We start from the raw sequence: 121,896 nt of genomic DNA, 5'->3' as shown, positions 1-121,896 counted from the left end.
GTTCCACAAACATTTGACTGAAAAATGTCACCATTTCAGTTAATGCATCTTCACACCCCTGACATTTAGATGTATTCACTATTTTGATGTCAAGAAGTTGAATGTTTTTAATGCAAAAGTCATTTCCCCATAAAAATAGGCCCATTTTCTCAATCCCTGATTTTTCTCAGAAGATTCACTTAGCTAAATGATATCTTCTGCAAAATGGGCCCGTTTTTCAATTTGCAGCTATGTGCAAAAAGCTTTCATCCCCAAGTAGTTTTGCAATTTGCTATAAAGATTTTGCATGCTCTTGCAGCAAATGGAGTTCCAGCGGCAGCAAACCAGAGAAGCATTGAGAAAAAGAATATCTGAAAGTTAGAAGCCTGAGCATAAGTTATTTGACCCAAGAACAGAGATGATTGCTGGACTCGGATGCTTGGCCATCTGTTTGCCTAAACTCATCATGGTTTCCATCTTCTCACACTCATGGCTGTTTACATTGATTTCTAGCACTCACTTGGGAACGTCATGTTTTTTGTTTTGTTCCCAGTGGTGGGAGAAAGTATCGTCATATGGCAGTATGTAGACTCTGTAAATATATTCTAACTTGAAACTAAACTCTTTGATTTAAATGAAACTGCAACTATGATTTCACAAGCAAGGGCTGCCAGGCCGGCCTTTACACTAATCATGAATGGCTTTACTGATTCTAAGTGTTTCATCTACCTCAAATATATTGTAATGAGAATATTTTGATTCCTAAATATTATTGGCCAAAGTTGGTTCTCATTTACATGGGTGCAACTATCTTTTACCTGAATTCATATACATTGATGGTAGAATTGAGTTGCCTGAATGTGGGCACATTATAAATTGAAAAGACTTATGGTTTGACTGTAGGATGACCAGACAGCAAATGTGATAAATAGGGACGGGGTGGGAGGTAATAGGAGCCTATATAAGAAAAAGACCCAAAAATCGGGACTGTCCCTATAAAATCAGGACATTTGGTCACCCTAATTGACTGAGATAACGTTTTTGGTTTTAAAAGTGTTAACTTTAGTATTGCCAGCACAAATTGTGAGTGGTAAAGAAATCACATTGAAGGGAATAGCTGTGAAACATTCACAATTTTTGGTGAGATGAATCCTGAGATGCATAATAATAATACATTGAGGTTCTTTTATTTGCTTTTTGGTGTTTGAACCTTCAGAGTGCATGTTTTCAAGCTTTTCTCTGCAAGCACAAGGACTAGAAACTTACTTTTTTAAAAAAAGGAAAGCTGAAATTCTCACATAATGACATGACTCCAGGAGCTGGGTCTTAAAAAAACCACCAGCACTTATGCTTCAGCTAGTCTGCTACTGCCTATAGTTTCATTAATTAGTGAGAAGTTAGGAAACAGCAAGCCAAATTCTGCTCTTAGTCATAGCAGAGTGATTGAGGTTTGATCTTGCAAGGTATTGCACATCCTCAGTGCTCATTGATATCAAGGGGGACTGTGAGTGCTTACCACCTTGCACCATTGGACCTGAGAGATTTACCAGGGCATCATGAAGATAAAACAGTTCAGTGAATTGCAGAACAGACCAAACATTCCCTCACCAGGTTTCAAAACACAACTAGGTTTGCCAACCCTCCAGGATTGTTCTAGAATCTCCAGGAATTGAAGATTAATCTTTAATTAAAGATAATGTCATGTGATGAAACCTCCAGGAATTCATCCAGCCAAAGTTGGCAACCCTAAACATGATCTAATTATTTAAAGTGGACTTTGCAGATAGCTTTGTATTATACGGCGACATAACACTGATATTATTTCAAGAGATAAATACTAATGGGAGAATAAAAAGCAAGAGAGCAACACTGACGTATTATATTACATTTTTTTCAAGTGGCAAGTTCAACAGCAGCAATGAAAACAATTACAAAATTCTTTTGTCATGCTTATTCTGTCATGTACTCTATAATCCTATAACATGGCTCAGTATATGTACAACAAGCAGTTTCTCTGCCACACTCTGTCCCCTGCCCCCAAATCACACACAAACTACTATCAAAGGTAGGGTTACCATATCTCATAAATAAAAAAAGAGGACCCTCCACGGGCCCTGGCCCCGCCCATTTCCCCAACCCCGCCCCTTCCCAACCCTAACTCCGCCCCCTCCTCCCTCCCACTCCCAGCCAGGGGGAAAGGGCTGCCCCAGTGCTACCAGCTTCACGGTTTCCCGGGCAGCCCCCAGACCCTGCGCCCCCAGCCGGCGCTTCCCCAGCGCAGCTGGAGCCCGGGAGGGGAAGCGCCCAGCCGGGGGCGCAGGGTCTGGGGGCTGCCCAGCAAACCGTGAAGCCGGTAGCGCTCGGGCTTTGGGCAGCCCCTATGCCTCCGGACCCTGCGCCCCCAGCCGGGCACTTCCCCTCCGGGGCTCTGGCGGCTCTGCGTAACTTACACTGTATACGTTACACAGAGCCGAAGAGGCTCTGCTCCTCTTAGGCTCTGTTTAAGAGCCGGGCTGCCCCAGTGCTACTGGCTTCGGGCAGCCCCCGTGCCTCCGGACCCTGCGCCGCCGGAGCCCGTGGGGGAAGTGCCCGGCTGGGGGCGCAGGGTCCGGAGGTATGGGGGCTGCCCGAAGCCGGTAGCTCTCGGGCAGCCCGGCTCTTAAACAGAGCCGAAGAGGAGCAAAGCTGGATGCTTTGCTCCTCTTTGGCTCTGTGTAACTGACACTGTGTCAGTTACACAGAGCCCCGGCGGCTGGAGGCTCCAGCTGCCACGGCTCTGCTCCTCCCCGACTCTTCGGCTCTGTTTAAGAGCCGGGCTGCCCGAGCGCTACCGGATTCGGGCAGCCCCGTGCCTCCAGACCCTGCGCCTCCAGCCGGGCACTTCCCCTCCCGGGCTCCAGCGGCACAGGGGGTTTGACTGCCGAAAAGCCGGACATGTCCGGGAAAAAGAGGACGTATGGTAACCTAAAAAGGGTCATTGGCAGGTTGATTTAAATCTAAAATGTAGTTTTTGTAAAAAGCAAGGGGGTTTACAAAATGTAAAGGCAATAGAAACATTGCCATGACATTTTATGTTTAAATTCCATGGAAGCAGTTTTCTATTTGGATTGACACATTCCAGTACAGTGCTGGAAAACCAGATAGCATGGCACTGTTGTGGTAGTATTTGAGCAGAAAGTGAAACTGAGTTGAAACAAAAGTGAAACTTGTTATCCTGTGTCTCTTTGTCTGTCTGTCTGTGCTACTTGAAATACACTCATTACCTTGGAGTCTAAAGGTATGGCTACACTGCAGCTGGAGGAGTGACTGCAGATTGTGTAGACCTACTCACGTTAACTTTTATCTAGGCTGAGAATAACAGTGAAGACCTGGCAGCAGGGGCTTCAGTGTGGACTAGCAATACAAGTATTTACCCAGGGTCCCCGACATGACGCTTGTGCCACCGTAGCTTCGCAGCTATTTTAAAGCTAATGTGTGTATTCCTATAGGAGTTGCAATCACATCTCTGATTGCAGTGTAGACAGACCCCTAATGCCTCATTGTCCAAGCTGCAAGAAAGAAACAAAATCAATAAATCACCATTAAAGATGAAAAGTAAATTAGAGGTTATAAATGCATTGGTTAGGTTTTATCAATAACATAAGTGAGGGCATTTTAAATATATGCTTTTTAATCTGACCCGTATTCTTTTAAATTGGACAACCTGGAGGAGAGGGAACTACCTATTACTTTCATACTAGTATATTTAAGGGCCACTCCAGGATTCTGGGAAAGGCGAATGAACACATGGACTTGCATCTTCAGTTAAACTTTCATTCCCGGCTGCTTGGAATCACTCACATCATTTTAGGATACACAGCTGGATAACAATTGGCACAATGGCATATTAATGCGGGGGTCCATGGGGCCTGCATAAGTGCTGGAACGAGGGGTGCTGCCGCACCCCCTGCCTTCAAGTGGTTTCCATCATATACAGGGTTTACAGTTTGGTTCAGTGGCTCTCAGCACCCCCACTATACTACTCTGGGGGCCTGTGCCCAGGGACCCCAGCCAATTTGGGGGCCCCCAGGAGTGTTGGCCCCACCCCTCCTCCTCTTTTCCCTGGGCCCTGGCCAGACCGGAAGCCAGAGCTGCCGAGGGAGCTCAGGTCGCTGTCGGGAGCCCCGAACCCTCCACCTTCCCTAGGCAGGGAGCCAGGGGGCCTGAAAGTAGCCTCCGGTCTGTGTCCCAGCCCCCCGGGACGTGCTGCCCAGGGCAGTTGGAGGGTCCAGGGGTGCCCACAGTGCCTCGGGCTCCCTGGACAGGTGCCGCAGCTCTTACCACAGTCCTGCTTTGGCTTATTAATTTTGCAATAGCATATAGCACTGGGAATTCCCAACTCCAAGCACTCTTAGGCTGGGCATTGCCTCCCGAATTCTCTGGCATTGGAACCACGGGCAACTCAGTCACTAAAAGCCAGAGATGAAACAAGACAAAATGAAAGAGGCTCTGGATAAAAAAATAGTTTGAAATGAATATCCACTGTTTTAAAACAATGTTCTAACTTCATCCTGTGGGATGGAAAAACAAAAACATCTCAGACGAGGCTCCCTTGAATGGACAACTGGGTTGATAGGATTCAACACAGATGCTTTGACCTTGACTGTCTCTTTTTTCCCGTCTCTGTGGTAACTGCACATGCACACACACACACATAGCTTCTTATTACAGCTGGCACCATTGTTGGGAGCCTTCGCCTGGGCCCTGGAGAGCTGACGGCTCTGTTACTCCTAGAGGTGTCTCTCCAGAATAGGACTAAAGAGAGATTGGTGCGGAATTGTGGGGAGACTATGATTTCAGCATCTATCACTGCCTGTTGTGTGGTAAATAAAACATAATGCAAAATTCCTTCCAAAAATGCATGTGCCTGTCTTCAGTGGCAGCTTCAATTATGCATTTAGGGCTGAAATTGGCTCCCTTATGTTTAATCTCATCCATCCAGCATTTTATTAAGCATTCAGTTCATTTCAACATCTAAAAATAAAGGAACTAAGGGTGCTAGTCTCCCCACACTCCCATTTCTACAAAGTGCAGTTAGATACTTTCTAAATGAGAGGCAGTGTGATCTAAGGATGGGACTGGGAATCAACATCTCCACAGTGCTAACCCCAATGTTACCACTAACTTGCTGAGTGACCTTGGGAAAATCACAATGGAATTGCAAAGATGTAACCTGGGCTGTGTCTACACTACAAGCTAGGGGCGTGATTTCCTTGCTCATTGGCACATACTCACACTAGCTCTCCTCGAGCTAGTAGGAATCGGAATAGGAGGGTAGCCACCATAACACAGGTAGCACCATGCTGAGTACATACCCACTGGTTTCAGGCGGGTTTGTACTTGTCACAGCTCAGCTTTGGCTCTGCTGCTACTACCGATGTTACTGCAACTACACTGCTATTTATACTTGCACTAACTTGATGAGAGCTAGCATGAGTATGTGTAAACGAAGAGGGAATCACACTCCTAGCTTGTAATGTCAACACAACCTAAGAGAGGATTTAGCCAATGGCATGGGTTATCTTCCTTATCTGTAAAAATGGGATAATGGTACTAGATGGTGAGGATTAACCTTGTAGAGCATCTGCATTGCTTTGAAGCTGTAAAGTGCTAATATTATTATGTATAATTCAATTCATAAAACAATCAGTTTTGTACTTTGCTAAGGTGATTTCCCAGTGCTCTTTTGCCAAGTCTTAAATCCTCACAGTTTTCTTGGGACCCTCTTTTTACTCATATTTCAAAAGCAAGATTCACAGACTGTCCAGATGGTAGTGTGAGTCCTTGTGCTATGAATTTTTCAGAGTCTATGAGGCTGAACCCATCCTCTGAGTTTCCCACCGTGAGCTTCATTCCCAGGAGAGCTTTCATGTTCACCAGGCCTAGTACTTGTCCAGTCTGTTTTATTTATATTATTTTAAAATGATAAACAATGACTTTGGAAATGCCTCCTTTTTAATGAAGTGACATTGAACTGGAACTAGATAAATCAGGAGATAAATCAGTGTATGTTCTCAGCAAGTTTACATATAAGAAAAAAATGCTGAAAAAGTGTAAGACGGAAAAGCTGTCAAACCCTTTCTTTTGAATAATTGCCTCTTTAAAAAAAAGATCAATGAATTAGGTTTTGCTGAGGGTTGATCTTGGTTACTGTCTCTTATTCCCAGAAGGAAGAATGTTCTTATGTGAACAACAAAGGAGATTATGGGGGGGGGGAGGGAAGGGGGACTCTTCCTGATTTCAAGTAGGTCAGCCTAAATCAGTAGTTCTCAAGCTTTTGTATTGGTGACCCCTTTCACACAGCAAGCCTCTGCGTGCAACCCCCCCTTATATTTTTTATATTTAACAGTGTTATAAATGCTGCAGGTGAAAAAGGGTTTGGGGCGGGGGGAGGCTGACAGCTCACAACCCCCATGTAATAACCTCATGACCCCCTGAGGGGTCACAACTCCCAGTTTGAGAACCCCTTGCTTAAATCATTCATATATTGTGGGTTAGATCGTGCAGCCCTTACTCACATTGGTGAGTGCTCATTGTCGCAACAGAAGAGTCCTAAGATAAATTTCCAACATCTGAATGCTCAGTGTTCTGCAGATTCCTTGAGTGCTGGGGTCACGTGCATGAGGAGAGACTCTTCCAGTGACTTTTCATGTACCTTGTTTTGTTATGATCAGTGTTGCTGCTAACATCCCTTTTCTCCCCATACTGCTGCCAATTAGTTTTACAATGACTGCCATGTAGGACACCCCTGTCCTTGATGCATCCAGCCACTTTATCAATTAACCTTTGTTTGTAAAGAACAAGGTCTTTCTCTTTCTTGAGCAAAAAAATGTCATGGTCCCTTTTCACAGAAATCAAAATACATTGTAATTGGCTATTATTTGTATTACATTAACACCTCGAGAGCTCCACCAGGATAAGCTAGGCACTGTTCATACACATGGCAAGGGTATGTCTCTGCTGCAATAAAAGACCTACAGTTGGCCCAGGTCAGCTGACTCAGGCCCACAGTTTGCAGACAGATAAAAATGACAATGAATTACTGGCCAGACTCAAGTCACCTGTGATTCTGAGGTTTGAGTCAAACATTTTACAGAGCTCTTGTGATTACCCGTGAGCAGAGACAAAACAAATCCCCACTAAATGTACTGTTTTGTTATGAGGCACAGTGTTGAACAGCAGTTCAGAAGACTGAAGCACAAAAATACCTTTAATTACAACAGGATTCAAATAGCCTATAACTATAGAGTACATCAGGTTCCGACTGCAGCAGGCTGTACTGTTAAATTTGTTATCTGGCACAAATCTGCCATTCATTTAGTCTGTTGATGAGACACAGTAATGGCCTCTCTGATGTTTTCAAAACACTTCCAGACTGAACAGATGGTGCTTAAGGAGTTCCAGTTAAAGGAATAGACTAGTTGAGGCTGGCTGTGACTAAGAGGATATTGTACCCTGTGGTTTGGTGTCATAAACAGAAAGTAAGAAAGAGGTAGGCTTGTTGCCCCATTGTCCGTTATTACATTACTTCACAGGCAGCTGTTAACCTAGACATTGCTGTGTATTTCTGAGGACTATAGCAGTTAATCTCCTGGCCCCCTTATTTTTGGTCTGCCCATCTCAAGCCCCACAATCCTTTTCAGAGTGTGGGATTAGAGTCATAGCAAGGAATTAACTGTCTCTATTTCACTTATCCTCATCTCACCACTGGGCCTGCATCCCAAGATTCCTCCACCCCGGTGCTCAGAAACTTTGAAAGCTAAGCAACTTTTATTTACTTTAAAAGAATAAAAGAAGGTATTTCTGACCAGGATTTGTTTTTACAGCTATGGTCCCACTGCCATAAGGATATCAGACCCAATGATCTTGGCGGAAAATATCTGTGTTTTCATTAAGGGTGCTGTACTTCCATGATTGTTTGTATGGAGTAAAGTGAACATACATTTAACTGAGAGACAAGGTGGATGAGGTAATATATTTTATTGGACCAACTTCTGTTGGTGAAAGAGATACACTTTCAAGCTCCACAGAGCTCTTTTTCAGGTCACATGAAAGCTCAAAAGCTTGTCTCTCTCACCAACAGAAATTGGTCCAATAAAGGATATTGCCTCACCTACCTTGTCTCTCTCAGATCCCTCATATGGGACTAACACTGCTACACCACTATTGAAAACATACATGTAACTGTTATTTAGCTAGCCAAGTATAGCCTGATCCAAAACCCACTGAAGACAGGCACTTAATAAGCGCTTTGGCCATTCTCTGACCATCACTGAATATATGATACACAGTTGTAACCATTAAAAATCAGCTTTGGCAAAAAGTTACCTCATAGAAGCACACCACAATTTCTTCCTACGCCTTAGACTAGAAAAATAACTGTGGCTACTACAGGCTAAATTCACTAAGAAACTTAGGCATGGACACATCTATCACTGCGTCTAACTTTTAGGTACCTGTGTGATTCCCAAAGTCTGTGTTCAGCATCTAGGCTCCCTATACAATGAATGGGGAGAAATAGGCACCTCTGAATGGGAGTCACAAAACCTCCTTGAGATGCCAAGCCAAGGGGTGTGCGCTAAGCCCCACACCTCTCTCACACAGAGGCAGCTAGTCTACAAGGGGGTGCCTCCTTTTGCTTGGGATTCTCAGCTGCAAACACTCTCTTGGCATTAGGTGATGACACCATTTTTGCGAGAACCCTGGGAAGGAGGAACTAGGAGGCACTTCCTCCTAACTTCTAGCCAATCAGTTAGAGTACTCACTTGGAAAATGGGAGGTCCTGGGTCCTCCATGTGAGGGTGTAAAAAAAACAGTGTCTGAACAGGGATCTGCTACCTATTAGGTGGGTGCCCTAAGCTGTGAGCAATGGGCTATTTTGATGTGGGCCTCCCTCAGTCCATCCTTTTGAAGTTGTTCCACTGCAGATACTTAATTATTAAAAAATTAGAGCCGGGGGAGTGAATCCTGGGACTCTCATCTTCCTGGTGAGTGCTTTAACCACCAGGCTACAGACTCCAAGCAAGTTTAGGTATCTATAGGGTTCAGTGGCATTTGAGCAGGGATTTTGTGAATCCCACTGGGACCTGATTCTGAGATTTAGGTGCCTAAAAGTGTCAGTTAGGTGCCTCAGTTCTTTTGTGAATTTAGCCCTACGTGTCATCTAGTGGCAAATGCTGACCTGTTAATGACAAGCCTTGTAGGTGGATAACATGAACAAAAGCAAAACTTTGATCAAATTATATTAAACTTTGGTCAAACTTTGAGACTGGCTAGCATATGAATGTCTTTATTTCTCTCCAGGATGACAAATATCAAAGGATGTGCACCTCAGCCAGAATGCAGAAGGGTAAGTCAGCGACAATGTGTGTGTGAGAGAGGTTACACAAGAAAAATGGCACTTTTGCCCTGCTAACTAAAGAGCTGAGTGAAATCAATGAAAAGTCTGCCATTGATTTCAATTGGTTCTGTATCAGGTCCTAAGACCCAGATTCTTAAAGGGAGCTAACACACACTGTTTTCAATGGGAGTTAGGCATCTGATTCCCTTTGAGAATCAAGCCCTAGCTAATCACATATATAAATGAAATGTAAAAAGGACTTTTCAGATGAAGTAATTGACAGGACACACAAAATAACCAAGTTTTGGGCAGTGTGATGTCATTCTTCTTACTTAGCAAATTGTCACTCTTGAACATTTCCATGTGTGCTATGACTAGCAGTGGTGGTAACCTGTAAGGCATTGAATGTCAAATCTGAGACATAAAATGAATTGCTCCTGTATGATAGCACAGCTAGTTCAAGCCATGTGTGCAAAGAAAGGCATGTAAACCTATTAAGTACCTTTTCCAGTCCTGTAGTACTAGTTGTGAGAATGAGTGATGGAAGCATCAGTGCTACCTGTCTCACACAAAAGAAAAGTAGTTTCATGGCCTTGATGACTTGCAGCTACTCCAGTGAGAGCTGCTGGTACAGCTGTGTGAAATATCTGCATAAACTCTCCATGCCACCCAGTCACGGTTGAACGGATTCTCCAACCCCAGTCCATGTTCTTGGAAAATTCACAGAAAAGGTGAAGCTGTTTGAATAGCTGCACATAGAAAATCTCAGCTGGCTTCCCTACCTTCTTTCCCAGGGACACCCTCCACCTAGGCAGAGTGTAAACATAAACTGCAAAACCATTTGCAGCTGGCAAGTGCTTGTGTTAAGGCCAAAAAGATTTTCACAAAATTTGGCAAAGACAGGTATGTCTTCACTGAAAAAAAATGTACATTCCGAGTGATGCACAGGTCGTTTTTATCTTACACCATGACTACACTTACACACTTACAGCAGCACAGCTGTACTGATACAGCTTATCTAACTCATGGCCGGGAGGGAGAGGGGGTGCTAAGAGGCTAAAATTATTTAATTTTTGTTAATTAATGTTCAATTTCTCAAATGGAAGGTACCATAGAAGAAAAAATACAACACATCTCTCAAAGCATCACCCACATGTTTTTATACATTTTTTAGATTGTTAGCTTAGCTAGAGGCCATGTCTCCTTTTTGTTTGTCCAAGGCCCAGCATAATGAAGCCCTGTTGCTGACTGGGATCTCTGAGTGGAGGGGAGGCTATTGAAATACAAATAAAAAATAATAGTTCACATTGTGTAGAATCTCACTTGAAGAGGGGAAAGGAGATGTTGTGCACATTCCTGGACAAACAAAGCTATTTCTCCAGAAAATCAGAGCAGAAAATGAGAGACTGGATCTAGCACAAGAAGAAAATAAATGCTCAAACATCACCATCTACTGGTGAGCAGTGTTTGTTCCTGAGGAAGCACTTATTACAGTTCTGTGATGAATTAGTTTGCCCTTTAAGTCTCTGTATTCATACTGATGATAGCAGGGATTAAATTCTCAGAGATTATTTCCCAGAGCCCCACGCGTCCCCCAGTTGGGACTCCAGACTTCAGCTGTGGGGTGGGGAGGGGAGGGGTCTCGGCGCTTTAGTCCTGTGGGGGGTGAAGGTGGCACTGGGGCTGGGGTCTTTAGCCCCGTGGAGTGGGGGGATACACGGGGGCTCAGTGCTTCAGCCTCGCAGGAGGTGCTGGGCTTGGGGCTTCAGCCCTGTGGGGTGCACTCAGGACCCAGGGGAGGCGCTGGGGAAAATATTTACTGGAGCTCCACTGCAGACAGCTCCAGCTGAATTTAAGCCCTGGATGATAGTCTTCAGGAAGTGGTTATCAACTCAAGCACTATGTTTGTGGACCTTCTTCTGAAAACACTATTTTTCAATGTTAAGGGGGGGAAGATTACCCAATCAGGAATTACCAAGACAAACATGAGAATGTAGCAAGTTCTTTGTGACACCATGGAGAGCACTAGCCCGCTATCAACATGGACCATTTTTTCAGCTTTTTAAAAAGAGGGGCTTAATAGCATTTTTTGCTAACAAATTTGCTTTAACCCACAGTGTATTATACCATTAATCCTGCAGGGGGCATGTGTTAACTGTTATTCCATAGTTTGCCAAGGAATAAGAAAGACCCATGTGTTTTAATCATGTGTTATAATCTACAGTGGTAAATTGAAATGTCTAAAGTTTTCCTTTCTGCACCCACATGTGTGTGTGCACGTATGTGTGTGTGCGCACACACACACGGTCTACTGTAAAGTGAACTTGGATGACACTTGGATTCAAGACTATTACCTTCTTAGCCTCTTGCCTGCACAGAATCCACTTCTCTATTTCTCTTCTATTCAAAGTCACTTTCATGCTTTCTGTACCTGGGTAATGATGGACATGAAACCACCAAAATTCAACAGATTTTAGATGTAGTTCTGGGAAAACTCCCCGATGAGTTCGACCAGGTATAACAGGATGTGGACAAATTGGAAGGGGTTCAGTATGAGCTACAACAATGATTTGAGGTCTGGAAAACTTCCTTACAGTGATAGACTAAAATAAAAGATCATTCCATTTAGTTTATCTAAGCGAAGATTGAGAGAGGATTTGATCACAGTCTGCAAGTACCTACATGGGGAAAAGCTTTCTAATAGTAGATGGCTCTTTAACGTAGCAGACAAAGACATCACATGATCTGCTGGCTGGAAATAGAAGCCAGGCAAATTTGGACTAGTAATAAGGTTCAAATGTTAAACAGTGAGGGTAAATAACCATTGGAACGACTTACCTGGGGGTTTGATGGATTATCTGTCACCTGAAGTCTTCAAATCAAGGATGGCTGCTGTTCTAAAACATATGCCATAGCTCAACCAGAAGTTATGGGCCTGAGGTAGAAATTGCTTGATAAGGTTCTACTGCCTGTGTTGCAGTTGTGAATGATCATAATGGTTCCTTCTGACTTCAAATCTAGAAATCAATGTATTCTGTGACACACTGAAACTAAATGCTGCAGCCAGGCCCCCGTTACTCCAGGTCTGAATTTGGCCATTTTTATATAAAATACTATGGAAACGTGGACACATATGCTAGGGGTGGAAAAAACCTTCCCTTAATTCAGCAAGAGATTTGGAGCTCAGTTTTACAATACACTAAATACTGTAGAAATACTGCCAGTTTATATGCCCAAGAAATGTCCTTTGTGATCTGATCTCACCCAAACCGCCAGTGTATCACAGAAATAGGATTCAAAGCACAATGTTGAAGACCTCTTTACCGCTCCCTTCGATGAGTGGTGTAACTTGCTGATTTTCAGGCCAAAAAAGCAACTAAAATTAGGTGTAAATGTGTAGAAATCACAACCTTTACTCCAGGCACTGATGGTCATTGATCATCTGCAATAAGTCAGTGGGCCAGAACTAGTGTAAACTGGCATAGCTCCTCTGAAATCAAAGAGCAACACCGATTTATATCAACAGGGGACCTGGCCTTTTACTTTAAACATTATAATAGTGTGAAGTTGAATGTTCCGTTCATTTAAAGAACTATAAATATATTTGGAAAGGAATAAGTGTTTGATCATGACAAAAAATAGATGTTAATAATCCAGAAGTCAACACCATATAAAAATTTCTATTGTAGTGTATTTGTCAAGGAAGGATGTAAAACAGTTTCCATATACTTATGTCAACATAAAAAAGTTACACAGGAACAAATCAATGACAAATTTTATTTCTATTACACATTTATCTTCCACATAGTTTTCAGTTCAACACACAGATTCTCGCAGCTAGCTAAGTCATACTGATATAAATAAAGATCAAAACATTAAATACCACATGATGTGCTGGCAACATTAGGAAGAAAAGTTGCACCCATTTGGTAGGTTCCAACTTCTGAAAGTTGGCATAAAAAGCATATCACATACAAATTGTGCACCGTAGTTCTAGTGTGCCACTGAACACATGGGGACTATTACACCCTGCCCAAACACAGGCATCTGAGGAATTTTTCAGGACTGTATCCAAAATCTGTTGAATTTTGGTGGTTTTCATGTCCATGAGTTTCACCAGAAACCACCACCAGAAGTGTAGGTACAGAAACCATGACAGTGACTTTGAATGGGAAAAGAATAAATAAAGAGGTTCTGGGCATACAGGCTGCTAAGAAGATAGCTTTTGACTCTCAGTGTCATCTAGACTTCATCCAATGCAGTGTTGACTGAAACTGGCATCCTGCTTGATTTAGTGAACCCAATTTTCAGATGTGATGAACACTCAAGCCCCAAGCTGAAGCTAGTGGGAGCTGTGCATGCCCACCTACTCTAAAAATGTACTCCTCTCTCCCTGGAGAAAAGATGTTTGCAATGTAGTGAAGGCAATCTGGGTCAGCATTTGGGGAAAGAAGTGAAATCAACCTTATTGCATTTCTGGCTTCAAAACTTATTATATGAAACATGAAATACTGTGTTCTAGAAATACTACTAGGTTATCTCATGAACTTCTAAAACACCATTCCAACATCTGGCACAAGGGAATGCACCATAATGTAACATGATAGACCATCCATGCCTACTGTATTACTTAACTGAGTACTAGTGTGCTCAAATCTGTGTAGTATGCAGAGGAAGACACAGTCTTTGCTCCAAGGGTCTTAGACAAGCATAGAGTTTGCAATTTTAGCCAAATAAAGACCACAGACTAATGATGACGCAGATCTTTAGTATCATTTGTGGATTTGTTTCTAGCATAAATCCATCTTGAAAGGCTTCATGGAAAGAGTGAGATTTTCTAAGAAACAGAGCTTTTTAGTGCAAAAGAAACAGGAGGCTTTTCTAGACTTGATGGAGACTTTGGAAGAAGGCCCAAAGATAAGAGTCATAAGAGATGGTGAAGATAATATGTTTTCCATACACAAACTCACAAATAACCAAAGACAAAAACATGCCCTTTCTGTCTGGTTGACTGCTTTTGAGATTGTGTCCAGCAACAAAGAACAAATATAAATTTCCAAGAGAGAGAGAGAGAGAGAACACACAGTGCGTTACTCACTTTGTAAAACCCCTTTTCAATTGCCTCACAGCACCATTCCTCAACAGACAGGCAAGGAGGCTCATTACATTTAAGGTGCAGCATGTGGAAAATGGAATCATAACATCTTGCCTATGTTGACATATACAATACAAAGAGGAGTGTTTAGGTTGGAGGCTCAAGTGGAGTGGAGTGAGTAGGTGGAAGTGAGTACAAATATAGGTAGAGGGAGAGTTGTCTAGGAGCTCAGATATGCTGGGGAAGGCCATGGGCCTTCTGTACCCAACTTGGTAAATTTTCAAACAAACACCTTTTCCCATACTGCCCCTCACACTTAGGAGGTGCTCCCTAAGAATATCCACAAAGATACTCAATTATCCACTTTCGGAGCCCCTCTCAGAACTCTCCTTTGCTGTGATGCCCACAAAGTTCTTGCCAGTGGTTAGGCTGTTGGTGTGATGAGACCGCTGCCTATCACACTGACCAATATCGTCTCACTGTTTCCTTGTACTCCCACATCTGTCTGTCCCCATATGTTGTGTCTTGTTTTATATGTAGATTGTAAATGTAAAGTAATGCACATTGGAAAACATAATCCCAACTATAGATATAAAATGATGGGGTCTAAATTAGCTGTTACCACTCAAGAAAGAGATCTTGGAGTCATTGTGGATAGTTCTCTGAAAACATCCACTCAATGTACAGCAGCAGTCAAAAAAGCAAACAGAATGTTGGAAATCATTAAGAAAGAGATAGATAATAAGACAGAAAATATCATACTGCCTCTCTATAAATACATGGTATGCCCACATCTTGAATACTGCGTGCAGATGTGGTTACCCCATCTCAAAAAAGATATATTGGAATTGGAAAAGTTCAGAAAAGGGCAACAAAAATTATTAGGGCTATGGAACGGCTTCTGTATGAGGAGAGATTAATAAGACTGAGACTTTTCATCTTGGAAAAGAGATGACTAAGGGGGGATATGATAGAGGTCTATAAAATCATGACTGGTGTGGAGAAAGTAAATAAAAAAGTGTAATTTACTCCTTCTCATAACACAAGAACTAGGGGTCACCAAATGAAATTAATAGGCATCAGGTTTAAAACAAACAAAAGGAAGTATTTCTTCACACAATGCACAGTCAACCTGTGGAACTCTTTGCCAGAGGATGTTGAGAAGGCCAAGACTATAACAAGGTTCAAAAAAGAACTAGATAAATTCATGGAGGATAGGTCCCATCAATGGCTATTAGCCAGGATGGGCAGGGATGGTGTCCCTAGCCTCTGTTTGCCAGAAGCTGGGAATGAGCAACGGGATGGATCACTTGATGATTACCTGTTCTGTTCATTCCCTCTGGGGCACCTGACATTGTCCACTGTCAGAAAACAGGATACTGGACTAGACAGGATACTTTGGTCTGACCCAGTATAGCAGTTCTTATGTTCTTATGCATGGTACAAGGACCACCATTTGGTTCTGTGTTTGTACAGTGCTAGCACAATGTGGTCCTGGTCCATGACTAGAACCACTAGGCACTGCAATAATACTAGCAATAATAATAATAATGCCTTGAAATTAGGGAAATGTTGGAATTACAACATAAGGAAGTCAAAGGAGAAGTGAGAAAATATTATTACAGATGAATAAGAACTGCTATAAGAACAAAACTCAGCTTGAAGAATTTGATTGGAGCCATTCATCTATGTGAGTGATACCAGTCGTAGCATACGCTGCTGGGGTGATCAAGTGAAATCAAGAGGAGAAGAAAAGATATGGACAGGATGTACATCTGATGTTGCAATGGAAGAAAAGGTCTGCTTCTGTGGAGGAAGCAATTGACAATGAAGAATGCAGCATCAAAATATATAAGGAGTCAGCCAGAGCAGAGATCATCTGATCGCAATAACAAGCAATGACTGTCTGTGTATCCCAGCCCAAGAAAGCATAAAAAAAAGTAGAAAACAAATTGTCAAAGACAGACTTGAAAGATTTACACAGAAATCAATGCATGGAAAGTGGTGGAGAGAGATCGAACACTTCAGCGATTAACCAAGATTAACAAACTCATGGCTTGTAGAAGGGTACCTCAAAAGAGACACAAGGTGGGTGAGGTAATATCTTTTATTGGACCAACTTCTGTTGGTGAAAGAGACAAACTTTCGAGCCAACACAGAGCTCTTCTTCAAGTGCAGTCAAATACAAGATATTACCTCACCCACCTTTTCTCTCTAAAATCCTGGAACCAACAGAGCTACAGAATACTCTGCAAACCTCAAAAGAGAGACAGATCCTTATTATGAGTGCACATGAGCAGTCTTTAAGCCTTAATTATATTCACAACAAAATTGACCAACAGAACTGTTCCCCGAACTGCAGAATGTGTTCTGAAAAGGAAGGGATGGTGGAGCCCATACTAAGTGCTTGCAGGAGCCTGGCTGGGACAGAGTACATGGACAGGTACAACGAGGTTAAACAAGTGTCTTCACTGGAGCTTCTGTGACAAGTACAGATTCAAATGAGCCATGCAGAACTACAACCATCAAATTGAAAGCGCTCTAGAGAATGAAGAGGCTAAGATTTTGTAGGATCTGGTAATTGTCACAGACCAAACAGTGCAGGCGTCACAGGCCAGACATAGTGGTTGTAGAAAAGAAGACAAACAAGCCCATGCTAATTGATGTGCCAGCAGACAGAAACATAAAAAAGAAACAACAGGAGACAGTGAGGTATGAAGAATGCTGCCACAAAGTGGAACCATTACAGAAAACTAGAACACAGACGATCCCTGTGATTGTTGGAGCTCTTAGAGTGATCCCAAAAGGTATGAGGAGCAGCTCAAGGACATGTTAAGAGTACAAGACATCAATATCAGTATCCTCCAGAAAACAGCCCTGTTAGACATTGTGAGAACTTTAAGGAAAGTCAAAGGGGAATGAGTGCATTTGAGCACCTAAAATGCAGGAATTCTGCATAGGGTTTAATAACACTCCTGACTCCCCAAATCTAAGGGGTTGATTCAAGGTCAGGTGCTATTGGTGACTCATGGGGACAAATTTTAGACAGTAAGTTTCCCCGTTTTATGCATAAAGATCTTGGAAGTTGTGAAGGCTAATTTTTTAAAAAGAAATCCCCATGATGTAATACTGAGGAAAAATAACAATAATATAGGAGCAACATAGTTAAGCCAGAGGTTCTCAAACTGTGGACCGCGGACAACCAATAGTCCGCGAGCTCCATTCAGGTGGTCCGTGGATAGTTCCCTCTAAGGTGCGTGCCTGGGTGGCCACACATGAGAGAATGAAGGGCCACCAGGCGTGGCTCCACTAATTAGGTGCCTGGACCCTGGAGAAGATGCACATGTAAGGTGAGGTGGTGGCCTTGGGGGGAATAAGGGGCAGATGGGAGGGAGAAATGGGCTGAGAAAAGGGGGTGGGAGGAATTTGGGATGTGCAGGGCTGCAGTGGCCAGAGAAAGAGGCGACTTTCCCCAGCTCCAGGGCTGCGGCTGCCAGGGAGAGACGGCCCTCCTTCCCAGCCCCAGCTCAGGGGCTGCTGCAGCGGGGGGAGAGAGGGCACATCCTTCGCATTAGAAAGGTAAGACTACTGATATTAAAATATGAGTTGTGGGCTTTTATTTGTAGAACATAAAAAGTTTATTATTATTAAGTTTTTTTTATATAGTGCTTTTATCCAAAGCGCTTTACAATAGTTAGCTAACAGTACAAACAACATTTGGAAAGATCATTAAATGGTCTGCCGAGACCCTCACCAATTTTCAAGTGGTCCACGGAAAAAAAAGTTTGAGAACCACTGGTTTAAGCAATGAGAAAGTAACGATTTTTGCTTCAGCACCCTGGTTAGACTGGAAGGAAGCAGACTGACTTGAGACAAGGCAGTTCAGGCTGGAGTAGTCAAAGAGAAAGATGGAGACAAAGGCAAGAACAAGGGTTTTAGCCCCAGGAATAATGTGAAGGGACTGGATTTTGGTGAAGTTATAAATGCCAAATGCTTTCAAGCAAGCTATTTCTACACACTGTAACACAATACCCCAGGATAATTTTTCCTTCCATAGATTAGTATATCAACATATATTTTTCAAATAAAACCTGTTGGAACTATTTTAGGCTTATTAAAGTGCACTGTCTACCTAGCATCAGCAAAGAATAACTGACAGTTAACTATTACCTGTATTTATAAAAACTCACACTTATTTTATTTCTATTAATTATAGATTAGACATGTTTGCTCACATAATGTGGCACTGGATGAGATACTAGTTCTCATACACTCGGTGTGTGTTTACTTAGGTACTGTAGTCTATCCTATTTTCTTTCTTTATTATTGCAAACATATGCTTAGTTTTATATTAAGCTGGCAAAAACCACAGGACAATCTTTTACTGGCTTTGAAAGGACAAGTAGATGGCTGTTTATATGAGCTAGATGAAGGTTACTAAATCCATTAAGCATTTAGATTTGCTTAAATAGCTCTTAAAAGTCATTGCAGACTTTAGGTAAAGTTAATTGAAGCAGTGGCTCTTTTCAGCACTCTCTCTCTCTCAATAGGCCAAATCATGACTGAACCAGAGCAGGTGTGTTAAAGGAAGAGGACACTCTGCACAGGAGGTAGTCATAATTGTCTGACTGCACCAAGGATGGGAGCCAGCTGGCCCCTCGGCCTGATTCACCACTGTCTCAATCCATTTTTACACTGCTGTAATCTTGTTGATTTCAGTGGAGTTACTCCCAAGTAATATGGGGAGAATCAGGTTCCTGCACAAGGAATAGTACATTTAGTTTTGGGCACCTCATTACCAGAAAGACACAACACACTAGAGTGTGCTCAGAGAAGATGGATACAAATAATTAGGAACCGGAAGGATTTACTTTAGAGGAAATGTTGAAAGAGCGAATTACTGTGGACCAAATCCCAAAATATTGTCTCAGTGATGTGAACTCTCAGTGGAGTCAAAGAGCCCCATTCAGTTCTCAGTTACACCAGGCAATGCAGTTGCACCAGTGAAACTAGGTGTTGAATTTGGCCTGATGAGCGCTTTGAGTAAGAATTGAAGTAAAAAAATGAGTCAGGATATCAGGATTTGGTCTTGTGTGTGTAGTTTGAATGTTGAGTGATAACTGCTGAGTAAAGACTGAGGGGAAGGGGACGTGGTAGCAGTTTACAGATGTGTGAACTGTGTAACTACTAAGGTGGGAGAGAAATTTTAGAGGGTCACAGAAAGAGTTAACAAGATGAAAGTAAATAAGGGAAGATTTTGGCTGAATATGATTTCCTGACAGTGAGATCTATTAGGCCATGGAATAATATCCAAAGGGAAACAGGGAAAACACCCTCACTTGGGACACTTAAAAGTAGAATGAACTAATCACTAAGAAATGTACTAGTGGGAACAATCCTGCCCTGGCAGAGGAATAACTGGGATGACCTCATAGGTCTTTTCCATTTCTAAATTCTGTCATTCATATTCACACTGTAGCGCTGATCTTTTTGGCATATATGAGCGCAGACAGGGCTTGTTTGGCAATACAACCTGTGTTGGGCTGATACTGTGGTCATGAGGAAAGGCTGAACATCAACTTCACTGGACACCTTGTGTCATCTGATCCTGTGCAGAGTGAGTAGAAACCACTGAAGTTAGAATGGTAGTGTTCTGCCACTTGGCACAGGCATGAATGATGCCATGAGGTGCAAAGTAATGGAGATGGGAGAATGCACACTGGAGCAGCTGTTTCATGAATCACATACCCAGTGCACTGCAAGCTGGTGCCAGTGAAGGGGTGGGGCCCTGGCTTTGCCCTCACACTTCCCCTTCCTTGTCCTTACCACTGTTAATGCTAGAGTCCCTTAGCCCTGGTACACCAGAAGTATGATGACCAAAGTTTTACCTTGTGCAGGAACAAGGCCTAGGCAAAGCAAAATTCTTTGTCCCTCTTCCCTTTCTGGCACATCAGCCCAGAGCTAGGAAACTATCTAGTGCTCAGCTCATGTTAAGTTTGCATTCCTGTAAGAGTGCTGCTCTCCAGAGGTGGGCAGGAACTGGATTTCCCATTGCACAGGAAATTCCATGATTTCAACATTTGTCCTATTCTGAAATGGAACCTGAACACAAAAAAATCAGAAATTTCCCGTGAAATGAAATTCTCATCAATAAATTAATAAAATAATCTTGCATAGATGGAAATGTTTCATTTCAATAAAATCAAAATATTTCATTCCGATTTTGACAATTTGATTTTTTTTTAATTATAATTTAAAATAAAAGAAACCTCAAAACGAAAAGTCATTTTGAAATGAAAAATGGAAACACTGAGTTCCCAAACCAGCCAAATGGAACGTTTGATTGTGTCAGAATGCTTCCAGGCCCGGCCCTTCCCACCGCCTTCTCCCCAAATGAAATGTTGTTGAAATCAACACATTTCTCCAGAACGTTTCCCTTGCTTGCAGCCAGTTGGCATTTCCCGATGGAAAACCCTCCCGACACAAAATTCCCACCCAGCTCTATGCTCTCCCTTAAAAAGCAATGCAAATGCAAGTCATTTTAAAGACCCACAATCAATGCGACGGTAAAAGTAGGGTGGGGTCAGAGCCCGACCTTTAGGGAATGGTATGTGTGTGTGTGTGTGTGTGTGTGTTCTTTCCCTGATCCCTGGCCCTGTTCAGTCAGATGCAGAGCCCCCCGTCAGTTGGTCCTCTGGGAGGAAGGATCTGACCCTGGACACCTTGGCAGGCTGCCCTGACGTGGCTGCGCGCCAGTGCCACTCTCTTGCCAGCCTGGTTGTAAGTTTCTTTGCCTCCACCTGAGTGACCGTGGGCACTGCTGCTTCTTCTCGAGCCCCTGGGTGCTGCGGGGACCACAGCCCCCCCGTTGGAGATATGAAAGGCGGACTAGAAACACAATCAGAAATAATTGTTCTGCGGGGTTAACCATTAACCCTGCTCCAGCTCTGCTCTCCGCCGGGTCCCCCCACTCACTCCCCCGGGGCTAGAACTAAACCGCTTTCAGTCCCGTCAGTGACGTCCGATCCCGTGTAGTTCACACGGCGGCTCCCGCGGAAGGGGGCTCCTGGCTGGGACCTGCCCCTCTGCAGGGAGGGATGGGGGCAGAGCAGCGCTCCTGGGGCTGCCGGCCAGCATAAAGGGCGTGCAGGCAGCTGGGCGTGTGGCGCGCACGAGGGCTGTGAACGGGGGCCGATCTCATTGGGATGGAGGAGCCATGCAGCCTCCTGGGACTATAGGTTAAGCCAAACTGCCCCCGACATCCCTCCCCTGCGGCAGTCACTCTGCTTCGTGGCTGGGGGCCTGGGGTGGCTGATCTGCAAGAGTGGCAACCAGAGTCTGACTCCTCCAGGGCACCAGGCTGCTTGGAGGGGGAGGAGGAGGGCTGACCCAGGGGCTGATGTCCTTGTCGGTGCCCCCTGCGCCCCCAGCCCTGCTGAAGGCGTGAGACGCCCGTCTGCCCCCCGGAGTGGGCTGCTGCTCGCATGGACGCGGCTGGGGAGATGTGCCAATGAAGAGCATGGCTAAGGCGCCGGAGGGAGAAGACGACTCCTTCCTGCAGCCCTCTCAGAAGGGGTCCCCCGGGCTCCAGGAGGATTGCTATGCGGGCCTGCTGGGGAAGGCCTTGCTCTCCTATCCCGACCAGGGACTATGCGCCCCGGCGCTGCAGCAAGCCAGTTCGCTGGACAGTCGAGAGCAGGGCGACCTGGAGCCTGGACTGCCCATTGGGATCAAGTCAGGTAAGAGCGCTGCACCCGCAGGGGAACTGCTGTGTACCTGTCCTCTGCAGAGCATCGGATCGTGCCTCCATCTATCCGCTCTCCGCTCCCACCTGCAGGCAGAGGGTCTATTGCAGTGTCTCCATAGGGCGGGGTGCGAACGGCGGGTTCCCTGCGCCCCAGGAGTCTTAGCTAGAAAGGTGTAGTCCTGGATCTGAGATTGTCTGTGTCATCTCAAAGCCAGGAGTGTAGTGCCTGTGCTATACCATCCCTGGCATACACAACCGGCCACATTACACAGATATCGTTCGTGGTTGGCAATTGTATCGATAAATTAGATGAACTCGATAGATCTCTCTACCTAACCTAATTCATCTCAGAGTAAAGGTTATATCTATGTAATACACCCGCGTGCGGATATCTAGATCAACCTACACACAGAGATATAAAATCCAAGGAAGGGAATTCAGGATTGAAGCAGGGAAATCGAAATACTCTATAAAATGGAAATGTGATAAACAAATGTAATGATGCACTTGGGTTTATTTTCTTTTCCCCCGACACTCAGAAATACATTTTAACAGTGAAGCCCTTTCCTCGGAAGAGGAGGATACAGATATTCATGACAGTAAAATAAAATCCTTCGACAAAAACCTGTCTCCGAAGAAAACCATCACGCAGATTATGAAGGATAAAAAGAAACAGACCCAGCTCACCCTTCAGTGGTAAGGCTCTTACCCATCTACACACAGAACACACCTGGACTACAAGGAGTTTCTTTCTTTCTTTCTTGAGGGGAAAGCTAATAATTAGTTACAAAGTCTGAGTGCATAAGGGTGGTAAAATCTGTGTAAGGAAAACGTTTCCAAAGGAAGTTACGTTACTACTTGCAGAAAATGCTTCTACTGCTGCATATTGGTAAAATGAATCAACAATTAAGATTTCGGGCCACAAAGGGAATTTAAGTATTTGTTTATCCAATAATGAAATTGGTCTCTGTAGCCCATTTTCACAAGATTTGCCATTTAATCTGGTGCTGTTCTGGAAAAAAAAACCCATCTAAAAACAGCTCACAAGATATCTGAACTAGATTTGCTAGGGAGTATATAGTGCCTTGCATGGTGTCAAGTATCAGGGGGCAGCCGTGTTAGTCTGTATCTACAAAAACAACAAGGAGTCTGGTGGCACCTTAAAGACTAACAGATTTATTTGGGCATAAGCTTTCGTGGGTAACAACCTCACTTCTTCGGATGCATAGAGAGAAGTGAGGTTTTTACTCACGAAAGCTTATGCCCAAATAAATCTGTTAGTCTTTAAGGTGCCACCAGACTCCTTGTTGTTTTTTTAGGGAGTATATAGGTGGCTTTTATCAGCTTTAATGCAGACTGCAGTAAAACGTGGTGGAACTCATCTTAGGACCCTGTCTCTGGAAGTGTAAACCTGTTCACGAATACTTTCAATGCTACTGATTTATCGCAGCTGAACATACAGTCTGATCCAAACCTCCGAAATAGAAATCAATTGGAAGCATAAAGATCCCAACGGAAATATTCTCTTCTGGTTACCCAATAATTCAATATTAACCAGCGTCTGATTTACAGCTGCCGAGCACCAGTTTATTTCAATACGGTACTGTTATCCCTCCCTCTAAAAATAAATAGCCGATAACCTTGAAAAACACGAAGATGAGTGATTAATTAAGACATACATTTGTGAAAGGAGGGGTTAATTGTCATGCCTTTGGTAGTTTTACTGAATTGTAATGCAGCTGGTCATTGTTCCCAGATTGGGAATCCTGATGTTACTGTATTTTATTTGGCTAAAGAGAACACCCACGTAACAGCCCTTATTTGGGAAATATTCCCTTCGGAGCATTGTTGAAGTCAGGGAAATCTCCCACTGAAGTCAGCGAGATCTTTGTTTCAAAGTGCAGATTTAGCTCTAGATTACTTCCTCTAATGAAAATCATATAAAGTAAACACGGGACTGCATTGCTACCGCAGATTTCTAAGGCTAATTTAACCTAGGGAGTGAGATGTAAACCGATTTAATAGAGGTTTCTACAGAAAGTCCTTTTATGCATGTATGTAATTTGAGCGAAGAGGAAGCTGTTATGCGGGAATGGTACTGACAATATGAAGGGTAGAAATGGGCCAGGGGTGAAATAGCTCCCAGACTGCGAGCTCACAGGTACCCCCACACGCCATATTCACCTAGTACAAGATGAAAGGACCAGGCTTCGTTTCTTTCTTTGAAGTACCACCTCGGTATCCATCACCGCTAGCCTCTGTCACTTTTAAATGACGTGGCAAGATATTAAAGAGATGCAGGCTCACACCCGTTCAAATACGAGTCTGGGAAACAAAAATAACCGTCCTCTAGATGAGGTTGTGCCTGAATTCCAGTTCAGCCCCTCTCTAAATAAGCATTTCCAGTTTCTCCTAACGCTGGATTTTTGGATAGAAGTTGCATATTGAACTAGCACAGGCAGGAAATCAGGATCTAGATTTAGGCTCTGGATCAATCAAGAGTGATTGGGTTAAAATGATCCTTCGGGGTAAATCTATTGCATTTCAGTGAGTAACACCAAGGGGGAATTCCTCCCATCATTTTGCAGTGAAGATTTAATTTTCTTTCTTGCTGGAGAAGAAAGCTGCAGTGCTCGTTGTCATACATAAAGCACAGCAGATCAGAATAAGCCTTTCAACTCCTCCATCTTGTCGAAGGTGCTGTACAGTAAATTACTGACTAGTAAGCTGCAGTGAGAGCTCTCAGTACATTTTGCAGAAAGGGCAGTGGAGAAGAATGGAGGGAAAACGAAATGGGGAAACATAAGGGGTGGCTTTTCATTCTGGTTATTCTTTTAGGCTGGAAGAAAACTACATCGTGTGTGAAGGAGTTTGTTTACCGAGGTGCATCCTTTATGCACATTATTTAGACTTCTGCAGGAAAGAAAAGCTAGAACCTGCCTGTGCTGCAACATTTGGGAAGGTAAACAGCAACTGTCTGACTGTCCATTGTTTGTTAGACTAATTCTTCTACCAAATCATGTTTAACTCCTCCCATATTATCATGACTCTCAGAAATGAACAAATCCTTATGCTTTCTACAGCCCCTGTGTCTTTGAATTAAATTGGGTCCAACTAAACCTACATTGCTCCCTCTGAACAGGGACTTAGACAACAACTTCAAAGGGATGAAATTAAGATTCTTCTTGATTTGCACTGTGAAATCCGGAAGAGACATTCTCTCTCTGGGCCTTTGCTTTGCAATGAGATGGATGTGGTTCTTCATAGAAAAGGTGCAGTCTGTGGATCTGGTATAGAACACACGGTTTTATACTTGGCAGCCTTTAGTGCAATTACAGAGAGAAATGCTGTGAGGTTTAGTAGGAGAAGAGTTAAGAGCAGAATGAGTTTCTAAGAGGGAAACTGTTGAAACCCCCCCTTCAACCTCACCCACCCAATTAGTCCTAAAATCATTTAATCAGAGTCAGAGATATGGACTTTCCAAATTAAATCCCATACAGTTAGAAAACCAAGAAGGCATCACAGATCAATTTTGTAAAACATCACTGATCCACTCAGTTTGCTTACAAAAATGCATTCGTCTAATGAAATAACAGTAATGGAAATCAACTCCAGATCATAAAATGTTCACTCCTCACATTTTGTTACCTGCGTTGGATGTATTTGAGGAGTTCCCATCTCACATTGATTAAATGACTTCAGTATTATTGGGGGAAACAACAACTTTCCACTTAAATAGTACTTTTATTGTGAATTTTATTTCCTTGTCTTATGGGATCAAAGGACTTTTCATTTTGTACATCTACTGCCTTAAGCCTCATTGAAACAATTATTGGTGAGGAAAGATGATTAGGGCACTAGCCTAGGTTTTGGGAGACAGGGTTTAAGTCCCTGCTCTGCCACAGACTTCCTGTGTGACCTTGGGTAAGCCACTTAGTCCCTCTGTGCCTCAATTCCTGAGCTATAAAATGGGGATAATAGTACTTCCCTCCTTCACAGGGGAGTTGTGAGGATAAATACATTAAAATTGTGAGGCACTCTGATACTGTAGCAATGGGGGGTCATTTAAGTATGAGAGAGAGAGAGATTTGTATGTTTTAGCCTTCAGATTGCACATTTAAGATGAAAAATCAATCCATTACAAAACAAAATATCTAAGGGCCAAATCCTGCCATCCTTACTTAGGATTAATGGCAGTTTTGTTTGGACCATTTTTTTTTTTTTTAACCACTGTCTTGTCAGGTTTCCATTAGTATTATATAGTATGCATCAAGATGAATCCAGAGTGATTGTGTCTGAGTCATCAATGAAAGAGAATTGGAGCCAGGCCACCTGAATCTTATTTCTAGCTTTGTCTCTGACTCTCTGTGCGAGCTTAGAAAAATTACTTGCCCTTCTGTGCCTCAGATTTGTAATAATACTACTTCCCACTGAGTGAAAAACTAAACCAATCAGTGTTCACAACGTGCTTTGAGATCCTAGGTTCTATCCAAATTCAAATATTCACCTGCAGAGAGTGGCATAGCACACCCTGTGGATCTGTGATACCCTGTCAGAGGGATGGAAAGCATTCAGTCATTTTATCCTACTGTCAATGGAAATCCTTCTGTCACTGTATTTTATTCAGGCAGAGATTACAACCCTCTCCCATAGCCTGGCCACAATCCCATTGGGAAGCATAGGCCCTGCTCCCTGTTAGCATCTGTCTGAAAGGGAGTAGGTGGGGGTGAGGACATATCTCTTCTCCCCCTCTTCTCCCCCATATATACCAGCCAGCAAAATTGGCCTGCCAGGGAAAGGAGCGCCCACTGCATCCTCTTCTCAGGCAACAGAGCTGGCCTGCTGCTGGCATGAGTCAGTCTCTAGATCTGACCCAAAGACCCCAGCAGGTGCAGTAGGGCTTGGAGTGCGTGTTAAAAGCTACCCCCACCTGCTGAAACCTTTTATCCATGCAACACCTTTTCTCATGTGGGTGTTATTAGATCACCCCAGCAGTTTCCTCCCACCCTGAACTGCTCAGGTGGGACAGACATGATTTTAGAGCTTTGACCTGCTGCTGCACTGAGGTGGAGTAGTTCTCCCTGAGCTGGCTTTCTCCAGCCTTTGCAGTATTGCAGCTTGGGGCCGGGGTCGGGAGAGTGAGAGGAGCCATCACAAGCAGCCATTTGCCCCTTCCCTATTTCCAATGGTCCCCAATTCTGTCATCCCCTCTACACAGCCTTGACTCACTCTCCAGAACTGCTGCTTCCCTCTCTCCTCCCCAGTCCAGAAGCACTCTCAAGTACTTTCAGTCCCCTGGTGTGCTCCCTGGTCTGGCCTCTCCTCTTTCCATTTCCAGTGCAGACACCTGGTACCTACCTTTCTTCCCCAGGGCCTAAATACCTTCCAGCCCACATAGGCTTGGTGCCTTCCTTTCTCTCCTAGAGCTCAGACACACCACACAGTACCTGCCGGAGTAGAATCCCTGCTACTGGTCCTTTCGTTCCACCTGACGGCCTCCCTAGAGGCTTGGGGCAAAGGATCCAGTGCATCTTGTGCAACTCATTGAATGGGTTTCTCCTGAAGACAACTAGGCTTTGTGGTGACACCTAAGAGCGAGACTGGGAAGGAGATCGTGTGTGTGTGCGCGCACCTACGTACACACTTATGGGGAGATCTGGAGTTACAAAGTGGGATGACCTAGGTATTAAACCCCCTAATCTTTCAAGTCACCTCTACTCTGGGCTCTAGAAAGCATAAGAGGTTTGTTTGATTGTTTGAGGATCTTGATAGCATTGAAATAACGCTTCTTATTCATGAATCACAAATGTAACAGTTTTTGGTCTCTGCAGTCTCCTCTGATACTACAAGTCTACTCTTTATTTTTAATATGTTCAGGAGTAAATATTTATCCACTGTTCAACATTTGCTTTTTCAAGACAAACTTTTCAGAGCTGCTGACAAAGGAAACATGCCCTTGAGAGAAACTAATATACCTGACTTTCTCTTTAGACCATTCGCCAGAAATTCCCCCTGCTTACTACACGGCGGCTTGGGACAAGAGGCCATTCAAAGTAAGGCACAATTATCCATGCATCCACATAGAGTATAGGCTGTACAACATGCAATACTTCTGTGTCTGTATTTTATGCATTAAGCCACAAAATCTGCATTCAAATTACTAGAGCTACCTATGGACATTTGGTGTGTGTATGTGTGTGAGAGAGATGGAACTGAAAAACAGTCTGAATTTTAGAAAAATTATTGCATGCATGATTTTTAAATGTAATTGCTTTTTCCCAGATTTTCCATTTTTGTGGTGTTTCCAAACTTTTGTCAGATATTTGTTATTCTTGCTCATTTTTGCTGGGAAAATTGCATCATTGAATTATGATTGTTATTATTCCGGTTTCCAAACCTGGCAGCTTTTCACTCCCACTTCCAAATTACAGTAAAGCTTCAACTGAAACTACTAGAGACAGGCATCTAGTGCTAAACCTAGAAGAAAATATACAAATGACCTTTGTTAAGGACAGTTTTAGAAGGACTGTGAGAAATTCACAATTGTAACTGCAGACTTCTTCAGTCTAATCAACCAGTTGATTTGTATAGCTGGTGTGTGGACTGTTGTGCTTCAGGAGCACAGCATGTTGGTTTTTTACATGTGTGTCTATGATAAGTAAGTATGATGCCTAGTGTGTAAATGATGTCAGTGTTCATCCTGGACTTACATTTTTAGCCCTAGGCAGAGCAGGTGTAATATTATGGTGAATCTCATGGTATGACAACACCTTTTCCTTTTGAATATCCCAAAAGCTTTGAGGAAGTGTGACTGAGTTTCCCCAATGTGATTTTGGTTCAAGAATGTAAAAAGTGTGTCTTTCCATGGATTGTGCATGTTCTTAAGGACATAATGAGCTATGTAGTGAACTGATACACTGATACACTGATACATGATGAAAAAGCAAATTGGACAGATGCAGAGTGGTCTAAATAATTCCATGATGCCCAATCAGTGAATAACCAGGAATCAGGTATTTCAATAAACTCTCTTCCATTCAAAGTAAGGCACAATTATCCATGCATCCACATAGAGTATAGGCGGTACAACAGTGGGAAGTTAATGATGCAACATTCTGTGTTGTTTAAAGCTGACTGTCTATGAGGCTGTACTACCAGGGAAGACTTAAGATTGTTAGAGTGATCTTAAAAACTAACTTCCATACTTACCAATATTTGGGTTTTGTAAAGTTTACACTTAAATTAGAATTTTGGGGATTTCAAAAGTGAGGGGGACACTTTTCTGAGGAGAGGGGGTTTGGTTAAACTTTATTGTTCTTAGAAGACATTGTTCAAAAAAGTTAGCAGTCCTCAACCTTGAGTTCAATTTAGTCAAGTTCTTATCTGTGAATTTCTATTGGCTTCAGAAGAAATTTTTCCTAAGAATGCCCATGTTGCTATGAGGAACGTTATGGGATATAAATGGTATCCATGTTTCTGTGAATATATCTATCTGCACTAGTCCATAGTTATTCAGGCCCTTATTCAAGCAAGTGCTTAAGAATGCATATGCCTTCAAATACAGGCACAGTTCCAGGATTACTTTCATGCTTAAAGTTAGGCATGTGTTTAAGGGCCTTCCTGAATCAGAGTATAGGAAAATAGACTTGACTCAAAGAAGAGATCACAATAAATTGATGTTTTATTGAGGCAAGACTGAAAAACATAGACAAGTAACAAGGAAAAAATTAACAAAGATGGAAAACCATAACAATAATAGTGATAAAAAAACTCTTGGGAAAAGACTCTGTGTGAAAAATTCTTACCTTCCTATTTAGTAACCTGTGAAACGAAGCACAGGAAATAAAGGTGATTTGCAAAAGGAAAACATAAGGTTGTGTTCTGCTTGAATTATTTATACTATATGGCCTGAAGGATGTTTGGTTTGTTGTTTTTTAAAGGTTTTTTTCCCCTGTTGCTTATTTTTTTGCTTTAGACTTTAACTTAGAAAGGTCAGGAATGGCAAGTCAGTTCCCTGGCTTTTTGGAGCGCTCACTGGAGATATCATATATGGAATTTAGCTTTGGGTTTAATCAAAGGTGGGGATGAATCTCAATTTCAAATAGTTAATAACAACATATTTTTTCTCTCTTGAGTGTTTCTCAGGCACTAAAGTTAAATAAGCATTAACAAAAACAAACCAAACCAAAGTGTTTTAAATAGTCTGAATAAAAATCACTTCCCATCTCTACCAACTCTACTACACTAGCCTCATTTCTCTCATGTCATAATCCTACCAGTTTTCCAATGGTCCATAGAGTTTTCCAGAAAAAATAGGGTAGTCAAGACCTAAATTTCTATTGTAAAATGACGGGGGGAGGGGAGAAGTTAGAGTTGAGGGAGGAAGCCCAACAACCTTTCAGGCTTTATTTACCTATCACAAAGAAAAATAACAAATGAAACACAAATTCATTTTTTCCCCATTGCAGGTCACCTTTAAATGCTGAAAGGAGGTTTTTGGAGTAAAGTTGTTATTGGAAAGAAGCCTGTGTTGGTTAAAAGTCCTAGGGGCGTGGGGGAAGGGGGAGGAGGGTGATCGTGCATTGTCTGTTTTAGTGAAATCTCTTATTGTAGTAGTAGCTCAGTCATGGCTACAGGCATCCTAATGTAAGTGTGGACTGATGTATTGTCCCAGAACTTTGGTTTGTAACTGATCCCATACAGACTTCTAAACTTTATGGTCTTGGCATTGAATGCATAAATAACTAACTAGCTCACAAATTCCCCAGACTAGTCAAGTTCTTCTAAAGGCCGACATAGCCCAGTGAATCTGGAGCTTAGGTTCATCCATTCTATTGCTATTATAAACCAGAAAATACTAGAAAAAAGTCCCCAAACTGCACCTCATTTTTTTGGATCTGTCATATTTTGCCCAAAACCTTCAAAAAGGCAATTCTGCCTTAAGTAAATATCACACATCTGTGAAATGTCAGGTGGTTTGATTTCTGTGAAGTTGACGGGGGTGTTTAAAATATGTATTTATAAATGGGGATCTAGCTCCAGCATTAATTGTGTAGAGATGAGTGTCACTGCCCACACCTCTTTTCTACGACTAGTACAATGTTAGTACAGAAATACAGCTCATCCAGCATTTACTCAGCAGATTGCACAGGCTCACCGACCTTGACAGTATTAATGAGTGATGTTTTCATATGGATTATCTGCTCTTGAACAATTTCTTTGAATGGGTAAGGTGCCAAGAGGTTTCGCTCAAACATCTGCCATTGGGATCTTCTTTTTTTATCTGTTTTTTGTTCTGAAAACATCATGGGCCTGATTTTCATTTACACTAAGACCTGGTCTACACTTAAAAAATAGATCGACCTACTTACATTGCTCAGGGCTGTGAAAAATTTCACTCCCTGAGCACCATAGTTGAGTCAACCTAACCCCCGTTCTAGACCTGGATAGGTTATTGGAAGAATTTCTCCATTAACCTAGCTACACCTCGCAGATAGGTGGATTAACTAGATTGATGTGAAAAATTTCATGCCCTGAGTGCCATTGTTAGGTTGACCTAACCCCCACTGCAGATGACAGCTAGGTCAGTGGATGAATTCTTCCATCAACTTAACTATCGCCTTTCAGAGAGGTGGATTACTCTGATGGAAAAAAACCACTGATGGGAAAAAACACTTCCATTAATGTAGGACCCTTCCATTAATGCTGTAGTACTTGTAGTGTAGACATAGCCTAATTGCTCACTAATGAAAGTAAGCAGGTCACCACCTGGGCTTGAGTGAGGTTAGGGACTACTGGGCACCACATTATAATACAGACATGTTGGTGGGGAGCAAAGCTGGGTTCTTTTGATTGGACACAGTCATTTCCTTGCACTCAGACTCTTTCTTTTAAAGAATGTAACACAATGGAGTTATTCCAGTTCTAAGGTTTAAATTCTTGTTTGTTATTTTTAATTGTATTACTGTAGCATCTAGAAACTCCAGTCATGGACCAGGGCGCCATTGTGCTAAGTGCTATACAAATATAGAACCAAAAGCCAGTCCCTGTCCCCGAGAACTTACAATCTACTATTTCAAAGACCCCCCCCCACTTTCCATGAATAAATTATCTCACAATGTGCTTCTCACCTCATATATGTCAGGATAGTGATTGAGCACAGCCATACCCAGAGCTGACAGAGAATGACAATTCCATTTCTCAGCAGCTTTTGAGGTCCCGACATTTGTTTTCATTTTGCACTGGAAGGTTTTTGTGACAATAGAATTGTGGCGGCAGAGAGGCAGAGATGTGTGTGTGTGTCATGGTAGGTAGGGCACCCAGGTCCAAGTTCCTGCTCTGACTGATTGAAAGCAGAGTTTTTCATCCCAGATCCCTCTGATTTAGGAAGCATAGAGCCTTTAACCTGTCTCACTCACATCCCAGGACAGTGCCCTAACTGCCCTATAGAGTGTAAGAATCTTTCTTTCTTTTCCTGGATCCCAAACCCCATTTTGATGAAATCTTTGTTGAAACCAAAACTTTTTGGCTTAGATGAAAGAGCATGTTTCACTGCAGAGCAGGCTTCAATCAGCACTCGTCATGACTACCCCCGTATTTCCCATATTGCTGAAGGGGTAGGGATCCTGGCTAGATCCCAGCTAGATGGGAGGAGACCCACTATAGAAAAGGTTGTAAACACTGTCTCAGATTAGTATATAATAGTCTGTAAGCACTTTGGGGCAGGGACTGTGTCCTCTTGTGTGTTTGGACAATGCCAAGCACGATGTGGCTGCTCCCAGAATAGAAATAATAAACAATAATCACCATGATCTGTGAATTACCTGTGACAGCTACTCAGGAAAATGTACATACTGTGTAGAGTAGACACACAGGAGATTGTGTTTGAGCTCAAGTTACATTTTAATTTCTTTGTAGACTTTGATCGATGTTAAATCTTAGCTTTTATCCATCATGTCTGAAAACTATTATCTTATTTATTAGGAATGATTTAGTGGGTTAATAAAACTGATATGGCAGCTGGCCTCGTGATAACAAGTTATTGCAAGTCCCTGAACAGCTTAATCCTATCATTTCCTTATCAGCCATCATTTGTGTCAGTGTACGCTAAAATCAGGGCTACTAGCTGCACAGGAACATATGTTCCAGCAGACCTATGAAATAAAAAAGGAAAGCAGTTTAGTCTGTTTCTTTTTATAGTTCTGTTGAGAAAATCAAGAAATAAATCCTTCACCATCATGGATCTTATTTTATTCCTAATACATCATATACAATATTGTAAATATATAGTTATGCAGTTGTATATTTTATATAGTGAATGAGAATTCCACATTTGTTGGGAAAGAAGGACTATTTTTGTAGGAGGTTAGTTTGAAAATAAAAAATGGCAAGTGTTTAAAGTTGCTGAGAGATTTCGGATATTAGAATAAGATCTGAGAAGTTGCTTTAGTGACAGAGTGCAAATGAGCAAGTCAATGATGCATATATTATAATGCACTTAACATTTTTTAAATACGGGTGATATCTCTGTATAATATTTTCTCTAATCCAATGTACAACTCTTGTTATTTAATTGCTAAATTATAAAAGTTTGATTTTTTAGAACATATTCTCACACATTTCATATCAAACACTCCCAACTCTTAAATCTCATCTAAAATAATTTCAATTCAATGGGAGAAAAATGTCCATGAGCCCAGAATGAAAAATTTGCATCTGAACTTTGCTGAATGTCAGGAATGTTCAGATCCAGAAGTTTTGTTCAGGCCCATCTCTTTAATATAGAATATATGGAATCCAATGGCTGAAAGAAGTTTCATGACTTCTATCCATAAGAGAGATCAGCTACAGAAGTTTATGCTATGGAGGTACGATCCTTAGCATTATGACACTGACTGGTGGTATTTAGGGCCTAAACCACCTGTTGATATGATTTTAATGGAATGGAATGATTCAAAATAATGGAATGATTCAAGCAGGTGGACATAGTTCTGAGCTATGTTAATGCATCTTTAAAATTGGGCTGCTCACACGTACTTAGTCACGTCACCGATCCTCAAACTAATATACTCATGGCAAAGAACCAAGGGACATGGTAATAAGGTAGGTGACAAAATCTTGCCCTTCTCAAGGGTCAATGGGTACCATGGTGTTTTGGTGGAGTTACTTTTACTCATAAATTTCAGGTAAACAATGAAAGCAGTAATATGTTTAGCAATGACCATTTAGCATCACATTTCCTTAGCTATAAAACCTTGACTGCTGACAGCAAAGCTGGCCATCAGCAGAAGTAGTACTTCAGTTGGGATTTGCAAAGCCAACTAGATAATTTAGACACATAACTCTAATCAAAATTGCCTTTCATGGGAGTTGTATCTAAATCCCCATGTCAGCTTTGAAAATATAAAACCTTCATCTTTTACTGCTCCTAGCCTTCCTCATCCCTCAGGAAAGCAAACAGTGAGAATACAATTTTATGCTAAAAAGAGCAACAGTGCTGAGTTGGGAATGCTTATCGACTTATTCAGAGACATCTAGGGCTGGCTCCAGGGTTTTGGCTGCCCCAAACAGCCAAACAAACAAACAAAAAAAGCCGTGATCGCGATCGCGATCTGCGGCGGCAATTCAGTGGAAGGTCCTTCGCTCCGAGCAGGAGAGAGGGACCGTCCGCCGAATTGCCGCCGAATAGCTGGACATGCCGCCCCTCTCTGAAGTGGCCGCCCCAAGCACCTGCTTGGTAAGCTGGTGCCTGGAGCCGGCCATGGAGACATCATCAAAAAAGTACTACTTTGTGGAGATAGCTCCTCTACAAAACACTTAAGCATGTGCTTAGTCTCATTGAAGTCAGCAGGACTACTCATGTGCTTAAAATAAGCATGTGCTTAAGTATCATACTAGATCAGGGCCCAAATTATGTTGCAGAGCACAGCAGTTTGGTATAGATATACTGTCCATTGGTAGATTGGGATCATCTGTAGTAACACAGGGATCAAGTATTTCATTAGTAATTGTATCTATCCCAACACATTGAGGCTTATATGGTAGCAACAGGTTCAACAATGGTTTTCACCATGATATGGCTTACATTGAGTTGTTTTGTTACACTGGGAAATGATGGTCTAGCTCTGATGCACAGACTGAAAGGTCAACCCTTTTCTTGAAAAAGTTGCCTTTGAAACCTCTGTGATGCCATAAAATTAGGGTCTCTTTCACCTTCAAGGACTAATAATACAATGCTGGATCACTTCCAAAGCAAATGGTCCTCTTCCTCTTCTCCTTCATATGATACTTTATGGTGCTTTTACTTCTTACTTTAAAAGTGATTTTAGTACTTTGAAAAGTGTATGTATAGGGATCCTGTTACTAAGGTGGGAGTATCAGGTAAATGAAATTCTGTAATGCTGGTATGGAAACACTGTGCTATTACCTCTCTTAGGCTTCTGAGTACACATAAAGTAGAAGTTTCCAGGAGCCTACGTGGTCTCAGACTGAGCTAAACCCTTCAGATTGAGCTAAGCTACAGGAAGACTGGCAAGATAATATATAGGGAAAAGTGGTGTATGGCCTCCAGCTCCAACCTTTTCTCACCACCGCTTACCCAGTGACTCTCCAGATTCTACCAGAGCAGAGGGACGTTGGAGAATCAAAAGACACAACCCCATTTTATACCCTCCCCCCCAACAATCAGGGCCATTGAATCTAGACATCTGTGAGACCATCTAGACTTCTCACCAGTGCATGATTGTTTCGTCTCATACATTTACTAGAGTTTTGTCCAGTCTAGTTATCAATGTGCCATGTGATGGGACTAATCACCCTGAGATGGTTTTTCTTCCTCCCTCCACTCCACCTCTTCTGCCTATCAGGGATCTTGCTATTGCCCACCAACTCTGGCCCTTAAGAATTTCTCCATCTAATTGTCCCTCCCTCTAGGTATCTCCTTCCTTACTGAACATTTTTTAAAACATCAGGGATGAAGGGGTTAATATAGAGAGTTTGTAAACCAGGTTATAACTTTGGGATCCTTCTGGATGAACAGTGCTATATAAATGTAAGCTATTAGCTTTTATAGATGAGGAAATGATGATACTAATGTGACACTAATGAGTCATTTTTAAACACATTACTACTTTTATTGTTTATACTTGAAATATACAAAGGGGAGTCAATCTAAATTTTCCCCTCCGTTAAGCAGATGTAACTCCACTGAGTTTGGAGGGTTACGCCAATGCAATTTAGGCCTGGTCTACATACAAAGTTGACCAGTTTAACTAAAAATTGTGATTCTAAACCAATTTACTTAAACCAGTGCAATTGTGTATTATGTCAAGAGTGTCCACGTGAGGGGAGTTGCACTGATTTAACTAGTGAATCAGTGCATGCACTGTGGGTGGGCAAGGCCTAAGAGGAGAATCCAGCCAATGTGAGGATTCCGGGATAGTATTTCTAGATATGGGCAGGAGGCTGAAAACTGACTCACAGGGTAGACAAGAAGCACGATAGTTGTTTCAAGCACCTCATCTGATTGAAGATGTTGCAGCATCACATCTGGAAAGAAGTAGTCTGAAAGGTAAGCTGATTATAAACCACTTCAAACTTTCCAGGGACTCAGATACTACAGTGATGAGCATGATATAAAAACCTAGATAGATGGATCAAACCTGACACTTTAACCTTCACCGGGAAGCAAACTGAAAGCCACTGCTGACTATAGAGCAGAGATGAGATATAACATGGCAGGACATAACATTTAATAAGTGGGGAGTTGCATTCTGCACCAGTTGAAAGTCTAAGTGGGTTTTGAGTGTATCCTGGTAAGTGAAGGAAGTAGTTTAGCTGTGGTCTTTGGGCCAAATCTTGAATACAATGGTAATATTCCCATTGCCTTCAGTGGGACCAGGATCTGTCCCAGTGACCTGACAAATAATTTTAATTAAAATAGATTCTAAGGAAAAGTTGAATTAAGTACCAGTTTAGTTCCCTGTAGACCTTTATGTGTGTCCTCCACAAACGTAAGTAGCCCTTTTCTTTTTCACAGGTATCATTACTATGGAATCGGCATTAAAGAAAGCAGTGCGTATTACCACTCTGTGTATTCTGGAAAAGGGTTGACAAGGTACAGTAACATGACTTCTGAGACTAAATCTCTGCCACTGTATTTTGAAATGATGTTCAGCAATGATCTAAGTTTAATCTTATCTATCTCTGTAAGGTAGTCACAGGACACCTATCACTATAGTATAGAGGCACCAGTAATATTGTTCTCTCATGTTTTTAATGCCCCTGGTTTGGGGAAGTAATTTACTCCCAAAAATCCAAGGTTAAATTTTTGGACCCAGTGGGCCAGATTCCAGCTGATGTAATTCAGCATACCCCTGCTGAAGTCAAGGGAGCTATGCCATTTACACCATTTACACTAGCCCACTACATTTAGAATAGTGAAGCTCAATTTTCAGAGCATTTTGCTTACACATATTTGTGTGGCAGTCTTCTCCATTTGCCACCCAATGCAGCTCACCATTGTAAAACTGGCAGGGAATGGTGTGAAGTTGGCACCTGTGGGCAGAAAGGTGGGTTTCAGTGTAGATTAATATTTACTGGTTCTTTTACTGGCAAATATCAAGCTGAAACCTAAACCAGAAGCTCTAATTATATTTATTTAAGGGACAGCTAGCAAGATCAATAAATTATGATAGCTGCATGTTGGTTTACCAAACAAAGATTAATAGTTCATAAAACAAATGTCTCAGTTCACATATGGCTTGAATGAAGGCTTTCATTGTCGATGAAAATACAGACATGATTGGGATTGTGTTAAAGGAAAAGGGAAAATGAGTTCATGGGCATATATAGAAAATTCAGCTGCTGGCAGCTTCAGGTTATCGCCCACAGTCCCTGACATAAGAAATAGGGCACAACAGAAAACATGAGGCTAATGGTGGCATTGGTCATCTAAAGAAAGGGGGATCCAGCAGTTGCAGGGTATAATAAATCTGAACCTGCCATTTCCTTATCCAGTATTTATCAAGGGCTGCGGGGGTGTTTTTGGCACATTTGTAGATGAGGTTATTTTGTAATGCAGAATTATCTTGAACAAATTGCTCATTTAATTGAGTGAGAGGTACAAAGGGGGCCATATCACTAATGGCGCTGGGCAGTATCTCAGCCAGAGCCATGCACCATTAGGTTCAAGCCTGTAGCCTTGCAAGCTCCATTGCTGCTGAGTGAAAGAAAGTGGAGTTAATGCAAACGTACCCAGGGCCAGCTTTTCAAAGGAGTTTAGGTGCCTAACGGTGCAGATAGGTGCCTGGTGGGATTTTCCGGCACTACCAGGTGTCTAACAACTATTGATTTCAGTATGAGACTAAAGTGCCTTGGTGCTTTTGAAAACCTCACTAAGCACCTTTCTGCATCTTTAGGTGCTTAAATACCTTTAAAAATCTGCCCCTCCCACTCCTGTCGTTCAAAGGAGGAAGCGTAGCACACTCCTACCAATAGCACTGTGGGAAGAGCAGCTTTAGCTTGTGACTGGGGCTTTGGAGGAACACACCCAGCAAAAGCTGCCCAAGTTATGTGCTAAATTGGTGGTGTCCCCTTGTTGCTCTGTCCACAATATACATCTAGCTGTGAGGCCACTTAGCTCTATCTCTGTAGGCAGTGGAGTGCTTCTGCCTACCCACCCTCTCTACTTGCCTTCTGGTATCTGGCATCAGACATGAGGTTTGGAAGGAACACACATTTCCCCTTTCCAAGACACTCACTGCCACTCCCCTGAGCCATTTTCCCTGAGTCTGGCCTGTGCGGGCCTTGGGTCACCTCTGGCCATGTCAGCTCCACTCCCTGTCCCCGGCACATCTCAATGGCTTGAAACCACAATACCTCCCCTGTCACTATAAAACTTCATGTTGTCATTGTAATCTTACCGCCTTGCAGCTAAAATAAGGGGGAATTCTATTAATTAAACAAACCACAGCTGACTTGTTTTCATCATTGTGCAGATCCTTGTAAAACCTTGCCACCCGGGTTTCTCTAATGTAGTAGATCTAATTCAACTTGAGTTTTCTAGTGGCTGCACCTAGGGTTTGCTTCAACACCCAATGAAGCCAATGGGAGTCTTTTCATTGACTTCTGTGGCCATTGGACCAGGCCCATAGTACACAGAATGGTGTCTATACTGTTACATAGTCCTGACAGTTATTAATTATTTTTTTTTCCATCAGAGATACATCCCTCTTGGATTGAAACCATTCTGAGTTCTAGGAAAGTAGCTAGTTTCTAGCAAACACTATTTTATGCTGTTAACGTTATTCTCAAAGGGGAAAGTCTAAACTCTTTTTTTCTTTCATTTATTTTTTATTACTCTGATTCTCTGCTAGGGCAGTTCTAAAATATTCTAGATTTGGGGCCAAATGCTTCCCTGACTTACAACCTTTTGGAAGGTTCTGACACAGGTTTGAAGTCTGAATGGAATCTGGACCTTAGACTTTTCTGTTTGGTCACTGCCCTAAATTCTTCACTTTTAAAAGACTGTCTCCCATGGCTTTAATGATGTTCTCAGGAGCTTGGAGACCAGTAGAAGGTAAGGAATAGAGCTAATTGTCCAGGCATGTTTATTTTTCAGGCTCGCCATGATCATTTTCCATCCAGTGCAGTGTGTGGGGGCGGAGTTGTTGTTGTTGTTTAATTAAAATAACCACAATGCTCAATTTTGATGTATTAATACAATCTATTTGTTTTCAAAGGTTTTCTGGAAGCAAGTTGAAGAATGAGGTAAGCACTGTGCCCTGTTTTCTCTTACTTGTAGTCCCATTATTCATAATAGTACTATTGAATAGGGAGTGGTCCCCCCCAGCCGCAGTTTGCTTGAAAATTGCAACAGTGCATTATAGGGTAGATTGTGCGACCTTTAGTCATGCTGCTAAGCATGTGCTCCCAAGAGTAATCCCAATGAAGTCAATGGGATTACACTTGTGAATAAGGGGTCTCAATGTAAGGGTTGTATAGTCTAGCCCTGGGTGTCTGAGACCATGCAGTCAAGTTTCAAAACAAACTAAAATGAATGTGACCAGTCAGGATTTAGTGAAAATTTTGCAACTCTCCTTCCGTTAAACTATATACTGTCTTGAAAATATCATAGAATCATAGGACTAGAAGGGACCTCGAGAGGTCATCGAGTCCAGTCCCCTGTACTGAGGCAGGACTAAGTACTAGACCATCCCTGGCAGGTGTTTGTCTAATCTGTTCTTAAAAATCTCCAATGATGGAGATTCTACAACCTCCCTAGGCAATTTGTCCAATTAGTTTTTGCAGAAAGGATTTACAAAGATTGCATGAGATGTCACTCTCACCAGCAACATGGAAACATTGAAAAGATTGTAAAATCTTATAGGTACAGTCTAAATGAAACTTGGATGAACATTGAGTGCCAGGCACATTGTTTACCTCTGGTATGTTTTATCACATTTTTTAGTATTTTTTCTGTATGAGCAGATATCAGAAAAGTCTTTTATCTAAACCAGTTAGTGTGCCATTAGAGTCTGCTTGGTTAATTAGGCTGATAATATTGCTGTCATTATCTTAATGTTAAATAGCCATTAGAAACAGATGGTATTAGAATGAAAGGGCAGGTGGCAATGGGTTAAAATATCAAACCTAGAAGTGGAATACAGTCATATAAATCCATTAGCACAATGAAATGGTGCAAATGTTTTTTCTTAAAAAAAAAAAACGTTTATGCACTAATTTCTTTTAATCAAAGCTTTTAATACATTTAATGGGTAATTGCATAATAAAGGCACCCAGATTGCTCCTGTTATCAATTTAAAAAAAAATCTTGATGCTGATAGGCAATTGGAGAACTGCAGAAATATTGACTCAAAACAGTGTTTTAACTGTCTAATGTTTAAGTCAATACAGAATTTAAACTTCTATCATTTCTTTCATTTAGCTCTTTATCTGTGTTTGAATAGGTTGATGGGACAGGCACGGTGCTGTTCAAATAACATATGTCTGTCATTCCTTGCTTTCTGTTTTGTTTTTTTAATGACAAAATAAAGACTGGAAGTCTGAAGTGTTCATTCAAATCTGAATTTAATGTATCCCAAATGCAAATGCACAGCCTCAAATGAAACAGATCAGTGTAAGAATGTAAGTCAAAAGATTAAAAAACAGGGCAAATAAGTGGTGGACAACACCTAGCTTCAGTTCTTGGTATTCTGAATTCATTTAATTTGAGACTGACTCAGATTGTTGAAATCTTTATGTCTGCTTCAGTGGACACAGAATTACACACTTTTCTGTATTTCTTTGTACTATGTTTATGTACACCCATTAAACTTGCTAATTCATGCTAGCGTGAAACTCACCCATATGCAGAGGGCTAGAACAAGGCCAATTTAAGTACCACTTACATTCTCAAATCAGGGTTTAAATGTGCTGGCCCAGTACCTGGGCTGAATCCCACCCAGTAGTGACTGAGGGAACCCATTCAGAATGAGTGGATTCGTAAAGGTGAAATTCCTCTCATTGCAGAAGACCCGTACAAGGCTCTGTGCACTGAGGACTAAGTGAGGCAGAGAGGGAACACGGGGACTTGTGCATGCAGTCTGACCAGGGGTAAATGTAATCCTATGTGAGCAAACACAATTCAATAAGCCAGGAGAGCATCGCAGAATGTACTCTGTCCATTTATCTTGACCACTATCATTTCATTTTCCTCACGGTATTTCATAATGCAGCACTAAGTGTACTGTGGTATATGTTGTAAAGCTTAGGAAGTCTTAGTAACGTCATACTTCACATTATACAGGGTGCTACTGTTCAGTCTTTGCTGAGAAGTGGGCTGAGGCAGCTGGGTTTTTGTGGGAATTATAAAGTCAGCAAACTAGTGAAGTGTAGATTTGTCATGTTTTATCGTACAGTCAGTATTTGAACATGCAGGCTTGTCATTGTTTCATCATCTGCACCTGCCGTCGCTCTGAAAAGGAAAGGCTAGCATCAGCATTCGGGGCCACAGTACTAGCCCTGAAAGCTTTCCTCTCAAGGTATAGCCAGCACTTGTGCTACCTTTGGCTGTGATCCTGCCAGGGTTTACAAGATTCAGTTAGGTCACTGCTTGAATGGGAGCCCTATAGGGAACATCTAGGAACTGAAGAAAGTGGTAGTGATAGCCCAGAAGGGAGGCATTTTCCCCTCTGAGTTAGTACTAAGCCAGTGGCCCTGCAGGGTAATTAGCGGCATGGTGTTCTCAGAATACTATCCTCCAAGGAGATGTAAGCCTGACGTCACGACCCCTTGTGCTTGTTAACAATCTCACAGCATTTCTTTTTTTTTTTGGTAAGAGAGAATTGACCTTAGTATCCTGGCCAAACTGCAGCTTGGTTAAGTGTGTTTTGCCTCTCTGTACTATATCCGTCATGAATTTATTCTTCACTTCCTGCCCTTACGCGCAGTCCGGGAGACCTCAGTCAAGCAAATTAGGGACTTCAGTGCTGGGCTCTTGAATCGTTTCATAGTATTGCAGTACATTTGTAATGAACTATGGTTACACACCCCTCCAGACACCACTATCTTCAGCAGGGATTGAACCAAAACCACAGGCCACTGCCATTTGGCCGAAGGAGAACTCCTTCAGATGTGAGAAAGCGGCAAGGCACAGAGCTTAGTTCAGCTCCTGAGAGTGAATGAATGGGAATCACATGTATGCAGGTTAGACTGATCTGGGAACCTTTATAAATGAATGGGAGCTTACCTCTGAAATGAGCAAGGAGCAGAGCTGCTCTTTCACTTATCCAGCCAATACCAAGAAAAGGTCTTGGTATTTACGGTCTCATAAGTGTTTCAGGAGGCAATTCGAGTCTCACTGTGAAAACTCCCACTCATTTAAATGGAATAGGATTTGGACAGTGCTTAATTTGTAATGAAAGAGGTGCAATTTTTTTGCATTCATAACTGATGCAGCAAGCCCAGAAGTGCCAGGGCTATGAACTGCCAAACCTAGAGGTGCTGGGGCTCCACCCAGGCAAGCCATGGCACAAATTAAGCACTGGATTGGGCCCATACTCCCTAAAGGGTCCATTCCAGAAAAAAATGTTTCTAATTAATCTCTGATATAACTCAGTTAAAGTCAATGGAGTTGCACCAAAGATTAATTTGGCCCAATAAGACCACCTGGTCTTACAAAGTTTTGTGTATGTTTTATGTATGTCCATTTAAACACAAGAGATTATGGTCTGCTTTCACTTGTAAATTGGGAGTCAATTCTTTGAAACCAGTAGAATTCCATGAGGTCAGTGGAGTGATTCCAGGTTTGTACAACTGTGAAAGCAAAATTTGATGGTGTTTAAGGTTAGGCATCTTACTGAACAGTGACCCAAGTTTTGAAAAGAATTATCTGACTTTGGAATTTTGGAAGAATTATCTGACTTTAACCAAAGTTTTGGAATCTTTGAGAGTCTCATGAGATATAACATTAGTTAAATATTAATTGGTGGTGGTGGTGTTGGCAGTATTACATATTTCTAATTTTACTGTATTTTTACACATTTCAGGGTGGCTTCACTAGGAAATATTCTCTTAGTTCCAAAACTGGAACGCTCCTTCCAGAGTTCCCCAGTGCTCAACACCTTGTGCTTCAAGGGTGCATTTCTAAAGAAAAGGTAAAGTGGGAGATGCTTCTTTCTTGACTTGCAGACCAAAAACTGTCAGAAAACTTTTCTCCATATCTCACTCAGCCTTTGAGGATCACAGTATTGACATGAAAGAGCCAGAAATGTCCACAATCAAACAGAGTTGACTGATTTATAGAAGGGGCAAACCTTTACTAATGTCGATTAACTGGCTCACCATTGGAAAGGTGGTTGAATTATTTACCTATTAACTGACCTAGTATTTTACAAACTGATGGTATGTAACAAGGGGAGGGCAAAACAAACAAATAATTGGGAGCTGTATTCATTCCAAATGCCTTTGGATTTTAAAGTCAATTTTTACTGATTAGATTGGAGCAAATAATTCACAACAAATAATTAGGTGAAATTTACCTTTCCCCACCTCCCCTCTTCATCAACTGTCTATGAACAAATCACAAAATGTCATGTGTGCTGATTATTTGAAATTATTCATGAATTTTCTAGCAAATAATTCTTGGTCACAATATAGTTTGAATTGCACATTTGACTGTAGCATGGGAAGTTTGTCCTGTGTGGCTCAGTTACAGAAGTCCGATGGTATTGTTGCTGTTTCCTGAATGGATGATGTATGTAACGGAACAACACAGTGTACATTATAAATTGTGAATTTTACAAGTCAATGCACAATAATTCCCCATTCCCACTTGCACTTTAACCATCCAATAAACAGTTCTGCATACATAGCCCAGGGGTTAGTACATGTGTTATCCTACTGATCCATGTAGGATTTGAATCTGTTAAAAGGACCCTAAGTTGCAGAGCTAAGATCTTTAGCCCAAGCTGTAAACTCTGAAAGTTGCTGGTTCAGTCCCCCAGTGTTGGCCAAGTTGGTGGCTGCTGTATTAAGATTAGGGGTCTCTGAGACCCTAATGGCCACTGACCGGCTGTTGCAGTGCTGCCCATCCCCCTTCTGAGCCATCCCCTCAGGGGAGGAGCTGGTAGGCTCATGCCTACTTGTTCTGGAAGAGTGAAAGGAGTGGAGGCCTTGGAAGACCTTGTGCCTCTGTTATGAAGAGCAACATGTAAGAAGCCATTTGCAGTGCACAACAAGTTTCATTGGTCCTCTACAAAATCCAAGACCTACGCTATATATTGTTGAGAGCCACCTACTAGCATATAATCCATTAGCTAACTATTTACATATGGATAGATGTCTCTCATTTATAGACCACTCCTGTAACAGCAGTGTCTAAGGGCAGCAGGGGGTGCCTAGCATACTCAACTGGCCTGCTCCCTCTGACCTGCTGTTGCTGCCCCATTTTGACTCCTTTCAGGGCAACAACATGCTGCTTTTTTGGCTAAAGAAAAATATATTTGCTACAGTTGAGAAGTTGTATTTATCATGGGCAGCATGTGAACTGCTGGCCTGGGGAGGCTAGCCCCCAGCCCTGCCCTTTCCACACCCCTCCCCCCACTGGAGCCCAGAGCCCCCACCACCACCACTGGCCCCCGCCCCAGGCTAGTGCACCCAGCCCCAGAACGTCCCCAGCCCCTGGAGCGCTGGTAGAGCTGGCACTGCAGCTCCAGCCCCGGAGTGCTGGGAACACGGGTGGCGTGGCCCCAGCGCCAGCCCCACAGCACATGGGAAGAGCCGATTCTCAGAGCGAGAGGCAGGAGGGGGACTGGGGGCAGAGCCTGGGTGGGGCTATGCCTGGTTGTTTGGGTAGGCACAACCTCCTGCAGCCTATGATACCCGCCATCCATGGTATTGAGAGTTTAAATCAATTTAAGTTAAACCAGTGAAATCTTCTTATGTAGACAGGCTCTCAGTTGTGGTTAAAATGAGCTGTAATACAGCCTAGTTCAGCCTCTGCAGATGGAGCTAGCCAGGTAATAACCACATCAAATCCTGTGCTGAAACCATGGGTGCTGTTTTGGCTGTATTGACAGAATCTTGCTGACTGCTGCACCATAGTCTGACTCTTGGAGACAGGGAGGAAACAAATATTGCATCCAAGACAGCTGGAGATCTATGAAAATGTTTACAGGTCCAGAACAGAGCTCAAATAGTATCTGAAAAGGATAGAATAGGATCCCTTTCTAGGTTTTTAAAGTGAAGGAAATGCCCAGAAGCTCCTCAGATACCATGGTAATGGGAACTGCTATAAAAACCTACACAGATAGATAGTTAAAATGCTAAGAAACTTAAGTGAGTGGAGGTTCTGAAGGTGTAGAAGCTGGCATTAGGTGTTACAACTAAAGTGGGTTGAAATTTTCAAAGTTTGATTTTTTTGATGAAAAATTGTCAAAATTATAAATTTCTACAAAAAATTCCATGAATACATTGTTGACTCTCCCTTTCATCCTCCATTTTCCACACAGTTGTAGTTACAATTGTAGCTGTGTGAAAGTCAGCAGGTTCATTTCGCACAGTGATCTGTACACATCTTTTATTTTTGTTTCTCTTGGCACATTCCCCTCTTTTCCCTACACCAAAAATGTGCAGAAACTAGGGCTGTCAAGCAATTAAAAAAATTAATCACGATTAATTACGTGATAGAAAAAATTAATCACGATTAATCTCGCTGTTAAAGAATAATAGAATACCATTTATTTAAATATTGTGGGATGTTTTCTACATTTTCAAATATATCGATTTCAATTACAACACAAAATACAAAGTGTACAGTGCTCACTTTATATTTATTTTTTATTACAAATATTTGCATTGTAAAAAACAAAAGAAACAGTATATTTCAATTCACCTAATACAAGTACTGTAATGCAATCTCTTTATCATGAAAGTTGAACTTACAAATGTAGAATTATGTACAAAAAATAAATGCATTAAAAATAAAACAATGTAAAACTTTAGAGTCTACAAGTCCACTCGGTCCTACTTCAGCCAATCGCTCAGACAAACAACTTTGGTTACATTTTCAGGAGATAATGCGGTGCGCTTCTTGTTTACAATGTCACCTGAAAGTGACAACAGGCGTTTGCATGACAGTGTTGTAACTGGCGTCGCAAGATATTTACATGCCAGATGCGCTAAAGATTCATGTCTCTTCATGCTTCAACCACCGTTCCAAAGGACATGCTTCCATGCTGATGATGAGTTCTGCTCAATAACAATCCAAAGCAATGTGGACCAACGCATGTTCATTTCCACCATCTGAGTCAGATGCCACCAGCAGAAGGTTGATTTTCTTTTTTGGTGGTTCGAGTTCTGTAGTTTTCACATCAAAATGTTGCTCTTTTAAGACTTCTGAAAGGATGCTCCACACTTCATCCCTCTCAGATTTTGGAAGGCACTTCAGATTCTTAAACCTTGGGTCGAGTGCTGTGGCTATCTTTAGAAATCTCACATTGGTACTTTCTTTGAGTTTTGTCAAATCTGCTGTGAAAGTGTTCTTTAATCAAACAACATATACAGGGTCCTCATCCGAGACTGCTATAACATGAAATATATGGCAAAATGCTGGAAAAACAGAGACATATAATTCTCCCCCAAATCGTTCAGTCACAAATATATTTAGCGCATTATTTTTTTTAACGAGCTTCATCAGCATGGAAGCATGTCCTTTGTAATGATGGCTGAAGAATGAAGAAACATATGAATCTTTAATGCATCTGGCACATAAATATCTTGCGATGTCAGCTACAACAGTGACAAGCGAACTCCTGTTCTCACTTTCAGGTGACATTGTAATTAAGAAGTGGGCAGCATTATCTCCTATAAATGTAAACAAACTTGTCTCTCTTAGCGATTGGCTGAACAAGAAGTAGGACTGAGTGGACTTGTAGGCTCTAAAGTTTTACATTGTTTTGTTTTTGAGTAAAGTTATGTAACAAGAAAACCTACATTTGTAAGTAACACTTTCACGATAAAGAAATTGCACTACAGTACTAGTATGAGGTGAACTGAAAAATACTATTTCTTTTATCATTTTTTCAGTGCAAATATTTATAATAAAAATAATACAAAGTGAGCACTGTACACTTTGTATTCTGTGTTGTAATTGAAATCTATATATTTGAAAATGTAGAAAAACATCCAAAATATTTAATAAATTTCAATTGGTATTGTGTAACAATGTGATTAATCACGATTAATTTTTTTAATCGCGATAAATTTTTTTGAGTTAATCACATGAGTTAACTGTGATTAATTGACAACCCTAGCAGAAACCATGCAAACCTGAGTTCAATCTGGGCCTTGGTATGTTGGAAAGTTTCACAAACCATAGCAAACTTTCTCTGAATATGGATGATCAGGTAAGCTTTGTCTAAGGTCAGGCTTCTTTGGAAATGTTTTGCACAACTCTAGTTACAAATATTACCAATTTTTCAGACACTGGGACAAATTCCTTTATCAGTCACACCTCTGCAATGCTATTAAAATCAAGGAGCAATACACTAGAGATGAATCAGCTGCATGAGATGAAAGGAAAATTCTGCTCTTTAAAGCTTTGCTCTTGAAAGGTGATGATTAAACTTTGACCCAGTGACTGACAGCTTTTTTCCCCATTTGTCCACCCAATGATGTTTCAAAACACTCCTAGACGCCTATAGTAGCCTAATGATTAACTTGTACTACTCTTGGGAATTAATCCTACTTTCAAATATGTGGGTATACTTCACCACCTAACTTGGGTAAACTGGCCACTGCCTATGTAAACTTTCAAAATATATTCTGCACATCTGATACAGTATTGGGCCTTAAAAGTGTTGATGCAGAATTAGAGATGGGCTCCTCTTTCGTTCTTATCAGTTCTAGAGCTGTACCCACTGTTTTCTGAAGGGCATGCACTTTCATTCCTTTTATGCTAGAAGGTTGATATACTGTACTTCAATGCTAGCAAAAGACAGCAGAAACCTACTTCATCACAGCACTAAAGGAGAGTGGTAAGAGATCCTATTTAATCTTTCTGTCTTCCAAAACAGGTAGATACCCTTATCATGATGTACAAAACACACTGTCAGTGTGTCCTTGACAATGCAATTAATGGGAACTTTGAAGAGGTGAGGCTGTTTGAATACACATTCTTGGTTATATATGCATAGGTAGCAGAAAAGACATTATTTGTCTCTGTGTTTTGTTTCCTCTCCCCAGATTCAGCATTTCTTACTACATTTTTGGCAAGGAATGCCTGACCATCTTCTTCCCCTGCTTGAAAATCCTGTTATCATTGACATCTTCTGTGTTTGTGACTCAATACTCTACAAGGTGAGTTAAGCATTCAGTTTTGTGGATAAGCTGGGTCAATCTACAGCTATTTAACAGGTTTCAGAGTAACAGCCGTGTTAGTCTGTATCCGCAAAAAGAAGAACAGGAGTACTTGTGGCACCTTAGAGACTAACAAATTTATTAGAGCATAAGCTTTCGTGGACTATTTAACAGGAGGTGTTTGAGTAAAAATAAGGTGTAGAAGTTAGAACAACAAGATTCCTGAGGCCTGACTCCTCTTTCTCACACCTCTGTACATCAGCAGCATCTTCACTATAATCATTAGCATAAAACTGGTGTCAGAGCAGAATTTGTGCTGACTTCATTCCCTCCTCGGCTACCTACTTGCTGTGTGATCTTGAGTAGGTCCCTTAGGACCAAATCCTGAGGTTCTTACTCAGGTTTTACTCAAGGAAATACATAGTAACTTCATTGTCTGAGTAGGACATGGATAAAAACTTTTATACCAGTATTTTGATATCCATATTAGGAATTGTATTGATTTCAATGTTTTGGCAATATATATACATATATATATATATATATATATATCACTCCCCTAATTGAAATAGTTAAAACAGTCTAAAAACTTTGTGGAGACCAGGCCTGAGGGAGGCCCTTAGCATTTGGTATTTGAGCTCTCTCTTATTCAATTTTTTAGCACCTGTAAAATGGAAATAGCCTCTTTCAGACACCTTTGTGGCAGCTGTTGGGTGCTGAGCTCTTTTGAAAATCTGGCCCTTACTTAATTAATAGCAGTAAAGCTCTTTGAGATCCTCAGATAAGAGACATCACATAAGTACAAAGGCTTATCATTATCTTCCTGATAGGTTTCACAGTTGCTACTGAAAATCAGAAAACATCAAAAGTAGTGTTTGTGGCAAACGGAGAGGTTTGGGTCTAGTTAGCATTTCTTGACTGGATAAAAATATGAAAAAAATCTGCAAGATGTAGGGAAAGCATTTCATAGAAGCATATCAAGCAGCAAACCAAGCAGCAAATTTGAGATTCATGTCAATTGATGAAATCAATAAAAAGTGTAGGAGGTTAGCATAAAGATATGAATTACTGCTCTTGGACTGTGCCACTTAACATCAGTTCCAGATATAGAACATTTGTGCCTTGAGTTTATCATGGGTTTTCTGCTTAAAAACACAGTATCTCCATAAGTATTGGTTACAAATTAAACTAAGATTGAGTGAAAAGGGAAAAAATATTACAAAGCGCAGAATTCAAAATCTGGAATAGTGGAATTCCCCAAAATGTCATCACATTAAAGAATTTGCTATTCCTTCTATGTCATTTTCCCTAGTTCTCGTTTTCAAGCATTAAAGGTGTTCTTGGCATTACAATTGTCAAATATAAACTAGCATTTTATTGTATTATTTTACCATTAAAATTATTAGTATAAACAAATTTTGTTTTATTACATGACATATAAGAAACCCTGTGTTGAGCCAGATAATTAAAACCCATCACAGAAGCTGATATTAAGTGCTGTTTCACCCCAATTGTTCCACCAAGGGACTAGAATCCCGCCCCCCACCAAGCCCCTACTTGAGATTGAGTCCCAGGACCTGCACCAGACCCTGAAAATCCTCTGGGCTCCACCCATACAAGAGGAAGGATGGTCCAATGCTTAGGGGCATTAGCCTAGGGTTTGGGAGACCTGAGTTCAAGTCTTTTCCCCAGCACAGACTTCCTGTGTGACTGTAGGCAAGTCATTTAGAGTACTTCTTTGCAGGAAGTCTCTGAGCCAGCATCCCTCCCTCAGCTTCAGAACCTGAGGTCCAGTCTGAGTTGCAGTGTCTACAGAGCTATGTCAGATACTACAGTGATGGGGGCCATATATGTACCTAAGGTATTTCTAAGATAGGAGCAGGGCTCTGTGCTCTACAGACAAATTGCGAGAGAGAATCCCTGCCCCAAAGAATCTAAATAGCCAAGAGAGGCAAAGGGCGGGGAAAGGAAATATCAGTTGCCCCATTTCAATGAGGCAAACTGACTTGCCCTAGGCCATGGAGAGAGTCTGTGACAGCCAGAAATTGAACCCAGCGTTCCTGTAACCCCCAAACCACCCTTCCTGTCCATAGTGTTATCATTACTGAATTTAACACTACCAGCTCGTTCCATAACAATAATTTCGGGTGTGACAAAAACAGGGGAATCTTTGAGACATTTCTGGAGCAGACCTCTATGAAATGCATTATTATAACTAACTTGGTGTGCCTCCCTTGATCAGAATAAAGGCAGCAGATAAGAAAACATGAAAATGCTGTAAGCTTCAACTTTTACATTAAAATATCCAAAACTATCAAAGCAAAGAGAACCCTATTTTAATGTCCAGTTCTTTTCTCGTTACCTGGATTTTTTTTTTCTTAAGAGTCATGAGGAAAGATTCAAAGAGGTGTAAATGGAAGAGTCCTCCAGGAGCTTACAATAGGAATTAAATTTCCCAGAAGTTAAATTTCTTTGTATGAATGTGTTGACAATGGAGGTGTAAAACAGTTTTCTATTACCTTGTTCCAGGTCCTCACAGATGTACTCATCCCTGCAACAATGCAAGAAATGCCAGAAAGGTGGGTACTTGACAGTTACTAATGATGCTATAGTCTGGGTAATTGTTAGGCAATCAAATGCTCCAGAGAGAGATGGAGTAAGCAGCCAATGTTATGATAGAATTCTAAGGTGAGAAGACTTTTACTCAGTTACAACATTAATTTTAAGGACCTTTCTAAAATGGTGCAGTACAGGACAAAATACAACCTGAACTGATGGAATGTATAGATGTAGACCTGTGTGTATTTTTTCCAAAATATTTTCAAATCTGACCCTATTGGTATGTTGCTCTCTGTTCCTGCTGCTGTTTTTCACATTACAGCTGTAATCAAAGTAGACTGAATGATGATGCCATTTTAAAATTTCCAATTATGGGACCCAACCTTGCAAACCCTTATTTGTGTGAGTGGCCCTATGAAATCAGTGGGACTACTCACATGACTGAGGGTTTCAGGGTTCGGCCCGTAATCACTATTGCCACCGTAGGACAGATCTTCTCTTGCACCAAGCTCCTAGGAGAGTGGTGAGGAGGGAGCTGTCAAGGAGCCAGTTATGGCCCTTATTTTAGGTGCCAATATCGACCACCTCCAGTGCCAGCCTTAATTATGGCAGCCTCAGGCCTGCTCTAATTTATACCAGTTGAGTATGATCCCTCTGGGTATGTCTACACTGCATCTGGGAAGTGTGATTCCCAGTGTGGGTAGACAGACTCCGGCTAGCTCTGCTCGAGTTAATGCACTAAAGGCAGCAGTTTGTATGTCTCTGCCATTCTCCTGCCATGGCCTATATCCCAAGAGTTAGCTAGACCATCTAGCTGAAAGAGGAGCTCTCAGCTGGACAGCTAAGGCCAGATTCCAGCTCCTTCATACTACCTGAGTGGCACAAAGTAGCCAGTTTGGGGAAGAGAATCTGAAGGGGAAGGGAAGGGGATGAAGGTAGATGGGGCAGCAGCTGGAGAGGCATATAGGTTGAGTGGAGGTTCTTTGAAGACAAAGGAGACTAGAACATGCTAGTTATGTGAGATGAAAGCTTAATTTCCACTATTTTCAGAATACTATCATGGTTCTTGCATCACACCCATCACCATGATATCTAATTACCTGCCATCAATGCCTTAAGAATGTGATTAGTATCTGTTATATGTAGATCCCCTCCGTTCTTTTCCCCCAGGGGAAAAATTGTTGGAGATTATTTGTCTGTCTAGGTCTTTGTGCTGCTGCTATCTCTGATGGCCTTCGCTGTTCAAGCTGTTCCCCTTAAACTGATGCAATGTAATGTTTTAGTATAATGTTGGCCTTTCTTTAATATATCGTTTTTATTGTAGTTTATTGGCAGATATAAGAACTTTTGCTAAAAACTGGGAACAGTGGGTTGTTTCATCTCTAGAAAATCTACCAGAAGCTCTGGCAGATAAGAAACTGCCTATTGCACGAAGATTTGTTTCCTCTCTGAAACGACAGACATCATTCTTACACCTAGCTCAGGTAAGCTTTGGAGACCAGACTGAGAATTTGAATCACTACAAAACACTGTAGAGTGAAAGGTTAATGAAAAATCTTCCCATTTTTTGACCAGCTATAGTCATTGGACCCATGAGTCTGCTACCATTTCAGGTGACAACACTGTAATCCCCACAGGACTTTTCTTTGCAAATCCTTCCATGCTTTGGCAAGCAAATTATGAAGTGGAATAAAAGGGTATTTGTTTATTCCCAAAGTGGAAAATATCAAATGATCTTTCTCCCAAATGATGACTTCCTCAGTGCAATGGTTAGTGAGTTCATTACCTTTTGGATTAACTTGTGATTTACCCATGTAAGTGGTGCTGGCTCTGCACCAGTAACATGCAGTCATTCACAATTATGAAATACCATCATCTTATTATCTGGTGTACTATATCAGAGGAAACATTGTCTTGTGGTTAAGACACAGGATTCTATTCCTGCCTCTACCACAGACTTCCTGTATAACCTTGGACATGTCATATAATTTCTCTGTGCCCCATTTTTCCCATATGTAAAATGAAGACAATAAAAACATCACAGTGGAGTTGTAAAAATACCCTGAGAGCCTCTGATGGAAGGCACTTCAGTAGAACAAAGTATAATGTATATGTAACTAAGAAAGGGGAAGGCTAAGAGTTAGTTAAAATGGAATTTGAATCAATTCTCACTCAGTCATGGCAGTTCTATTTGGTCAATGTTGAAATAATTGTATTCTTGTGGTGGTATCTAATCATAAAAAAGACACATCATTCCTCAGCCTAAAAAAGGAAGGAAAGAGCTCACGATCCTTCCTCTTCCACAAATTATTCAGTTCTTTCCACTGGTGCAGATTTTAGCATTTAATCCTATGGTCTCTTGCAGATTGCCCGACCAGCCCTCTTTGATCAGCATGTGGTGAATTCCATGGTGGCTGATATTGAGAAGGTAGATTTGAATAGCATTGGGTCTCAAGCTCTTCTCACAGTCTCAGGCAGCATGGAATCTGATGGGGAAGTCTACACTGAATGTAAGTCTGTGGTAAGATATTTTGTAAAATACAAAAAAAATCTTGCATTTTATGCTTAATTAGTTAGTGTGAAGATGGACTGAGGAAAATGTCTTTGCACTTACAGGTTTTGAGTTTCCTATGCTAATTCAGGATTCACCTCCAAAATTTTTAAAAAGCCATTAAATGGTCACAATGTGTCCAACAAAAGGAGAAGCTTTTATCAAATTCTGCATGCAAATATCAACCTTGAAAATGGTTTAACACAGTTGTGTCAGCTATTGGCATCCCAACTGGGCATTTTTAAAATGATTGTTGAGAAAATGATATCTATGTTATCTGATAATTGTCAGAACTCTTTTTAAAAGTTAGCCACCATCTGCACAGGTCAACACAGCTGATTTGTTTCTGAAAAATGTCTCTTCAACAGCTCATTTGATAGTGAAGATGGGGCATAAGGGTTCTAAAGAAACACATCTAAAGCATATTTAATACTTAATTGTAGCTTTATTTAATAGCTACTAGAGCTAGATTACATTGCTTGCATAAAAAACTTTGTTGTTGTTGAAAATGGCCTTTTTTCTAAAATAAAAAATGTCAGTAAATATATCCTAGACAATGTTACAAAAACTAGATAATGGAAAGAGCTACAAAATTTTGAATTTTTTCACACAATCATTTTTCTATTTTTGTTTTACCTGTTCTTATAGCTACTGGCTCAGAATAAAGGGATTTAGCCACCTTCTCCTCAGTGCCTGAATATACTATGTGGTGACAAAAGATACTTTTTAATCACTTAAGGAACATGTTGGACAAAATCTGGCAGAATTGAGAGCAACAGCATCTGTGTTCTTCTACATTTTGTTACTTTGATCATGAAAGGTTGAACAAAGTATATGTTGTTCTTTCTTTTATTAAAAAATGCCTCACAATTTAGTCATATTTTCACTTTAGTTGCTCTTTTGTTCTCTTGTTTTCTTTTTATTTATTTATTTACTATTTTCCTTTCTGTTCTTGCTCTACTAGCAGAGTGAAAAGAAAGATTAGCTGGGAATTCACTGGACAGGTAATGAGACACTTTCTAGAAAAGGAGAATCTTGGAAGGGCTAGTAGCTTAGTTTTGCTGTTGAGAACCTAAGAAGTCAGAGAAACCTAAGACACAGTGAAAGTCATCCATTGTTTCGATCATCCATATTACAGTATGATAAAGCTGTTCTTTGTCCTGTTAAATTTAGAATTAGACATGGGTCCAAGAACAGATCCTGAAACTAATGAAAAATGTCAGTATCTCAGTGTGTAATTTTATTTTATGGGAAAACTCTCCATTTACTTAAAGTCTCCTATTATTTGCAATGTGGAAGAGCTTTTTAAAACAAAACAAACAAACAAACACAAAAAGCTAACAAACAAGAATGTTTGCTTCCTTGGTGAATTTTCCATTCTTTCAATGCTCTAATTCTTTCCTTTCCTTTCCATGCTACAAAAGTGTCAATGACTGGTGAGTGGCTTTCTCTCATATTCAGAGGAGCGAGCAACGATGTGTTTTCCTTTTTACATGGTAGATGACTCTATTACAGTGTTCCAAGAACTGAAGGACCTGCTAAAGAAGAATGCCACTGTGGAATCATTTATTGAATGGTTGGATACTGTGGTTGAGCAAAGGGTTATCAAGGTACCTTTCAACTGCTCTGTCTGATTCAGGGCCAAATCCTGCTCCCCTTAATCATGTAAGCAAAGTCCCACTGACTTCAAGGATGGGATTTTCAAAAGCACTCAGCATTGGGCTAACTCTGCTCTCCCTGAAGACAATGACTTTTCAATGAGACACATCCTCAGCTGGTGTAAATTTTCATCAGTCCATGGAAGTCAATGGAGCTATGATAATTTACTCCAGCTGAGGATCTGCTCCAATAAAGTCAGAGTTAAGCCAGTGCTCACTGCTTCTGAAAATCCCACCTCAAGTGTTTTATATATGACAACCTCAATTACATATGACTATGACCTTAAAATCAGCACTTCCATAATGATGTAAAAATAAATAAAAGATACACACCTTACCTTTGTATATATGACACCAGTGGGACTGCTCAAATGAGTGTGAGCAAGATTTGGTCCTCAGAGATGCAGATCTTTGTTTCTTTCTAAATGATATTTATGTGACATTAAGTGTGGTGTAAGATAAAGTAACAGATGGAATCAGCAGGGGCTAATCTGCAGAGGAATTTCTTGTATGAAAAGAACGACCACATGGGAAGCGCCTCTGTGATTTTAGGCTGAGTGCACTAATATTACTCAAGATTTTGATGGGAATTATTTTTATAGTGAATTAAAAATCTTTTGCAAAGCAAATTTAAAATAATAAGAGCAGGGCCGGCTCCAGCTTTTTTGCTGCCCCAAGCGGCGAAGTGGGGGGAAAAAAAAGAGAAAGCTGATCGGCGGCACTTCGGCAGTTGCTCAATCGCGCTGCTTCATTCTTCGGCAGCAATTCAGCAGCGGGTCCTTCGCCCCCTCTCTTCCTCTTCGGCGGCACTTAGGCGCGGCAGCTCAAAGAGAAAGAGAGCGACTGAGGGACCCGCTGCCAAATTCCCACCGAAGAACCGGACGTGCCGCCCCTTTCCATTGGCCGCCCCAAGCACCTGCTTCCTTTGCTGGTGTCTGGAGCCGGCCCTGAATAAGAGTCAAGGTTTGTGTAGTTAAATTAAGATTGTTATGCTCATCTGTTACCAAACACATGTATATTTTCAAAACAAAATAGTTTAAATTTGGGTCTTCCTTACCTGTCAAGACCTGCATTCAGAGTTCCAGGTTATATCTGAAATAATAAATGACATCCTAGCTTGTGACTCAATCTAGAAGAACAGACAGATGAGGAAAATTCAGTGCTTCAGGTGATAGTGAGATCAATGATCTCAAGTCAAACACCAAATCCTGAATCGAGCCTTTTCAGTGAAAGAGGAACTTTTTTTCAATTATTTTTGTTTGAAAATATAATGATTTGTAATGCTAACGTCTTCTGTCATCGTACTGAGCTCCTTAATGTAAGTGGGTACATAAGAGAAGGCAGTGTGATCTAGTAGCTAGAGCACTGGACTTGGACTCAGGAGACCTGGGGTCGATTCCTGACTCTGCCACTGACCTGTGGGTTGACCTTGGGCAAGTCATTTCCCTTCTCTGTGCCTCAGTTTCCCCATCTGTAAAATTGGGATTAATGATATTGACCTACTTTGAGAGCTACTGATAGAAAGCATTATATAAGAACTAGGCATTGTTATTATTAAGTACAATGCTGAATAGAGCCCTTAGAGATGAATTCAGCCCTCAGATAATATAACAGACATACTGGGTCTGACCAATGGTACCTCTAGCCCACTCTTCTGTCTTCTGACAGTCACCAATGCCAGATGCTTCAGAGGGAATGAACAGATCAGTGATCCATCCCTTGTCATCCACTCCCAGCTTCTGGCAGTCAGAGGTTGAGGGACACCCAGAGCATGCGGTTGCACCCATGACCATCTTGGCTAATAGCCATTGATGGCTCTATCTCCATGAACTTAGCTAATTCTTTTTTGAACTCAGTTATAGTTTTTACCTTCACAACATCCCCTGGCAACAATCTCCACAGGTTGACTATGCATTGTGTGAAGAAGTACTTCCTTTTTGTTTGTTTTAAACCTCCTGACTGTTAATTTCATTGAGTGACCCCAGATTCTTGTGTTATGTGAAGGGGTAAATAACACTTCCTTATGCACATTCTCCACACCAGTCATGATTTTATAGACCACCATCATATGCCCTCAAGTCATCTCTTTTCCAAGCTGAAAAGTCCCTGTCTTTTTAATCTCTCCTCATATGGAAGCTGTTCCATTCCCCTAATCATTTTTCTTGCCCTTCTCTGTACCTTTTCCAATTCTAATATATTTTTTGAGACAGGGTGACCAGAACTACACCCAGTAATCAAGGTGTGGGCGTACCATGGATTTATAGAGTAGCATTATGATATTTACTGTCTTATATACACAAATGCACAACTCCCACTGATTTAAGTGAAGTTTGAGCCCTCTTATCTGAAGGCAGAATTTGACTGTTACAATCTAAAATGTGATGTGGGATTTTCTTTTAGACAATCAGTGATAAACAAGGAAGGCAGAAAAGATAGGAGATCATCCCCCCTTTAGCATCTATTATGTAATGTGATACAAAGGCAAACAGGTATGGTATGGCTTCCAGGGTTGTTTTCCCAGGGTTAGGAAAAAACAAACCCAACCAACAGTCCCCTGTAGGAGTTGAGATTAGTTGAGTCAGAGCTAATCATTTACAGAACATGTAATCCTCCCATTGCCCTCTACCTTCTGTTCATGTTAAAGTGCAGTCACTGTCAAATTCACAACACCGCTTCTTTCTGTTTGCAAAAGTGACAGGTTATGTTAGCACATGGAGCAAAACCCTGTCAGGCTTAAGTGACAACAATGAGCCGCTAGTATTAAAAGCCCCAGAGTTAGGATATTAGATATATCATTTTGTTGTTTGGCAAGAGAGATGGCCCACTGAATATTATGCATATGAAGTTAAAGTACAGGGACCAATTACAGCTCGTCGTTTGTATGTGGCATAATACAGTGCAAAGAGTTTTTTTTCTCTCTAGCTATACATGTGTAGAGCGGTATTACTATCTTGAGTGCTAGGACAGGAGCCCAGCAGAAACACCATTCAGCATATCACAGCCCCAAGGGAGGCCTGGCTGGGTCCCCAGCCCCCTTGCACTAGAGAGAGTGCACACTACTCCTTTCTGAAGTACTAAGTATGTGCACTGCAGAGTGTGTCTCATGTAGCCAAACTGTCCTGCCAGACTGGCCAAGATATCCTGTGAACTGCCAAACACACACCGCTCTCCTGTCTCCCCTGCTGTGTCGTGTGGCCAGGTGCAGAGGCTGAATAAGATTCCCTATGAGTAGGAGTCAACATAGTTTACTTATAGAGTCCTCTTTCTTCCTTTCTCTTTTAGGCAAGCAAACAAAATGGGAGGTCACTGAAGAAGAGAGCTCAAGATTTCCTTCTCAAATGGAGCTTTTTTGGTGCCCGAGTGATGCATAATCTCACCCTAAACAACGCATCAAGTTTTGGTACCCTGGGCTTTATTAAACCCCTCCTTTATGAACTACCTGCTTGGCATGCTATTCAGACTTCCCAAGCATGTGGAATTGTCCTCGGGCTAATGTTTCTCTGACCAGAGCCCAAACGATTATACTGTATACATTGCCAACTGCATTTTTAAAGAACATCCTTAGCAGTGATTAGTTGGTACCCTAGGATTAATGTTAATTTTTAAAGGTTTGATATTTCTTTGTCATTTTTGAGCTAGTGCTAGGAGTTAATTTCCCAATATGTAAAATGGGGATAATGATACTGACCTCCTTTGTAAAGTACAAGTTTCAGAGTAACAGCCGTGTTAGTCTGTATCCGCAAAAAGAAGAACAGGAGTACTTGTGGCACCTTAGAGACTAACAAATTTACTAGAGCATAAGCTTTCGTGGACTACAGCCCACTTCTTCGGATGCATCCGAAGAAGTGGGCTGTAGTCCACGAAAGCTTATGCTCTAGTAAATTTGTTAGTCTCTAAGGTGCCACAAGTACTCCTGTTCTTCTTTGTAAAGTACTGAGATCTAAATAACAATAATATACCACTAATAATAATGATTAAATGTACTACATAAGAACAAGGTAATATTATGATTATCTAACTTGGCAATAAAATGCACAATCATATTTCCCAAGATAAGAGGTCCAGATAAGTGATTTTAAATAAGAATAATATATCCGAATCAGTTTGGCAAAAATAATTGTTTTTCACATCGAGCCATTTTATAAGGAATTTAGTAAAATATCTTTATGGCTTAGCTCTGGGATAATAGACACCAAACACAGCATCCTGCTCCTGTTTGTTTTAAGATCTCAAGTTCACACTTCATATACGTTGAAGCTTTTAACATTTTAGCGTCCTTCAAAATGGATATTTCCAAATTAGAAATTTTTTCAGCATGAAGTGAAAAATCACATTACAGTGAGCACATCATTTCTCAACTGATCTCTATATTGGGTGTTACATTTTTATCTTTCATTCAAAGGATATTTGAAAAGGCTGTAGTGGGAGATCTGTTTTAAATGTGGTGTTTCCTTGAAATCAGCTCCAAGACTCTGTCGACCATTGTCTGGTTATTTAGTACAAGACAAACAGAAATAGAGCAGAGTCAGGCTCATTCTAGCGGAGTGCAGCCTTATCTACCTCCAGTGTGTGCCCTCTTCTTGTATAAAGCATGTCTCACTTTCATCAGTATTTTTCTTTGATGTAATTAGAGGCCAAATAGCCTACAGGACAGTAAACATATTGAGCTAGGTGGGCCAGTGCAAACAGAGATTAGAGCGAGAAGTTAGGCACTATTCCTTGTTGGTCTTGGCAGGTCATTTAAAGTCCAACAATTATTTGTTTGTTTCACTTGCTTCTTGTAAAGTGTTGAGAGATGGTCACAAAGATAATTTTGCTACACTCTCTCTTCTCTTCCTTCCCCCCCCCACCGCCCAAGGTTCTTTTCATTTGATCCGTATGCTACTAGATGAGTACATCCTGCTAGCCATGGAGACCCAGTTCAACAATGACAAAGAACAAGAACTCCAGAATCTATTGGACAAGTATATGAAGAATTTGGGTAACTTGATTGTTACGTTTAATTCCTTTTGTTTTTATTTATTTATTTAAGTCCTGACTGTGAAAAGATGTATGCACATACTTAACTTTTAAGTACATGAGTAGTCTCACTGACTCCAGTTGGACTCCCCATATGCTTAAAGTTAAGGTCTTTACAGGACTGGAACCTTATTTCACCTTTAGGGTAACATGTACATAGCTATTAAACACCCACAGCTTGCCCGGGTCAGCTGTGGGGCTGGAAAATTGCTGTGTAGACATTTGGGCTCAGACTGGAGCCCAAGCTCTAGGACCCCGCAAGTGGGGAGCATCCCAGAACCCAGGCTCCAGCCCAAACCTAAAATGTCTACTCAGCAATGTTTAGCTCCACAGCCCAAGCCCCACAAGCCCAACTCAGCTTACTCAGACCAGCTGTGGCCATGTTGCAGGTCTTTTATTCCAGTGTAAATGTACCCGGTGAAGTATTAACATGAGCAAAGGCACAAAAGGAATTTTTAAAGAGCATTTTAAACATTCCCAGCTATCATTCTACTTCAACATTGACACTTTTATCATACTCCAGGCACTTTGCTGTGAAGTGAATAAAGCTGAGTAAAGCTCAAGAAATTGCATTTGGACCAAATTCAGGTCTCATTTATTTACACCGTATAAATCCAGAGTCCTGGGCTCAGTGGAGTCACACCAGTCTAAATGAAATCAGTCTGCAGCTTTTTGTTTCTTAATGGTCAAATTCCGCTCTTTGATACTAGCGGTTCCCATTGATTTAATCTGAGGGGGGAAATTGGCCTTTTAAAATTATTATTATTCAGCTTTACAGAGTTCTGTGCTATGCAAAATTTGCATTCATCCTGGGGACTCGGGTGGGACTTGAGGACCTGAAAGTGAAATCCTGGCTTCATTGAAGACAATGGCAAAACTCCCATTGACTTCACTGGCGCCAGGCTTTTCCCATGGTGTGCAATGAACTTGAGAAGTACTGAAGAGAACAAGTACTTTTTGCCAGGCAACACTATAAAATGTATGAGCTTAATGGGCTTTTGAACGCCCCTCCTCCACCTTTCCATATGATTAAGGATTAAATGTTATGAGCCTAATTCATTCCTGGTGTAACTCAATTGACTTCATGGCTGGAGTGTTTCCACTTACTTCGATGACATTTCCAGAGGAATGAATTTGACCCAAGTAATTACCGGTATTGCTTCATTTAAGAGCAGTTCTTCTGTTATGATGTAGGTCTATGGACATAGAACACAATGGAAGGCTTTTGAGCAGGAAAGGGGAAAACTAGGGTGATACTAATAAAGTTGCATATATGACCATGTAAAAATTGGAGGCTTTGTAGGATTTTTGTTTTAAAATAAGTGACCAAACAATGTTAATGAATCACTAACAGGCCCCTGGTGTTCTCATCAGTCGGTTCACATGCTGATGTACATGGACAGTGAGTTTACGTGCTATATATGCATACAACAACAATCAAGAATTTCATTATACTTTTCCAGATGCAAGTAAAGCTGCCTTTACCGCATCACCAAGCTCTTGCTTCCTAGCAAACCGCAACAAAGCTGCTACCCTTCCTAGTGACACTTCAGTCAAAAATGAGTGCCTTGCAGAGCAAACGTATGTGTCATTGTCAGCCAACCAGCACAGCAGTTTATATTCTGGTTTGAACCCCTTCTCCACTGTGGACAGTGAAAATATGCAGCTAACAGGTATTAACCAATTTTTAAGCATAGAGAAAATAATAGGGTAATAAGGAAGAGCCAACATGGATTTGTCAAGAACGAATCATTGCAAACCAACCTAATTTCCTTCTTTGATAGGTTTATTGGCTTTGACAGGGTTATTAATAAGAGGAAATCTGTAGCCATTATATATCTTGATTTTAGTAAGGCTTTTGACACATTCCCATATGACATTCTCATAAGCACATGTGGTCTATATGAAATTACTATGATGTGGTTGAAAGACCGTATTCAAAGACACAGGTGCTGGCTTTTGTTTTTCCCGCTGGGTGCTCCACCCCGACTCTGCCCCAAAGCCCCGCTCCTGCTAGGCCTCTTCCCTCCCCCACTCTGCGACGTCCCCCTGCCTGCCATTCACTCGTCTAATCCTCTCCCCCAAGCGCCTCCCACCAGCCGCTCCCACATTGACAGCCAGCCCTGGGGCCCACCAAACAGCTGATTGGCAACCAGCCCTGGTGCCCGACGAACAGCTGATCGACGGCCAGCCTTGGGGCCTCAGAGCCACTGTGGCTGTTGGGGGCTGAGCACCCCCTATTTTTTTCTGTGTGTGCTTGAGCCCCAGAGCACCTATAGAGACAGCACCTTTGCTCAAAGAGTAGTTATCAGAGGACTTATCAAGTCTAGTACTATTCAATATTTTCATTAATGACTTGTCTAGTGAAGTAGATAGTACGCTTATAAAATTAGTGAATCACACCTAGCTAGGAGGGGTTGCTAGCATTTTGGAAGACAGGATTACAATTCAAAATGACTTTGACAAATTGGAGAATTGGTCTGACTTCAACAATGTGAAATTCAATAAAGATAAGTGCAAAGTACTTCACATAGGAAGAAAAAAATCAATCACACAACTACAAAATGGGGAATAACTCAAATAGCTTAAAATTATCTAGGGTTATAATGGATCACAAATTGAATATGAGTCAACAATATGATTCCATTGCAAAAAAGTCTAATATCATTCTGGGGTGACAGGAGTGTCATATATAAGATACAGGATGTAACTGTTCTGTTCTATTCAGTACTGATGAGGCCTCAGCTGGAGTAATGTGTCCAGTTCTGAGCACCACACTTCAAGAAAGATGTGGACAAATTGGTGAGAATCCAGAGGAAAGCTACAAAATGATAAAAGATTTAGAAAACCTGAATTTTGAGCAAAGGTTAAAAAAATCGGGCGTGTTTTAGTCTTGAAAAAAAAAGTAGACTGAGGAGTGACCTGAGAACAGTCTTGAAAATTGTGAAGGGCTGTTATAAAGAGGACAGTGATCAATTGTTCTCCATGTCCACTGAAGGTAGGAGAAAAAATAATGGTCTTGATCTGCAGAACGGGAGATTTAGGTTAGATATTAGGAAAAACTTTCTAACTATAAGGATAGGTAAACTTTGGAATAGGCTTCCAAGGGAGGTTATGGAGGTTTTTAAAAACAGGTTAGACAAATGCCTGTGAGGGATTGTCTTGTACACTTGGTCCTGCCTCAGTTCTGGGTGCTGGGTTAGATGACCTCTCAAGGTCCCTTCCAGGGACCTATGTTTCTGTGATTCTATGCATCAGGCTCGTCTCTTTACTGATATCATTGCTCTTTTAGTCTATAGTTACTAAAGGGGAAAGAATATTGTGTAAACTTTATGTAATCAACTGGTGATTGTGTTATGGGTCCCCCTCTAAGCCAATTCACAGAGGATATGTGTTGTTACAGTTACTAGCTGCAGAGCATTTGCTCTGGAGCTGGGGCTGGAGCAGCTCATTCTTTAGCTCTAGAGTTCCCCAGTTCAGTCCTGGTATGTTAGCCAGTTAGGGGTGGCTGTCACATTAAATGGAGGCACATCTGAGATTTGAACCACTGTGGACCTCAGATGCTCAGAAAGAGCTTCCTTTCAGCAGTGGATAGAAGCATCATTGTCTCAAACATTTGAGGTCCACAGCAGTTTGAATACCAGAGGTGCCCCCCTCACCATTTAATGTGATGGCTGCCATGTTGGCCAACACACAAGGGATTGAACTGAGGGCCTCCAAATCCTCTGCAGAGCAGCATAGAGGGGAACCCATAACACACACTCATCACTGTGTTATATTTACAGTTTTAGAAAAACCCACTCTAGTCAGCATCTGAGAATATCACAGCATGAACACTACCTAACACTAATGTTTGTTTCTTTCAGGTCAGCTGGAGCTTTCTCAAAGCACTGGTCATCTGATGACTCCACCCATTTCCCCAGCCATGGCCAATCGAGGAAGTGTTATCAACCAGGGCCCAATGGCTGGGAGACCACCAAGCGTAGGCCCAGTGTTATCCACACATTCACACTGCTCTTCCTATTCAGAGCCCCTTTACCAGACTTTGTCACAAACCAATCAGAGCTATTATGGAAGCAATTCCAATTACCAGGCCATGTTCAGGCCCCAGACTCCTACCCCTTCAGGAGTTTATCACCACAGGGCAGAGCACAGTCGATTTGCAGCCTTGAGTGAGCAACAATTCTCCAGAGACTACTTCAGTAGCAGTTGTGCTGTGTCTCCATACAATCCCAGGTCTCCCTCCAACTACGGTCCCTCCTCGACTACTCAGGACACACACAATATGCAGTTTTTGAACACTGGGAGCTTCAATTTCCTGAGCAATTCAGTGTCTGCTGCCTGTCCAGGAGCAACATATCCCCCTAATGCTTCCAATGGTATGAATCTTTATAAGCATCTTCCTTTCTCTTGAACTTTCTATTCATATCCAGAGGCAATACTTGCTCTTTGTCTCCTCTCTCATACATAAGGTGTTTTTCAGTTCCTGTTCACAACTTCTATCCTCCTGTGCACCCTGGCTGGTTGCCACTGCTTTGATGACACAAAGCAGCTGTAAAGACAGGGTAACTAGCTACTTGAGAATTGATTTCCTGATTCCTATTGCCCAGGGGGATCCCAGCGTGGCCTTCGCAGCTCCTGTGCTAACCTCCCTCTAGCAGAGTTGGCCTGTTGAGCGTAAAGGGGGCATGGTCCATGTCGCTGTGCTTCAGCAATCTCCACTGCTGGAAGAGCCCCTTAGGCAGCTGGTATCAAACGGAGCAACCCTCAAGTTGCTCTTCTTTATACCAGGTCAATCCAGTGTCCAGCCAGCCCCCAAGCGAGGGTAGCAAAACAAAAGTGGCTTAAAGCACAGCTTAGTTGCAGTTCAGGGTTTTGGTCCTAGTGTGGATTGCTGTGAACTTAAAACAGTGGCCATGTCCCATCCCAGAGATGTGGTCGGTGAAATGATTCCTATTGGGACTGTGACCTGTAGATCAGTTTATGAGGTGATTTTGGGTCCTTCAGGATGAAAGGCACTGCGCATATGCAATACCATTATAATTAGAATTTTCTTTCCTTGTATTTTTTCTTGGCCATCCATTTCAAAATCTATTTACTATTATGGGTCAAATTTTCAAAGGGGCAGAACTAAATTAGGGATATGAAGCTGAGTAGTTGCTCCTCTGACTACTTGATTGTGGATGAGATAGGTTTGACTCTGACTTTACAGTGAAAGATTCACTCTGTGCCGAAACCTTTTTAGATTCTCTTCTCTCTTCATTATACATAGATAATGCCTTAATGTTTAATAAGCTGTGTGCCAAGGAATTCACTAAGCTACTGTAGCTAGTTAGGGAAAACTTAAAAGAAGTGGATTTTACATAATGGATTTATTGTAGCATAATGACTACAACCAGTCACTTGTAGCTAATTTATATTAGTTCTATAAATAATCCTTGTTTAGCTTTTCATATACATATTCATGAGAACAAAACAAGGATAAACAGAAATTGAAGACATGGTGTTTGGAACTAGATCCAAATATTTGAGCTAGGGTTTGAAGTTTGAATTCAAGGCCATATAAAAGTTAGTGCTTTGGTTTGCATTCCACCGTACCAAATCCTTGTAAGAGTGGCTGTTCTAGTTAGCTTTTCTCTACAGCCTGACTGGAACCAGAAAATTGGCCCCTTCTGGTTTTGGAGCTGACCTGGAACAATGTATTTCAACTTGGAGATGCTAATCCTAGACCACCTAAAATTCAATGGGTTCAGTTGCAAGCGTTTGGTTTTGACCCATCTCTGTTTTTGCACTTCAAGAGCATGATCTGTCAGCAGTTCTCAAAGCACTTTACTAGCATTAATTAATTAAAACCTCACAGCGCTTCTGGGAAGTACTATTACTTCCATTTGACAGATGGGAAAATGGAGGCACAGAGGGGTAATGGATTGCCCAGGTTCACCCTGATAGGCACTAACAGAGATGGCTGTAGAACCCAGATCTTCTGACTCCCAATCATGCAGTTAAGCCACTAGAGCAACCTTTCTTTTTTATGCAGTTATTTTATTCTACTTTTTTGTTTTTTTTCCCTGTCAATAGGATACTATGGAAACAACATAAACTACCCAGAATCCCACAGACTTGGATCAATGGTAGATCAGCATGTTTCTGTAATCAGTAGTGTAAGCAGCATTCGACCACTGCCACCATACAATGACATTCATGACCCACTCAACATCTTAGATGACAACGGAAGAAAACAGGCAGGCTCATACTATGCAGATTCCTCATCTTCAATAGTCTGTCGGACCCCCATAAGTAAGTACCTCTGATGATCAAGTAAGTACTATGAACCTGGTAACACCTTAATACAGTGTAGTCTGTACACCTTCGCCAAATCCTGTAGTCCTCACTTAAGGCAAAACAGCCACTGACATCAGTGAGTTTTGCCAGAGTGAGAACCATGTGATCCCCAAGGTGTTTGGAAAGGTAAATATTAAGAATAAAGGACTAGTTCATCCCCCTTTAACTCCATGGAAGTCAGCTGCATTATACAAGGCCTTATTTTCATTCGAATTTATTAATGGGGTCAGAAGAACTGCAAGGAGGATGTAAATCACAGCATAATTAGACTCTATATACATAATATGTATTTGCTTCTAGACCCCAGCTATTTAATTTCCTTTCCCCACTTTTCTGCATATCTTGTGCAATAAACTGCAAAAGATGCAAGAATAATGTCTTCTATTTTAGACGGATCATGTGTAGAGCTGGTCAGGAATTTTTCAACAAAACTTTTTTTGGTTCAAAAATGTGAATTGGGTGAAACTGAAACTGTTCAAGCTTCAATGAATCTCCCAACTCAAAAAGAGAAGGTTAAGGAGTGGCTTGATTACAGTCTATAAGTATCTACAAGGAGAATAAATACTGAATAATGCACTCTTCAATCTAGCAGAGAAAGGTATAACACAATCCAACGGCTGAAAGTTGAATCTAGACAAATTCAGACTGGAAGTAAAGTGTAAATTTTTAGTGATGAGAGTCATTAACCATTGGAACAATTTACCCAGGGTTGTGATGGATTCTCACTGACAATGTTTAAATCAAGATTGGATGTTTTTCTAAAAAAATGTTCATTAGGAATTATTTTGTGGAAGTTCTATGGCCTCCGTTGTACAGGAGGTCAGACTTAATGATCATAGTAGTCCCTTCTGGCCTTGGAAGCTATGAATTTATGAATTCACATGACAACACCACAAAAATTTTGGGGGAAAAGTTTCTAAATTGCCATAATATCCAGTTTTGACATTTGAAACAAAAAGTTTCAGATTTCTGAGTCGAAATAACTTTTCATTTAGAAATCTTAGCCATTTAGACTTTAAAAAGGTTTAAAAGGTCGGTGGGGGAAGACTGACATTCAGACAAAATATTTTGACGTTATCATGATGAAATCTTTTCATTGACCCAAACTGAAAAATATTTCTGACAGTTCTTGAAAAATTTCTGAGATTTTGATTTTTTTGTCACCATTAGGATGGGAATTTTTTTCTAAATCTCAAAAATGCTTTCAGGCCAGGAAATTTGTTTTCTGTTTAGCCCTAATCACATGTCACTTGCACTCTATACTAGCTCATGCCTTTTCTTGAAGTTTCCAAACCACTGCAGTCTGAGTCTTGATAATTTTTATTGGTGATGTTCCCTTTTTTAATGGTTAGCAATATTCAAGACTTAACAATATTGAAATGCTCAGGGCTGTCCTCCACACGTGGTTGAATATGACTATGACTGCCCCATCTCTCTTTCTGGCTCCTCCTTGCCCATTTTCTCTGGGAGAGCTGCGTCTGTTTGCTAGTTAAACTAGTTTTGACTAAAAGGGCCATGATTTTGAAATATGCAAAACATTTTGTGGATCTGTGCACTAATTCTGTGGATGCACTTGCCAGCCAGATATCCCTGTTGGCAAATCTGAAAACACTTAATTTGCTATTGGCACATACAGTCTCCTGATTGTGAGAACAATCATGGTAATAGTGTGAGCAACAATTTGGCCAAGACAGTCAGACTTAAAATGATTCCCCAAATCTAGGAATGGGCAGCTGCCCACTCATCTTGCCACTTAACTGTGCCCTTGTTCTTTTCCTTGCAATAACTTCTTAAAAAGCTGTATTCACCTATGCCAGTCACAAAGAAATCCCAAAACAGAGTTTAACTATGGTTCTTCTGAAGACTTCCAAATAGCCACTGCTGGCTGGCTTCTTTAAGAGAAACTTCAGCATGGAAAAAACACTCCAGGGATTGTCCTCATCAAGAGCTTTTTGTGTCCTGTGATGATATTTGCCAGCTGGAAGGTTTGATTTATTACATCTAGAGGTAGTGATGCAGTCTGAGGTTTGGTCAACACTATCACCTTATGTTGGTATAACTACGTTGCTCAGGGGTGTGGCTTTTCCACGATGCAGTTGTACCGACCAGACTCCTGGTGTAGACACGCTATGTCAACAGGAAGACTTCTCCAGTCAACTTAGCTACTGCCTCTTGGGGAGGTGGGGTACCTCCTCTGACAGGAGAACCTTTCCCATTGGTGCACATAGTGTCTTCACTAAGCATTACAGTGGCATAGCTGCACTGGTGCAGTGCTGTAAGTGTAGACCAGCCTTAAGAGTCAATACTGGAATGAATGATGCTAGATGGGGGAGGAGGAGGAATAGCAAACATGCTTCATTTTACATGCCTAGAGATGGGCTCCTGCTGTGAAGTTCAGCTGGATTTGTAACATCCTAAAAATTCAGGGATGTTCCCTCAGATCTGGGATTTTAGATTGTCCCTTTAGAAAGAGAGGAGCCATTTGGGATATTCATAGCTGAATCCAGAGTGGGTTCAGATTTCAGCCCCCATCCCCCATTACCCATGTTTAGGGAGATGGCATGTCTGAATACAGGCTTGTATCTAATTAAAGTAAACTGTATATTAAGATAGAGAGAATCAAACAAAAAAACGTGCAGTGACAGTTACCTTTCTTTTCATAGCTTCAAATATGCAAACTGCAATATCTGCATCCTCCTCCCAGTGCATGTATGGAACATCTAACCAGTATCCTTCTCAGGAAACGCTGGACTCCCATGGACAGCCCAATAGAGAGATGGTATCATCTTTACCACCAATCAACACTGTCTTCATGGGAGCTGCTGCTGGAGGCACCTGAATTAGGAGTGGCATTTTATTTTTTTACATTTTTCCAGTTCTAGCCTCTGATGGTTTTATTAGTTGTCAAACCCCATCAATGACTGGGATGAAAAAGTATTAAAAATTGGTCGTAAGGAACCCATCCTGAAGATATTAACACCCAAACAGAAAATGAGCTATATTCAGATTTGTGTCCTGCACATGAATTGCTCAGAAATTGTCATCATCAATGCAGTTCTGAAGTCATAATTTCAGAGTGAGCAGAAGGAACCAGTGATTCTTGCAAACATGTGTTGGCTGTGAAGAAATAATTATTCCCATTTTTAATTTATTAAATACACCGCTTCAGTCTTTCACGTAAACCTTTTTTGTATAAAAATTGTTTATTTAATGCCTGTGATGCTTGTTATTTATTAGGATTGCAGAGTCACTGTTTACTTTCTCTTGTTTGACAAATAGTCAAATGTATGTTTTCTACCTCCTATGGAAATGTTTACAAGGTCAATTTTTTACTGCTTCAAATCAATCTAAATCAAAATTCTTAAGTTTTCTACTGTTGTGCATTAAAATGTCAATTTCAAATGCTTAGTGCCTTATGCTCCTACTTCATGTTAAAGTTAGAGTCCACAAGAATTAGCCATGTTATAGGGCAGTTTTTTTCTTTTAAAATAATAATAATAAAACTTTAAACACCTTTCTTATTTAAATCCCACCTTTAGAGACTGCAAACATTATCCTCTAAATATTTCATACCACTGCCTGATATTGTGCCAGATAACTGACATTAAATGGAAACTGTGCCACAAAATGTCCTGGAATTCTGAAAATATTTGTGCTGTACGGGTCCAATCCAGTGCTGATTGAAGTCAATGGAATTACTGTCATTGTCTTCAGTGGGCCTTTGGCTAGGGCTCTGTGAACCCAACATGAATGTAGTGGAGATGATCAAAACATATTGCAAAACTCCAGTTATGCTTTAATAACTCTCCCTTTAAAAGGGTCACGATTCTGTAGGAGTGTTTGTGAAGGGGGCAGGCAGCAGAGCCGGATTTAGTGGCAAGTGACCTAGGATGCCGGGCTTGGGGGGGGGGAGGGGAGTCTAGGACTGGCCCAGCCCATGAGCCTCTACATACAGCATTTTCAAAAATTCTATAACAGTGAGTGGAGGAAGGGATTTATTGGAACATCTGTTCCTACACATGACCAGAGCAAAGAACAGATGAAGAAGCAGGCAAACCACGTATCAGTCCTGAAATGGGCTACAAATGCAATGAAAAATAAGGTATTCAAATGTTTAACAAATGGAGGGGAGGTGCCAAGATGCTCCTCTCCTGGGGCACCATTAGGTCTTGGGCTGGCCGTGGTGGGAATAAACACATAACACTAACCTGTCATCATATACATTTAAGAGGAGACAGTATTACGGTCATCAATTTTGGCTGGATGTATTTCGTGAGGGTTCATCACATGACATAATCTTTAATAAAAGATTAATTCCTGGAGACTACAGGACAATCCTGGAAGGTTGGCAACCCTAGACAGTATCCTACAGTAATGGTCTCAAACCACGGCATTCAGATTTGGATGTAAAAGCAAATTTCCCAGATTTAAGGGGCTGTTTAGTTTTATTGGTCCAATTCACACAACTCAGATGAGGATTAGAACTTCCCCATGTGCTGGAGCCACTGGGTTTTTATGGGGGGAGGGGGAGGAGCGCGGAATGGGATTATGATGCAGTATTCAGTTTAGTTCCATCTCATACATAACTTCAGTTCCTTTTTCTTTTTTTACCATATCTTCTGTCATGGAAGCCTGACTGCAGCAGAAAGGCAATAATACAGGCAGAGTGAGTGCACATTTATCTGCTATTTTCACAGCATAGAAAATAACCCTTGTGGAAAACATCCATTTAACTATCATGGAGCAAAGTAACAATCACCTCACATTTTAAACACTGCAATAAAGAAGTGCATAAAATATAAGCCTCTGGAACAAGCCATAGTACTACTTAGCACACCCTCCTCCAGCACCGTATTCCATAATGGCAACTGAGCTAGGCAAGCTGAGACAGGATTATACATGTATTGGCTGCAATAGCGTAAACGAGAAAAATATTGTGATATGGCTTTAAGTCATCTCTGCTAATGGTAGCGATGCTAGGCTCACTATACCCGTGGTTCTCAACCCATGGGCCACATGTAGCCCAATTAGCACACAGCTGTGGCCCAGCTGTGTGCTAAAGGCCACAGGGCCCGCATGGCAAGGTCCGGGATACCAGGCTGCCCCTCCGGCACAGCAAGGTCTGGGTCCGCCAGGGTTGCACTGACCCCCGTGGCAGGATCTGGGGCTGCCCTGCCTTGCCGTGACGTGGGGTCCAGGGCTGTCCTGCCACCCAGCCCCCACAATGGGAGCTGCTCCTGGCCCCACTCTGTGGAGGGATCTCTGGGCAGGGGCTGGGGTGCTGGGCATAGGGCAATTGGGGGGGCATTGTGGTTCTCAACCAATGGCCCAGGTAACACCCCCACAATGATAAATAGGTTGAGAACCACTGCACTATACATATGGTGTAAGACAAATGAGAGACTTGAAATGATGTCACACCATGCCGAAAAACTTACCTCAAGTTTGGATGTCTTTCTAAAATATATGCTCTAGCTCAACCAGAAGCTATGGAATTACTGGTGAAATTCTCTGACCTTTGTTAGACAGCAGATCAGATTAGATGGCTATAATGGTCCTTTCCGGCCATAAAATCTATGAGACTATGAACATGTAACAAAGAAAGCAGAGCTGCAATCTCATCTATGTTATTCCCCCATCATTGTGCTGATTTACTATAGTTTATAAATTGGTATTTTATATAAGGTTTCTTTCCTTTCATACAGGAGGCAGTGAGCAGTTAAGGGGAAGTACTTAAATACAGATTTCGAACTCAATATACGGTGCCACAAAGGTAAAAGTCTCATGAGGCTGCACCACAATGGGGATTGGCCAAATAGGAGAGAGAGTGGCTCTACCCACTTGCTCCTATGTCTAGGGACTATATATAACCAAAGGGGGAATTGTTATCCAGAAAAAGGATATGTGTAGTCCACACTCTAATGAGCACATGTGTTGCTCTCAGCAGCTGGTTGGTGCAACTAGCCAGCAATGATAAATAACATATGTCAGGAAAATGGTAAACAATGTCTTATCCTGTGATATGACAGTACAGCTTGGGACATCCTCTCTTCAAAAGGCAAGATATCTCTTTGATGGATGTGCTCTTGGCAACTGGGGCTTACATGTGCTGCATGTGCATGCCCATAATGGTAGGAATTGGCTCTTATTAGGCAGGCAGTGATACCCAATGTCTCATTTGAGTGTGTTGTGATTTACATGCATAACGTCTTGTCACATTCATTTTCTCATACCAGCCCCCTCACATCCAGATGCTAATTAAAGGTTTTGTCATTAAAAAGGTTGTAAAGCAGTTTTTAAACTAGGAGATGGGGGAAAACCGACTGCTGCAGAGGAGCATGTGGATCGGACAGAGACTTCTCTTAGGGGAGAGTCTAATGATAGAGAATCTCCAGGTTATAGTCAGGAGCAGAGGATGGAGGAGGATAATATAAGGGCCAGATCAGATGATAAACATTCACATAAAAAAGAATCCAACACATCAGAAAAGGGGAGATAAATAAACAGTGACAAGTTTTTAAAGTGCTTGTACACAAATGCTAGAAGTCTAAATAATAAGATGGGTGAACTAGAGTGCCTCGTGATAAAGGAGGATATTGATATAATAGGCATCACAGAAACCTGGTGGACTGAGAGCAATCAATGGGACACAATCATTCCAGGGTACAAAATATATTGGAAGGACAGAACAGGTCGTGCAGCAGGGGGAGTGGCACTATATGTGAAAGAAAATGTAGAATCAAATGAAGTAAAAATCTTAAGTGAATCCACATGTTCCATAGAATCTCTATGGATAGAAATGTCATGCTCTAATAAGAATATAACATTTGGGATCTATTATAGACCATCTGACCAGGACAGTGATAGTGATGATGAAATGCTAAGGGAAAGTAGAGAGGCTATCAAAATTAAGAACCCAATAATAGTGGGGGATTTCAATTATCCCCATATTGACTGGGAACATTTCACTTCAGGATGAAATGCAGAGATAAAATTTCTCGATACTTTAAATGACTGCTTCATGGAACAGCTGGTACGGGAACCCACAAGGGGAGAGGCAACTCTAGATTTAGTCCTGAGTGGAGCGCAGGAGCTGGTCCAAGAGGTAACTATAACAGGACCGCTTGGAAATAGTGACCATAATACAATAGCATTCAACATCCCTGTGGTGGGAAGAACATCTCAACAGCCCAACACTGTGGCATTTAATTTCAAAAGGGGGAACTATGCAAAAATTAGGGGGTTAGTTAAACAGAAGTTAAAAAGTACAGTGACTAAAGTGAAATCCCTGCAAGCTGCATGGGCACTTTTTAAAGACACCATAATAGAGGCCCAACTTCAATGTATACCCCAAATTAAGAAACACAGTAAAAGAACTAAAAAAGAGCCACCGTGGCTTAACAACCATGTAAAAGAAGCAGTGAGAGATAAAAAGACTTCCTTTAAAAAGTGGAAGTCAAATCCTAGTGAGGCAAATAGAAAGGAGCATAAACACTGCTAAATTAAGTGCAAGAATGTAATAAGAAAAGCCAAAGAGGAGTTTGAAGAACGGATAGCCAAAAACTCCAAAGGTAATAACAAAATGTTTTTTAAGTATATCAGAAGCAGGAAGCCTGCTAAACAACCAGTGGGGCCCCTTGATGATCGAGATACAAAAGGAGCGCTTAAAGACGATAAAGTCATTGCGGAGAAACTAAATGGATTCTTTGCTTCAGTCTTCAAGGCTGAGGATGTTAGGGAGATTCCCAAACCTGAGCCGGCTTTTGTAGATGACAAATCTGAGGAACTGTCACAGATTGAAGTGTCACTAGAGGAGGTTTGGAATTAATTGATAAACTTAACATTAACAAGTCACCAGGACCAGATGGCATTCACCCAAGAGTTCTGAAAGAACTCAAATGTGAAGTTGCGGAACTATTAACTAAGGTTTGTAACCTGTCCTTTAAATCAGCTTCTGTACCCAATGACTGGAAGTTAGCTAATGTAATGCCAATATGTAAAAAGGGCTCTAGAAGTGATCCCGGCAATTACAGACCGGTAAGTCTAATGTCGGTACCGGGCAAATTAGTCGAAACAATAGTTAAGAATAAAATTGTCAGACACATAGAAAAACATAAACTGTTGAGCAATAGTCAACATGGTTTCTGTAAAGGGAAATCGTGTCTTACTAATCTATTAGAGTTCTTTGAAGGGGTCAACAAACATGTGGACAAGGGGGATCCAGTGGACATAGTGTACTTAGATTTCCAGAAAGCCTTTGACAAGGTCCCTCACCAAAGGCTCTTAAGTAAAGTAAGTTGTCATGGGATAAAAGGGAAGGTCCTTTCATGGATTGAGAACTGGTTAAAAGACGGGAACAAAGGGTATGAATTAATGGTAAATTCTCAGAATGGAGAGGGGTAACTAGTGGTGTTCCCCAAGGGTCAGTCCTCGGACCAATCCTATTCAACTTATTTATAAATGATCTGGAGAAAGGGGTAAACAGTGAGGTGGCAAAGTTTGCAGATGATACTAAACTGCTCAAGATAGTTAAGACCAAAGCAGACTGTGACAAACTTCAAAAAGATCTCACAAAACTAAGTGATTGGGCAACAAAATGGCAAATGAAATTTAATGTGGATAAATGTAAAGTAATGCACATTGGAAAAAATAACCCCAACTATACATACAATATGATGGGGGCTAATTTAGCTACAACAAGTCAGGAAAAAGATCTTGGAGTCATCATGGATAGTTCTCTGAAAATGTCCACGCAGTGTGCAGAGGTGGTCAAAAAAGCAAACAGGATGTTAGGGATCATTAAAAAGGGGATAGAGAATAAGACTGAGAATATATTATTGCCCTTATATAAATCGATGGTACGCCCACATCTCGAATACTGCATACAGATGTGGTCTCCTCATCTAAAAAAAGATATACTGGCACTAGAAAAGGTTCAGAAAAGGGCAACTAAAATGATTAGAGGTTTGGAACGGGTCCCATATGGGGGGACATTAAAGAGGCAAGAACTCTTCAGCTTGGAAAAGAGGAGACTAAGGGGGGATATGATAGAGGTATATAAAATCATAAGTGATATGGAGAAAGTGGATAAGGAAAAGTTATTTACTTATTCCCATAATACAAGAATTAGGGGTCACCAAATGAAATTAATAGGCAGCAGATTTAAAACAAATACAAGGAAGTTCTTCTTCACGCAGCGCACAGTCAACTTGTGGAACTCCTTACCTGAGGAGGTTGTGAAGGCTAGGACTATAACAGTGTTTAAAAGAGAACTGGATAAATTCATGGTGGTTAAGTCCATTAATGGCTATTAGCCAGGATGGGTAAGGAATGGTGTCCCTAGCCTCTGTTTGTCAGAGGATGGAGATGGATGGCAGGAGAGAGATCACTTGCCTGTTGGTCTACTCCCTCTGGGGCACCTGGCATTGGCCACTGTCGGTAGACAGGATACTGGGCTAGATGGACCTTTGGTCTGACCCGGTACAGCCGTTCTTATGTTCTTATGTCATAAAGTGCTTCATCTAAACCATCCATCTTTGGATAAGACAAGACCCAATATTCATCAGCAAATATTAGCAGATTAACATTATAATGGACACTGGATGCAGGCCAGCTAAAATATTAAACTACTGTAAGGTGTAATTCATTACTGACAGCAGGAACAGTAAAAAACCAAGCCTCTAATATTTAAATAATCATCTAAATGGCTCAACCAATCAAGAGGACCTTTATATGGTCAGAAGACTCAGAGTTCGTTATTTAATTAAAAATGGGGCAAATTGAATGAGATTTGATATCCTAGCAATTGAAATGAGCAATTGACGCCTTTATGGCCTTATAGTCTAGTCAAAAGTGTGGTTTGGTATATTTAATGCTACATCACTTACTGTGAATTTCCTTCTAATATCAATCAATCTAAAGTTTGCTTATGTGAATTCATATTATTCAGAACTTTTTAAGATTCTTATTTTTGGTATTGTAGCATCATTAAAGAAGTAAATAATAGAATCAATGGAGAGTGATCATTTGGAAATACTGTATAATTTAGTTTGAGCATATGTTGTATATAAATTCATGTGTCATTTCTAGTATGTATATTTCAGAAAGTCAATTCAAAGTGATAAAAACTTGCAGGTATAGATTGCATGTGACACAATTATTCACTGGCAAATGAGAATATTCCAAAAACCAAAATCTGAGAACCACTCCTCAAAAAAGGGAGCTGAGAAATGACAGTGAACTTGGACTGTGCAGTATATGAGTGGGCGGATGAATGAATTCCTCAACTCTGCTCTCTGTTCAACAATAAAACAGATAAAAATACAAGTAACAGAGACCCAAGCAGCAACAGTAATACCAGAGAAGTAGCTGAGAGTTCATAGATATGGGCCCTGATGCTGTCCTTAATTGTGGGGGCCTGGAAAGAATGTATCTCCAGAACTGATAGAGAGGTGTACTACTGGTAGTCTGAAAATAAGTTGACTATGGGATTTTGCTCCACTCTCAGTACCAGTGAATAGAGTCTATCCCTCACTACAAATGTACTATAGAAAGTAAAGGGAAACTACAAAAGAAGATGGAACTGCAAGGAAATGGGCCTGTCTCCATGGCTTTGTGGGCCATGGGCTTGTGGAGAAACTGATCCATCTCCAGAGCAGGCATAATTGCAAATTCACAAGCCAAGACCACTGTCAGAGTCCCTCATGGAAAGGTGGAGGTACAGCAGAGCCAACACCTCTCTGTGTCACACCCATTTGGCATCACTAGCAACAATCTGTTAGGAAAAGAATTAAAGATGGGGCAGAGAAATGCAAGAACCTGGGAGAAAAAAGAAAGTCATCAACTCGGGTCACCATTGACTTAGCCCTGGGACTTAGAATGATAGACATTATCATCAGATGGGGAACTTCACAAGCGGTGTGACAAGTGCCACTACCAACCAATTGCCAACACAAATGGTCCCAGTTCAAACAATAATACAGAGAGCCAGAAAACAGTTATGGCTGGGAGGCAAGAAAGCCAAGCCAGGCAGCCCCTTCACTCCACAAATGTATGCAGACAGCAGCAACTAGCTTGGAGAGGGAGATAGTGCAGAGGACACAGACAGAAAGCATAAATATTCAACTCACAGATATCAAGTCTCATGATCTTCCATTGTAACAAAACGGGGATGATAAGGACTGCAAACATACAAAAACATTGATGAATGGGTGGAAAAGAAAGGAATGCGTGGGATACAGTTAATAAAGTGACAGACTAGGGGTAGAGAACTATCAGGAACTGGGAGCAGACAGGACTGGGCAGGCCAAAAACAGAACACACAGACACTGTTACCTCTGTGGGGTTAACATACATGGAAATGATAAGCAATATTTCCTATTGCTTCACCATTCACATGAAGAAATACTCTGCATACCAATTAGCAGAAGAACATTAGCACTAGAAAAAGCATACCTACCAGTCACTCCCTGGTTGGTTCCTTTTCCATCGAACTACCCTGCCCCACGGAAGAGTCAGATCCTTTCTGGTTGTGCACCATCCTGATTATACATCAAGGTAGTATAGGCAAATGCATTCCTCCTGGATTTCGAAGCAGGCTTTTTTGTTTATGCTGAATTATCCTGAGAAAAATAGAGCCCTGTCGAGTCATTGCCCCCCAGAGTGTCACCATCACAAAAAGGAAAATTATAGTGATGTGCCCAAAACCTGGGTTCAAATACCCCCCTCCCCCACAAGAATATGGAATCTAAACCTGGATAAGGCTTCAAATATTATTATTGCCATCCTGGAGTCAGCCAGAAATATAAATTCTAGAGCTGGCCAGAAAATGGGGCATTACCCTCCTTTCCTCTCCCCCTCCGATGTCCTTTTCTTTGTAAAACTGCCAGACATACAATTTTCTATTTTTGACAGTTTTCAAACAAACAATTTTGGCTACAAACTTCCAAAAAAGTATTTTTTTTTGGTCGAAACCCCCAAAATGTTGGGGTTGGGGATTTTGGTTTTCCAATGAAAAGTGGAAATTTTCTGTGGAAAAAATATTCAAACAGGTCTTGAGCCTAAAATTTCTGGCCTACTCGTGGATGACAGACATTTTCTAGGAAAACTTATCAGTGAGAATACTGCTTCTCAAAAAATGGCATAATTTCCAAGATGGACATCAGCTATGAACATAAAATAAATCAAAATTCAAATGAATGTAGTTCTGAGGGGACCACTGGGACTCCGGCACCTATGATGCACTATATAAAAAGCCTCCATGCTCTTGTGAGTTGCATAAGGTGTCTCTGTCCTATTGCAAAGATCAGTACCTTTGGAATCCCGGATAAATAAAATGTCTTTGCCTGCTTTCACAATAGCACAGCGCATGATCAGCAGATGCAATTGGAGAATGACGAGACGGTTCAGTGCACAAAGCAGCAGTACATAGATACCCTTATGCTGATAATTGACTTTGAATTGGCGAAGGAGGCAACTGGTCACTGTCTCAATGGTCATTAGTACCACATACACTTGGAAAGGCTATATCTCAATGGGAAATAGAGGCATTGTCCGCACCCGGGATCAGCATGATGTCCCAGGTGGGTAAGCATCTGCAAGCTTGGGTGGATCACTTCTAACAGCTTGGCGCACAACAAGAGAAACTGCTCAAAGCTCAACATTATTGACATAATGATGGTAATGGAAATGGAACTGGTGAATGCAGCTTCCCAGAGGCAGGGAAGCTGCATATCCATGTGGGAGATCCTGCCCACAAATCCCACTGCCACTCTCCATGGTAACAGGGCATCTGCGAGGTTCAGCTTCTCCAAAGGGATTGAATCATCAAAAGTGAGGCCTTCAGCCCACCTTTCACTTCTGAGTGAGGAGCAGGTTTGGGAATGAGGGTGATAGGAGGCAGAAAAATCAGGCCCATATTGTGCATTTCCGAAGGCAGAATAAGCAATGCTATTGAATAAGCTCAGTAATATTTCATATGTTTAAAAGCCTCCATGTGTATCAAACTCAGGTTCTTGTTACGTGCAGGTTTTCCCCGCTTACAATGAGAGCACAGATAGACACCCATTTGGAAATGCATAAAAGATTATATTAAGCGATTGAAATAGGAAAATCTACTTCCCTTTCTCTTGGCTTAGTTGATTATTATCCTTGATCAAATAAAGGGCCACATGTTCACATTGCCCTTATGCCCTGGTTGCTACAGTAAAAAGAGACATACAGTGAAATTCTGCATTTAAAAAGAGATTGATATTCTATGTTTTTTGTTGCTTTCCTGTACTGTACATTCATAATAGTAAATTAATAGCATATTTCTCCCATCCTATCATTCACCTTTGTGTGGAAGGTTTATTCTACAAGACAGTCACCTCCTTGAATCAACTGGCAAAGAAAAACAATTAAATCTAATGTATAAAGTTTAATCTTTTAGACAATCGACACTCCAATTAAAATCTGTTGTAACTATAAAAGAGAGGTGGACAAATCACAGCCCTTGCCACACAAATGCAGCACTTGTAGTTCTCTAATCTGGAATGTAGTTCTCTCTAATATGGTCTCTACCTGCTCTCATTTTTAATAGAGCAGGATCAGGCCTCAGAGACTAGCTGAGACTTTTAGCATCCTTTAGTGGAATCTTCATATTGAATCTGCTTTTTTTTATATAGAGTAGGTATGTAGCCCACTGGCTAGTGTGTAAAACATGGACCCCACTGTGCCAACCTACGGAGGATATGAGTTTCTAGCCCTCAGCTACTGGATCTAAATTTTGAGTTCATATTCATACTTTTAGCTTTAAGAACATAAGAATGGCCATACTGGGTGAGACCAAAGGTCCATCCAGCCCAGTATCCTGTCTACCGACAGTGGCCAATGCCAGATGCCCCAGAGGGAGTGAACCTAACAGGTAATGATCAAGTGATCTCTCTCCTGCCATCCATCTCCACCCTCTGACAAACAGAGGCTAGGAACACCATTCCTTACCCATCCTGGCTAATAGCCATTAATGGACTTAACCTCCATTAATTTATCTAGTTCTCTTTTAAATGCTGTTATAGTCCTAGCCTTCACAACCTCCTCAGGCAAGGAGTTCCACAGGTTGACTGTGCGCTGTGTGAAGAAGAACTTCCTTTTATTTGTTTTAAACCTGCTACCCATTAATTTCATTTGGTAGCCCTTAGTTCTTATATTATGGGAACAAGTAAATAACTTTTCCTTATTCACTTTCTCCACACCACTCATGATTTTATATACCTCTATCATATCCCCCCTTAGTCTCCTTTTTTCCAAGCTGAAAAGTCCTAGCCTCTTTAATGTCTCCTCAGATGGGAACTGTTCCAAACCCCTAATCATTTTAGTTGCCCTTCTCTGAACCTTTTCTAATGCCAGTATATCTTCTAATGCCAGTATAGCTTTAGAAGTGAGCTGGTCCATCCCCCACCATGGTCACCACAGGTACAGACCTCATGCTCCTGAAAAGTTGCTCACATGGTGTTCCTTTGGGTGCCGTTGCCATTATAGCTCTATTTCATATCGATTTTTGAAGTTGTCAATATGTTTATGTTTTTATATTTGGAGTCCTGTTAAAGCCCAAGTTAATTGTTTTCAGTTTCCACTAGAAGACTCTCTGTGTTTTTTTAACATTATTGGAGACAACTATTAGTGTTTGACATAGTGAACAAAGCTAAATCATGTTTCCATGATTTTTCAAGAACATTCACCTCCATGCAGAACATCAGCGTTTAACTCCCTCTAAAGTCCTAATCTGAAAGGTGAATTTCCACCCTAAATGCATAATATATTGTAGGTGATTGCTAAACAACTAATAATAACAACTATTAATATAAAAAGGAATTTAAAGGATTTGGCCAAATGTTCAAACTTTGGTGTGACTTTTTAACTTACTCATGTATTGTAAATCTGTATTTAGGCACTTATGTACCTTCACACGGAGAAAACACTGTGCGCTAAATAGTTCTTCAATCTAGCAGCAAAAGGTGTAACAAGAACCAGTGGCTGCAAAGTGAAGGCAGACACATTCAGTTAGGAAATGAGGCACAATATTTTTTTAACAGTCAGGGTGATTAATCATTGGAACAAACTATCAAGGAAGTAGAGGATTCTCTATTTCTTGAAGTCTTCAGGTCAAGACTGGATGCCTTTCTGGAAGATGGGCTTTAATGAAACACAAGTTACTGGGCAGAATACAGGAGTAACTGGGTGTCATTCTCTGGCCCGTGTTCCGCACGAGGTCAACTAGATGATCTAATGGACCCTTATGGCTTTATAATCTGTGAGTCTATTAGATAAATGGTTTGATTTTCAGAGGTGCTGAGCACCCTCAACTTCCATAAGGTCAATGGAGATACAGGCATTCAGCATCACTGAAAATCATATATTTCTATGGGCAAATAGGAATTTAGGTGCCTAACTCTAGGTACCAAGGCCTAGATTTGTAAAGGTATTTAGGCACTGCTCTGCTCAGAGTTGCAAAGCCTAGGTGATTTAGACAGCTAAGTTATAATAATTAATGAAGATATCCCATCTCCTAGAACTGGAAGGGACCTTGAAAGGTCATTGAGTCCAGCCCCCTGCCTTCACTAGCAGGACCAAGTACTGATTTTGCCCCAGATCCCCAAGTGGCCCCCTCAAGGATTGAACTCACAACCCTGGGTTTAGCAGGCCAATACTCAAACCACTGAGCTATCCCTACCCCCAAGTTCAATTTTCAACAGTGACTCAGACACTTAGCAGTCTCAGACTCCCGGACTCGGGCTCCTAAGTGCCTGTGTTTCTTTTGAAAATAGGACTTAGCCAGCTAAGTAACTGAGGTCTTACAACTCTGAGCAGAACAACATCTAAATATCTTTAAAAATCTGGGCTCAATGCCTGAAAAGGGTTCCCTTGAATCAATGAATTGACAATTGCCAAGATTTTCAAAAATAGGACACTTAAGTAGGTGCCTACGTCTCTATTTAACTTCCTACAGAAATGACCTGATTTTCTAAAGTGCTGAGCACCCAGCATTTCTCACTGACTTCCATTACTCAAATGACTCTATCAAGTAGTAAATGCTGAAGGGCTACACGGACCATAAACAAAACAAATGTCAGTTATTTTCCTTATCATTGTCATGACATGTTCATTTGCACACATACTACTAACCATTTTCTCATAATAATCATTGTTAAAATGCTTTAGTTTGATTTTCATCATGACAACAATAATACCACCACCACCACATTGGGTTCAATCCTTCTCCCAATGAAAGTCAATCAGTCAAAAAACTGCCATTGATTTAAAAAGCAGTAAGGACTATTAAAGCCCTGTATCAGCATTTGAATCCCAGTATCATTAAATAGGTCACACACATAGTATATTAAAACTGGCTCACAATGAACTAATTATGTGTGGTTTGGGGGCTTTTTAAAAATTAATTTAGCTGGAATTTCTCACATAGTTGCATTCAAGTCACACACTTCAACTTTTCATCAGCCTCCAAGAATTATGGAGACATTTCCACTTTTGGTGAGCAATTTTGTGAAGTGAATCTACGACCAGGCAACTTAAGATAGATGAGAGATTGACCTGCTCTATGTCTCCACATGCACAAATACAAACGTACAACTGCTAGCATAGTTGCATTGTTTAACAGTAAAAAACCTGTCTCTGTTAAGCACCACTTTATCTGCTGTCCTCGAGAAGAGCTCCTGAGACAAAAATGCCAAACAAACCTGGGTTGAGATCAAAGCATAGGCCTCTGCATCATGTGTGATCAGCACGTCATACAGAAGAACAATTGGATACCTGATATTCAGGTACATACACCAGGTGACATAGCTGATGTCACCACTTTAATCTGTGCTGATAGCAACTGCTTCTGTACCAGACAATGTAGAACGACAGCACAAAGTGAGCACTGTTAAAGTACAACTTTAAAGATACTCTGCTATTTTTATAAGCCACAGGCCATTTGCACCTGATAGATTCCAAGGCCAGAGGGAACCACTGTGACCATCTAGTCTGGTTTCCTGTATAGCACAGAGCATGGAACCCCACAATAATTCCTTTTGAACTTTGCACTGATTTATAAAATACATTTTTGCTTTATTAACAATTGAGAGGTGACAGAGTAGCCAGGATATGGGCTGAAGGAGCTCCCTCCAACTTCCTGGAAGTGGGAAGATGGTTAGTAAAACACAAGACCTGGGGTTTGAAATGAGGGACAGTAAAATAGGGCTAAAGAGAATTTGTAATGGAGGGTTCCAAAAAGTTGTTTGAATGAATAAATAATAAAGACAAATATTTGTAAGCAAGAATATAAAATATTTATTTTACATTTAATGGTGTGATCTGGCAGTAGTGATTAGTGGTCAGAGCAGGGGACTAGGAATCAAGACTCCAACCTTCTACTGATATCTTCTCAGCTGTAAAATGGAGGGGGGGATATTTACATTACCTGCCTTTAGTTATTATTATTATTTATAGTTTTATTTCAGAACATACACTCAACAAGAGGCCGCCCATGACCTGAAGAGGGTACAATCTAAACAAACAAGTCAAAGGATGGGAGAAAGAAAAGACTACTACACCCATGCATGGTGTCAAGTATCAGGGGGTAGCCGTGTTAGTCTGTATCTACAAAAACAAGAAGGAGTCTGGTGGCACCTTAAAGACTAACAGATTTATTTGGGCATAAGCTTTCGTGAGTTAAAACCTCACTTCTTCGGATGCATCCGAAGAAGTGAGGTTTTAACTCACGAAAGCTTATGCCCAAATAAATCTGTTAGTCTTTAAGGTGCCACCAGACTCCTTGTTGTTTTTACTATACCCATTTTACAGAGGCTCAGAGAGATCTTAATCTCTGGCCCACAATTAAAAGTTATACCAGTATAACTATGTTGGTTAGGGGTGTGATTTTTTTACTGAAGTACTTACACATGTAAAAAACCCTAGTGTGAACACGGTTATATTGGTATAAAAGCGCATATACTGGTGTAGTTTATTCCCTTTCCGGTATGGGAATAAGTGATACCAGCCTAGCTCTTTTATATTGAATAAATGTGTCTACAATAGTGGGTTGTATTGCTTTAACTATACTGGTGTAGCACAACTTTTATGTGTAGACAAGCCCTAAATGACTTGTCCAAGGAAATCACAGGGGTGTTAATGTTTGTGAAGTGTTGTGCGCCTCAGATGAAAGGTAGTGTACAGACTACTCAGACACTAATGTGATGGGGCTGGCTGGCTGGACAGACAGATATGCACACTATTATTGTTATTGATATTCTTACCCCAGGTTCAATTTCTCTATTCTTTTACCAAGCATACAGAGTCCTTTACTCCTCTGTGGGGGCTACCCCCATTGCCAGACACCATGCTAGCGCCAAGGGGGAAGCATAGGAGTGGGTGGAGCTAAGCTTCCATCCCCACCCTCACAGTGTGCTGGCCAGCACAACTGAACCAATGCAGTGGGGGAAGTAACCCATGCCAACAAAAGGGCTGGCACAGTTTATTATTGTCCTTAAACTAGGGGGTAGCAGGGACCAGGATTTACGGTTATAATTATAATCCAGCCAAAGGCATTTTCCTCAACACCACTGTAAGTCTCCTGATACACTGTTTGAGCTTTTGCTTGTTGTCCTAGAGAGAGGAAATTATCGTCATTTTCCCTATCGATGGTGGTATACTAGCCCCATGAAACAAGAGGTTGTGAAATCTACTTCTTTGCAATTAAAAACATTATGGAGATTTTGTACTTTAAAAGGGATGGGGGTGGGGGAAATCACCCTTGTGCTACAACAGATGGTTTAAATGTGGCGATTACAAAATCCTGAAGTTAAAATAGTTTAATTACAAAGTCAATACTGCCTCCAACCTCTGCTAAGGCTCTTGTGTAAAAACAACAGACGGCAGAGTGCAAACGGTAGGACAATGTTTAACCAGAACTTTGCATTAGCTACTGCAGCTATAGCTCTCCATCAGGCCTTTAGTAAACTGACGATCAACTGATTTTTCCCAGTTTATATTTGTTAACCATCTCTGCTTTAGTATCAAGGCATGGCAGCTAAAGGGTAACAAACAAATCTGAGACAAACGGAGAGACTTTACTGAAACATGAGGTGCAATAGCCAGATTGTAATTTTAAAGAAAGGCTGAGGACCGGTTTCTAAAAATTGGGCTCCATCTTCCAGTACTGTGGGTGTATAATTTGAGGACGGTTTGACATCCAGATAATAATCAGGGCCCAAATGGAATTGGGAACTATTAAAGAAGGGGAAATTAGCAAGTATTTTAAGACTTATCATATGATAAAGCTCTAGTTATATTAAAGAAAATGTAACATGGTATTTTGAATTAAAATGACTATTAGGAAAGTTCTGATTTATTTCATACTAGGGATTCTGATGAAAAAATTAGAGATATAGGAAGAAAGATGGGAATTTTTTTTGGAATTATTTTAAATGGCAGGAATTTTATTTCATTCCTCCAGAAAAAGCAGTATAGAGGGACCCTGAATAACACGTTCTAGAGTTTAGTCCATATGATAGTGCTAAATTCAACAGCTGAGAACCTATAGTCTTGTTCTTTACTATCAAATATACATACCATACATCTTCCTTAACAATTGCAGAGGACATTATACACGTAGAAAGAAGAACAGGAGTACTTGTGGCACCTTAGAGATTAACAAATTTATTAGAGCATAAGCTTTCGTGGACTACAGCCCAAAGCTTATGCTCTAATAAATTTGTTAGTCTCTAAGGTGCCACAAGTACTCCTGTTCTTCTTTTTGCGGATACAGACTAACACGGCTACTACTCTGAAACCTATACACATAGAGGCACCCAGCTTTTTTATTATTACTATAGCCTTGTATATGAAGCCAGAAGAGGCATAAGTTGCCAGTACAGCAAAGAATTGCTTCATGCTACAATCTTGCCGTATCTGCACCTGCCATGTCGTATCATAGGATATTTACATTCACATTATACACACTCCATGAGGTACTGCTCTAAAACCACGTGAGTGTGATAAATATGCCCAACAGTTTGGTGAAAAGGGAATCAGATTCATGCCATTCAACAAAAGTGCTGCCAATTGTGGGCCCAGTTCTGATGCTATTTCTCCCCATTGACTTCAGTGGGACTTTTCATGGAGTATGATGCTTGTCAACACCAGTAACACAGAAATGGACCCCAAAATGAGAAGGGAAAATAGGGCCTGATGCTCTTCTTGCTAACACAGATTTTATACTGGGGTAACTCCATAGACTTAATAGAGTTACTCCTGATTTACACTGATGAAGGTGAAATAGGAATCAGGCCCTTGATGTGTGAATTTTCCTTTGCTCATTCCCTTTTGCCTCTTTCTGTTAAACTTGTATAGTGAGTAGAAGACAGAGGATTCAGGTAGCTGAGGACATATTTGCTAAGCAGAATAAACATTTGACAATTTATCTGTTATCTTTATGATCTTAATAAATGTCACCAAGGATAACTTGTGAAACTCTTCGAGTTATTGGACTCAGCCTTTCTTGGTGCTGATTGGCTAAGACTTTGTGGGAGGAGTCTTCCTCATGACAAGGGAAAATGTTCATTAGTCCTTTGGGTGGAAGGGGGAACAGCCTTAGGGCTCAATCCTGCAAATGCAGGCCCATTCCAGCCAAATACTTCTATACATGCTTAACATTACTTATCTGAGTAATCCCGCTGACTTCAAATTGAAGCTTAAGTGCTTCGAGGGACTGCAGAGCACAGAGAATTCGTTCCAATTCTAACGCAGACAAAATTTATACTGGTGATCTACTGGCAATAGAGTAAATGGCAAAGCACCGGCAACACAAAGGTGTATTGGATTAATATTTTTAATAGAAACAGAAATTTATAACTTTCCATAGAAGATGAATACAAGAGGGCTGTTTATTATTTACTTGGGCTTATTCTTACAAGCTCTAACTCTAAATAAAATATTTGCAGATTTATTCCTGCAGTTTGCATATGTATAAGTTGCGGGACAAGCTGACCCACTCCACCAATCAAACAAAAAGGATCTCCAAGTGAGATTTTCATCTAAATCCTTATCCTGGAAACTCAGTGAATCCAAGTTACAACCAAAGGTTGATACTTACTGAATTAAATGAACAATAAAGAAACCCTCACCTGAGGATACACCATCATCTTCTAGCAAATATGACAGCCTTTCTGCCATCTGAATACCAAATAGCTGTTTAGAATGTTTCCTAGGTTTCCTTCGTCAATTCCCAGTCCTGTCTCCTTTCTCAACCCTAATCACTTGTTTAGTAATTTACAGCCTATTGGACAGCAAGAGAGGCTCTGCTGCACTGTGTCCCACTATGATTAAGGGTGCCTCCCATCTGGTAAGAATGTTGTCTCTTCAACAAGTTAAAAGCAACATGAAAAAGGTGACATACTTTTGAAAAACTGGGTCTAGTGATTTCAGCTCAGAATTGCTGTTTCTAAACAGAGGCATGTTTCAGATTCCGCAGCGAGGTTGGCTATTTTGTCTTTCTGATCTGCCTCCAACCCAATTGGTACTTTAATTTGGAATGTCATCATCATTACTGGATGTGTACCCCAAAAGTTCCAGTCATGTTGGGTGTGGCTGTGAGGTTACTCCCAGAAGTACAGTACTTCTGAGAATCTTGTATAAAACAGCTTCTAAGTCAGATTGCCAGTAACACCAGACATCAAGCACAATCAAAACACCTTCTTTGATCCATCTATAAAATGAACCATCCAGATTTTACCTTTGTTTACTGTACAATACTTTGACTTCAGTGGGGATTGCATGAGGAGTATATCTGGCAGAATTGGGCCCTCATCCTTTGTGTTTACACATTTATGCCCTGGAATATCAATGCATTAACAATTCTTCAAGAGAACATTGCACCTGTTAGATAATTGAAGACCCCTGAATTCACCTAAGAACATAAGAATGGCCATACTAGGTTAGACCAATGGTCCATCTAGCCCAGTATCCTGTTTTCTGATAGTGGCCAGCACCAGATGCTTCAGAAGCAATGAACAGAACAGGGCAATTTACTAAGTGATCTGTCCCCTGTTGTCCAGTCCCAGCTTCTGGCAGTCAGAGGTTTAGGGACACCCAGAGCATAGGGTTGCATTGCTGACCATCTTAGCTAATAGCTTCATGAACTGATCTAATTTGTTTTTGAACCTGCAGGACTATACTTACTGTATATGAGTGTATCACGAGGATCACGGTCATTATTAGTTGTATTATGAAAGTACCTAGCAGTGCTGCCTGTGAATGGGACCCCATTGTGCTAGAGGCAAAATGGGAAGGTTTGGGAGAGGAAACTAAGGCACAGAGCTTTGCTCAAGGTCAAACAGCAGAGCCAGGAAAAGTACTCCGGGGTCCTGAATCTCATTCTGCTGCCCTGTCCATTAGAACATACTGCCTCTCAAAATGTAAAAAGGAAATTTTGCCCGAGGGTCACATCCAGGAAAGCTGATAATTTCATTGGAAAAGCCGTGGTTCCAACCTCTGCCTTTTTCTGACAAACATTTACACAAAATTGCCCCATGACATTTCTGCTTTTGTAACCCATTAAAAAGTGATGCTGTAGCACAACATGATCAAATAACAAATGCTGTGGAAAAGCCATAATTCTATTTTTAAAAAAGTCTTTGTTTTGTCAAAGCCTTTCACTGATGTTGGCAACAAAATTATTGAAGTCTGCAATGAGCTGTTCTCTTGTCAAATAAGCCTTCTTATGAGCAGTATTAAAATGTATATCTGTTGTTAAATTAAACACTTTGGGTTTATTAATGTTTCCTTTCCTCTCCAAATTTCTTTGTTGAGAAGAGGGGCCAGAGGAAATGTAATAGCAACAGGAGGATGTGAAGTATAGCTTGGAATACATTAAACATATGTTGATGGGCCATTAGCACAGTTTGTAGATACTGCCACCTGTCCCTTATACCACTTGCTATTACTTTAATAGCTGAAAACATACTGCAAGAGAGGTGTCAAATCCCATTAAATCTTTACTACTGTATTAGAAAGAACTTATGAGCACATGCATGCCTTATTGCTAAAAGGACTTTCCATTAAGGGCTTGCTTATTGTGAAAAAAAACCTCACTAAGAAAATGGCCAAGGACTAAATGTCACTTAGTGTCATTGAATGTTTAAGAGGAAGATCTTGCCATTGTAAATTTAAATTGTGGCAATTAACCCTTTGCTTGTTCCTCTCAAACTAGTGAGTGAGTTCCAGGAACCTTCTCTGGTTCCTCTAGAAATACTTTCAAATACATTTACAGCTTTACAAAACACTAGTGTCTGCAGTAAAATATTGTGAGATCTGAAAGACTAATTTGTCAGCTGACTGGGATGAAGGCGGTCTAGCCTACTGGTCAGAGCAGGCATCAGGAACCAAGGACTAAGGTCAGAGCTGGAGTCAGTAGTCAGAAGCTGGAGCCAAGGAATTAGATACCAGAGCTGAGGGTCAAACCAGAGTCCATAGTCAGAAGCCAAAGCCACAGGTCAAGCTGGAAGGCAGGAACCGGGGTGAGCAGGATATCAAGCAAGGAAGGGTTCATGGCAAGGATAGGACTGAGGCGAGGCTGGATGCAAGGCAGAAGCAGTAGGAACAAGGTAACACAGGAGCAGGCACAGTGGTGGGCATAAGCACTGAGCAGCCAGTGAGCTGCTGCTGGCTTAAGAACCAGCCTGTTGCCTCCTCCAGCCAATCAGGTGATCTGGCCAATCAGATGGCCAGCTGTACTGATGAGGCTACCTGGAGATTAGTTGTGCTGCAGGCCCCAGTTCCTAATACTGTAGTACCTGCCCCCCAGCCCAAGGGTGCCATCTTCAGATCCCAGGACATGCACGGTGGAAGGAGTGCAGGAGATCCGGAGCATGGATGTGTTTTGCAAGTTCCCATGCACGTTCATCTGGGCTGTCCCATTCAATTAGATACTTTAGTTTTCTTCAGACTCAGGAAGAGTTTTGAATCTGCCAGCCCACATATTCTTCTTGTCCCTGAACGGTTATAGGCAGAGGAGAGAGACTAGTATGGAGTGGGAAGGGATTCTTGACTAATGATTTTAGAAGAAATACATGGAAGACTAGGTGAGTCTTGAGGGAATCTCGTAACTATAACTTAAATCACTTTAATCTATTTCGTGATCTGGAAAGTCCCCAGGTACTTATGGTCCAGCTTCACAGAAGGGCAAGTCAATCATAGATTCTGGGTGGACAACCACACATTATCCCCTGCCCTGAAGCCAAGTATTGACGGGGGGACTTGTTGGCATACCATTTGTAGGTAGACTTCTAACTGCCTCTGGATTTATTGGAATCAGCTGGACGTGGGCTGTGAGTTCAGTAACAGTGGGCATGGATGATTCAGAGAGGATCTCTGGATGAGCATGAAGATGGAAATCAGAGTTAGCAAAGAAAGGAGTCTGCTTGGTGGAGGCATTTGTAGCATTACATGATGATAGTTTAGGAAGCAATGTAGGTACTGATTGACTTACTCAGCCTGTCTTTTGGTGGTTGGGTGATAGGCTGTTGACGTTAGGAAATCAAAACTCAGACATTGTAGAAATTCTTGCCAAAAGCAGCAAATAAACTGGGCTCCCCAGCCAGATACCATGCTTGTAGGCAAATGATGGACATGAAAGATTTTGCTCACAAACAGGCGGGCTGCCTCTTCAGCAGAGGGATGCACCCTGCATGGAACAAAATGCATAATCTAGGTTATTTGATCAACCAATTGATGGTAATGTGGGCTTCGGAGGGTGATAATTCATGATGAAATCCATGGAAATGATGGTTCAAGGCTGAGGCAGAGCTGGAGGGAACCCAGCAGTCTTGAATGGGTGTGTGTGTGTCTTGGTCCGGTTGCAAAGTTCACAGGAATCTACACAGGATGCAATAGAGGTGCATGCAGCAGAGCACCAAAATTTCCTGGAAACAAGGTCTTGGAACAGTTGAAGTGGCCTACTAACAGAGTGTTATGGTAGAATTGTAGGACTTGAAGCTGAATGGCCCCTTTGGGTGCACAGATGCGTATTTCATGGTATAGGATTCTGTCCTGGAATGCAAAGACTGGCAGTCTGGTCCTGGTCCTGGTCTAAGGCTTGATGGGTTTTGTAGGGGGCCAGGGTGGCTGCCCTCCAAACCTGAAGGTAAAGGGCCTTTCCCTCAGCCTGAGTGGGCGGGGCCAGCCCAAGCTTGCTCCACCTCCCGGAAGGGGAGGGGTGGAACAGGAAGTATAAAGGGCGGGGCCCTTAGCTCAGTTAGGGCAGCACCAGGGAGGGAGGCAGACACAGACTGTGGGCTGCTCCCTTCAGAGCCTGCTGCCACACCAGGGGAGGCCCTGGACCCATGGAAACCTCACCTGGAGGACGGACTGGGGCTGCCAGGACTGCCCGCTGCCGAGTACCCAGAGGAACTGGAGGAGTCGGAGGGGGAGCGGGAGCTGCCAGCAGCCGAGTACCCAGAAGAGCTGGAGGAGCCTGAGCTTGAGGGGGAACCGGAGCTGCCAGCAGCGGACTACCCCGACGCACTCACGGGACCAGAGGGATTCGGGTGAGCAATCGGGTAGGAAGTAGCCCAGGGACAGAGCTGCACAGTGTTGAGTCTATGTAGCGGGACGACCCCGCTGACCCAGTGGTGGGACCCCCGTTCTGCCACTGTCAGGGCCCTGGGCTGGAGCGCAGTGGTGTAGGGTGGGCCTGCGCTCCCCTACCCGGCAGAGCCACGCCGGGACCTTAGCCGGCGCTCCCCTGCCTGAGGGGCGCGCTACTGACCTTTGCCGGCGCTCCCCTGCCTGAGGGGCGCGCTACTGACCTTTGCCGGCGCTCCCCTGCCTGAGGGGCGCGCTACTGACCTTTGCCGGCGCTCCCCTGTCTGAGGGGCGCGCTACTGACCTTAGCCGGCGCTCCCCTGCCTGAGGGGCGCGCTACTGACCTTAGCCGGCGCTCCCCTGCCTGAGGGGCGCGCTACTGACCTTAGCTGGCGCTCCCCTGCCTGAGGGGGCGCGCTACTGACCTTAGCCGGCGCTCCCCTGCCTGAGGGGCGCGCTACTGACCTTTGCCGGCGCTCCCCTGCCTGAGGGGTGCGCTACTGACCTTTGCCGGCGCTCCCCTGCCTGAGGGGCGCGCTACTGACTCTGGCTGGCGGCCGCCCCGCCGCTAATTCCCCGCTGACGGAGGCGTGACCCAGGCCGGCCAGTGATCTCATAGCTCCCCACCGCCCCCTAGCGGGTAGGTGGGCCAACGCCGATCACAAGTGGTGGAGAATGCGGGCAGCGCCCCCTATCCCTGCCGGAAGGGATTAGAGCAAGGAGGCAGCGACAGCCCCTAAACAGAAGATGGAGATGGAAAGGCTCATCAAGGTACTGGCCGAGACTCAGCAGCAGCAGCAGCAACAACTCATACAGCAGCTGGGTACCCACCAGCAGCAGTTGCTTCAAACCTTGGGGGCCCAGCACCGCGAACAACAGACCCAATGTTTCCAGCAACTTGCCGCCCTGTGGCCGAGCCCCGGTGGAGCCCAGCCGGGTGGGGTGACCACCCCCAACCCGCCTGCTCCACCAATCCGTCTGGCCAAGATGGGGCCTGAGGATGACCCAGAGGCTTACCTGGTGACCTTCGAGCGGGTTGCTGCAGTAGCTGGTTGGGCGCCGGACCAATGGGCCACCCTGCTTGCCCCCTATCTAACGGGGCCGGCCCAGAAGGATTACCGGAGGCTACCAGATGATGAAGCCCGTGTTTACGCCAGAGTAAAAGCGGCTATCCTGGATGCCTTTGACGTCACCCCGGAAACTTTTCGGCAACAGTTTCGGGGAAAGCTTTACCCCCCGGGTGCCCGGCCCCGGGCTGTGGCACAGGAATTAAAGGATACAGCGTGCCGATGGCTACAACCTGAGCATCGAACTGTGGCTGAGGTGACAGAACAGATCATCCTCGAGCAATTCGTGCACATCCTTCCGACTCCAGGGAGGGCATGGGTGTTGCGGCACCGACCTCAAACTCTAAGTGCAGCGGTCACACTTATGGAGAACTTTCTAGAGGCTGAGGCCCCGATAGCACCGACCACCCGACCCCCAAGCTCGGGACCCGGTGCTCAGAAGCCGGAAAGGGGGTCCACCCCCAAAGTCAATGTGCCCGCTCGAGCCAGACGACCAAACGGCAGCGGCACTACTTTTCCCCGACGACCCGAGGCCCCACAACCCGCACCGTCCGGACGTCTGGCCCGTCCATCGGGCCCCGGCCAACCCCGCGGCCACCCGGGTGACCCTGCACGGCTGGGGTGCACAGAGGTAGGACCTTGCTTTCAGTGTGGTGAGTACGGCCACCTGCAACGAGACTGTACGGCGATGGAATGTGACTTTGGCCAGGTGTACACCGGGGAGCGCCGGGCCCGCCCACCATCCACGGCCAAACTGACGGCCCCCATGAGCATCGCCGGGACACCTGTTGTGGGTCTAGTTGATTCGGGCTGTGGACAGACTCTTGTCCGCCAGTCCCTCCTCCCGGACACCGAGCAGATCATCGGGGAGGTACGGATACAGTGCATACATGGAGATGTGAAACCGTACCCCACGGTGCAGGTCCCTCTCACGGTAGACGGGGCAACTCAGTTAATGAACGTGGCTGTGGCCCCATCCCTTGCCTACCCAATCATCCTGGGCCGGGACTGGCCAGAATTCGTTGAGGTGCTCCGGTCCCTATCTCCGGAAGAGGCTTTTGAGGGAGACCCCTCTGCGACGGACCCCGGCCCTGGCCGGAGCCCCGACCCCGGCGTTGACCCATCCCTTTCACCCAGGCAGGATGGCCAGGAAACAGGGGGGGGCCCCCGGTGGACATAAGGGACTTTAGCCGAGACCAAAGGGAGGACCCTACACTCCGGTTTGCCTATGAACAGCTGGCACGGGTAGAGGGGAAGGTCGTGGAGGCCCAGCGGGCGACCCAATGGCCTAGATTTGAACTTGATCGGGATCGTCTCTACCGCGTAGAGCGGGACCCGCAAACTCAAGAGGTCCGGACCCAACTCGTGGTTCCCCGCATTCATCGACGGGCGGTCCTAAAACTAGCCCATGACATCCCAGCCGCAGGCCATTTAGGACCAGAGAAAACCGCGGCTAGGGTCCTGGCCAAGTTCTTCTGGCCCGGCATCCACCGCGAGGTGAAGGATTATTGTGGGTCATGCCCGGACTGCCAACGCGCCGCCCCGGCCGGGGTCCGGAAGGCCCCCCTGGTTCCGTTGCCAACAGTGGGCGTTCCGTTTGAACGAGTAGCGATGGACCTGGTCGGACCCTTCCCGAAAAGTCAGGCAGGCTACCAGTATATCCTTGTCTTGATGGACTACGCCACCCGCTTCCCTGAGGCTATCCCCTTAAGGACTATCACTGCCCGCACTATCGCGGCAGAGCTCGTGAAGATCTTCGCCAGGGTAGGCCTCCCTCGAGAGTTACTTACTGACCAAGGGACCAACTTCACCTCTAAGTTGTTCCGTCAAGTATGTGCCCTGCTGGGGATTAAGAAACTGCAGGCCTCAGTTTACCATCCCCAGACAGATGGGTTAGTCGAACGTTTTAACCGAACCCTGAAGGGAATGTTGCGACGTTTCCCCACCCAGGACCTCCGTCAGTGGGATCAACTACTTCCCCCTTTACTACTGGCGGTCCGGGAAGTTCCACAGGCTTCCACGAAGTTCTCTCCATTTGAGCTCCTCTATGGGCGACGGCCCCGCGGAGTGATGGACCTCCTGAGAGAAACCTGGGAACATACACCATCCTCAACGCAGGGCCTTTTACAATACGTCCTGCAGCTGCAGGAGCGGCTGGCCCGGGCAGGTGAACTCGCAAGGGAAAACTTAAAAACGGCCCAAAGGGGCCAGGAGCAGCAATATAATCGGGACACCCAGGTCCGATTATTTGCCCCCGGGGACCGAGTTCTCCTCTTGCTCCCCTCGGAGGAATCAAAGCTGTTGGCCCGCTGGCAGGGTCCGTATGAAGTCCTTCGCCAAGTGGGGCCTGTCAATTACGAAATCCAGCAGCCTGATCACCGAAAGGGAAAGCAGATTTATCATGTAAATCTTTTAAAACCCTGGCGGGAACGGGAAGGACTACTAATTGCCCCGTACCCACCGGAACCAGACCTTGGGCCACAACCCCCCGAAGACTCTGATAATGGGGAACCCCAGCTGGCCGAGACGCTCACTGCTGAGCAGCGGGAACAGGCCCTCTGCTTAGTGAAGGCATTCCCCAGGACCTTCACCACGAAGCCCGGACAGACTACGCTCGCATACCATGCAATCCAGACCGACCCCGGGGTGGTGGTCCGAGAGACGACCCGGCCATTGCCTAGGCGAATGCGAGAGGCTGTGGAGGAGGAAGTCCAGGCCATGTTGGAACTGGGGGTTATAGAGCATTCCCAGAGCGAATGGCGGAGCCCCGTCGTCCTCGTTCCGAAGCCAGATGGGAGCCGGCGGTTTTGTATTGACTTTCGGAGAGTCAACGCCATTTCAAAGTTTGATGCGTATCCAATGCCCCGCGTCGATGAGCTCCTTGACCGGCTGGGAGAAGCCTGCTATATCACCACCTTAGATCTCACCAAGGGGTACTGGCAGATCCCCTTGGAACCCCGATCCAAGGAGAAGACCGCATTTCCCACCCCTTCAGGCCTGTACCAGTTTACTCGGATGCCTTTCGGCCTCCATGGGGCCCCAGCAACCTTCCAGCGCTTGATGGACCGGCTTTTGCAACCTCACACCAAGTATGCCGCCGCCTACCTGGATGATGTGGTCATCTATGGCAGTAACTGGGAGGAACATCTCAACCAAGTGGCAGCTGTCCTCAGGGACCTCCGCGCCGCCGGCCTCACAGCCAATCCCAAGAAATGCCGAATCGGGCGGGAAGAAACCACTTATCTGGGGTACACCCTGGGGCGGGGACAGGTACGCCCCCTCATCGGAAAGGTTCAAGCACTCCAGGAATATCAGGCGCCAACCACGAAGAGGCAGGTGCGTCAATTCTTGGGCCTAGCCAGCTATTACCGGCGGTTCGTACCCCACTTTGCGACCATTACGGCCCCTCTGACAGAACTCCTGACCAAAGGTAGCCCCCACAGAGTGTGCTGGTCTGAGGACTGCGAGAGGGCCTTTCAAACTGTCAAAGACCGCCTGTGTAGTGAGCCTGTACTCTTCAGCCCGGACTTCGATCGTGACTTCATTGTCCAGACCGATGCCTCCGGCGTGGGGCTTGGGGCTGTCCTCTCGCAGGAGGTGGACGGGGAGGAGCATCCTATTGTTTACATCAGTCGGAAACTGTTTCCCCGGGAGCGGAACTACTCCGTCCTGGAGAAGGAGGCCCTAGCTGTTAAGTGGGCGGTTGATGCTCTCCGCTACTACCTCCTCGGGGCCCCCTTTACACTGGTCACAGATCATGCACCCCTGAAGTGGCTCAACCGGATGAAGGACGCGAATGCCCGCCTGCAGCGGTGGTATCTCACGCTACAAACCTACGCCTTCACGATCCGCCATCGGGCGGGACGGGACAACGCCAATGCGGACTTTTTCTCCCGTCTGGGGGAGGCGGGGGACACCAGCTCCGAGGTTCGGGAGCTGGATTTGAGGGGTGGGGTATGTAGGGGGCCAGGGTGGCTGCCCTCAGAACCTGAGGGTAAAGGGCCTTTCCCTCAGCCTGAGTGGGCGGGGCCAGCCCAAGCTTGCTCCACCCCCCGGAAGGGGAGGGGTGGAACAGGAAGTATAAAGGGCGGGGCCCTTAGCTCAGTTAGGGCAGCACCAGGGAGGGAGGCAGACACAGACTGTGGGCTGCTCCCTTCAGAGCCTGCTGCCACACCAGGGGAGGCCCTGGACCCATGGAAACCTCACCTGGAGGACGGACTGGGGCTGCCAGGACTGCCCGCTGCCGAGTACCCAGAGGAACTGGAGGAGTCGGAGGGGGAGCGGGAGCTGCCAGCAGCCGAGTACCCAGAAGAGCTGGAGGAGCCTGAGCCTGAGGGGGAACCGGAGCTGCCAGCAGCGGACTACCCCGACGCACTCACGGGACCAGAGGGATTCGGGCGAGCAATCGGGTAGGAAGTAGCCCAGGGACAGAGCTGCACAGTGTTGAGTCTATGTAGCGGGACGACCCCGCTGACCCAGTGGTGGGACCCCCGTTCTGCCACTGTCAGGGCCCTGGGCTGGAGCGCAGTGGTGTAGGGTGGGCCTGCGCTCCCCTACCCGGCAGAGCCACGCCGGGACCTTAGCCGGCGCTCCCCTGCCTGAGGGGCGCGCTACTGACCTTTGCCGGCGCTCCCCTGCCTGAGGGGCGCGCTACTGACCTTTGCCGGCGCTCCCCTGCCTGAGGGGCGCGCTACTGACCTTTGCCGGCGCTCCCCTGTCTGAGGGGCGCGCTACTGACCTTTGCCGGCGCTCCCCTGTCTGAGGGGCGCGCTACTGACCTTTGCCGGCGCTCCCCTGTCTGAGGGGCGCGCTACTGACCTTTGCCGGCGCTCCCCTGCCTGAGGGGCGCGCTACTGACTCTGGCTGGCGGCCGCCCCGCCGCTAATTCCCCGCTGACGGAGGCATGACCCAGGCCGGCCAGTGATCTCATAGCTCCCCACCGCCCCCTAGCGGGTAGGTGGACCAACGCCGATCACAGTTTGGATGGCAAATGGATTGCTAAGTAACTGAGAGCAGATGGAGGGTAACAAGTCTGAGGCTATGTGCAAAGATGAAGTTAGAACACTTGAGATTCATGAACGTAGGTCTGGTCTACACTAGAAAATGAATTCAACATAACTAGGTCACTCAGGGGTGTGAAAAATCCACAGCCCTGATTGGTGTAGTTAAGCTGACCTAAATCCCCAGTCAGACAGCACCACAGAAAAATTCTTCTGTTGACCTAGCTACCACTTCTCAGGGAGGTGGATTACTTACATGGATGGGAGAATCTCTCCTGTTGGCGTAAGTAATGTCTACACTGAAGCATGACAGCAACGCAGCTGCAGCTGTGCCACTGTAGTTTTTTAAATGTAGATAAGTCCATAGTCTTCTTACCAGGTTGTAGTACTCATCTTTCATGACAACACATCCGCCTTCCTGTTCCTTGTCCCAGGCTGGTAGGTGACAACAAACTCAGATTGTGCAAAAAGGTCCAGCCTACCTGCAGTTGGTTTAGATGCCTGGCCATTTTTAGGTATTGCAAGTTTTTATGATCCATCAGAACTTGGACTGGGAACCTATCCCCCTCCAGAAGATGGCTCCATTCTTTAAAAGCTGCTTTTATGGCCAGTAGTTCCTTGTCCAGGATGTCATCATTCATTTCAGTGGGAGTGAGTTTTCACTAGTAAAAAGCACACAGGTGAAGCCAATCATCGAGACCAGCAGGTTGGGAAAGAACTGCCCCTAGCATGAAGTTTGAAGCATCCTCCTCCTCTGTAAACAGTCGGGCGGAGTTGGGGTAGATCAAGATGGAAGCTGTGCTTCTAGGGACTATAAAAACTCAACTCTCTTTCACAGCAAAGCTATGAAAGGACAAGCCAAAGCAGAGAATCCTAGAGTAACGCTATAACAATTAGCAAAACCCAAGCAGTTCTGGATTCCATGGACATCCTTTAGTACCACCCAATCCATGATGGCCATCACCTTGCAGGGGGTTCCATTACCAGTCCCTTCAGTGAGATAATATATCCAAAAAATTTCAGGGTGTCCTGGTAAGACTTGCATTTCTTCATCTTAGCATATAGATGATTCTGGTATGGGCTTTCAAGAATGCTATACATATGCTGGTCATGAAGAACTAGATCTTTGGCAAAAATCAGAATGTCATCAAAGTGGTTATTGACAAAGTGGTCCACCATATCTCATAATATAGGACTTATAAATTGTTGAAAGGTTGTTGGAGCATTGCATAGGCGGAATGGCATGACTAGACATTCATAGTGATCCTATCAGTATGAAAGGCAGTCTTTCATTCATTTCCTTCATGTACTCATACCAGGTTATAGGGCCCATGTAGATCTAACTTAGTGAAAATACAGGCCATGACTAACCGGTTTAAGAGCTCATTAATAAGGTGAGTGGGTAGTGGTTTTGTACAGTCACCTTGTTCAGGGCCCAATAGTGAATAACAGCTGTCTTCTTCTTGAGAAAAAGAAATTGGCGTGTCTGCCAGGGATGTGGATGAGCAGATGAAACTCTTCTGAAGGTTCTCCTCCAAATACTTTTGGAGATCCCAAAATTCATGTTCAGAGAGGGCATGTACCTGACCAAATGGGATCTCAGCCTTGGGCTAGAGATCAATTGGGCAATCATAAGTCTGGTGCAGGGACAAGATGTCTGACTTCCCCTTGTCAAAAACACTGGCAAAGTCATGGTATTTTTGAGGGATCTTGGCCATGACAGGTGGAGCTGAGGATCCTGGTGGTCTTGTTGCCTGAGGGTTTGGGTCCTCCAGCAGGTAATGTGCATTGAAGAGTGTGCCAGTCTGGTTCTCAGATCCTGGGAGGCAAGATAGCTGGCAATGCCAGGAATTAAAGTGTAGAGTACCTCTTCTGCCAATCAGTGTGGTGGTCATGGGTGTTAAGCCAGGGCATGCCTAGAATGGCAGGAGCATGGAGAGCCTGGATTAATCCAAGTTGGAGGGTTTCCTGATGCCCCAGGAGGGTGATAACCATTACTGGCAAGATATGGTGGGTTATTGGTCCTAAGGAGAGAAGAGACCCATCAATAGTCTTTACCTGATCTGGAGAGTCCTTGTGTATGGTGGGAACAGCATGGGCCTTAGCAAAGTTCAAGTCCATAAAGTTATCTGAGGCCCCCTGTATTGACTAGGGCCTCTTACTGGTAATCTAATCAATAGAGGTATTCGGAGTTGCATCAAAAACTGACTCAAGGGTCTTGCTGTGCCAACTGTGGTGTATGGCTGCTGGGAACTGCCAGAGTGAGGAGAAGACCAGCTCTGACCAAACCAACTCCTTTAGGACTGGGGACCCAATGTTTCCTGGTCCTGGTTCCACCTGAGTCTTTGCCGGAAACATCAAGTCAAGATGGCCAGGTTCCCCACAATATAAGCACAAGCCAAAGCCTGGCATTGGCACTTCTCCATGTCAGCAATGTGTGGACTAAGCTGGTGGCTTGAAAGAGCTCTGATGCCAGGGAAGATCTGTGTGGTTGGGGTGTCATGGGTGGGGTGGCTGGTGGCCTCTGGAGAATCAAGGTATGCTCGTGAGCCGCTCCAGGAGACAATCACTGATTCTGATGCACAAGTCAATCAGATTGTTCAATGAGGGTGGAGGCGCCACCAGAGCGAGCTCGTCTTTATATCCTCATTTAACCTCAGGCAGAAATGGTGGCACTGTGTCACCTCATTCCACCCAATGTCAAAAGCCAAATGATGAAATGCAGGAGAGTACTTGCCCATGGGCCAGCATCCATGCTGTGAGGCCAGAAGGGTTGCCTCGGCGGTCCGCTCATAGTTGGGGTTATTAAAGATGATGGACATGGTTTGAATGAATTCCTCTAATTGTCACAAGAGGGGGCTGGACTGTTTCAGGAGGGGAAAGCCCAGGTCAAGGCACCCCAAGTCAATAAACTTAAGATGAGACCTGGATCGTGGGGAATGATCAAGGGTATAATAAGAACAGGAGCTGACATTGGTTCAGGACCCCTCAAAATTTGTCCCAATCTCCGTCTGGTTTTAGTGATCTCTTTTGCAAGACCAATAGCCTCAGAAAGTTGTAGACCAATAATACATCCAATGTTCTGTTCCAAAACTTAATTGGCTAATTAAAAGAGTAGGAACCAACATATTCTGTAGGAATTTCCATCATCAGAGTGAATTTTTCCCCCCTGCAGTTTAAACACATTGGGTTATTTCCCGCCAAAGTGTCTCCATTTCTTTTTTTTAAATAAAGATAAATTTCAAGGCAGAGATGAAGTTGGACCATGTGTTTTTTAACCAGAGGGCAGCCTGTGTTATGTATTAGGGATAGGAAAACACTACATAAGACAGGCTGGCATTAGTGAATACTCTACATATTTATTTTTTCCTTACATGTTTCCCCCTTTTCCCTATTCCTTTGCCCCCTGCATTCTCTAAACCCAATAATGTTAGAGTCAAACTTTTAAACCCCAAAATCAAATGGACTCAAAATTCAGCAAAATCATTTTGCCCTTTAGCACTCTAAACACACTGGTCTCATAGTACCACAGCTCACTTCCCTTCCTTGCATGAGGCTGAAAGCAAACACTACTGTAGCCTTGTGGACGGACATACCGGGACTCCAGCACTAGTCCTGGGCACACATTTCAAATGCCAATCAGCCTTCTCCTGCTTAGGGGAAATAATGATGAGTGTCCCTGATTAGTGGTATTTTTGAAAATGAGTGAAATAATGTTGTAGAATGCACAGCTGATAAAAACAAAATTCTGGAACCAGAAGAATTTCACTTTAATTTCCTATAGGGAATTGCCTTTTTCCATTCCAGGTCTTAGGATACATAAAGCTGGACCTAGGTCACAGCTGTCACAGGCATCCTGGATTCCATGGTGTTTATGTTGTTGTGGTTTTTTTCAAATTCCAAGACCTGTTATCATAGGAGATTTTGTGAACCGGAGAGAACTGGAGAAAGTGGGAGTTCTGCATTGCAGTGCTGAGAAAATTGAGAAGGCGAGTGCATGATAAATATAAGCAGCATCTTCATTGCGAGGTGACACAGACATTTGGTTTAGTACCAAACTAATGTAGTCCTGTTTCCATTATTGTTGGTCTAGAAAAAGGAAGATCCGATTAGGCTCTTAAATCCATCTCCAACAAGGCAGAGGGAAGAGAAGGTAAGAGAAAGGAAACTAATTTTTGAAAGTAGAAGGAAAATTGGATTTCAGCCTGTCTGCCCTGATGGTATTGCAGATCTACAGACCTGTCAGTAAGAAACCAGGAAAATAAAAAAGCAGTCACTCCTCCTGGAGTCCACAAAACAATACTTTGTGCTCCCTCTGCTGGCTCTGTGCTTCAGCACTGAACTAACTAACGCTATTCCCAGAGCTCCTTGAGCGGATGGTTAGATTTCTCTGACCCAATTATTTACAGCCATTTACACCTGTGCAAAGTGAATTCAAAGTGGGATGCAAAACTCTTTCACAGCACAATGATAGCATCTGACACTCACTATGCATCCTCCTGGTGTAAATCACTACATCAGGTGCAAAGCAGTGAAGAATCAAGCCCTTTAGATTGTCACCTGAACTTCAGTCTCACTCACATGGCCCCACAGTATGCCAACATTTTTATGGCTGACTTAGAACAACGCTTCCTTAGCTCTTGTCCCCTAACGCCCCTACTCTACTTGCGCTAGATTGATGACATCTTCATCATCTGGACCCTTGGAAAAGAAGCCCTTGAGGAATTCCATCATGATTTCAACAATTTCCATCCCACCATCAACCTCAGCCTGGACCAGTCCACACAAGAGATCCACTTCCTGGACACTACAGTGCTAATAAGCGATGGTCACATAAACACCACCCTATACCATAAACCTACTGACCACTATACTTACCTACATGCCTCCAGCTTTCATCAGACCACATCGCACGATCCATTGTCTACAGCCAAGCTCTAAGATACAACCGCATTTGCTCCAATCCCTCAGACGGAGACAAACACCTACAAGATCTCTGTCAAGCGTTCTTAAAACTACAATACCCAGCTGCTGAAGTAAAGAAACAGATTGACAGAGCCAGAAGAATAACCAGAAGTCACCTACTCCAGGACAGGCCCAACAAAGAAAGTAACAGAACACCACTAGCCGTCACCTTCAGCCCTCAACTAAAACCTCTCCAGTGCATCATCAAGGATCTATAACCTATCCTGAACGATGATCCCTCACTCTCACAGATCTTGTGAGACAGGCCAGTCCTCACTTATAGACAGCCCCCCAACCTGAAGCAAATACTCATCAGCAACCACACACCGCACAACAAAAACACTAATCCAGGAACCTATTCTTGCAACAAAGCCCGTTGCCAACTTGGTCCATATATCTATTCAAGGGACACCATCAAAGGACCTAATCACATCAGCCACACCATCAGAGGCTCGTTCACCTGCACATCTACCAATGTGATATATGCCATCATGTGCCAGCAATGCCCCTCTGCCATGTACATTGGCCAAACCAGACAGTTTCTATGCAAAAGAATAAATGGACACAAATCAGACATCAAGAATTATAACATTCAAAAACCAGTCGGAGAACACTTCAACCTCCCTGGTCACTCAGTTACAGACCTAAAAGTTGCAATTCTCCAACAAAAAAACTTCAAAACCAAACTTCAATGAGAAACTGCAGAATTGGAATTAATTTGCAAACTGGACACCATTAAATTAGGCTTGAATAAAGACTGGAAGTGGATGGGTCATTACACAAAGTAAAATCTATTTCCCCATGCTAATTTTTCCCCTACTGTTACTCACACCTTCTTGTCAATTGTTTGAAATTGGCCATCCTGATTATCACTACAAAAGTTTTTTTCTCCTGCTGATAATAGCCCACCTTAATTGATTAGTCTTGTTAAAATTGGTATGACAACACCCATTTTTTCATGTTCTCGTGTATATATATATTTCTGCTGTATTTTCCACTGCATGGAACTGATGAAGTGGGTTTTAGCCCACGAAAGCTTATGCCCAAATAAATTTGTTTATTTAAGGTGCCACGAGTACGCCTCGTTCTTTCTACTTAATAGTATGTCTGAAGTATACTTGTATCATTTAGAAATGAACTGTCTTGTTACTCAGTTAATGTGCAGCGATAGATCTTGTTTGTAAAAAATGCATCTGTCATAATAAAATAGTATTATAAAATTGTGTTCTATCAAATGGCTTTCAACACTCCTGTACGATGAATTTTGTGATGCTAGTCTACATATAGTTAAATAATTATGTTGTATAGTGTCTGCATACTGGCAAATGCAATATTTATGCCTGTGAGGCACCCAAAGAAACTGATCTTATATTCTCAGCATTGGTGAGAATATGATTTGGAGTTAAAGTTATATTAGTCTCTTAGAAATATGTTTAATATGCTGTTAAACTGAGTTGTAATTATTTATTCTCTTTTAAAATCTTTTATCATAACCTGGCCTTTATTATCCTTAGGCAGGGCCAAAGTGGTAAAGTGCTTTATAGGTAAAGGTAAAACCTAGCTGTGTAGCACAAAGTCTCTTCATTTGAGAGGGCTGTAGCTTCTGTCTGGCAGGATCACAGCTAATACTTTCTAGCCAGTAGGTAGGGAGACAGGAAAAGAAAAGATGAGCGAGGGGTGTGTGCATGTGTGTAGAAGGGAAACAGAGTGTGTCTTAGCTCTAGGCTCTTAAAAATATCTAGAGAACTATATTTTCCTCCATGAGTGTCTGTGTGAAAGAACTAGGGTTCCTGAAGCACTTTGTAAAAGATATGCACCTGGACAACGAATGTATTTGAAGTGACCATTAACATCTATCAAAATTGTGGGGAAGCAAAAAAGCAGATGCATATAGACAGTAACTGAAATCCTGTTTTATTCCTTATAACCATCCTTCTTTTTCAGAGTGCTGCATATCCATAATGTATGAGCTGCACAGAATTTGCAAGACTTGGAGCATGAAAAAAGAATACACGTAAAAGTTAGCCAAGGGTCAACTGTGAGCACCTCCCACCACTGCTCTCTGGAGTGACAATACTGTTGGACTCTGAGCAAGCTGTTTGTTTCTCCTCCTAAGCTGATGAGCACCTTGTTCAGTTTACAATTGCTAAGAGCTAAATTTTGCTCTCTATTGCACTGGTACTCAAGGTGTGTGTGTGTGTGTGTGTGTGTGTGTGTGTGTGTGTGTGTGTGTGTGTGTGTGTGTGTTTGTGTGTGTACGTACACTAGAGCTTTAGAGCTTATAGGAGCATTGGGAGCATCTCCTGACAGCACTCAAGACAGTGCTAGCAAAGAGTGCATCCTAATATGCCAACCCGTGCACCATATCTCCAAGTGGAATTATAGTCTATAGTGTGTGGAATGTGTCTAGTTCCTTAGCTGACTAGTGTAAATGCAATTAGCAGCAGCAAGTAAATGACAACAGACAGGGGTGCAGTTTAGTCCTGTTCAGCAGGACAACAAAGTGTTCAACTGTGCAATTCCTGGCCCATTAGGAGGAATCCAGCTCTTGTCTGAAGAACTCCTGTAAAAGTGGACACACAAAGAAGTATGAATACTTTTTGCCCATAATATTATTAATATCTCACATAATGTGTTCATATAAGCCACTGTCAGATCACCAGTAGATGGCAGCACTACCCTTGGAACACAGCAAACTTCTATGCATGCTCCCTCATCTTTTTTTAATCACACAGTCTGGCAGAAACAAACTAACCATTTCATTCACTGGACGAATAATATGACAGGTAAAATGCATGCATGTGTCCAAGAAATATTTGGATTTGATTATATGAATTCCACGTTTAGAGAATGGAGTTAGCTATAGTGCTATATAATAAGAATCCATAAAAAATGGCACTCACAACATGGACATCCCCTTCTAACCCAAACATTCCAACCAATTAAAAAGTAAAAATGAAATAAATAAAATCTAAAATAATCAAAGCCCAAACCCCTCCCCACGCAGAGTTTTTAACCCAAAAAAGAGAATGCCAGAGATGCCAGGAAGGACTTTGCTGTTGCTATCGATTTTACATGGCAGGCGCTCAGCCACTACAGAGATGGTCAGCAGTATAAAAGCCTAAGATAGATAGATACAAATGTAAACACGCCCTTGTCTAGTTTGCAGGGCTTTTAATTTGAACAGATAAAGGAGTTACGTGCTTTGGCTCTCATTAGCAATCAGCCACATGCAGTGAGTGGAGTTTTAAATAAGACTTTCATAGACTCTATTGTATGTTGTTCTCTGTAGTGGCCAGTTAACTGCTAAAAACTAAGAAAGATGCTGCTTTCTTTTTTTTAAGTAGAAAGCATAATAAAATTATCTCTGAAGCAAGCAAGAAGTTGTAGCCCAAATCTCAAACATGTACACATCCAAAGTCAGCACTGGTGAGGCGATGCTTCTGAGGTGTTCCTTGTCCGAGTGAGGATGGCAGTAAGGAGTACTGGCCTTCAAGCCAGACCATTTTAGACTGTGATTTTGTCAGCTGTCATAAACGTTGGGCCTGCTCAACCCTGGAATGAGAAATTCCAAGGAAATGGCAAGTGCTGCAGGAGGAGGAGTTTGTAATTCACTAGATGTGGCTAACCTATTGGAGCCTGTTGCTGAGGGTGTTGGAGGTGAGATTTTCTATAATTTACACAAACTGAGACCGTCAGCAGTGGAGATGCTATCAGAAGAGTAGGTGGTGCTTATCCCCAGTGCACTGGCCAGATACTAGAGTTGTTGGAATGCCATTAATTTAACACAAAATTCAGTAAATCTTGGCTTTTGGGGGTGGGTTGGAAGAAGTGGGGGACTTCACAAACCATTGATAGATCAATCCCATTGTTTGCTGATTTACTGGGTATTCAAAAATCCTTTAAGACTAAATGGAAGTCTAAGATTTTGTTGAGAAATATCCATTGGTGCTATTGGAGCTGTGAAATTGGTCATCCAAGTATGAGTAGGCAGAATAGCTGTAGCTGTGATCTAACATATGTATTTGATGTTGAATCCTGCAGGCCATTTTCAAAGCTTCATGCACACTAAAGGGCTCAAGTATAGTCAAACCGAAGTCTCAGTATTCAAGAAATATTTGCTATCCCCCAACCTCCCACCGCCACTACCACTAACACACACACACACACACACACACACACACACACACACACACACACACATACACACTATTAAATCTGCTCAGGAGATGATTCCATTTGGGATGATTATATTTAGCCTACTTCATCAGAGTTCACTCACCGCGATGGCGCCTACTCCTGGCTGTTTAGGGGATTAGCTCCTTCCAGCTCCAATGTCCCTTTCCTCACACCATGGCCCCTCTCTCTCAGACTCAGAGTAATCCTTCTTTGTGACTCAGCCCTCCAACCAAGGTCACTATAGTCTTCCCCGTCTGCAGTATCAAAGTCCCATTGCACGTCTGTCCCAAGCAGTCTTCAGCTCCACTGCCCACTCTGTGCTACTTCCACAGGGGCTAGTAGGGGAACCCAGGTCCACTATCTACTCCAGGTTCCAGTCCAGAGACCCTATGTCCAGCAACTGTGGTCTGCTTGCACCCAGACCGTGATACTCCTTCCTACTTCTCTGCTCTATCTTCCGGCCTCCCCCCAGTGGATTTATCAGCACAAATTCCCTCCTCATAGACTTTAGATGATCATGATGGGCCCTTCTCTGACCTCCTACACATTGCCGGCCACAAAATCTCACCCACACACTCCTGTAATAGACCCCTAACCTCGGGCTGAGTTACCGAAGTCCTCAAATCATGATTTAAAGACTTCGAGTTACAGAGAATTCACCATTTACACTAGTTTAAACCTGCAAGTGACCCGTGCCCTATGCTGCAAAGGAAGGCAAAAAATACCCAGGGTCTCTGCCAATCTGATCAGGGGAAATTCCCTCCTGACCCCAAATAAGGCAATCAGACCCTGAGCATATGGGCAAGACCGAGCAATCAGACACCTGGGAATGAATTCTCTATAGTAACTCAGAGCCCTCCCAATCTAGTGTCCCATCACTGACTGTTGGAGATATTTGCTGCTAGCAGTCACAGATTGGCTACATGCCATTGTAGGGAGGCTCATCATACCATCCCTGCCATACACTTATTAAGCTCAGTCTTGAAACTAGTTAGATTTTTCCCCAAACACACCTTCCTTCTCCCCTGGAGTGACTGCAAACTACTTCCTTTGAAGCCCCTCTTTGCTGCCAAGTTCCTGGCTTTATACCAGCCCTGCCTATTCCTTCTCAGCTGGGCTCCATCTTCGGTCAGACTTTCAATTCCTAGCTCTTCCCCAGGTGCAATTTATCAGATTAATTGACCTCACTTAACCTGCTCTGCCTTGCGTGGTGCTCAGACCTACCTCTCGAGATTTCAATTACATGTGCTATTCTTCATTTCCAGTCTGAAACTGTTGTGTAATGCAGCTGTGCATTGTTGAAGACTTGCCATGACTTAGGGGGAAGTGACTGCATTTCAGTAATGAGAGTTATTCCACACACATACATGTACAGCTGCTAAACCTTTAGAATCCTTCTTGATGAAAAGTGCTCTATAAATGTAGACCATGAACTCATTAGCATTACTTGCTTCATGGATCGCTAAAGGCTGACACTCAGAAGAGTGAACGCCAAAGAATCTTTTAAAATATTTTTCAAATTCAAATGTTCCCCAGTGGCAGAAAGACCTGCAGAGGATGAAGAAGTGATCAAGACCCTTCCTCAGAGGGATTTGCCCTTAAGGATAAGTGTTTGTAGCTACACAGAGAAAGTAGAAGGTGCAGCCATTTAATGCTGTGGATCCCGAGGATCCACTGAGAAACCAGGTCCCAGGACTCTGAGCACTCCATCCTCCATGTTAATCTCTGGCCTCCTCACCCCACCAGCACCACTGCTCACTTAGGGTATGTCTACACTGCAGTCTAAGACCAGTGTTTGAACTCAGGCTCAAGCCTAACCCCTTTCCATCAACACACAAATTGCGCTAATCCATGGACCCAAAATTCCAGGACCCCCTGGGGTGGAGTGTCCAAGCCTGAGGCAAGCCAAGACCCAGGGTTCAAGCCCTATTGTTCTGCAGTGAAGATGCAGCCCTGCTGGACTCTTGCTCTGGGAATCCACCAAAAGTATCCCACAATCCCACAGGCTGACTTTCTTTGCCCTCTGGACAGCCAAGTTTGCTGGACAGTCAAGTTATCCCACACTGCTAGGAAGTCTGATATAAGGGTAGTTGGACTCAGGCCTGCATAATGATTCGTAACCTGGGGTTACAAATGCGTCTAGACACACAAGCCCTAGGTTTACAAACCCAGGGCCTACTAACTTGAGTTTCTATTAACCCTGGGCTTACATTGCTGTGTAGACATACCCTGTCTTTGGCTATCTTTTCTGTCTCTGCACACATGGCATGCAACTGAGTGGGAGTCAATGCTGCAAGAAGTGTCATAATTCCTGCACAAATGTCTGCCTGAAATTTCTTGGGCTGACAGGGGTGCAGCTCCTACTCTGCTATGCACCCCAAAATCTTACTTAGTCTGATAAAGTTTAGGATTTAGACTGCAATTTTACTTTTTAATTCTTACATAACCAACTCTGATCTTCTATGGTAATGCCACTTAATCACGTAAAAATCTATCTTTCTTTACTTAACAAACTTATTTTAATGTTTTATCTTAGTTTGTCTAAACTAAGTGTTTGGGGAATCTACTCAGATTACAAAGGCTGGTATATCTCCTTTGATGAAGTGGTGAACTAATTAATGAGCTTGCATTGTTCAAAAGAAGGTCCTGAGCAGTATAAGATGGAACATTTCTGGGGTGCAAGGCTGAAGCTGAAGGGATTTGCTGGTGTCTCCCTGAGTAGAGTTCATGAGAGCGGTGTGAGAGGTACCCTGAGCCAACGAGTAAAAGGGGACACGGTGCTTCCACAGTCCAGGTTGTACCCCAGGGGTCTGTCACAAGGATATGACTGTATTCTGTAGGCAATTTATGTTTCTCTTACTCACACACAGGCCTTGAGAAAGTCATGGAAGAGGGTTCCTTGCCCTTTTCATCTTTTCATGTAAAACTGAGCCATCCATCTGAGCTACTTTTTAAGACAATGTTGTGAAGGCCTTTGCCAAAGAGCCAAAAGGGGAGTGAGGCATGGAGGGATAGCTCAGTGGCTTGAGCATTGGCCTGCTAAACCCAGGGTTGTGAGTTCAATCCTTGAAGGGGCCACTTGGGGATCTGGGGCAAAATCAGTATTTGGTCCTGCTAGTGAAGGCAGGGGGCTGGACTTGATGACCTTTCAAGGTCCCTTCCAGTTCTAGGAGATGGGGTATCTCCATTCATTATTTTTTTTTTTTATTATTATTAGAGGCTGTTACTACCTTTTACCATATTCCCTCCCCAGGACGTTAATCCTGACCCACCAGACACAGAGTTCTACTTTATATGGCTGCTGAAGTGATTTTGTCATTTTTGCTGTTCATCTGTCTCGGAACTAGAGTAACAATTTGCACAGCCCTCTTAGCCATAGGCGCGGAAGCTTGGGCTGGAAAACAATTTCAACATTCACAGCCTGGATTCCTGCCCTTAGCAAACACATTTGATGTTCATACATGGTCTCTTGGCTGCCTCCACTCATGGCCATCTGTTAGGATGGCATTGTGCCTGCTCAGATGGTGAACTAGGACATACAATAGATGCCAAACAAAACTTATCTGGTTTTACTTCTATTATTCTAAATTCAAAGTGCATGATAACACGAATCCATATTTTAATATTGGTACACTGCCAGTGTATCTTCATTTTTTCACTATGTATCTCATGAAAGAAATCCTATGGGACTCATCTCTACTAGTTTTCTATAAACACCGCATAGGTTTGGGAATGGTGGTTGTATCATTATTTGAATGCATTTCAGAGTTTACCATACATATAGGATTCGATTTTCAGAAGTGCCTAAGGGAGTAAGAAGCACCAGCCCTACTGAAAGTTGCTTTAGAAAATCCCACCCATTTAGAATACAATTTTCTCCATATTAAAAATTGGGACTTATAAGACAATTTATAAAGTCTATGATCTATGAAGTATAATAACCCTAGTACAAGAATCATGTGTGTATAATGTGTGAAGGTTTTGTGCAATATCTATAAAATAATATGATAGCTTTCAGAAGACAATTATATAGACATCTTGTCACTCAACTAACTGTAGGCTCACCAATGCTCCCATTTAAGTCAATGGCAAAGCTACCATCTTGGTGGCCCTAATTGCCATCCATGCATTCATGACTACCTCTTGTGTGAATGGTGTGAATTCTGGGCAGGAAGCTGTTGTGTTTCTGGTCCTGCCCTCACCCAAAATAAATATTATTCTCACCCCGGCAAGTATTGTCCCAATGGACTGTGGGTTTTTAGCCTCAGTGCTTTGTGTCTGTGTGGAAAAGCCATCAGCAGAAGATTTCCCCTTTGGTTGATTTTCTCCCTGCCCAGACTTGTAGCAGATGTGAAACCCTACATTGGTTATCACTTCCCCATTACCCCACCTCCTGGGAAAGGGCCAATCAGTGCAGCTGCACATGCTGAGGGGCTACTTCCTCCCTCAACACCACAGCATGCTTCTATCATCCCCACACGTACACCGAGGATTGGAGTGGTACTGAAGCATTCATCCCTCGCATGCTCAGGGACAGATGTGGAGCAGATGTTCCCTACAGACTCTGCAGATCCCAGCCCTCTCTAGCTTCTCTTGAAACCCTGAATCTGCCCCCTTGCCAGCCTAGGGGGAGGGGAAAGTGAAGAACTACCTTCAAAGCTGCAGGAGGACCTGGGTGTGCTAGGTGGTAGGGGGAAATGTGAGGCTTGAAAGAGTGCAGAACGGATGTTGGCCTGGGGTACAGAAACAGCTGTGAGGTTGGGGTGAAGGAAATGCAGAATTAATTGATGTGAGGATGGGCAGAGTCAGGGCTGGGGGTGCAGAATGAATTCACTGATGTTTCTGTTTTGGGGAGGAGCTGGAAGCCCTGCTATCAACAGGCAACATTTTATGTAAATTTACATCAATATATGTAGATTTATGCAAATTCAAACAGGGGTGTATTTTTGTCACAAGTTGCTGCCACACATGTATTCTTTAATCAGTAATGCTAAAAGAAGTAAACCCTGTGAAAAATAAAAATACAAATTATATGTTTGCATATTAGTGGCAAATATTGATCAACGTCAAATGCAGGTACACATACATATGTAATTTTCACATAAAACTGCTTTTAAGCATTTGATTTTGTGAAAGGCATGCCAGGTAAATACATGATTGTCACTGAGTAACCTTAGCTGGTTTTTGAAACATTTTTTGTTTCTTTTTGGTATATACCAGAGGGCAGAGTAAAGGTTGCCATGGGAACTTTAAATCTAAAATCCCTGTCTTTTGTGAGGTCAACGTGCTGAAGCTTTTTATTTGTGTAGTTACACAGAGCATTTCCCAAGGACACCCAATCCATTTTAGAAATATTATAATATTATAAATGTATATTATATAGATAATATTATCATATTTATAGTATAACTCCCAGAAGCTACATTAGGCATAATGTACAAAAAATGGGCTTGTGAGCAGTACTGTGTGGGAGGTTTTCCCTTGTGGCTGAAACTGCTTTTTTATGTGGAGTGGGATGCACTCCCTGTGAAAACTTTCTCCCTGAAACAAATGCATGTGTTGTCTGTGGTGAAATTCCACCATGCTTAGAATGAAAAGCTGCATTTGCTAGTGGAAATGGGGACAATGTGTCATTGGTCAGATGCATAAAAATTTGCATCACACTGAAATAAGCACAAAGCAAATGTGATCGCTTCTCACGTCTCTTCTTGTGAGTACACGACACAAATCAGGAACAGAAATCTAACGTGCATAATTTAAACGTCAGTAGCAAGTAGAAAAAAGAAGCTTTTCACATGTTACCTCAAAATAATCTTCTGAGCAAATTTGACTGGGCCAGGAGACCTGGATGACTGGTGCTAGATGGGCACATGCACCAGCTGTAGAATACAAAATAAACATAAGGGTAAATGTGCCGCTAACTGTGGGCTGCACGATGGAATGTGAGCTTCAACTATTTCCTGTATGTAGTGTGGATTTAAAGTTTAACAGCTTTAGCCTTTAGAGAACTGGAGGAGTACATATTTGTTTTCAGTTTCTCCTCCTTTCCTCTCCACCTACTAAGAACCCAGTTGCTATTCCCTCTCCGCAGAAAGACACTCCTCTCACCTTCCAAGGGCTCTCCTGTGAGTAAATCTACACTTCAGTAGGAGGTATGATGGCAGTTGACTTGGGCATACCCACGCGAGATTTAATCTAGCCAGTGTGGCTGAGAATAGCACTCATGATGTGGCGCCATGGACCCCGGCCCAGGTTAGCAATGTAAGTACATAGCCTGGGTTCCAGGCAGCCTTGTACAGCCTATGTCGGGGTTTGTGCCATTGCATCTTCATTGCTATTCTTAGCCACACTAGCTAAATTAAAGGCACAGGTATGTCTAATCACACCTCTGATTGCAGTATACACATACCAAAGACTTCCTGAACCTCTGCAGAGCATCACAATGGGAGCTGGCCAGAAAACAAGAATTCCATTGAGGTTTCCAAATATGAAATTTTTCATGAAAAAATAAGAGGGGGAGGGGGGATAAAACCCACCCCTCACCAGCCCAGTGTCTAGGGCAGTTATCTAGAATGTAGGAAACCCAGGTTCCAGTCCCTACTCTGACTCAGGCAGACTTTTCTCTCTCACCTTGATCAGAAATTCCATCGAGGACCTGAGAAACCTTCCTGATGGAATATTTGTTGAAGCCAATACATTTCCTCCAAAGGGTTTGGTTACAATGAATTGGCATTTGCCGGCAAAAATATTTTGGTGAAAATTTCCCATCCAGCTCTAATCACAACCCAACCCACACCCATATTGATTATCTCCCGCCTGCCTCCATTCTGCTGCCAGATTGCCTCTCCAGCATTGCGTGGTCTACATCCATGACAGTTGCCTGCCCAACTTTACTGGATGGTTGCGGTCAGTCAACTGGCCTCCCCCTGCTGACTCCTAGCCCATGGATCAGATTGAGAACCACCATCGTGGTAGCAGGAGTCCTATGCTGTGTCTCAATGGGAATTTGGGGCAATGGATAGGCAAGGTGTCAGGAGACACTTCAGTCAAGTGTCTCCATATGCCCTGTACCATCACTGCTGGAATCCCTCCCTAATATTTGTCATAATATTTTCTACAGGAAAACTTAGGAATTAGTTCCCAAATATCAGACCCTTTCGGATTAGCCAGCATACTAAAGGTTAACCACTATCTGTCGAAAATTCTAAAAGACATGCAAAGCTGCATTCAGTGAGCTGTTTGATTGCATAGAGCCCAGGCATGTGTCTTTGACAATTGATCCCTTTATGACAGGTTTCAGCCTTGAGTTAATTTTTATGGTGAGGTATAATGCCCACAAAAGTAATGGGAAAGGGTTAATGAAATGGCGGACATCACTATCTCACAGGGGCTGTGTGGTGGCACAGATATAACTCAAAGAACAAATTATTTACTATCATGGGATGCACCATCAAGCTCAAAGAAAATTCAGAAAGCTTGGATTTAGCTTTCTGATCCTTTTCTTTGTGGTCCCTGTCTGGATCACCTCCAGGCCAAATGTAAAACAGGAATGTATTTCTAAAGATTACCTTGATGCTTCTTCCGTTTATGCTAAAGCTTAAGTTGCAAGCAACATGCCCATTTGTCCTTATATCACTTAGTTATACTCTTTACGTTTTTCTTTTTAAAATACTATTAAATGCCAACATTAAGTCTAGTGTTTTTGCCAATATTGATATCTTGCCCTAAAATGAACCTCCTGAAAAGTGTTCAAATATCATAGTCTAATTTCATTTTGTATCACACCAAATTATGTAGCTCAAGTAACTCCAGTGTCTTAAATCAGATCTTTAAAGTATCATCCAGTACCACCCTAATCTTGTGTCCTATTTTGTTAACTGCAGTGAGCAGAGTTCAGTTTCTTTACTCTGTCATTATCTATTTATGTTTCTCTATCCTTACTGCCTGTTGAAGTGCTCAGAAACTACATTGATGGGCAGCAGAAAAATAACAGAAGCTGGTGAAAAAATGGGGAACATTTTTCATGAATATTTGCACAATATTTTATTATTTCTGTTTTTTTTTTCATTGAAGTTTCTGGGGGGGAAAGTCAACATTTAAAAAAAAATCTACTCACCTTAATTCTGGCAGGAAGAAAACAGGTAGAGTTCCATACAGTCACCCAGGAATGAAAGCATAATGAAAATCACCTCTTTAAGTAATGCTAGTTTTCTTGTAAAAGGCAGTGTGCAGAGAAGAAAAAAAATAGAAGGTCCAGACAATATCTTATATCATTTGATAGTAAATAATTTTAGAACTTTGCAGTGATTCAAACACTAATGCTTTCAGATTTTCCACATTATAACCACAGCTTATTTGTATCCCAAGGGTACATGAAACATTTTAATTATCTCTGATGATATATTAAAAACATCTTTTTGCATAGCAATACCTTAATTAACAATGCAACAAAATTTAACTGATCACAGGAACCAAAATGAATTAAATACATCCCTTTCTTGATCTCTGCTATCAGACCTCCCCTGCAGCACACGCACACGCACATGCGAATGCACATGCACTCGCACACTCTCTCTCTCTCTCTCTTTCTCTCTCTCTCTCATTATCACATCCCTCTTCACAAAATATCCCCAATACTCTCAGTTGCTTGACATATCCCACTGAAACACAGTGCAAAGTAAAGCCATTGGATATACCTGCACTAAACCAAAATTAAAGATCAGACATGCAATCATCACAACAGTAAATCAATCTTCAATTAAAGTTTCCTTGGCATAATGGGGAGAATTAAGGATATTATGGCAATCTAAATATGGAAGCTTTTGCATTTCAGTATTTGTAATTTATAATTAATTATAATTATAATTATTCTAAAGTATAGTTAGATTAGATAGATTAGATAGTGAGTGTTCATATGGCATTTATGGAGAAATAGTAAAATGCTTCTGTACCTAATTGAATACCAATACATTACTAGGACTTTTAGTCAAAGATTATTATATGTAGCTAACAACTCAATTCTGAATCATCAGTGGGAAGTTAAGAGCACCCAACGCCTTGCTGGGTCAAGATTCCAGTGGATAAGTCAATCTTCCATTGACTTACAGGCTTGTGGATCTTGTTCTGAACTTCAGTTAGAACATTATATGCCTTTGCATTATATTTATTTGCACTGAGGTAGCACCTACAGGTCCCCTCGAGGACTGGGTTGCTGTACAAATGTACTGGAAAAAATGGTTCCTGCCTCATAGAGCTTCTGATCTAAATTTTTATCCAGTTTTCCATGATTCTTTCTTTTCTAGTAATAGTCAATATAGTTGAATATAGGAAGATTTGGGAACTAACATTCCTTTTATGTCATATATGACTGAAGTAGATGTCTGAAAACCTTGCAGAGGAGCAGACATGTATATGGCAGTTGCCAATATTCTGCTTAGGGTGATGGTTTTCCTATTTTCCAGTTCCCTATAAAATGGATTGCTGGGTGTTAGCCATCAAAATAAGGGGTATTGCTGACTAGAATACACAAGAGACATGTGGAATTCTTTGGAGTAAGGGACTGAATCAGAGAACTTGGGTTTCTGTTCCCCACTTTGCCTCTGACCTGCTCTGTGACCACAGCAGGTTACTCGGGACCAGATTTTCAAAAGTGGCCTCTAATTTTGGGTGCCTCAGTGTACAACCACAAGTGGATCTCCATCTTCCAGTGTTCCTATTCCAGCAAAGCAAAGGCTGTGGGAAATAAAAGCACTCAGTCCTTCACCAGGGTTCAACCCATGTTGTGGTAATTGAAGCAGTTCTCAAAAGACAGGAAAGAACAGAAACACTATATTTGGACTGCTGATCAGAGTATCATCACATCACACTATCAGTTCCTTAGTACAATCTATCCTCAGAATGTTTTGACAGCTGGGCCCAGTTGTCACTTACCAGAGAACTCTGTTACCAGCTAGGAAACAGAGCATCAAGGGGCATTCTTCAATAACAAGCTAGGAAAAGTTTTCTCTCTTCTCAGAACTGGAGAAAAAAGTTGCTTCTATTAGATGTATAATGCTAGTGTAAAGGATTTGAAAAAGGTTTGTGTAACTGAACTGTTTCAAGAAATGTTTCCTTAAGGCATCCTGATCTCTTTTAAAACAGTCCTTCCATGGACAAAATATAATAAATAATGGAACTGGGGAGTCTCATGGAGTTCAAAGGTTCGTGTGCCTTTCAAACTATTTCTAGATTCACAACAGTAGGTACAGTTCACAAATCCCTTTTTTTCTTATAACTTAAACTTATGGTCCAGATTCTCTCTGAGTTATACCGATGTAAATCCAGAATAACCCCAATGGCTCCATGTAAAAGTTACAATGTGAAGCACTCAAAAATTAAGGTTGCTGGAGCAATCTTAACTGCCCACTTGTATATGTGTATATTTATCATGCGGTCTTTTATTACATGATCATATCCTATTTTTCCCACAGGACTCCTCCTTCATTAAGTATGGATTTGACTATGATCTGTGAATGAGGCAGCTTTTTTAATATTTAATTGTTCAGAGTGTGGCCTCTTATAGTATACTGCAAACTCTGCAATTCCCAAGATGACTGAAGCAGGAGGCTTGTTTTCTAGATGCAACATGAATCTGGTGGAAATCAAAGTCAAATCAAATTTTCTTGCAAGATTTCCACCATTTTAGGCTGAAGTCCCATGCAATTTTGGTGCCATTTCACAAGTTATTGGGCTCAATTCAGGAGTAACTGGGTGAAATTTAATAGCCTGAAATATACAGGAGGTCAGGTGATCCAATGGCCCCTTCTGGCCTTAAACTCTATTAATCTATGAGCTCTAGCCTTTGCCCTGATTTGGCCTAAAATCTGAACCCCAAGCTCTAGCTTTAATCTATTGTGGAATTGAACAGCGCCTCCTTGGTCCATCTCTAATATTTATGTCAGAAACTGACCCAAATTAAAACCCTTGATCACAGGGGCTGGTTTGGAATCCAAACTCAAATCTGGATCTAAATTTTGTGCCTGCACTCCTACCCCTAAAATGAATTAAATCAAAACCCAGAACCCTGGATTGAGAAGGTTCCAAATTCTGTACTTCATGCCCATCTCTTTTATATAGTTAGAGGTTTTTTTGCTGTGTTGCATCAAATCTTTTAGCTTGACTAATGACCTATAATGACAAGTAACTGCAGGTTACTTGTCTATCAAGTTAACTGCAGCAATATAGTGCTTATGTGATACATTTTTAAACTTCTTTATGAACCATCATTCTGCCAAAGAGAAAAAAGATTGTGAGGTTAAGGCGCTGGAATGTGATTCAGGAAATCTGGGGCCATTCTCACCTCTGTCCCAGTCTTCTCATATGACCTTAGGTAACTCTTTCACTTTTTCCTGTGCCTCAGCTCTCCATCTTAAAGTGGGAATTCGAATACTTCCTTTCTCCCCACCATTTGTCTGCCTTTTCTCGTTAACCTACCAGTTCCTTGGGGCAAGGACACGTTCTTATGATGTGTCTGTATAGTGCCTGACACAATGGGGCTCTGATCTTGGTTACAGCTTCTGTAGTATACATAAATAATAGCAATGTTTGTAGTCCAACCATGCACACTAAATTTTCATGTTCATATACATTTATACCATATTCCCATTTTACATTTAAAAACAAGGGATTATCTGCACTGGGATAGCTCACTTTTTGTTTGTTTTGATCCATGTACACAGTAGAAACTGTAGAAAAACAGTACACGATTCAGAAGTGGAGGTCTATTTTGATCACTACAAAAGCTGATTTTCAGTGAATCCGTTTGCTGATATTTCACGCATTGTTTAAAAAATGCAAGGCCTGATGATTTTATTTCTTCTTTTTTGTGATTGTCACTGACACTTTAATTCAGCTTCTCCAGCCCTCAGTCTCATTTGCTCTTATCTTTTCTTCCTAAATCTCACGCATTTGGAAACACGAGAGATCAGCCCCTACAGCAAAACTTCACTGGCAGAAAGAGGGGCATATGTCCATCAGTTTATGGGCCCTGACTATCGCTGAGGCTTAGAATTCCACAAGTGCATGCCTCTTAACCTGAAATGAGCAGCAGGTCCCTGTAATTCTGTGTGTGGAGTTCTGCAACAGGCATTGCAGGCATTTCTCTCATTGGTGGGAAATATCTGGGAAATCTCACTGCATTTTTGGCACAGTAAATCTCATGTTCAGCTGTAACGTAGAGAGAAATTATGGCACATTCAACTGCTATTAGTTTCCAATTAGCGGCATCATTTTGATTTTTTTGTATAAATATTACGACAGCTATGAATTCCAAAGGATAGGCCACATATTAACAGTGTGCCCTCACTAATCCAGGGGAGATCATGCCTCCTCGTCCATGGGATTTAGGCTTGTCTCAGTGATTAAAACAGATTTGTAGTGTGAATTGTTAAACCATGCTGTTGATCACTAGTCGTTCACGAAAGGCAAATATTGAGACCTAGCCTTTCTTGTCTTCACATATAGTCAACTGCACTGAGAAATGTTCTTAAAAATATAAATAAAGAAAGAAAATAAATTAATAGGGCACGACCAATATTGTGTTTTCTTCCATGTTTACTTGTCAGAAACAATTAATCAGTTTAAAATAAATGGAGTGTTTTAATCAAAAAGCTTGAATATTTTGAAAAGCGTTTTTGATCACACCCTTCTCCATACCGTAATTGAATCATGTAGTGCTGTATGCAAGGAAGGAATTAGGTATGCACAAAAACGCTAGCTGAGAGCTATCTACTGGCATTTCTGAATGTGGAAGGACTAGAGAAGAGCCAAGCCAGTGACAATATTCTGGCATTACTTCCTGGTGGTCAAGGTTACTTTAAAAACCTTTTAATTTATTTCCTTCACCATATGTCTGTAGTGAGCTCCAGCAGCCAGGGTCAAGATTTTGGATATCAGAGCCAACTCATGTCTCTTGGCGTGGTTCTTCCTTGGCTCATCTTCAAGCTTTCTGGCTTGCATGGGTGTAGATGACATCCACTTACATCTTTATCTCATAAAGACTGGCCTTTGAGAGAGGGCCTATGGACCCCTCTGGTGGTTTATGTTAGCTATAAATCCCAACCTATGCTGCAGGATTTGACACCCGTGGTCTTGTGTACTTGTAGGAACCTTTACATGGCAGCTGCTAAGGTCTCAGATTCTTCAGGGAATTCAAAAGTAATGCATTCATTAGTACAAAGATATTCTGTCTGGAACAGAAAATTTAGCACTTGACTCCTGATTGCTTTATTTTTTCTGGATATGTAAGTCAATGTACTTTAGAGAAGGATTAATAACACCGGCTTGCAGCAGATACATTTTCCTCCTAGATATGCTTTGTTAGCTGATATTTATATAGAGGGAGATTTTTCAAAGGCACAAATGAGACTTGGGTACCTTGCTGCGCTTTGTGCCTTGGAAAATCTTCCTTTTATTTATTAACACCCTCACTTCCCCACTGGACATTTAAATGATTTGAAACCATCAAGCTGTGCACATAGTATATAATTTACTTAGACTATAAGCTCTTTGGGTCCAGGACTGTCTTTTTGTTCTGTGTTGGACAGCATCTGGAAAAGTGTCATTCTCTGCCTTGAGTCATAGACATAGACTTTAAGGTCAGAAGGGACCATCATGATCATCAAGTCTGACCTCCTACACAACGCAGGCCACAGAATCTTACCCACCCACTCCTGTAATAAACCCCTAACATATGTCTTAGCTATTGACTGGGTCTCCTAGTAATACAAATAAAGTCATAAAAGTAATAATGACTAGCTATCAAATATGCCCTCTGGGAATGTCTTGCTCTTGCCCTTATTCTCCCAAACTGTTCCTTCTTTTGTCTGTCACTCTGTTGCATCTTA

The 121,896-nt window shown here is 42.5% G+C and overlaps 1 protein-coding gene across 2 annotated transcripts; it reads left to right on the top strand.

Annotated features, from left to right (window-relative positions):
- The first annotated feature begins 21,565 nt into the window (after positions 1 to 21,565).
- Positions 21,566 to 70,710, top strand: RFX6 (regulatory factor X6). 2 transcript variants are annotated; one of them, XM_054023317.1, is made up of 19 exons: positions 21,566 to 22,192; positions 22,740 to 22,896; positions 25,039 to 25,162; positions 28,192 to 28,253; positions 37,238 to 37,315; positions 39,942 to 39,969; positions 43,749 to 43,856; positions 48,777 to 48,854; positions 48,946 to 49,059; positions 51,589 to 51,638; positions 52,943 to 53,102; positions 53,984 to 54,128; positions 55,685 to 55,779; positions 59,110 to 59,227; positions 60,686 to 60,808; positions 62,310 to 62,519; positions 64,713 to 65,225; positions 66,925 to 67,143; positions 69,852 to 70,710. In XM_054023317.1, exons 1-19 carry the CDS (start codon positions 21,964 to 21,966, stop codon positions 70,025 to 70,027), a joined length of 2,787 nt encoding a protein of 928 aa, XP_053879292.1. In that variant the 5' UTR covers positions 21,566 to 21,963; the 3' UTR covers positions 70,028 to 70,710. The 2 variants fall into 2 exon arrangements, with proteins under 2 accessions (XP_053879292.1, XP_053879291.1); XM_054023316.1 differs by having other exon boundaries at positions 55,670 to 55,779.
- The last annotated feature ends 51,186 nt before the right edge of the window (positions 70,711 to 121,896 follow it).

This window comes from Malaclemys terrapin, chromosome 3 (genome assembly GCF_027887155.1).
Source record: "Malaclemys terrapin pileata isolate rMalTer1 chromosome 3, rMalTer1.hap1, whole genome shotgun sequence".
NCBI classification, from domain to species: Eukaryota; Metazoa; Chordata; order Testudines; family Emydidae; genus Malaclemys; species Malaclemys terrapin.
This window is presented reverse-complemented; position numbering and strand designations above follow the sequence as displayed.

Excerpts from the sequence above, each read along its gene's own strand:
- RFX6 (XM_054023316.1), top strand. The coding sequence starts at position 21,964 with ATGAAGAGCATGGCTAAGGCGCCGGAGGGAGAAGACGACTCCTTCCTG. Across the intron at positions 53,103-53,983 it reads CATTCTTACACCTAGCTCAG|ATTGCCCGACCAGCCCTCTT; the intron begins GTAAGCTTTGGA and ends GGTCTCTTGCAG. Across the intron at positions 60,809-62,309 it reads CAAGTATATGAAGAATTTGG|ATGCAAGTAAAGCTGCCTTT; the intron begins GTAACTTGATTG and ends ATACTTTTCCAG.